Source organism: Aedes albopictus, chromosome 2 (assembly GCF_035046485.1).
Source record: "Aedes albopictus strain Foshan chromosome 2, AalbF5, whole genome shotgun sequence".
Classification (NCBI taxonomy): domain Eukaryota; kingdom Metazoa; phylum Arthropoda; class Insecta; order Diptera; family Culicidae; genus Aedes; species Aedes albopictus.
In genome coordinates this window covers 261,086,038-261,188,349 of record NC_085137.1, presented here as the reverse complement: position 1 = coordinate 261,188,349, position 102,312 = coordinate 261,086,038, and the positions used below count along the sequence as shown (strand labels likewise).

Below are 102,312 nucleotides of genomic sequence, written 5' to 3'. Positions count from 1 at the left end.
AGGCAACTTTTTTTCCCCACAAAAAAATTCAACATGCTGTAACTTTTCATAGAGTGCATCAAAAAATCTCAAATTTTGATTGCTTATCAACCTGTTATATGAGCATCATTGGTACAAATTTGGGCTCGATTGAATAATTTTTCGCGAACCGAACCGAACCGAACGGTTCTATTCGGGTAAAACACTATTTTTTAGACAACTCATTTTTGAGCTGTCATATCTCGGAAACCAGTGAAGCGAATTGAATGAATTTTTAAACGTTCATCAACAATATATTGATACTCAATACAACGTTATAAAATTTAATATTTTCTCACGGCGAATTAAGTTATACCGGGTTGAAATTTTTACCCATATAGAAAAAAATAAGTCAAATTTACAATACCACACAAAAATTACTAAATGTGTTCTTCCTTTAATCTAAATAGGCTCTTAGATATCTGATTAAAGATAACTTGAGAACAGAAGTGGAAAATCTTTGGACATCAACACTAAAATTTATTGACATTGATTTAAAAAAAATTACATTTTTTCGAGAAAAATCCAAAAAGTGTCAATCCATGATAACTTTTTTCAACGTTCAAAAAGTATCTATGTTTCAATAGTTCAAATTATTCAATCAAGCCCAAATTTGTACCAATGGTACACATATAATAGGTTGACAAACAATCAAAATTTGAGATTTTTTGATGCACTCTATGAAAAGTTATAGCACGTTGAACTTTTTTGTGAGAGAAAAAAAGTTGCCTATCCCAAACATTTTGGCCATCCCCAGTATACTTTACAGAATAGGCTCACACAAAGGAAACAATACGCATACATTAAACATGCGACTAATGGGAATATGTCCGCATGTACTCCTCACTCCGTTAACCCAATCAATAATATTTTCAATATTACGCCAGCTTTGCATTTTGAACCGAATTGAAATTTCTGAAATTTTATAGTGCCTGTCACGAAATTTTTAACGATATTTCCGATCAATTTTGTAGTTTATCTTTATAATCTGTGAAAAACATACACGAAGGAATTGCTGAACAAAATTTGACAGGAATTACTGGAAAATCCCGTTATTTTTTTTTTTTTGGCAAAACTCCAAAGTAGTTCTGGCAACATTTCTGCAGGTGATAGAAAAATAAATTTTGGGAATTTCATCACGTATTACTTAACAAAATTCATGTGAAAATTCCAATAAAATAACGACTCATGACTACACAGTAAAAACAAAACATATACCAATATGCCGATAAAACATTTAGTAATCATGGAGAAATTTGTAAAATTCTTGGGGCCCTGGGTGAACTATTGATGAATTCTTCGAGGGACCAGCAATGATTTTTAGGAAATAAAAGCACGACTAGAGATGTTACTAAAAAGACTTCAGTAATATTTGTAGAGATAATGTCAAGGTTCTTGTAACTGTAAAATCCATAAATCAGTCCTATGTTCGTCAGTTCCTGACATTAACTATGGAGCAATGCTTTGAAAACTTCGTCAAAGAAAGAAATTCTGAAGTTTCGACTAACTTCTAATGAACTGCGTTTTTGAAGTTTTTCATCAATGCATTATGTTATGATGAGCAGTTACTTAAGGGTGATTTCTTGAATTACATAAAAAAAATTCTATTGAAATTTTTGATGACTTGCTGAAGTAGGTTCTTATGTAATTCCACACTTTGGACTTCCAAGCATCTACTCGATTTGAACGCCCATCGTGAGGCCACCATGTACGAATTATATACCACAGGTATCTATTGATGAAGCCATGCAGCAAACGTTGAGTGTTCTCCGCTGATACACACCAAGTTTCACTGGTGTACAGCAGCGCAGATTTCCGGCTCGAGTTCACGCCGAGGACCTGGGATCGAATCCCACTCCCGACAAACTCACAAAATGGTGAGTTCTTCCTTCGGAAGGAAAGTATAGCGTGGGTGCCAAGATGAACTAGCCTAGGGCTAAAAATCTCGGTAATACAGATAAAACATAATAATCTGGTTGTTTTTTTTCAAACATTTATTAAACTCGCAAAATCAGTCCTCGGCCTCGCTTTCTTGATCCGTGCAGCTATGTCGATCTTGTTGGCGCCATCCACCGCCATTTGGCTACCAAGATATTGGAAGCTTTCAACATTCTCTACTGATTTCCCAGCTACCGTAAAGCTGGAAGGGTTGACCGTGTTTACATCCAACGACTTGGTCTTGTTGGCGTCGATGGTGAGACCTTCCGCCGAGGAGCGATTGGCAAGATCATTCAGCTACTCTGCATATCATAGCTAGGAGAGCAGCGTTATCAGCCACTTCGAAGTCATTTAGGTGCTCCATTGTAATGGGCTGCCACAGCAATCCACGAATTGGTTCAAGATCAATCTCATCTAACAGGATCTCGTCAATTACGATGATAAACAGTAGCGGTGATAGTATACATCCTTGCCTCACTCCAGCAACGACCCGGATGGAACCGAACAAACACCGTTGTGCAGTACTCTGCACGAAAATGAGGCCGATTAATTTCTCAGGGACACCCTTGCGCTTGAGGGCTTTCCATATGTTTTCGTAATTGAGACGGTCGAAAGCTTTTTCGTAATCAATGAACACCAGAGAGACTCTTGGAATTCATTGATTTGCTCCAGAATGATGAGGAGCGTGACAATATGGTCCACACAGGCAATAACTGTCCAGACGTGTCTTTTACGAGCATCGTAGCATTCTTCATTTTAGCCCCCTTAAGGTGAATATATAACGAAGCCATCCCTCGAATTTTTAAGAGCACAAATCTGAAGATCCAAATATCTCAACACGCTGAAAAGTTGTAGTAGTAGTTGTAGTAGTTACCCGCTGGTGGTGACCAATCGATCAACTTATCAGCACAATGCATCATTTGATTCTTTAGATTTTTGCTCTTGAAAATTCGAGGGATGGCTTCGTTATATGTATATTCACCTTAAGGCGACATGAAACATCATAGAGGAGAAGGATGTCGCCGGTGTTTGCGGCTTTCTCGCTGTCGTCGGCTAAGGAGTCCGCTCATGTCATTTTGTCCCACGTACATGAGCGTTTCACTTCCTTCTCGGGAGCCGAATAGCGCTGACGGGCTACGGCTTTGGCTCCGGGTGTTTTCGCTCGCTCTATCGCGGCGTTGGCGTTCCTTTGCTCATCTATCTTTCTCCAGGTATCATCCGTGATCCACTGCTTTCTACGGTTGCGTAGTTCTTCCAAATTATTCTCGCCGGTGGCGATGGAGGCATTCTTGTTGGTGCTCCATTGATCTTCTACGCTTCCACCTTTTGTAATATCCGCAGCACGGTTCTCTAGCTCCTCGATGAAGAATCTTTTTACCGTAGCGTATTCCAGTCGGCGTGTGTTGAACTGGCGCCCGATTTTCTCCTGTCAATGAATCCTCGCAATGCGCAGCTGGATCTCACCGATTAGGAAAAGATGGTCGGCCACAATGTCGGCGCTACGTTTGTTCCGCACATAAAGAAGGCTCCGTCTCCATTTCCGGCTGATGCAGATACGGATTTGATTTTCCGTGACGCCATCACGGGAAACCCATGTCACTTTGTGCACATAAAGTCGCCCATGAGGATCTTAATATCACTTTTTTGGAATCTTATTCACGACAGCTTTTTTTTTTTTTTTTTCCTCCCCTGTTGGGGAAATTAAGCCACTGCGTCCAATAGGCTGAGCTTCAAGTTGACTGTAAAACTCTTGCAATTCGGCAGAATTTGACCCGACGTCAATCCGTATTCTCCAAAGTTCGGTCAACGGCATGCCTCATTGACTAGTTGTGCCCAAGGTAAGTAAAAGGAAGGTAATCCAATATGCTAAATCATACAATCCGCCATATTGGAATTTGAAACGACAGCTGGCAAGTTTGTTTTGATTTGGAAGTTTATCAATAATAGCAAGCCATGACCTTGGCCATGACCCAAAAGTTGTCACTTCTGATTGTATGTGCTAGTGAGCTAATATGGTGATTTCAACCAACGAGCTTGTGTACTAATTACTACCATCCAAATAATACAATAATCCCAAAGATATGATCTAGACTAGAACAGTATTACCCGTACCGTAAGAAACTCCTTTAAAATCCTGCCAACTGTCTTTAACGCATGAGACCTCCGGGTAAAATTCCCATTTCAAAATGTTAAAAGCTGCCGAAGGTACACCACTACTCCTTTTCTCGAAATACTGATCTAATAATTCAGTTTTCCTTCAATCTTTAGGTAGTAAAGATTCTGCATGCGTATGAATAAAATTGTGTGCATGCATCTAAATAAGTTGATTTTTTCACAATAAATTAACTTGAAATTCTATAACAAGCAGCCGCTCTGCCACTGCGGATTTTTTTTCACTTATGTGGAAGTAAACAACAAGCCCTAGCAACCCTAGCAACCTCACTGAAACCGATAGAGTACAGCGTAAACAAACTCGCCAGCAGTCAACTCCACCACCCCCGCCATAAACCTCTCCCCGCATCTACTTACTGCTTATATGCCAGTACCTTCCATTAAAATTACCTTGGTTGTGCCAGTTTATCCTGCTGGGCTAGGGTTAATGCATTCCAGGTTCCAATTCTTGTCCGTTGTTTCGCGCACAAAGTCGTTGCTGTTGAATCAGTTCGTAATCATTTTCGGTTTCTGTAACGGTTTTTGGGTTTCGAAAACAGTTAGGTTGTAGGCATACAGTCCTCTATCCGCCGTGGTGGAGCTGCCCCCTTAGGTATAGCTTCCGGTGGAAGAGCATTTCATACTCAGCCAATGGATGCCAGAAGCCAGAACAGACGCTGTTTGAGCCGCAGATAGGGTCGGGACGTATCTCCTCAATCTAGCTGAAGTCAGAAGGACAAAAGTGTCCAGGCTTCACTACCGGCCAAGCACACAACTCTTAGCTGGCGGTCTTTGTCATCGCTTGACCCGTGAAAGCATGAGGTAGAACCTTAAGAGGACCGACCAGAGCTATGCTGGGTGCTCTTCTTATCGACTCATCGTTTTGCCACCTAATTGTACATATACCGCTGGGAAAAATATGAAAGCGATACAATTGATATTGATTGATTGATTTGACTTTATTAAAGAGACTTTCAGCTCTTGGCTGGTTCGTCTCTTATCAATTGCTATTATTATATATGAAAAATATTGAAATTGTACATGAATGGTCCATTTTTTAACAATGATTTCAAAATTGGCATAACTTTTCCGCAAACTTGTTCACTTTTCATAAATAAATGCATCCAGCTTTTTACGCTAACACGAGGGGTGATTCGACTATGACGTTTCTTGCCGACAACCGAATTTCAGTTCAATTTTATCCTAGTAGACTGTTTGAGATTTTGTTGTTGGTAACGAAAACGTAAAAAAATTTCACTTGAACTGTTTTGTACCAACAGCGATCATAAGCGTATTTTGTTATGGTATCAAACATACATTTATTGGTTCTTCTGGTGAAATTAATCTAGTTTTTAATTCTTTTTAGGTCAACTTCAAAGAAACTGAGGCACATTGATTATGAATATATCATGTATGTGAAAATATGCCAATATACCTTGACGCTCTGACAAATCAACCGAGCTTACAACGTGCATTTTTTTATTTGACGTTGTGTAGTGTATAAGAGCCCAAAACTAATATTTTTCTTTCAAAGAGCTCAAAAAGAGCAGAATGTCATGTAAGTTGCGTAGAGACTCGAATTCGGTAACCTTTGGTCCATATTCGCATGATTCGCAACAAATTACCTCGCAAATTACTCTAGGTCAAGCTAATAAAACAAATAATTTATCAAATTCGTCTGATAAAAAAAACATGTTTTCCGTTTTATAAGAGCATTTTGTTCAGTTCTTGATAATGCAACCGGGTACAAAATGTTGCCGGAAGGAGGACAATCCGAAATGCGAAATAGCGTTCAAGCTGAGAAATCACAATCGCAAATGACGAGCCATAAACCAAAGTATAAAGTGCGTGAAGATTTACAAAACTTTCGAGATTAAACTCATCTGATTTCAGCCCTCAGACGTCCTTCCACAATTTGTAATTAACCTGCTGGAATTTAACCTAAAAAGAAACAAAAACTGGATTAAAAGCTTCAGCAGAATAAATGTACAACACCATTTCTAATTACGCTTGGACTCGATGTCGATGAAGTGAAAAAAGTTGACACTTCAATCAACAAGTTCATAAACCAGTCTACTAGGACGGCAATGAACTGAAATTCGGTTGTCGGCAAGAAACGTCATAGTCGAATCACCCCTCGTGTTAGTGTAAAAAGCTGGATAGTTCACTTAAAAATGCTTTGTTTATATTTTTACACTTAAAACAAAGACTTTTTCATTCAATATGGATTTTTATCGCGGATTTTGTTTTAGCATTATTAAATCCTAATGTGCTAACCACGTGATAGTGTGCCATAACGGCCTCCTACTTTCCTCTTTGCATTTTGGAACAGAAAAGTTTCGCATAATGTAGATCATTATGATTCATTGCCGGAGAACGTGGCGCAGTTTGTCACAAGTTCACTTCATAAGCGGATGTTCATGGGCTTAACTTCCAGCTCCGGTACTTGCTATTTTTCGTTGTCATTCAGTGACTAGCATTGACAACCCGTTTAAAAATCACTTGTTTGGGAGTGAACGTAAAAATAATGAGATGTATGAAGTAGGCTTCCTCTAGAAACAGAACATAAATAGGTTTCAATTCGATAGTATTTTATAGGAGTCGGAAAACATTCCTCCCTCATCATTTGTACGTCATATCATATCCCTTTTGTATTTCTTGTCACCCATTCAAGTATCCAAATGGCGAAAAGACACTTTTAAAATCGGCATAGGATCAAAATTTAGAAAACATCACATCTTTTAGCTAACTTCATTTGCTATTTTTAGTTTCCATCGAATATTGCATTATTCGGCCTCTAGATTACCTACATTTGAATCACTGCTGAAATGCTCCCATAGATTTCAATCGATTTCAATTACCAAATCTTGCGTGAATGCGTGGGCTTGCAGCTGCTGGCAAGGAAACAAAAATAAAGGGAGCGTATGTAAACCAATTTCAGGGCAAATATGTACTAGATTGCATGCTTAACGATAATGAGCTAACCATGTCTTTATTTGTATGAAAATAAGGGAAATTGATTTATTCTATCAATAGGGCTAGCCCTTTCGTTAAAAGTTTCAACCGGCTTGAATATGTTCTCAGTAGCCTCCACTGTAGCATCGGTTTAGTATTATTCAATCGTTGTTCGGAAAAGATAAACCAAGTTGATGTATTTAATTGTCGTAATTTGTAAGAATGTCAAATTTAACTTCATCCATGATCCAGAAGGTCTCGTCAGGACGTGTGATTCCGCGAGTGAATGATTTGGCAGTGGAAGATTCGAATTGGGTTCTAACATCGTCGTTCATTATATTTACCATGCAAACTGGTTTTGGAATGTTGGAATCTGGATATGTGTCGGCGAAAAATGAAGTCAACATAATGATCAAAAATATAATTGATATAGTGTTAGGTAATACCGATTGATACAACAGGTTGTTACGCTGTTACTGTTACATACTGTTTCGCAAATTAGGTGGTGTAACTTATTGGCTCTTTGGGTATGCTGTGTCGTCTGGAAGAGGTGATACAAATAATGCTTTTTTGGCTGCGGGTGATTTTATGATCGATCCAGATGTGTCAGATCCTCTCTTTGGACCAATATTTGCTGCATTTTTATTTCAACTGTCCTATTCGACAACTGCAACAACTATCGTCAGTGGAGCAATGGCGGAAAGGTAAGAATTTTTAAAATGTTTGATTGCTGAAGGGGGAAACAGTACAATTGGATTCTTTTTGTTCGGGCCGAACTGTCATTTTATCGATTGAACTGCCATTCTCCTCTCTCCTCTTCTTGGCGTAACGTCCTCACTGGGACAAAGCCTGCTTCTCAGCTTAGTGTTCAATGAGCACTTCCACAGTTATTAACTGAGAGCTTCCTCTGCCAATGACCATTTTGCATGTGTATATCGTGTGGCAGGCACGAAGATACTCTATGCCCAAGGAAGTCAAGGAAATTCCATTCTATCCATGAAAATTAAAACTGTTTTGTTAATTTAACCATCAAAACAAAGCTATTGGAAACCAATAAAATCACGTTATACTCAGAAAAAATAGCTCTATAGATTAGGCTATAGAAAATAGTAATATTTTGTTCACTAAACAACCCAATTCGGTCAAATGATACTGACTGACACTGTTAATATTTACTTTGAACCGTTTGACGCAAAAGAACATATTTCGAACCAGTGCTTGCATATTATTTTCTATTCCGCATACTTGATGATGCTGAATCTAAATTGAGTTTCAAAATTCTTACAATACTAATGTTTTTGCGATAAAGTGCTATTTAATGAATGATAGTATGTAAAGTTCACATCACCAAGGAACAGCTTAGTAAGTTAGCTAATAGGGGAGACTGAGGAGACTTGATCCCTGGGGAGACTTGTTCCCCCCATATTTTCTCGGCAACAAAAACATTTTTTTATAGCATATTTTTTTCCAAAACTACTCTTGGACAAATGACTATGATTTGGCTACAAGTGATTTCGATAGTACATTGCATTATTTTTTAACGGCTGATGGTTTGTTTTCAATCTGTCAGAAATCTTTTGGGCGATTCCGAAAAATCTCAATAACTTTGTGAAAATTGTACCAAATCGTGTCAAGATTTCACAGCACATAGTTTAACCCTAAAAGGGATACCTTCATGGCCTCAGTTTCGTCACCTCGCTGAGTGTGTTCCATCAAAGACGAGCTCTGAAAGGTCGCCTGGGGCCTGGGGTTATTTAACCCTTTTAGGGTTAAATAAAATATCGTGGAGGGCCCATATTCTGCGCACCTAAGACTTTTTCAATTTCAATCAGCTGTAATGAATTCCAAATTGAACCGATTTGGCTGCATTTGTTACCGCACATAGTTATTACCTTTGTAAATAAGGAAAAAATATAATTCTTATACAAAACACTAATTTTTTATGTAAAATCATGGAAATTTTAAAGTGTGTCTTTGTTCCTAATTCTGCGCACCCTTTATTGGAATGTTCCTTATTCTGCGCACTAATGTTCCTAATTCTGCGCGTATGAGAAAAACTCTAAAAAGATAACATATTGTAATGAAAACATGATTCATACCGTCAAGGCGCCATTCACCGTGTCGGCTCCATTCACCGTGTGCCTTCATTATTTCCATATTATGATTGACTGATATGACAAATTCAGATCAATTTCACCAATACAACACTAATGTATTGTTACCATGTCAAAACGCTCATTAGAAACATTTAAAAGTATCTTTTTGACTCTAAAGTGTGTTTACATGAAGCGGGTTTCTGCTCGTTCACTGCATTCATAGTGAAAAAACGAAAACAGCGCTAAAGTGATTTAAGCGATAAATTAAATGTAGTAACGTTTTTATTCCACCAAGAAGCAATTAAATTCACATGTCAGGTATGTATTTTGCATTACCGAAGTAAGTTTAACAAGAAAGTACGATTACTCGTACTTTTTAATTGAAACAGAAAGGCACGGTAAATGGGTACCCTAAAAATCAGTGGTCTCCATTCACCGTGCCCCATATTGTCCCATATATCTAGAAAAAATCGAAAATTTGAACATCCGTTTTTCTAATAAAATCTTGCAAGTTATTACTTGAAATGAATTTAAATGAAGAAAATTCCCTTGGCTGGGTTGTTTTGATCATTTATAAAGAAAGTAGAATGAAATTTCTCACACACGGTGAATGGGTCCCTACTACCACGGTGAATGGTGACCTACCACGGAGTTAGGCGACCCTACTACCCTTTACTAATTGTACTATATCATCAAATTTTGTGAAAATTTTTCTACTTCTGTGGATATTGCTTTAATTTTAACCTATAATAAAGGCAATTAAAAGCAGCACCAACAATGTTTATAAGACTGGAGTCAAATGACAGCCCTTATTTGCCCCGAAACCTCTTAGATCCACGGTGAATGGTGCCTTGACGGTAGATGAAATTCAATTGAATTCTTCATTTTCAACTTTTATACGACATTACGACTATATTGGAACTTTGCATGCCCCCAACATTGATACTTACTACTTGGATTACTAAGCAGAGGGAATTTTAATCATGATACACAAATGGATTTTGTAGCATTATCGAATACTACTATGTAAAGCTTTTTAGTTATCCGCACATGTACATATTAGTAAAATTTACTTTCATTTCTAAAAATAATATAAACTTTTTCGCCATGACAAGGTGGCACAATCTTTGTTTACAAACTGAGACTTCATTCTTGCCCAACTCCAGGGTTTCCTCTGTTTAAGAAAATTAGAAAATTCCATGTGAACTCACATCATATGTCGCATTTTACGAATGCTTGCATGAATACATAAAATTTCCCCCGAGGTTGATAGCAAATATTTAAAACAAGTGGTTAGTCCGGTCGAACTATCAGATCAAAAATGCAAGAATCGTAAATTAGCTTTTAAAGTTTCTAAACTAACTTGTTGAAACGTAATTACATTCACCGGATTGCTAGAAACATAGGATATCCTAGTTATGACTATGGTGGCATTTTTAAGATGTTTGTTTATTAATTATGCTCGAAACGTAGTGTTGTAATGTCTGCGCAGAATTAGGACCACCATTTAATACCGGTTCCTAATTCTGCGCACCTAAGAAGAACAAAAAGATTAAGCAAATAAGAAGAAAACTCAATTGTTCTTTACCGATTCTGATTCCTCGAAGACAGCAGTACAGGATGCGCATGGAAAAGCAGACATCCTTTTCATTACACAGCGTAACAAAAATTTGCTTTTTGTCTGTCTCAAGAGCAAACTTATGTGTCTCCGAAGGATTTTGGGCCGCTGAATCCGAATCCGGGCTCAGATTTGCTCTCACACGTCACAATTTTGAGCCATACCTCAATTTATAGGGCAAAATATGCGATTTTGGGCTTTTTTGACAGCAAGCCATTAAGCAAGGAAATATTTTTTTATGCAATCAAAAGGTTAATTGGTCAATTAACATCTAAATTAACGGCTCATGCAAAATATTCCATTTTTCCTAATCAAATTTGATAAAAAAAAAAAAAAAAATATTTCCTTGTTTAATGGCTTGCTGACAAAAAAAAACCCAAAATCGCATATTTTGCCCTATAAATTGAGGTATAGCTCAAAATTGTGACGTGTTAGAGCAAATCTGAGCCCGGATTCGGATTCAGCGGCCCAAAATCCTTCGGAGACACATAAGTTTGCTCTTGAGACAGACAAAAAGCAAATTTTTGTTACGCTGTGTAATGAAAAGGATGTCTGCTTTTCCATGCGCATCCTGTACTGCTGTCTTCGAGGAATCAGAATCGGTAAAGAACAATTGAGTTTTCTTCTTATTTGCTTATTTGCACAGACAAGTTTGCTCTTGAGACAAAAAAATGTTGCGCTGTGTTATTTATGTCGCTAAATGCTTCAGCCCATGAGGCAACTTTTGAGCAGCTTCGCTAACTAATTTTTACAAAATAATGGTCCATAGTTTGAAATTTTTTTCTTCACAAACTTTTTTATTACTATTGAAACAATATTCGAAAAATATATTTGAAGCTAATTTTGAACTGGCGTCCATGATTTTGTGGTATGCGTCTGATTTTGTGGTGTGCATGAGAAAGTGCGCCGAATTAGGGACTGCGCAGAATAAGGGCCGATCACTGTACTATCAAACGTATTTATCCAAAAAAAAGGTTGTGTTACCAAAACCATGGCAACATTACTGAGGGACAAATGCAGTAGGTTTAAGACCTTTATTTCTTCCTAGCTTTGGAGTAGTGTGAGGGAAAATAGAGGACATTTGTAAATGTTAGTCTAGAAATCAGAACAAGATAGGGTATATACCCCTCGTAGTTGTCCCACTTCTCATCATCCCATCACCTGTAAAATTACATATCGTCAAAGTTGCCAGAACTGTGTACTTCCGGATGGAGAGAGATTGGGAAAAGAGGAGAGGGAGAGAGGTGGAAGAAACAGAGGAGAAGGTGATTGAGAAATAGAAGAGGGGAGAGAAGTGTCCGGCTCCGGATGTTACCGTTACACTTGTGAGTGTTTCGACCGTTCTCGTCACTGAACATTGTTTCGATACGGTGGGTATCCAGCAGCTGATGGTCGAATTGAAGGAAGCACTGATTACGGAGTACATTTTCACTGGTGACATTCCGACCGGACCGACTAATTGATTCGCGAGACCATAAATTAATGCACTCTTGTTCGCAATGACCGAGGATTCATGTGCCTTGTATGTGGTTTCAAAGGATTTGAGGAAATCAATGACAATAGGCCTTATGCCACCGGTATGCCAGCAAAAAGACTTCTGGATTCCGGCAGTCAATTAACTTTAATAAGTGAAAAGGTCTACCAGAAACTCAAATGTAAAAAACTACAGCCTTTTGAGTAGACCCACGAAAATTACTTCCGCCAATGGTACAGAGTTGACAGCGCTGGGAAGACTATCTATCCCCTTCAACTTCCAAGGGTTTGATGAAGATTGTCCCAACTATCGGGGTGCGTCAGCTTACGGTTAGTTACATTCTAGGCATGGACTTTTGGCGCCGATTCCATATTTGGCCCACCGTGCAGAGTTGTTCGTTGGTAACCCTGACCGAAGGACCACCACTGGGTAGATCGTCTAGTCCTGTAACGGAACTAGAGCAGGCCCAAATAGAAGACATTAAAAAGCTACTCCTGGTAGCAGACCCTGAAAAGCTTTCTCTAACACCTCTAACAGAGCATAGAATTGAGATCGCTGAGGAGTGGAAAGGGAAGCCTCCTGTTCGGCAATACCCGTACACTCTTTCACCGAAAGTTCAACAAAAAGTCGCAGAAGAGCTCGAACGGATGCTAAATATTGATATCATAGAGCGTGTCACTCTGACTGGTCATCAAACGTGGTACCAGTTATCAAACCTAGTGGGCTTCGTGGCCGTGCGGTTAGCGGCGTCAGTCGTCTAGGCGTTTCGTAAGCCTCAAAGTGCGGGTTCGATTCCTGCTCCAGTCGGGGAAAACTTTTCGTCAAACGGAAAATTCTTCAATGGGTCACTGGGTCTTATGTGTGTTGTCCGTTGTCTCGTGTTAGTAATGTTCAGTCTGTGCAGCCTCTGGCGGAAGACGGTGTAGTGTCCGGCTCCGGATGTTACCGTTACACCTGTGAGTGTTCCGACCGTTCTTGTCACTGAACATTGCTTCGATACGGTGGGTTTCCGGGAGATGATGGTCGAATTGAAAGAAGCACTGATAACGGAGTACATTTTCACTGGTGACAGCTGTTATAAACATATTAAAAAAAATGCAGATAAGTATATACAACGGTGGCATGGGGAGACTTGATCCCTCGAGGATTACACGCACATTACATATATACATATGTGAAAAATAAAATTCTATTCGGAAGCCTCTATTTACTTGGAATTCTAGGATAGCCAAAATGTTTGGGATAGGCAACTTTTTTTCTCCCACAAGGAAATTCAATATGCCGTAACTTTTCATAGAGTGCATCATAGAATCTCAAATTTTGACTGTTTGTCAACCTATTATATGTGCATCATTGGTAAAAATTTGGGCTCGATTGATTAATTTTGCACGAATTAAGAACCGTGTGGGTAAAACACCATTATTTAGGCAACTAATTTTTGAACTGTCATATCTCGGAAACACGTGAACCGAAATGAATGATTTTTTTAATGTTTAAATTTTAAAGTTTATGTAATATTACATTTTATAACGTTGTATAAAGTATCAATATATTTTAGATAAACTTTAAAAAAATCATTCAATTCGGTTCACTGGTTTCCGAGATATGACAGTTCAAAAATTAGTTGCCTAAATAATGGTGTTTTACCCACACGGTTCTTAATTCGTGCAAAATTATTCAATCGAGCCCACATTTTTACCAATGATGCACATACATACAAACAATTATCAAATATTGAAATTATTTACTAACTATTTAATTCAAAGAGATAGAATGTCGCAATGTTCAGCAAAATTGTGTATTCTTGTATGCTCAACAACTTTCTAGAACATAAAAAAAATGTAAAAAATCTTAGTAAAAAGCTATGATTATTTTAACGAATTATAAAAAAAACATATTTAAAAATCACTCAGAAATTGATTTTTATTATAACTTTTAATCCATAATTTTTACCTTATTTGCATGTTCTGCAAAGTTGTTGAGCATATAAAAAAACACAATTTTGCTGAACATTGCGACATTCTATCTCGTTAAATGAAGAAGTTATTAAATAATTTCAATATTTGATAATTGTTTGTTTATTTACCATAACACATAAAGAATACACTTGTATACAAAAGTATAAGCCATTTTGATATAGTAGAAATATAGTTGTTTCATTATTCTAAACGGTTCTCTGCGCCATTTTGCGCCGAAAGCAGTTAGACGAGTTCGAAGTTACTCTATAAATATCAGTAATTTGTAAATAACTTTGTAATTTTAAAAGCTAGCGTTTTTCAATATTCAGTAAAAACATGTATTTTTACATTCCAAACAACTTAGTAGAAGATGCAAAAAATCAAATAAATCCCGTTAAAAAGTTATGATGAAACCCCTAGAAATCATAAGGGGTCATGCACATACAACACAATATATCTCGTAAAGTATGAGATTCAGCATTATGGCATCTTCGACAAAGTTGTTCAAAATTGCATTTTGCACATCTTTGCCGAAGACATCAAACGTCTATCTGCATTTTTCGAAAAAATATTTTTTTCATCTCACTTATAGGTGGATTGATCGAGTTGAATGATATGTCAAAAGAAGCGCCTTTTCTAATGTAGAAACTTTTCCGAAGAATCTATGTCGCAAAAATCATCGGTTGAAACGTTATTAAAAAAACGCACGAAATCGGCAAAATAAAACACTGTGCAGCGCCACTAAGTGGCAAAAATCGAAAACTTATGATTTCTGCATACATTTGGCCACGTTTTTCCATGCAAATTTCAAGTCTGTTAAGCGTCCTTTTAGGCTTGACCGATTTTGCTTAAATTTTCAACGTAGCTTCTGGGAGTCCAAAACAACTAAATCCAGAGGTAAGATTTGGTATTCTTTCCAATTTTTTCGATGTTGTACCGGGTAGATACTATACCTATCTCACCACATTCCAAAAGTTGTGTCAATTGGTTCAAATTTGACTGAGTTATAGTGGAAAAAAGACGAATATAGAAGCCACCGCCCAAGTAGCACGATTCCCTAGAATTTCGTCTGTGCAAATTTCGCAACATTTAGGAGTGGCGCAAAGGGTTTAAGTGGTATTTATACTTAAAACAAACAAAAAAAAAAAAACAAATTTGTCCTTAAATTTGCAAATACTCTACTGGTTTTTGAGATACCCCGCTGATTCAACCCCGTTTTACGGTGCTTGAAATTGAGGGTGTGGCTAAAGAAAGCGGATAGAGCAAATCTTTCGCGGTCAAGGAACGTGTCATTTAAAATTATTTTTAATTTTTTTTTTTTTAATGAATTTTGCAAACTAATTTAGTTTACACCGGAAATTTGTTTTCTTTCTTATGGACAGACATTATCTTAGTGACAATACCGCGACCGCGGTACACGTTGGATTGAAAAGACACACGGTGGACTTCAATTATCGAGCCTCTCGTGCGTTGGCTGTTGCCTGCCTGGAAATGAAAATAGAGCGGCCGGGCACATGCATGAGCAAAACAATTTGAGGGCAAATCTCGGTTTGCATGTTAAACTGTAATGAGCTAACGATGTATTTATTTAGACAAATTAGGAAAATTGATTTAACCTATCAATGGCATCAGGCATTGAGTTAAAAGTTTCATTCTTATTCAGTGAGTACCCAGTGACTTAAGATCGTGTAGTTAGTCTTAGCTCAATCGTTATTTGATCAACGTTTGGATGGTAGATAAAGTTATTTGTGGTGTTCCGCATAAACCCAGTATGCAATGAAAATGGCAGAGATTAACTCTACATCAACCCATAAAGTTGGCCCTTCGCAATCGTGGGCCCGAAATAATAGTTATGTGATTCCCGGCGTGTATGATTTAACCCTTGAGGACACTAATTGGGTTCTCACGTCATCGTTCATTATATTTACAATGCAAACTGGGTTTGGAATGCTAGAATCTGGTTGTGTGTCAGTAAAAAATGAAGTTAACATCATGATGAAGAACATAATTGATATTGTGTTAGGTAGTTATATAAAATGCGCAGTTTGAGCGATCAGTCCTTATTGAATCTCGTTTCAAATAATAGGCGGATTTACTTATTGGCTCTTCGGATATGCCATGTCATTTGGAAGGGGTGAATTGAACAACCCTTTTGTGGCGTTGGGTGATTTTCTTATCGATCCAGGTGTAACGGATCCTCTCTTCGGGCCAATATTTGCTGCCTTTTTGTTTCAATTGTCATTTTCAACAACTGCGACAACCATCGTTAGCGGAGCAATGGCGGAAAGGTAAGATTGTTTTAGATATAATGGTTTAATTGTGACCAAATACAGACACTTAATCGTTGGTAGGGAAAACAAGTTCAAAATGCCAAGGTAGAGTAAAATGGCCCAAGGCCCATAAACTATTCCTGAATTTCATTTGATAATTACTATCGGTGAATGGTGTCAAGATATGTTTGCATAAAACATCCTTGTAGAAGCCAGGCAGGCAAGCCCAAATCTATTGATTTCCCAATGAAAATGGTCAACTTTCGGGTTTTCTTGCTTGCAATTAAGGTTTCCTAGGGATGTTATCATCAGTCAAGTGTTTCCAAGGTTGTTAAAAGTCATTCAAATTTTACGATCACCGTTTAAGGTGGAGGGGTCGGTAAAAGTGTGATACTCCATGTTTTGAGTATACAAAAAAGGGGGACAGAGAATGGAAAGGGAGTTGAAAATTCCCGAATAATGATGGAAGTATTTTTTTAATGTTTTCATTGCACAAGTTTCGTGTATATTACTACTGAAGTATCAAGCAAATATTTCTCACTGAAAACGATAAAAGTTTGCAAATGCAAAATTATCATATGGAAATTGGGCATAGAGTGTCTTCACGATATACGATACACCCTAGTCACATGATAGGGTATTGGTTCTCTTATTAGGCATGTGGCTCCCATTTTCATCCTACGAAAAACAAAAGGTTGAAGCACTGTTTGTTTTGTTTCTTATTTTATGTATTTTTGTTGGAAGTGAGCACTCATCGGTTCCGTAGTTGTTGCTTGTTTTCGAATAGGATAAATATGGGGGCGTGAGTTTACTGATTACACTCATACCCTACCCAAATGCAAAACGGCCATTGACAGAGGAAGCTATCAATTTACACTCCCGTTCAAAAGTTTGGGGTCACCCCCTCAAAAACATGTCATTTTTTAGGCCCATATCTCCGCCAATTTGCGTCCGATTTCAAAACCCTAGGTTTCATTCAAAAGATAATAAGTCAAAGAAACTTTGAACATGATTTAAAAGCAGGGTTCCTGATTTCGACTTTTCATCTTCTTCCACATGCGAAGACAGTCAGCAGCGAACGGTTGCCGCTTTAGTTTGCGTGCTTGCTTGTCAGCGACGACAGCAAACCCCGGCGAACGGTGGGAAGCCACACTTGGAAATTACTCATTCGTCCACATTTGCATCGCAAGCGATCGAGCGGTGATGCGATTCGTGAGTGATATTGTGCATACGAATTTTTGATGTTTCCAAAAAATGTTTATTATTTTCTTTGCTAATCTAGCATTTCAACAACAATACACTAAAAATGTATGCATTACATGCAAAAATTCTCTTCTAGTTATGATTATAGCCGCTTCGATCGCTCACCAGCATTCTTCACCATTCACCATTCATTCATTCGCGTGCGATCCAAACTGCGACGAATGGCAACGAATATCCATGCCGACCAATTTTCGCATCGCTTCCCACTGGTGATGGGGTTGCATGTTTGATCATGACTATTAGCCTGGTACACGGTTTATATGGGAAAATACAAAAAATGGAAAAACTCAAGCTCCTGTGTACTTTTTGAGTTCCACTTTGGTCCCATATCAACTGTGCAAAATTTCAGATCGATCGGAAAAACTATATTTTAGCGCCCGCCATTCTTAGTTTTTCATACGAATTACTATGGGGAAATTTTACTCCTGCAAATAAAAATCGCTAGGAGTCTTCCCTAGATCCCTAAAAAAAGTCGACGAATGATTTCTGTAGAAAACTTCACTGGGAATCAGACCTCCGAAGACTGAAAACCGATGCGACGTTCGTGGAAAAAGTTATAAGGCCTCACCCGATCGATGAAATAAAGAGTTTTTATTGTTTATGGTTATTCCTTACATGTTAAACAGCGTTTGCATGCCATTCGGTTTTCTGTCAATAACTTTTTCCACATACCTTAGATCGCTTTGCGGTCTTCGGAGGGTTGGTTCCTCGTAAAATTTCCAACAGAAATCATTCATCGATTTATTTTTAGGGGTTAAGGGGCAACCTGTGGCGATTTTTCTTTGAAAAAGTGATTTTCCCCATACTAAATCGTATGAAAACTTAAAATGCCTGGCGCTAAAATATAGTTTCTCCGATCGATCTGAAATTTTGCACAGGTGATATGGGACCAAAATGGAACTCAAAAAGTGTACAGGAGTAAAATGTCTTTTTGTGTCCCACGCTAATGACTATTCGTTTGCTGCATCTTTCTCGATTCGCTTCAGCAAAGAGGAGTGAATATGAATGGAGTGAGGCGAATATACCGATCCTTGTTTAAAAGAAACTTTTTCAAAAAAAATTGTATGTAAACTTAACCCAAAGTTGCCAACTTTACTGAAAAATTAATATAAACTTACGGCAGTGTCGCTGGAAGTTGGGTCGACCAAATTTTAGGATAAATTAAAGATAATTAACTAAATTTACGTTTGATGTCTTCAACTTAACGTATTGAACGATTTTTGTATATAAAAATGTTATGTAAAGTTAGCACATTTTACCACGCTTCAAAAAATGAGGCAACTTTACGTTAAGTTTTAGTATGTAAATTTCAACAAATATGTGTGGTTCAATGTCTATGCAGTAAGTATCATTCATTTTGTTTCAAATAAGCCAAGAAGAATTAAAATTGAATGAAAGATGACAAAGATATCAACAAATCACTTTTCCATGTTTTACGATAGTGACCCCAAACTTTTGGCCGATACAGCATTTTGAGGGGTGACCCCAAACTTTTGGTCGATGACATCAAGGATTAATTTACTTAATAACTTTTATTCTAGATTTTTTAGCTAAGTTCTGTAAAAAGCAGTTGAAAGCTAATAGAAAATGGGTCATATTACCGCTCTCATCTTAAAATTTGGTCGACCCAACTTCCAGCGACACTGCCGTATGTTTATATTAATTTTTTAGAAAAGTTGGCAACTTTGGGTTAAGTTTACATACAAATTTTTTTGAAAAAGTTTCTTTTAAATCATGTTCAAAGTTTCTTTGACTTATTATCTTTTGAATGAAACCTAGGGTTTTGAAATCGGACGCAAATTGGCAGAGATATGGGGCTAAAAAAATGACATGTTTTTGAGGGGGTGACCCCAAACTTTTGAACGGGAGTGTATAACTATGAAAGTGGTCGTATAAAGTATAAAGACTTTCGGTGTATTGCAAAACTTGTGCTATTTATGGTATCTAAATGTTGCATATTTTTATGAATTCTTTTTGGAGCGGCTCAAAATTTTCTATGGAACATTTTCAATTTAGTCAATTTATGCTACTATTTTAAATCACAGATTTCAATCAAGTGTAGCTTTATTTTATCAACACCAATATTTCGGTTCTGTTTGAACAAGTTGTCTTATATTTTTGTATCCAGAATCAGAACCAGTACGGCAAAAGTCGTCAAACAAGAGTAAGTTGTTATTTGAAATCTGGCGGTAAACTTCACTCACCTCACGCGACAAGAATTCGCACGTGATTAGATCCGGATTGATATTTCACTCGTGCTTGAATATTGTTTGTTGTTCCAGCTTGCGAAGACTCGCGTGTCTGGATATTAAATTTAAATTGTTTGTGTGGCGATTTTCCGGCAATTATGATTATTGAAGCTCACAACCGATGCGTGTGTATGACTGTCACTAATGAACAGGTAGAAGTACGCTGGGGAGGTTAAGAGTACTACTGCTGTATTGGCTCGAGTTGGGAATGACAACAGGTGTGCAATCAGTTAATATTTTGCAGCGAATGACGATGGACAAGCAAAGAGCGAAGCACGAGAGTTCAGATAAATTTTGAACACTTTTAAAGTTTTGTGATAAGAGAACGAAATGGCGAGCATAGTGACTATTGTGGATAATTTGTTTCAAAATACCACTGGAAACAGCACAATTTCTGTTCCAAAGTTATATGATTTTGGTGAAAATGACGGTTCATTTATTATGATATGTGCTTTTCTATTAGTGACTTTGCAAACTGGATTCGCTCTCCTGGAATCAGGATGTGTCAGTGAAAAGAATGAAGTTGACATGATGTTGAGGAACGTTGTTGATATTGTCCTCGGAGGAGTATCATTCTGGTTGTTCGGTTTCGCATTTATGTTGGGAAGAAGCCTATATCGAAATCCATTTATCGGATTGGGTGATTTCTTGACCGATGCATCAGTAAATGACCCTTTGATGGGTCAGTTAATGGCCGTTTACCTGTTTCAAATGACATTCTCAGCGTCTGCTACAACAATCGTCGGGGGTGCTATTGCTGAAAGGTAAGAACGTCTTTGAAGTGCTTTCATTCTTTGGTCGATATCACGCGTAGTGGGTGCACCCTAAATTAGTGCTGCTCAACCGAACTGTCTTTGCGGGGTAAAATTGATTTCTCAAGAGAGACTGCAGGCCACAAGTCATTTTATAACTTATCTTCAACTGTTTGTAGGAATCAACCAAAGATACATATGTATAAATTTTTAAGAATAATAACAAAGATGAATTAGCGGAATTATGGCTTTAACTACGTGGGAATTACAAAGTTTTTTTTTACTTTGAAAATCTCAAGATATTCCGGATTCACAAAAAATGATTTGGAATTTTCATATTTGCAGATATAAAAAGTTGGGTCAGCCATATTGAATTCGGCCAGGAAAATCCAGGAAAACTGCAGATAACTTTTGATAGGAGAAAAAAACATCTGCATTTTTTTTGTTTTTTTTTTTTTATTACGGCGCTCATAATAAATCCACATTGGGCGGCAGCGAGGCAACTATTTCTTGCTTTTGAAAAACAACAATCTATTTTGTTATTTCATACTAGACTGATTTTGGTCTGTGTTGCCATGCCTCTTCTTCTTGTTCTTTTTCTTCTTCTTCTTTTTCTTACTGGTTATACATACGTTCCCAATGCAACCTGCCCTGCTTCTCTTTAGCACTTGAGCTTCTTGAGCACTTGAGCACACAGCTTCTTCAGCACTTCCACAGTTATTAATTGAAGGGCTTTCTTTGCCTGCCATTGCATGAATTTGTATGTTGTGAGGCAACCACAATGATACACTATGCCCAGGGAAGTCGAGACAAGTTCCCCACTGGAACGGGAATCGAACCCATCGTCTTCGGATTGGCAATATAAAGCCTAACAGACAGGCTAACTGGAGACCCCGTGTTGCCATGCTATCGCCGGCGGAGAGTCGTTTCAACTTCCGTGTTAATTTATATCGATGGCCGCCACTAAATCACTCGACTCTCGACTATTTACCTGACGTTGAAGGACATTGATACAAGTTTACATACTTGTGATCTACGAATATGTGTAAACAATATGTACTAATTATATTATCAATTATCACAATGTAAAAGTTACTCTGGCATCATGTCTTCAACTACTTTCAACCACTTTCAGCAAATTATGATATATCGAGATGTTTTGATAATTTCACTATATACTATAATCCTCAAATCAAGAGGAGTCTTAGTCTTAGAAGATCATTGGGGTAAACAGGTATAATATGCCCCCCCTAAGCAGAAATGGCAATATATCTGAAACTGGCGCCTTATTCCATCTATTGTTCACTGCAAATCGTTGTTACTAAAGTTAGTGAAGTGTTGCATGTGAACTTTGCCTTGGAAGAGGTGGCTTTGGAAGCTTTGAAACGTTTTTCGAAAACGTTCCAAAATTTGCCTTTTCAAAACAAACGGGGCAATACGCCCCATCAAAAGAAAAACGTCCAGCCCCGTGATAAAACTGTCCCAGGGGATAATTCCACCACATGCTTATCCTAGGAGAGTCTTTCAACAAGTGTTTAACTGCATAAAAGTTGCAAAGTAACACAAACGAACAAAACTAGCTTCGTTTACAATGAAGTCAGCTTACAAGAGGTAAAATATTACGCCAAAAGCCTCGATTTCAGACTTTTTGATATTTTTATTGCTTTTTTGTATAAATCCACTAACGGACCAGCTTGATGGCAATTATTCTTCAATATTCGAGACTTCTAATCGATCACGCATGCGAAAAGCGCTTGAATCGCTAGAAAATGAAGGGGGGCGTTTTGCCCCGGTGGGGCGCATTATACCCTTTTACCCTGCTAGTTTCCAATAGGGTATCAGAAGGCCGGCTCCAGTGCCACGTTATCCTTCTTGTGTATTCTTAAATTTTTACTGTTGCTTGCGCATGTGCATTCATAAGCTTTGCAAAACAACATTTCAATACTGTATTTGGAGTGGCTCAACAAATAGGGTAGTGGACGTATTTTGGCCCACCTTTGGAATTTTACTATATGTATCATATAACCTCTTTAAAATCTTGACAAATTATTATTAGAACTTCCAATATTCCTTTGCCACGATTTTTGAAGAGATTACATGATTTATGTAATAAAATTCCCAAAGTGGGTCAAAATACCTGCCCTGGGCCAAAATACGTCCTCTACTCTATTAGTTAAGCCACTCCAAAAACAACGGTTTGTGCTGACTGCTGACTGAAATAAACAAAGTTTTATGTCATGCTTACGCGCAAAGTTCCACGTTCAGTTGTTTGTTGTCTTTTCAAAAACAAAACTGTCAATCCGGGAGCGGTCGCGTCGTGTACTGAGTACACGCACCATAAAAACAGCTCGAGAGCGCGCTTGTGGTACATACATAGCATGTGCGTGGTGTCGCTGAGGGTCGCCGAAGACGCGACTGCTCGAAGGTTAAGCGAGAGTTAGAGGAAAGAGAGAGTGAGAGAGGTTAAGAATGTTAACTAGTATTCAAGGCGAAACTGGAAGCATTTTCTCATTTTTTTGGTTTTTGATTTTTTATTAAGTAACGAAGCAATATTTTTAAATCGGTTTTCGTACACATACACTCCCGTTCAAAAGTTTGGGGTCACCCCCTCAAAAACATGTCATTTTTTAGGCCCATATCTCCGCCAATTTGCGTCCGATTTCAAAACCCTAGGTTTCATTCAAAAGATAATAAGTCAAAGAAACTTTGAACATGATTTAAAAGAAACTTTTTCAAAAAAATTTGTATGTAAACTTAACCCAAAGTTGCCAAATTTTCTAAAAAATGAATATAAACTTACGGCAGTGTCGCTGGAAGTTGGGTCGACCAAATGTTAAGATGAGAGCGGTAATATGACCCATTTTCTATTAGCTTTCAACTGCTTTTTACAGAACTTAGCTAAAACATCTAGAAAAAAAGTTATTAAGTAAATTATTCCTTGATGTCTTCGACCAAAAGTTTGGGGTCACCCCTCAATATGATGTATCGGCCAAAAGTTTGGGGTCACTTTCGTAAAACATGGAAAAGTGATTTGGTGATATCTTCGTCATCTGTAGTTCAATTTTAATTCTTTTTGGCTCATTTCAAAGATAATTAACTAAATTTGCGTTTGATGTCTTTAACTTAACGTATTTAACGATTTTTGTATATAAAAATGTTATGTAAAGTTAGCACATTTTACCACGCTTCAAAAAATGAGGCAACTTTACGTTAAGTTTTAGTATATAAATTTCAACAAATATGTGTGGTTCAATGTCTATGCAGTAAGTATCATTCATTTTGTTTCAAATAAGCCAAGAAGAATTAAAACTGAATGAAAGATGACAAAGATATCAACAAATCACTTTTCCATGTTTTACGATAGTGACCCCAAACTTTTGGCCGATACATCATATTGAGGGGTGACCCCAAACTTTTGGTCGATGACATCAAGGATTAATTTACTTAATAACTTTTTTTCTAGATTTTTTAGCTAAGTTCTGTAAAAAGCAGTTAAAAGCTAATAGAAAATGGGTCATATTACCGCTCTCATCTTAAAATTTGGTCGACCCAACTTCCAGCGACACTGCCGTAAGTTTATATTCATTTTTTAGAAAATTTGGCAACTTTAAGTTAAGTTTACATACAAATTTTTTTGAAAAAGTTTCTTTTAAATCATGTTCAAAGTTTCTTTGACTTATTATCTTTTGAATGAAACCTAGGGTTTTGAAATCGGACGCAAATTGGCGGAGATATGGGCCTAAAAAAATGACATGTTTTTGAGGGGGTGACCCCAAACTTTTGAACGGGAGTGTATAGAGTATGGATAAAGGTATCTTCTGATTTTTTTTTTGAGGTGGAAAATGTTTTCAATTTTTGCAGAAACCATTTTTTTGTGAATTTTTGTTCAAAAATGGTTTCTGCAAAAACGAAAAATATTTTCCATCACGAAAAAAAAATCAGGAGATACCCTGATCCATACTCTACATGTGCACGAAAACCGATTTTGAAAATATTGCTTGGATCAAGTTTCGCCTTAAGTGATGACTTCAATAAAGACGGGATCAGTACTGCGTATCATGAATTTTTTTTTATTGTTTTATTCTAGAACCCGTCCCTTGAACACTTCGGTTACACTACAACAAAAAAAACTTTTTTTAATGTAGAAGCTCATTACATATATTAATGAAAATACTTTGAAATTATAAAAATACAGTGTATCAAACTATTATCTGTACAGCGTTTTGTTTCTGTCGAAATCATTTTTCATTAAAATGTTCATAATGTTTATAAACGCGAAGCAAAGGCGTAAAAATTAGACTAATCGTAAGCTTTACACTAACGCACCATTAGTGAAATTTGCAGAAAGATGTTTTAAGTATAAAACAAGGTACTGACCCCCTGCGTATATATTAAAGTACTTGAAAAAATATTGTGAAACTTTAAAACATGTTAAAATAGACTTTTAAATCTAATTTTTAATTTCGGTGATTTGGAGTGACATTGATCAACTGAGAAAACAATGTTCGTTTGTGTTGAAAATACCCTTATTTACTAAACTTTGAGGCCCTGTTTACGAATATGTTGTCTAAATTTTTTTGTTAGTTTTGTACTTTTTGAGATATTTTAAGATTAATTGGGGTCTCCAATTAGCCTAGTGGTTAAGGCTATGGATCGCCCATCCGGAGATGGCGGGTTCGATTCCCGTTCCGGTCGGGAAAATTTTCTCGATTCCCTGGGCATAGTATATCATTGTACTTGCCTCACAATATACAAATTCATGCAATGGCAGGCAAAGAAAGCCCTTCAATTAATAACTGTGGAAGTGCTCAAAGAACACTTAGTTGAAGCGAGGCAGGCCAAGTCCCAGTGAGGACGTCGAGCCATTAAGAAGAAGAAGATTAGAATTCTCGAAACCGCGAATAGTTTTAGAGGGCGAAGTGTGAGTTCGATTTCCGGTCCAGTTGGGGAAAACTTTTCGTGAAGCGGAAAATTATCGACTGGGCCACTTGGTGTTATATGTGTCGTCCGTTGTCGAGTGTTAGTAATGTTCAGTCTGTAGAGGGCGCACGGTCGAAGATGGTGTAATTATTATTGTCTTTTTTTATAACGCCTAAAGGTAGGCAATGTGTTAAGGAATGGGAAGCTTTCTTTCAATAAATCGTATATTTTATTGAAAAGAAACACTTTGATAAACGTTTTGTTTATTTGATTTATTATGATTGTAGACATTTGTCCATTATCTTAAACTATTACAACACATACATTCATTTCAGGTCAAATAATCTAAAAACTACATCTAATTACATGCTTATTTTTTTCTTTGGACATTTCAACATTAAATGAATTGGATTATGAAATCTAACTCTGGGCTGTCATATTGAGCTTATACAGGGATTTTGAACATAACATTGTATCTAATAATCATGCTAAGCATGAATGTTTGAGAATGTATTTAACTGCGTTACGAAACACAGATAACGCAAAATCGATTTATTTATATCACGGGTTCCCAACCGGTGGTTCGCGGCCCCCTGAGGGGCCGAGCAGCCAGTCAAAGGGGCCGCGATGCAACCAAAAAACTGTTTAACTTTTATTCTATTATGTGCAAATTATAAAAAAAAAATAATTTTGAATACTGCTACCCCCAAAAACCACAATTTGAGGAGCAAATTTTCAGTATTAAACGCCTTCAGAAGAAAAAAAAAAATTCGGCTCAAAAAGGTTGGGAACCCCTGATTTATGTGATTACGAAATTAAATTAAATTAAATTAAAATTTAGTAGTCAAACAGTAACAGCTTACGAAAAACTATTCGTTAGCAGAAACTGACGCAATGAAAATTGTTTGTTTGAACATTTCATGAGGTAGGTTAAGCCGATCAATGTTACCTCGCTGATCAATGCACATTGCCCGGATAAAAACTAACCATAAGGTGTTTGGTGAAAACCATTCCTGCGCCATACAGTGTACCAGCTACAATAAAGTGTATTGCAATGAAATGGTTCGCTATACTATACATTTACATTGGATTTTTATGTAACAATATATTATGCTGTTTTTCTTACGTTTGAACCATTCACTTTTCCGAAACATTATTTTTCCGTGAATTTTTAATTATTTATTCAGTTTAAGATTTTTTCCGTGCTTTGTTTTGTTGATGTTTGAGACTTTTTTGATGCAAAGGAAAGGAAAGAGAAAAAAAGTGAATAAGTTGAAACATCAATTTAAAGTCAATGACATGTTTAAATCAGTGGTAAACCAGATGTCCTAAGAGCACCTTTAACGGTGCGCTTCTATACCCCGTTTGGCAGCCCTCCATCATTGCAGCAAACTTTACCGGTCGCTGCTGGATGCGCTCGCAAAATAGTAGCGCTATGGGTGGGTGACCAAATATAGTAGCGGGACAGTTGCGATGCTAAAAATTCTATGGGAATATGACAGCCCTCCCGATACGAATCAGGATGACTAATTTGATTGCTACCGGTATGGAAAAGGGTGGTTAAGTCAAAATGGTAGCGCTGCGCGGGTTGCTCGAATAGTAGCCGCCGTTAATGTTGCTCTAAGAACTGCAGGTCCAAGCAGGGGTCCAAGAGATATGGCGGGCTTGATGTGTAGAGTATGATGAGAGAAATACGAACGTAGGCCAACCCGGAAAGATGCAGGTCAGATTATCGTAAATCAGTGGATGAGTTCAACACTATTTTTTAGTATTTGCATTTAGGGGAGTTTTCTCCTCTTCTCTCATGTGAACTTGCGTTCGACCACAGTTGAATCAAATGCGATTGACAAACTTTATCTTTGACGTAGAACCATCTTTAACATATGAACTGGACTGAACACTGAAATGACTTCTAATATAGGTTCGTCTGCGGATTCGCTTTTTAACCTGACTTATATTTGAATCGAACTTGACAGTTTTCTCATGAGTTGTTACGTATTTCAAACTTTAGTCAAACTGGTGCCTCAATATTGAAATAATGGTTAAGCACGCTGTAATGATACTTATGTACCTCGTCACTCACTTCATGCAACTACATTAGTGGTCTAATAACACTTAGCGCGCTCGGCATAGTTCCATCATGCCGGTCAAAGTGTTGCCACAAATAATGCTTAGTTTGCAAAACCCGGTTATCTGGCTGGTGGGGCATGGGAGCCTAAGCTTCAACTGTTAATGCAATCAGAGACTACTCAGACTTAGACGTGGGCGATCCTATATATGAAGGGTTATCCAAAACGCTCTGGAGAATTCCCAAAGCGCATTCTAATAAATCTAGTAAGCCTAAGATGCCATTATTTATTTATTTATTTATTTATTTATCTCTTCAATTCATGTAACTTAAGACATAATCTTGTTTTAACGTTACAACATGATGTTTAACTCAGAAAACAGTTCTTAATTTCTAATAACTATTTGTTCTCTATAACTGTATGAACCTGACTACTGCAAGTGCTGCAGGAGATCCCTCTTGAAGCACGGAAACGAATTTATTTCCTTTATTGATGTCGGTAAGTTGTTCCGCTAACAATGCCCCTTACAAATAAAGTTTGGCTATAGTATGAAGAACTATGTTGCGGTACACGATAACTTTTTGTTCTTGTTCCTCTTAATGGTACCAGCTTTTCAAAAAGATAAGCAGGGGAAGATGTTTTAATTAATCTGAATAGTCTTACGCATGATCTATATCTATAAAAATTAACAAAAGGGCATCCTAAAAGGTTTTTCTGCAAGAGAGACACGTGTGAAAAACGAGAGAAGTTGTAAACATAACGAACACAGGCATTCAACGCAACTCTTAGCCTATCCATTGATCCAACCAACGCATTTGTGAAAATGAAATCTCCGTGCAGAAAATGAGGCAGAATTAAAGATTTAAAAAGTTTCAGTTTAATGGCAGAATTACAGTGTCTAGTCCTTAAATTTAATGTTTTTAATGATCTGTAGATTTTGGAGCATTGCATATTAATATGAGCATCCCAATCTAAGTTGTTTTTAAAGATAACACCCAAATTATTTATACGATCGATGAATTGAACTTCAACACCATCTATTAAAAGTTGAGGTGGTAGTGGGGTATTTCTTAGCTTGGATATTAACATCGCTTTAGTTTTATCGGGATTAATCGGAAGAAGATTTTCTTTGGACCATTTCATAAGTTTTGGGAGGTCATGATTCATGCGAATACCCACGAACCTCATATCAATGTTTCCATCAGTACAAATATAAATTTGCACATCATCTGCAAAAATATGAACAGAACAAAAATCCAAATCAGTTGGGAGATCGTTTATAAAGAGTGTAAAAAGGATTGGTCCAAGAACGGACCCTTGGGGAACACCGGAAATAGTTGGTCTAAATTCAGACAGCTCCCCATTGCAGTAAACCGCTTGACTCCGCTGGCTCAGATAATTACCGATAAGTTTTGCAGAACAGTTGGAGAAATTGTACAGAGATATAAGCTTGTTTATTAATTTACTATGAACCACACGATCAAATGCCTTTGAAAAGTCAATCAACAATAAAATAGTTACACCATTTTTATCAATTGACTTTGCAATGTCGTCATGAACCTTTAATAATGCAGTATCAGTACTATGATGCCTTCTAAAACCAGATTGGAAACTATGAATGTAGTTCATTCTTGAAACGTAGTCTGTGATCTGAACTTTGATCAATTTTTCAAAAATTCTAGATATTGTGGGCAGCAAGCTAATTAGTCTAAGGTTTGAAATAGCTTCTACGTTTGGTTTTTTATTTATTGCTATAACCTTAGTACATTTCCATTGAGTAGGGAATTTACTAGAAACGATGATTGAGTTGAAAAGATGCTCAAATACAGGTAATGCAAAAGAGGAATAATCCTCAGAAACTTGATGGGAATGCCATCATAGCCAACAGCATTGGACTTGATATCAAAAATAGCATTTATGATTTCATAGTCCATTACAGGACGAAAATGAAAACCATCATCATTTGTTGAATATCGTATTGTTTCTCTATCACCTGCAGAAAAATTTGAGGAAAAATATTCATTTATATCATTTGGGGAATGTTGTAAGGTGGAGGAGGTTCTTTTGCCGATACGCCAAGCCTTTTTACGTTATTCCACAATTGTTTGCTAGGAAGATCAAGATTTAACTTTTGTCTGTCATGTGCTATTTTTGCATTGGAAATCATTGAACTTACTGAATTTCTCAATCTTTTGTATCGGGACTCGTTTTCGGAAGTTTTGGAAAGTTTCCAATTTCGATAAGCTAGATCTCTGTTTATCATAGCTATTTCAATGTCATTATTGAACCAAGGGTTCTTACGAAACTTTCGAAAACGCAATGGAAAGAATTGATCGTGAAGCATAGCAAGATGATTATTAAAGATATTTGTCAACATATCTGGGTCATCAACGCAAAAATAATCATTCCACTTGATTCTAAAGAAGGACTCGAAAAGAGAGGCGTGGTCATAGTTAACGTAATCACGGTACCAGTAACCGGACTCATTATGTTTATTGGAAAAGTTCAGTGAAGTAAATAACAAATCATGTTTGGAAATGCCTGGCAAAGATATCTGACTGAATTTTAACACTGCATCAGGAGTATCCGTTAAAAAAAGGTCCAACAGTGAACTACCTGTACTGTAAAAATATGTAGGTTCTGAGTTAATTCTAGTATAAGACATGCTTGCCACTAAGTCATTCAAGCGTGAAGATCTTCTAGTTTGCTTAAACGGATCAGTGTTGAAATCACCTATGAAAAAAGTGGATGAATATTTCATAGAATACTCTTCAAAATGGCTACGCAGAAGATCACAGCAGTCAACCTCCGGAGGATTGTAATATACAGCTAGGAGTAAACGATCTTTGCCAATTAGAATTTCTAAAATTAAATACTCAGTTTTGGTGGAAACATCATTTTCACAAATAACTGATTTCTTGATCAACCGATAAGCTAGACCTTTTCTTATGTAAATACAAATTCCTCCTCCATGTCTATTACGATCATTTCTAAGTAAATTGAAGCCTTCAATATTGATCAATCTGTCATTAATTTCGCTACTCAACCACGTCTCTGTAAAACAAGCTACATCAAGCTTGCTATGAGAAACTAACGTTTTTAATTCTTCGAATTTACTTAACTTACGTGCACATAAACTTTGCACATTAATGTGGGCAATATTAAGCTTTTCTTCTATCAAAACCGCATTAACAACAGCTCTAGAAATCACACTTGGTTCAGTAGCATTGTTGCTGGAAGACTCGGTCCTATCCATAGTCAAGACACATGGTACAGCACTTCAAGAAAAACCACCCCACAAAACCAACAGCAGACAAATAACAAACAGATATAGAGAACCACAACTTAAAACTAACTGTAGGCTGCATATTTCAACGACTATCTGATAATAATATTACTCGTCGCAGCCGAATCCATTCAAAAATAACAAACATAATTCCAGAGAAGAGACAATTCAAGTTCATATCAAAAAAATTCATTCATCTCATTGTGTTCAATCGGAGTTCAATCAACAACAGTACCAGTCATGCTCATTGTGTTCAATCGGATTTCAATAACAACAGCACCAGCCGTACAGCAGCAGCACCAGTCACCTCACTGTAGTAACCACCATCCAACAGCAGCACCAGCCATGCAGCAACAACAACAGCAACCCGCATACAGCATCATCGCAGCATTGGTCAGCATTGGCAGCAACGAACTTTTAGGAGGGGATGAAATCAAGGAATCCATGGAGAGGAGACATGGATGTACGAAGAACTAGGAATGTGAGAATAACAAGGATAAGGTTAACGTGAAAAATCTGTGTTGATAACTTTCAGGAATGGATGGATTCAAAGGAAAAAAACAGGAGAGGTAGCAAGGAAGAGCGGGAAGGAAATGAATATCTTTATTGGATAGGGTTTTTATTGTGTAGAGCAATCTGATCAAGTGAATAGATTGCTGATGCATTGTCCGATCCTTTACGCCTAACGTGAACGATCCCATTCCGAGTGCTAACTTGGTCCAGGTGTCCCAGCTTTTTCAGCTTAACAGCTTCGGCTCGAATTTTTCTTGCGTTGTTGGTAAGGTTTTCATTAACGTAAACACGATTACCGCTGTCAAAGCCAATATCTCGGAGGCATAGCGAACGTTTTGAGAGATACAGCCGGTAGAACTCGTTTCTCTTAGAGTGGAGGGCGAACTCACAGAGAATGAGAGGCGAAGTTCCAGATGAAATCGGAGCACGAGCCAAACGATGCAGACCGACTAGGGGAAGTTGATTCGCACTGTAGCCGATCGTTAGTGCAATTTCACGGAAGAGCTCATCCAGATTCTCCCGACTTTGGAACGGAATACCAGATAAGATGAGTTCCCTACTCTTGTCCATTCTGTACATAGCTTCAACAGCGAAATCCAGATCAGCTCGAACGCCAGCCACAGTATCTTCCAGTTTGACAACTTTTTCAGAGCATTCCTTACGTACAGCGTTCAGCTCTTCCTCAATGCCAGATATACGTTTCTCCAACGTTGCATTACAGCTTTCAATCTTCTTCTCGATTCGGTCACAGGTACTGGTGAGCATTGTTTGCATTTTGTTCCACAAATCATCCAAGCTCACAATCTCATTATCACCATCGTGTTTTGTTAAATCCTCGCGAGAACGTTTGGCGAGTGACCCAATCAATGTTGACGTTGATCCAGAGCGAGTAATGACTCCACTGCTTTGTGACATTTTAGGAGAAACACACGAGCATTCAACGATGCCACAATTCTGAAGGGGCAATCCCACGACTGTTGTTGACTGACAAACAAATTTCAGGTGTAATCGTCAATCAGTGCACATTAATGTTGAACTTCACGTGCAACAATCGCAGAACTTATGTACCGTCGTACATCCCTTCAGGAGGAAAATGACAAGATAATATAATAATATATCAGTAACAAATTTTGAAAACGACGTATAATCAATGGTGTAGCATTGATTATACGTCGTTTTCAAAATTCGTTACTGATATGGTTTATGTAATGTAAAACAATACAAAATAACTTGGAGAGACGAACCAGCCAAGGGCTGAAAGTCTCTTTAATAAAGACAAATCATTCAACAACATAACAAAAGAGAACCATTTCATTAAATGTATAACCAGTAGTGAAAAAACAATTAAAACAATGGTAGTCGAAATACGCGTATCTGTCAAAGGATAAGCAACATAGGGCGGAATTAAAAGGTACGAAACTGATTACACTCATTCGAAGAGGGTATTCTGCTTAGAGGGTTCGAAAAGTCGGTACAAGATGGAATTAAAAACAATTTATTTATGGTACATTTTATTGTTTTAAACCATTTATGTACCATACAATGTACGGTATATTTAAACCCACGTATCAGTATTTTGAACAATGTCCTTTCATATTTTCTAAAAATTCGCATATTTTGTTAAACATCTTCAATTTCTCCAAAAAATCATCAAATTTTGTAATCTATATGCGTAGCAGGCAGCAAGACAATGATCGGACTGCTTTTCTGAAAGTTTTAAGAAGTAAAACCCATGAGTTACAAAAAGGGACAAAAAAATTTTCCGTCCCGTAACACCTTATTTTACGGTAGTTCAATATTTTTCAATCTAAGAATGTTATGTTATGATCAACTTCACCCCGGATTGAAAGTTTTCAAATTTGATCATTTGAACATTTTTTACAAAATGTAGCAGTTTCGTGTAACCATTTTGTTTACGGAACTTGGTATAGGTCCACTCAGTACATGTTTTAAAAATATTTGTTTGGAATCATATGCATTGTAGTACCTGATTTTATTGAAAAGAATAGAGGAGGACTGATCAACTTCCCCCCAGATTACGGTATTAGCTTATGATATGCTGCAACTACACACAAAAAATTAACTCAATCGGATATAAGGCAGCCGAAAAATCGCGGTGGACGAAGAGTATCGCCCTGCGAATCCTGACTGTATTACAGTAAGGGAGCTTAAGAAAATGAAAACACTTTTATTGTTCAAAGTATAATAAATCATCAAATGTACTTTAAATATATACCTATTTGTCATATTTTTTAGCGAATATGAAACCTCAAACAAGGCTGCGTATGAAAGCCTTAAGTATAAGCTTAATCACAAAAAATGAAAATATTGCATGTTGTACATGTTACGATATAAGAGACGCACCAGCCCCAGGCTGAAAGTCTCTATAATAAAGACAAAAAAAAATGTTACGATATAATGTTTTTATTTTTTTTTTCAAAAATCGTTCTACTTTTACTAAGCGTTCTGTAACTTTTGTTTACATGTACTTAAATTTTCAGCCAGTGGATTTGATTCACGTATAAAAAGTATTACGCATTTGAATGGAACACAAATATGACGAAAAAATATACTCAGGATCTAATCAGGATATTATTTGTTTATTAAAGATTCCGTTTCATCTAACCTGCTACCCCGTTACCTTAATATTTTAGATCCTCTTAGTGAGACTTAAGAAGCGGAACCCCACCGCAATGAGCGGATATAAACAATATTTACATTTTGCCAATCAGATCGTATCGTGCAAAGGTGCGAAGGAAAACTTGTTCATAACATGTGATTCACAAAATTTCAGTTTCAGTTACTGTGCGATCGCCAATCGCTAACGTTCTTCACTATTTCAGTCCTTACTGCGGTCAGTTGAGGCGTGGAAGGATTTGAGTGCTTGTTTGGATAATTGAAGTTGGTTTGATAATTCAATTCAATTGTAATTTAAATTCGTTGTCAATTATTTTGTAAGATCAAAGTGCTCATAATCTCAAGTCAATACTGCTGTTGATCAAATTGTGGAAACTTTTGATACTGTCACACACCTGTCACTTATAAAAATTGAATCATTCAATGGCAAATGTCGACGTATTCTTGATTTCCTTGTAGCAACGACTATCTAACGTAAGGCTATAACTGATTGCATGTACATTTAGAATAGTGTCATTGAAGATGACAAATCAGTGTAAAGCTCTATAGCGGGCTCTGTACAATCAGTTTCAATTTACATATAGCGAAAAAGCAATATACCGCATGCGTGTGCATTCCGGTTTCGTTTGTGGATGATTGATATAAATTCTAAAGATTATTTATTTTTATTGATTTAGCCACTATGAAACCCGGATATCCGGATTATCCAGCACCCACGGTGATCGGGTCTCCAATTAGCCTAGTGGTTAAGGCTACGCTGGGGCAAAATTTTCCTAAGAAATTCATTAGAGCAGTCTAATGAAAAATCTCATAAGAAGACTCCTTTGAAAATCATAAGATACCTTATGAAACGTTAATTCCGAGAAAAAAAAACTTCTTATTGTACTCCAATCAACCCAAATTCCGAAGCGTCGATGGGCGCGTGAGTAAAGCACGCGTTCTCCGATCTCGACGTCCCTGGTTCGAATTCAGGTTGCGTCATTTTTTTTTATATTGTGCAAAAATATTTCATAAGATGTCTTATGACATGATGTCATAAGAATTCCTTAAGGAAGTCAAAACATTTTCATTTGTCGAAATTTCATAAGAAAAACTTATGGCCTTCTTAAGATCAGTTTTCTCAGTGTATGGATCGCCAATCCGGAGACGGCGGGTTCGATGCCCGTTCCAGTCGGCAACTTTTCTCGACTTCCCTGGGCATAGTGTATCATTGTGCTTGCTTCACAATATACAAATTCATGCAATAGCAGACAAAGAAAGCCCTTCAATTAATAACTGTGGAAGTGCTCTGTTACCGACCTAATTCGGTTACAATGGAAAGTCAAGCAAAATTGTTCTATTTTTCTAAATACTTCATTTTTCTCAAAATTATAATAAATAATTGTTATGTACAGTATCTCTATGGTTAGTTAAATCAAACACAATGTTAGTAGAAGATAAAAAAAAATGACATATAGGGCTAGTTTGGATATGAAAAAAAAACCTATGTACAATTTAAATCAATTTGAATACTTTATATACACCCCATGTACCCCTTGTTAAACGCAAAGTGTTATACCAGTGGGATCAAAACCGGGATACAACAACACTAAATCCGGCTGTAGGTATGGAATGGAGAGAAGGATAGGAGAGGATATGTGGAATGAAGGAGGAGGAGAATTGGTGAGGAGAGGAAAAGAGGGAATGAGAGTGGGAGATGAGATGATCGAGGCAGTTAAGGCCGGGTTTGGAAGCAGTCAACACGTATTTAAAAAAAAGTGCCTCGTAAAACGAAACCGGTTGAAGTGTGACTTTTTTGTAATTAGTTGAGTGCGTGGACAAAACGGTTTTTTTCCAAGATTCCGAGCACGGAAAACGCTCGAGGTACGAGGTCCAGGTTACCCCTTGTCAATGGTGTAAACCTGTGAAATCCACGTGTAACTCAACGGGACATACCGGACACGCCCCGCCGCTTCCAAGCGTGCCCCCGGTTCACCTTAACCCGGCCACACAGATTCCCGAACCTACCATCAACGGTTCGCCAGAACCATTCAACCGGGCCACCAGTGCGTGGTGTATATCAACCTAATCACGGGACGTTCCCCAACAGACGGTCCCCTCGTCAGGTCATCCCAGTGCCACAGAACGGGCGGGAACTCATTATCCCCGCCAGGAAAAGTCCAATTAGAAACTCCTAGCCCCGACGACGGATCGTCGGCACTCGAACCGAGCGGGATTCGACGGCGAGAAGTAGCGCCCCGACGGAGTGGATCCCAAAGAGCGGCGCATCCCTTCCAAGCACGTGCGCCAGCAAGGTATGTTGTACTCCTTCCTCCTTCTCCTCCTCAACGTACCAGCAGAGCAGCGACGCCATCGAATCAACATCCCGAGTACTAGAAAATACCCACACCCGAATAAAAATTGTTTAACTAAACTTTTGACTTTTACCGTCTGTAAAAGAAAGATAGCATTCTTTGATTAGTAGTGGCCTTCCATTGTCTACCTAGTCTTCCGAGGTAAGTAAGAGGTTGTTCAGTCCCCCGAGAGGTCTAATGCCGACCCTGAGAGAACTCCATAGGTGAGCTAGCCTAGGCGTGTGGACGTCGACACCCCAGGACGAGTGGACGTCCATGGTGATTACAGCTCTAAGAACACTAAGTTGAAGTAAGGCAGGGCAAGTTCCATTGTGAATCTCGAGCCATACAGAAGAAGAAGAAGGTGATAGGACCAATCTAATAAATATTATAACGATAGATAATGAGTTTGTGAGTTGAATGAGCAAAAAAAAATAAATTAAAATAAAAGCAATAAGGGTACCCGGGTACCCTGCCGGCATTCTACGGGTGTTTTTTTTGCGGGCCACACTACGGTTAAGCATAACCTAGCATAACCATGCTTGAATTTAATATGTGACTACATGAGCCATCAAACCATTAACAATAAATATTGTTGATGTAAGCATAATATGGTTGAATCAACCATATTTCTTGACAGATCTTAAATTTTGAATAATGCATTTTATTTATTTATTTTATCTATTGTAATATGTGTGATATTGAGGTTGTATCACGCACAATACAATAGATCAAATAATAACAGAAGCTTGTATTAATCAAAATTTATGATTTATTTAAGGGATAATAAGGGTGACACAAATCTCGATTTTCTCTTATGTCAACCAACCCCGCCCCCACGGGAAAAATAGGTCAGAATTCAATATTTTGAAGGGGGCACAAATAAAATATTCAATGAATTTTAAAAATTTTCAGGTGGAGTTAAAATTGAAGTTGCTCAGAAAATTTCTTAACAAATTTGATAAGTTTAGTGAAATTAAAAAGTTATGCATATTTCTCAAATGCAGAATACGACAAACATTCACAAAGATCAGTCTCAACGACACTGAACAGTTTTAAAAGAGCTTTGCAAAAAAAGTGAAAGTGAAAGTGAGTGAAATCGCTATTATTGATTTCTTATAAACTTGGAATCAACAGAATGCTTCTAATTATTTGAGTAGTTAAGCCTATGTTCACGGTGAATGAGCCACATTGTTGAAATTAGGTTTAAGTTTTCTGTATGGGACTTATTTTATAGTAGAGGGATCGTGAATAATCGTTTGATATTTTTTAAATATTGTTCTTCATTTCCAGATGCAACTTCAAGGCGTACTGTCTGTTCTCATTCCTGAACACGATCGTCTACTGTATTCCAGCTGGGTGGGTCTGGGGTGAACATGGATTCCTCAGTAATTTGGGAGTGGTGGACATCGCAGGCAGTGGACCCGTACATCTCATTGGAGGATCTTCAGCATTCGCGTCTGCTATGATGCTGGGGCCACGGCTTGGTCGTTATGCAAAAGGGACGGATCCACTACCGTTGGGCAATCCCGTAAATGCCTGCATGGGGTTGTTTGTCCTATGGTGGGGCTGGCTAGCATTCAATTCAGGCAGTACGTACGGTGTGAGTGGAGCTAAATGGATTTATGCAGCTCGAGCTGCCGTAATGACCATGATGGGATCCTTTGGCGGAGGAACCTTCAGTATAATGTAAGCTCAGATGAATATTGAATGTAGGTAATTTAACTGACTAATTTATTTCATTAGATATTCCATGGTTCGAAATGAAGGTCGGTTGGATATCGTGGATCTCATTAATGGTATTTTGGCTTCGCTGGTCTCAGTAACTGCCGGTTGTTTCCTATATCACGCGTGGGAAGCAATCATCATTGGAGTAATAGGATCCGCCTTGTGCTGCTTCAGCATGCCCTTGTTTGATAGGATGGGTGTTGATGATCCCGTTGGAGCAAGCGCTGTTCATGGTGTTGCTGGAATTTGGGGTTCGTTCTACGAGTCATGTTCAGTGTTAGTGTTATAAAAAACATTTTTTTTAATTTGCAGGAGTTTTAGCTGTAGGTTTATTCGCTGACAATCCTATTCCTCTGGATACAACAAGCGGTCGATCAGGATTGTTCAAGGGAGGCGGCTGGTATTTGCTGGGAGTTCAATCTTTGTCTGCACTTTGTTTGATTTGCTGGGGAATTTGCGTTACGCTTGCACTTTTGTGGATAATCAACAAAATTGTACCAATAAGAATGGATCCCAACGAAGAGCTTCTCGGAGCAGATTTGATGGAACACCGGATTCGACATTCTCAGGTAATACTGGGTTTTTCGAATTTGCTCACTTGCTATTGTTCAAACATTGTTTATCCATTACAGATTGGAATTTCAAGAGCATTGTCTGCTCTGGCGCCGCTGAAAATAGATTTAGATGACGCAATAAATGCCCCGCCTATAGGACGAAACCCTGGACACGAACAGTGCATCGATGAAGTACGAGCCGCAAGTCAGAAGTTGTATGAATGGCGATCATTTATGGATAAGATGTCACCTCAAAAGAAGGCAAATGACCAGCCCAAAGTCACAGATAACCCAGGGCTTAGTAAGGGCTCATTTAAGTTGCGTAACATAAATCGCAAAAATAAAAATGGCACCGATAACCATGGCTATGAGGGAAAATACTCCCATGGAACTAGTGGAGCGGAAAATGGATTGCGAGCAGGTGGAAATCATCTATTTACGGTTACGAAATCCGGTGAAAACAGTCATGGGGAACGTCATGATCAAAACTTTGCATGGATTGACTAAAAGTGAATGACAACAGCTATAATCTCTTCCATATTGATTATAGCGATAAAAAGTGTTTTATTTTACAGTTCTTATTTGATTATAAAAGTGACTTTGAGTCTCGTGTACGAGAACCGATTTTGAAAATAGTGCTTCGTTATTTAATGAAAAATCAAAAACCAAAAAAATGAGGAAATGCTTCCACTTTCGCCTTAAGGCCGCTTCGTTAATATGGGAATTACAATGAAAAACGTTTGTTATTTGAGGTTTCGCATTCAGCCGTCTTTAATATTTGGCCATCTGTCGTAAAATATTAGAGTTAGGGCATCATATTTCATTTAACATTTCGCAGGGAACTGATTTTAAAACGGATACATCAGAGAAAATTTGTAAAATTAAATGAAAACCTACGTTCTCCTCAGAAATCCCTCAAATATTTTGTGCAGTGTGTGAAAAACTAGAATTATCAACGAAATAAAAAGGTAAATCAAAAGTTTGTGCAGTCTCATATGAACTAAAATTTTGAGAGGAAGCTCAAAATTCAGTTGCAAATCAAATAAGCATTGTAAAGGAAAGGCTGGATTTCCTCAATATTGATATTATGATAATGAAGACTCAATAGCAGTAGACAATATGCAAAAAACAGTATTCATAAACACAGTAATATATATAAAAAATAAAACGATGGAAATTATTCTGAAAATCCAAGGGAAGTAAACCTTTAGTGTGTGTACCAATGAACGTACCAATAAACAATAAACTAAAATCACTCATTCATGTATCTTTACTGGGCGCACCTAGTGGTACATAGGGCCAACGTAAAAGATCTCCATCGTGGGGGCTGCTCGCTTCAGCCTTGACCTAGTCCCAGATACATACATACAAACATTTATTTGTTCAACATCATTAAGACAAGACATAATCAACAATAGTACGCCACAATACTCGGTTTGTGGCTGCCGTTCTCCATCCTCGGTCGCGCCCAATGCTCGCCAAGTCACGCTCCACCTGATCCGCCCATCGTGCTCTCTGCGCTCCACGCCTTCTTGTGCCAACCGGATCAGTTGCAAACACCAGTTTTGCAGGGTTGTTGTCCGGCATTCTTGCAGCATGCCCTGCCCACCGTATCCTTCCGGCTTTGGCCACCTTCTGGATGCTGGGTTCGCCGTAAAGTGCAGCGAGCTCGAAAACTCCGAGTGCTTGTAGGTCCTCCTCGAGCAAGGTCCATGTCTCGTGCCCGTAGAGGATCACCGGTCTTATTAGCGTTTTGTACATGGTGCATTTGGTGCGTGGATGAATCTTTTTCGACCGCAGTTTCTTCTGGAGCCCGTAGTAGGTCCGACTTCCGCTGATGATGCGCCTCCGAATTTCACGGCTCACGTTGTTGTCAGCCGTCAGTAAGGATAAGAGGTAGACGAATTCCTCCACCACCTTGAAAGTATCCCCGTCTATCGTAACATTACTACCCAGACGGATCCGGTCGTGTTCGGTTTCGCCTACCAGCATGTACTTTGTTTTTGAGGCATTCACCATCAGTCCGAGTACGGTGGACTCTTCATCACCTTCACTCCATGTTTTTCGAAGAAAACTATAAACTCTTTCGAACTAAACGGTGGTCCGCCATCTGTAACAACTACGTCAGGTAACCCAAACCTAGCGAAAACGCTCATAAACTTTGAAATGACTTTCCTGGCATCTGTTCCAAACTTCATGTATTCAACTTCCAACCATTTAGAAAAACTGTCCACAATGACCAGGAAAACCTTTTTGTCGAAGTAGAAGAAGTCTGCATGAATACGTGTAAACGGTTTTGTTGTAGGAATCCAACTGGAACTTGAAACTGGCTTTGCAACTGCATTCATCTGGCAACACACACTACATGTTTTGACGAAACTTTCGATGTCACTGTTCATGCCATACCAGTAAACTGTCCTTCTTGCCATCTGCTTGATCTTGGTGATTCCTGAGTGATTCTTGTGCAACAGCTTCAACCTCTGCTTTTGTAAACTAGCAGGAATAAACACACGATCCTGGTACAATAAACAACCTTCAACCAGTTCAAGATCTTGATGCTGTGCATAAACGTCCAAAAAACTACGCTCCAACTTCTTCGGCCAACCATGTTTCATGTAGAAAACTATTGTCTGTATAAACTCATCTTGCTTTGACTCGCTGGCAATTAAAACATGGTCCAAAGGAAACTCATCGTAAACGTTCAAACTTTTGATAAACTCTCGTTGCAACGAAACTGGAACTTCATCTGGCAAAGGAAACCTTGAGCAAAAGTCTGCATTGCCCATTTTCGCTGACGGTCTGTAAACAATGTCGAAATCGTAGATATTCAGTTCCATTACATATCTCTGCAGACGCGTTACGAACAACGAATTTTTGCCTTCTTTGCCAAATATGCCTATCAACGGTTTGTGATCTGTATACACAGTAAACTTTTTTCCAAACAAAAACTTAGGAAACTTCTTTATGGTACTCACAACGGCCAACGCTTCCAAGTGTAAAATTGGGTAGGACTTCTGCGAGTTAGTTAAACTGAAGGAGGTAAAACTAATGGGCCTCTCTTCTCCATTGATTTCGTGAGCAATCACGCCACCTAACCCATAACTGCTAGCATCTGTTACAACAACAGGCTTTTGTGGATCAAAAAACTCAAGTAGCTTTGAAGACAACAAACATTGCTTACTTTCGTTAAACACTCGATGACACTCATTGGTCCAGACAAACTTAACGTCTTTCTTTAGTAAACGATACAAACAGCTTAAACGTGAGGATAGATTTGGGATAAACTTACCGTAGTAATTTATCAAACCAAGAAACGCTTTCAACTCGGTGACGTTATTCGGAACATTAGCTTTCCGAATCGTTTCGACCTTTTCTGGACACGGCAACAAACCTCTATCGGTTAAAATGTGACCCAAAAATGGCAAACGTGTCACAAACCATTTGCATTTCTGCAAATTTACTTTTATGTTAGCTTTAGAAAGTCGTTCCAAAACCAAATAAAGCTTTCTTAAACAGTCCTCGTAATCCTCATAATAATAATAATAATAATCGTCTAAGTAGCAATAAACTCCGTCTATGCCTTGCAAAACTTGATCCATGACTCGCTGAAAAATAGCAGCACTTGAAGAAGCACCTTGTGGTAAACGATTATACGAAAACAAACCTTTGATCGTATTAATCACCATAATTTTCCTAGACTTTTTCGACAACATTAACTGTGTATACGCTCCGGCAAGATCTAATGAACAAAAAACTTTAGCACCGGCTAGTGAAGCAAACATATCCTGTGTCAACGGCAGCGGATAGGTGTTCGGAATGATCACCTTGTTGATCGAAACCTTGCAGTCGATCACCATCCTGATACCACCGTCTTTCTTCACTACAACGATCACCGGCGATGCCCACTCGCTTGCATCGATCGGTGTTATGACGCCATCTTTCTCCAAACTGTCCAAATGTTCAACAACCTTGTCCTTTAAACGCAATGGAACGTCATACGCACGTTTGAAAATCGGTGATGCTCCTTTCTTCAACACTAGATCCGCCTCAAAACCTTTGATGGGAGTAAACAAAGACTTATCAAAAACATTGGCAAACTTACCCTTGATATCGTCCACGACACGTTCTTCCGACATCGGCAACGACAGCTGATTCAGGTTTGAACTACTGCCGAACGCACTCCTCCATTCCGGAAAAAAGATGTCCAGCCAATCTCGTCCAAGTAACGGTGTGAACGAGCTCCCACAGCGCAAAACAACTAGTTTGACGAACTTCCGACGTCCGTTCAACTCCACCTGCACTGGAATCTGTCCTTCGACCACCAAACGACTTCCGTTGATCACTGCTAACTTCTTGGTACACTTCTGCATCGGAATATCGGCGAATTCTCCCTCGTAGGTGTCCTTGCTGACTACGGAAACTGCAGCTCCACAGTCTATCTCCATGTCCAGACGAATCCCCTTGACCAACACTGATCGGAAACACGGCTCGTTGATTTTGCCGATGGAAGAGATCATCAAGCACTCCATGTCCTCATCGTCCGAGACAGATCTGTTCAACCGCCGACGTAAACTCTTCTGGTACTCCGTCATCTTCGGTTTTTCTGCAAGAGAATCCACAAACTTCACAGATTTCTTCTCTTTGTTCTTCAGGTCGTAGCAGAAGCGACGCATGTGACCATCTCTGCCACAGAAACTACAGTGAAACTTCCGTGATCGGGATGAAGAACGATTTCCACGGTTAGATGAAACTGGACTACGGCTCCTGTACCGCTTGCTTGCTCCACGGCTCCGACTCCTACTACGGTATCCACCACGTGAAACTGCTGGCTCTTGTCGCTTTCCAAGCCTGTTTAAAACACTCACTCGACCGGATTCACGAGAAACTAGCTTTCGGTTCGCTCCAGCTAACTCTCTGTTGATGATGATCTTCTCCGCCTTGGCTAGCGTCAAACCTTCCTCATCAAACAAACGCTGTTGTACATCCGGGTCGCGAATTCCACACACAAGCTTGTCGCGGATTGCGATGTCCTTGAACTCGCCAAACTCACACATCTCCGCTTGCAGCTTCACAGCTAGGATGAAATCCTCCGCACTTTCGGTAGAACCTTGGACTCGTTGATAAAACTTGTAACGCTGGATCATGTCGCTCTCTGTCTTGTCGTATCGCTTCTTCAACGCATCCGTAATCTCCTTGAATGACACTGTCTTCAAATCCTTTCCGGGAAACAGAAGCTTCAATTCGCTGTAAACTTCTTTGCCGCATGCCGCCAAAAACGATGCTTTTTGTTCATCCGGATCCGCCATCTTGTTGTCGATGAAGATCCATTCCATCTGCTCCAGGTACTGGCTAAACGGAATCGTACCGGGCACGTACGGCTCAACGTGATTCACTAACGGCATACTGACAGCAAAAAACAAACGACGAAAACTAGAAAACGATTTGATGAATTATTACACAAAACCAAGCTAGATTTTTTTTTCAGTGTAATAATCGAAAAAACTGATCAAAACAAACAGCTGACAAAATAATTGCAAAAACTTAAAAACTTTTTTGCGAAAACTTTTTGTCCAATTTTTCAACAGTTTTGACCCACAGTGCAAACTATGTTGTTACTGTGTCAACATGAAAACTTTCAAACTGTTTTCAAATGATCGTGCTCAACGACAAACTTTATCAACGAAACGTGAAACAAACAAACCAAACTGTTGTCGTCGCTCAAAACTAGCATAAACTATTTCTGCTTTTTCCTCTGAGCATAAACTATGCAACGATGTCGCACAACAAACTGCGAAACAATTTTTGTTGCGGGGAAACTTTGACGCAACACTGTGTGACAAACTACAATGTTGGATGAAACAAACTACTCGTACGTGACAAAAATGTTCGGCTGCGACTAAAAGTCGATCGTGTTTACAACACACAAAGCCAGATCACTGTACGGAAACAAAATGGAACACAATTTCTTTGCTTGCTAGGCAGAAGAAAATGGTTCAGAAACTCACTTTGTGCATGCAATTGAAACTCGGTTTCTCTCTTTATTTCCACTTTCAAGAGGTAAAAACTTACGGTTCTTGCAGCAAACCTGTGCAAAGTGGTGAAACAAACCAACTCCGGCGGTGTAGGTACCGCGCAAACTGTTGCTATTGTTCCCTCCGCCGTCGACGTCGTCGCAAAGGGATGAATGGCTCCTTCGCAGTTCAACTTTCCCCCCAGTGAGAAACACCAAAAATCACCGGAAAACTGGCACTTTTTACACCACCCGGGACGCGAAACAACTCCACTTCTCGTCGCCACTGAAATATACACGATTGGAGTGTTGGGTTCGGTAAACTAATCGATTACTTAATTAAAGAATGACCGAGACTTGTGATTCGGTTAAACGGTAGAAATAATAACGCGCGTCCGTCCGGGTGTGCAGTCAGTAAGTAAACTGATTTTATTATTCTATCTCCACACTGCTGTACCAGACAGTCAGTGGTGTAGCTAGGGGTGGATGCTACACAGATTTGTGCTCATGAAAACTCGAGCTGTGGCTTCGTCATATCTTCACCTTAACGATTCGCTAATAAATGCAAATACATTACAACACTCCAATTTATTGGGTTTTACATTACAACATATTTTCTGTATTGCACGCGAACTTTCAATGGCGAACTTTCAATAGATTCTTCTCTATACTACTGCCGTCCAACTTACCCGATCATTGTAATAAATACATAAACTATCACAATATTTTGCAGCTCACATTTATATTTTTCGACATAAAATGGCTTGAGTCTTCCTGTAAGAGTTTCTTTAAAGACCACTTAAGACCACTTACGTCAACCCGTAGCACTATCAGGAGGATTTGCTATTTATAATAATGGTATAAGTTTGCTTTAATAAGATGAATGGGATCAATAGTGACGTAGATCGCAAAGGAAACTTTCTTGAATTTCTTCATGCCTACCACACGATAAACAAATGAAAGCCCCAGACTCAATATGTTTGATAAGTCGTATTAGAGTAATATTTTCAGACTTACTTCCAATACTTGTTTTGGTTAAGTTCTGTCGAAACATAATATGTTTCATTTGTTCTTATGAAGTCATATTGAGTGTTTCTGCAGTATGTATGCAAACATGTGCAACATGATGACATGTTCATTATGTTTCATAAGTCATATATGAGTAACATTTTCAGTCTGTCTTTCAATACTTGTTTTCGATTAAGTTTTTGTTAAGCATAATATGTTTTGTTTGTTTATATTAAGTCATATTGATGTTTTTTCAATAAGTAAATAAACATATGTAACATAAACAAAAGTCATTATTTTTAACTAGGCTATGTTACACTACCGATCATAAAAATGTCGATATGATGTTCAATATTTAATAAATTAAGAATAAAAACTATACTTTTACCGTGCCAATACTCTACAATTTTGATTGTATTTTTTAATAAAATTTCAATTGGCTCGACTGCATACATCAATTTTATCATCCTGGAAAAACTAGTAGTGTACCATTTTCTAGATGGAAATTCTTAGGGGCTGTCCATTAATTACGTAAAGGTTTATGAAGGGAGGGGGGAGGGGGGGGGTTCGAGAAATCTTACACGCCATACAAAAATATTTGGGTTCCCATACAAAAAATCTTACAAGGGGGGAGGGGCGTCGAAAAATCGCAAAAATCCCCATACGTAATTAATGGACAGCCCCTTATCGACTTGTACCGCATTTTCTATGAAAAATTACCCATTTTACGAACCGACAACAATGTTGATAATGATATTGATTTTCACGAGGTAGTGAGACTACCTCCTGTCAAATTTTCGTTTATTAGATCAGCCCAACAATGTGAAATGCATTTTCTTCTTTTTCTGACGTTGACACTGGACCAAAGCCTGCTTTTCAGCTTAGGAGCACTTCCACAGTTATTTATTCAGAGCTTCCTCTGCCAATGTCAATTTTGCATGTGTATGTCACTTTCGTATCCATATATGTATATTGTGATGACTATATGTATGACATTGTAAAAAGAATATTCTCAATTTACATTTACAAATTTTCCAGATTGGTAAGCATTAAGCTAAATTCTAATCATATCTCGAATCATTTAGCATGCCGTGTCCAAGTATGCCGTTTATTTTTTCATTAATACTTATAATATTAATATTTATAAAATATCCAGTCAAATATCCCATTTTTATCCATGATGTATGATTTTTTTGCAGGAATTAGAAATATTATTTGGGAAAACAAAGCACTTTAGGTTACACATGCTCAAGCAAAACGATGGTTTTAATTTATTTTATTTTATTATCCTTCAAAGATACGTGTTCATAAGGCGCATTAAATTTATCGAAGTACAAATGCCTATTTCACCAGAAAAAATGACTCGCACCACAATTTCTGGTCATAGAAAGCCAATTTTAGGTTGAAATATTTTAGCTGAAATAATATCGCAAGCCATATTTTGCACTTGAATAGTTTTTTTTTTGACATTTTGAAACATAGTTGAATATGGTTATGCAACAAACATTGATTACGCTTTGGAAAAGAAACTGAATTTTCATCCTTAATTAGAAAAAGAAGACGTGTAGTTTGTTTATTGAAAGTTGTCAGAATTATGTACTGTAAAACATACTAAGAAAGATTATCAAGTATGCTTTGATTCATATAGAACATGATTATAACATCTCAAATATGTTATTGCCGAAGCTCCACCTTCTGCGTTTTTTCGGTCATATATCTGTCTGAAAAACGGTTTTATTGTTATGAACCAAAACACAGCAACTGGTCATATTGGAGTCGAAATAATTCCTATAGAACATGTTGTGTTACTTGGGTAATGGGTTGGGGATCGGATCGGACAAGACATTGTTGTGTAGTACTCTGCACGAAAATGCCCTGTACTGTGATTCAATGAGGCCGATGATTTTCTCAGGGACACCATGCGCTCAAAGGCTTCCCACATCAAGAAGGCTCCGTCTCTATTTCCGGCTGATGCAGATGTGGTCGATTTGATTTTCCGTGACGCCATTACAGGACATCCATGTATAGCAGAAGTTGTCCCGACATTAATTTGTGTTCTCCAAAGTTCGGCCAACGGACTTCGTTCAGTCCTAGGATCTCAAGCTTCATACTACATACCTCATTGGCTAGTTGTGCCAGTTTACCCTGCTGGGCTAGGATTGAAACATTCCAAGTTCCAATACTTGTCCATTGTTTCGCGCAAAAGTCGTTGCCGTTGAATCAGTTCGAAATCTTTCATTTTCGGTTTCTGAAACGGTTTTTGGGTTTCGAAAACAATAGGTTGTTGGCCTGAGGTCCCCCATCCACCGTGGGCCTGCCACCTTAAGTATAACTTTCGGTGAACGAGCATTTCATACTCAGCCGCCGCTGGATGCCAGAACAGACGCTGTTTGAGCCGCATCTCCTAAATCTAGCTGAAGTCAGAAGGACAACAGTGCCCAGGCTGCACTACCAGCTAAGCACACAACTCTTAGCTGGCGGTCTTTTTCATCGCTTGACCCGTGGAAGCATGAGGTAGGAACTTGTGAGGACCAGAGTATGTAATGTTGGAAGCTCTCATCGACATACGACTAACCGTTTTGCAGCCCTATCTCAAGAATGAATTAAAAAAATGAAGAAATTTATAGATGTCAGCCTTGATGTCAGCAGAATCGAAAAAAGTGCATTGAGTTCATTTTGATGGAAATATGAAATTATTTAAAATTTTGATTTATTTATAAGACACTAGCTGTCCCGGCAAACGTTGTCTTGCCAAGCTGTGGTGGTTTGACAACTGTTCAGCTCATAACGTCACGGCACTCTAGATTGATTTCATTTCGATCGTATTGATTTCCTTCCCAGCTCATGAAACATCAGTACCTCATCAATTTTCTTACTTTTCTAGTGGATTTTCGTAACTTTTTGTACATATAAACACAGCCATCATGTATACGAACCAAACCGTGCAAGATTCATGCTGATCGATTCATCCGTTCTTGAGTTTTGTTGCCTCAAAGAAACTTCAAACTCATTTATATATATATAGATATAAATTGAGCCGGGGCCCGTAGCGTAGTGGCTACACGTTCACTTCATAAGTGGATGGTCACGGGTTCGATCCCAGTCCCGGCACTTGCAAGTTTTCGTCAGTTGTTCTTCCCCCCGAGAGCGGCTGACACCTGACCCTCTTCTGAGCATATGCTCTTACGGACCCGGAAACTCCTATAGGATATCGGCTAACGGCAACTCATAATGTACCCCCAATCGGACTGGAAATGGAACAAGAGCCACACAGCAATATCGTGCTCATCATTCTACCATGGACGGGTAGAAAAGTGACAGCAGCGTAAAGGCTACCAGTTCGAATTAGAATAAAAATAGAATACATTTAGGCGCTGTACAAGCTGTACAGCCGCCAATTGGAATCGCTCACGTAGTGCCCTAGGGGGCAAAAGAGCTATAAATTAGGTTAAGTGGTTGAAGAATAAAAAGATATAAATTGAAAAACATATTAAAAATTATTTCCACAAAAATACATTTTTTCAACTAAATATATGTTTGATTTATTTTCATATTTTTTATTCGTGCATATCCAATATTCGAGAGGTTATTCCAGAGCAGAAGGGAGTATAAACAGCACAAGAACACATGTTATTTTGGCAAAATAACTGAATAATGGAATCAGTTATGTTTATGTTATAAACATAACATATTATGATTTGAACTTGTTTGTCGTAAGCGACAAAATAACAAATACACTAAATTCTGTTTTTACGCGATTTTTTGTTCCGCGTAAAAAAAATCGTGTAAAAAAAGTTTTCAAAACTTTTTTTATCGGATCATCCTAAAATTTTGACAGGGTATCAAGGATGATAAGAGAGATCTCTGGTAGAAATTTGAGCCCCGTCGGAAGTAAATAGCGACCAGGAGAGAAGAATCTTTCCAAAAGCACATCGCGTAATTTCGAGAAAATCGTGTAAAAAAAATCGTGTAAAATAAAACCGCGTAAAAAAAGATCGTGTAAAAAAAGAATTTAGTGTATAGGGGATGGCCAAAATGTTTGGGATAGGCAACTTTTTTTTCTCTCACAAAAAAGTTCAACATGCTATAACTTTTCATAGAGCGCATCAAAAAATCTCAAATTTTGACTGTTTGTCAACCTATTATATGTTCTTCTTCTTCTTCTTGGCGTAACGTCCTCACTGGGACAAAGCCTGCTTCTCAGCTGTGTTCTATGAGCACTCCCACAGTTTTTAACTGAGAGCTTCCTCTGCCAATGACCATTTTGCATGTGTATATCGTGTGGCAGGCACGAAGATACTGTATGCCCAAGGAAGTCAAGGAAATTTCCTTTACGAAAAGATCCTGGACCGACAGGGAATCGAACCCGTCACCCTCAGCATGGTCATGCTGAATACTCGTGCGTTTACCGCCTCGGCTATATGGGCCCTATTATATGTGCATCATTGGTAGAAATTTGGGCTCGATTGAATAATATTTCGCAAAGTTAGAACCATTCGGGTAAAACACCTTTTTTTTAGACAACTCATTTTTGAGCTGTCATATCTCGGAAACCAGTGAACCGAATTGAATGAAGCTTTGAACGTACACAAACAATATGTAAGTCATGATGTAAGTGCTTCACAAACTATTAAAACATTGATACTTTTTAAACGTTGAACAAAGTTATCATGGATTGACACTTTTTGGATTTTTCTCGAAAAAAATGTATTATTTTTACATCAATGTCAATAAATTTTAGTGTTGATATCCATAGATTTTCCACTTCTGTTCTCAAACTATCTCTAATCAGATATATTAGAGCCTATTTAGATTGAAGGAAGAACACATTCAATAATTTGTCTGTGGTATTGTAAATTTTACTTATTTTCCTCTATATGGGTAAAAAATTCAACCCGGTATAACTTAATTCGCCGTGAGAAAATATTACATTTTATAACGTTGTATTAAGAATATATTGTCGATAAACGTTAAAAAATTCGTTCAATTTGGTTCACTGGTTCCCGAGATATGACAGTTCAAAAAATAGTTGTCTAAAAAATAGTGTTTTACTCAAACGGTTCTAACTTCGCGAAAAATTAATAAATCGAGCCCAAATTTATACCAATGATGCACACATAATAGGTTGACAAACAGTCAAAATTTGAGATTTTTTGATGCACTCTATGAAAAGTTACAGCATGTTGAATTTTTTTGTTAGAGAAAAAAAGTTGCCTATCCCAAACATTTTGGCCATCCCCTGTATCATAACAAAAGAAATGTTCCTGGAAGACCAATTTGATAACATATTTTATTAGATTGGATTCCAACTGTGAATTTTTAAACTTTTTATTGTTGTGTTATTGTTCATCAAATATTTGTACATTTTCAATAGTAGAATAATAACTAAACTTGTTCTAAAACAAATTTTATTATTGAAATGTTATTTAGTGGATGTTTCCCAATAACTTGAACATAACAAAATAAGATTGCCGAATAAAACATAGAAAAGTAATACTTAGTAACAAATTATGATATAAAAACAGGCTATGTGATCCTGTTGGTATATATTTGCTATTCTCCCATGCTCGGGTTTTCACCATGTTTCTCCTCTTTCTATTAAATAATGCCCTTAAGTGAAGATTAACAGCACATTTTTTTTAGAAATGCCATCTAACAAATATCTACTAATACTGATTGACAACTTTAGATGATATTCTAGTGATATCAGACTTTTACGGATATTTTATTTCAAGGTACCTTATGCGGTTTAAATTAGCGTTTCCTTATGTTATTTGTTTATTTATTTATTCAGTTAGGAAGCTATTTCGTAGACAGACATATAATCGTCTGGCACTCTATCAATTTTTTAGTTATTAGTAGACATTAGCTCATAGTTTTGATTGGGCACCAGCTTTCAATCGGAACACAACACTGAAGGTTATCATTCTAGTTTGCCATGTTGATGGAAATGCGGAGATCTCATAAGCGTCACCATTGGTAAACAGAAATGGTTGACTGTTTAAATCTACCATACTAATTCACATATGACGCAAACTATGAACACGTGCTGGTCATATTGCCATACAGTGGTTGGATTCGCAGCAAGACAGAATAAACATGAAAAATCAAAATCGACGAATTTTTCATGGTTTAATAATTTGATTTCTGGTTTGTTACAGATGAAAACAAATGCAGTAAATGTTATCTAGGCAAATTTAATACGCTTTAAAATGCCCTTTTTGACACATATTATAGGTTTTTAATGCTTCGGAAATAAAGATAACATAATAGTGTATAGTAAACCCTTAAATAAGCGTTGAATAAACAAAATAATTTCAAAAATATAAAATTTAATGTCCATATATCGCAGATAACCAAAAACTGGTACGCTGGTCTGGAATGAGAAAAGACGTTATAATTAACGGCCCAGCTTATTGAATTTGCACCGTTTGCCTTTCAGCTTTGAATCACTGTGCGAATCAGCACGATCTAATTATTAGAAATTATCAACTAGCTAATACTCGACGAAATTAAACGTGTGACTACGATCGTCAACGTCTCGTCGTCACTATGACGAATCAATGCCATCGAACATGCGCTAACATGATTATTGTCTTTATTTACGCGAGATAAACTGGATTTTTCGTGTAAAATTGATTACCAAATAATAGAAACTAATTTGCTGTCTACCAAAAGGGGAAATTTTCGGTTGGTTATTGTTTTAGAGTTTTGTTTGGAATGGACGATATATTGCAGTAACTCGGCTTTAGAAGGCTGGTTCCAGTGGCACGTTCTTCCATTTGGGACAATTGTGCCATCGTCATGATAAAAGCCTAAGCACATCCTTTGGAGATTGCCAATTTTTTATTGGATCGTTATCACTTCGTCCTTTCGCCATCACACAAGATACTCATAAACCGATATTGATCTAACAACAGTTTTGTAAATCTATCTGACATGGGTTTCAGACCCCAAGTTTCAAAAGGTTCGTCGGCATTGTCCGAAGGCCATACAAGCTTTTTAATTTTGAATTTAACATGGGGTGTCCAGGAAAGATTGCAATCAATAATGGTATCAAAGTACTTTACCTGTTCAGTCACATTGATTTCAGAATAAAAAAGACGCAAGGACCGACCACCATTACGGTTTCGCCTTTCCGTCAAAAGGTACGGGTTTTCCGAAAGGCCATATTATACTGGCGACACCAGCCCTAAGCTATTTGTGCCTTTCAGTATCCTTACCGGGGAGGACATATAGTGCTTCGAAATGTGCGACACATAAGGCATACGAAGGACTGCCAGGTTATGGCCTCCATTGTCAAATGGCAGCGCGCGTGGGACAGTTCCACCAAAAGAATGTGGACCCACAGGTTGATCCCGAGGGTAAATAGTTGGGTTAATAGGCGCCATGGAGAAGTAACATTGCACTGATTCAGCGGAACACATTTTGTTCGTGTGCCCGCGGTTTCGCTCAATGCGTGACTGCATGCTTGTCACATGCGGAGTGGCCACAACTACGGACACTCTTGTCCAGAGGATATGTAGGCATGAGTTTGGCTGGAATGAAGTTTCAACGGCTATAACCCGCATCATCTTGGAGCTACAGAGGAGGTGGCGCATGTACTCGAAGAATGGCTAGTTCAGACATGATACAAAATGTGGTCCTGGGCTTCGGAGTCGGCTGTTCATCAAGCATATTGGTCTATATGCCGACGGGTCTTCGGGTGGTTTCCCCGCCTTTTGCAATAGAACCAGGCTCTGCCTCTTCCATACTTCTATGAAAACTCCCTCGTCCAGGCATTTCTGCATAGCAGATCTGAATATCTTGAGAGCCTCTACACAATAGATTCTTTTAAGGCCAGGTTCGGAACCTTGGGCTTTACTTACGCTAAGGGACTTTGCTATCCCAGCAAGTTCCACATTGGTGACCCTCTTTTCTTCGCCTGCCCAGTTCCCGGCTGCCCTACGAAAGGAGGCCAAGGACCAGGATCATGGTGCGGAAAAAGCCCATCGATGAACCTCTCCAACATCTCTGGAGATTGCTCTGTAGAAGTCATTACTCCTCTTGTCTTGGCCATCACGATCCTGTAGATAGGCATCACCCTCGAAGCATGCCTATTTGCTTGCCCTTATCTCGGTCTTCAGCGTGGCTTTTGCAGCGGCGAACACTACCCGCCGTTCGTTTCGCTCTTCCTCAGACCGCGCTCGCTACATCCGCCGCCTAGCCCGTAGGCAGACGTGGCGCAGGTCCGCAATCGCTTGAGTATTGGTGGACTGCCGGTGTGTTCCCATTTCTAGGGTGGACTCGCCTTGGCATGGTTGCATCGCAGCACGCGAGAGCACCACTACCAGCTGTAACTGCCGACTAGTTCAAGCGGGGAGCCTTCCTGACACTCCCTGAAAGGAAGCCAAATGAACTGGTTTCAGGGCAAATGCTCGTGGGGTGGCCAGACTTATTCACGAGATAACAACCATCATGTTGAATTCCGAAAGTCTTCAGTGAATTTGGCTTACTCTGCTTTAACAAACCATCAAGTAGATTATTCCATTCCGGTATAACTCTGCAAACTAAGGCCCGAGTGACCTCTGCTGTACAAAGCAGTCATCTCCATTCTTCTCGGTCTATGGCTGTGTGTCTCCAGTTCCGCACTCTGCGAAGGGTCCGCAGATCATCCTCCACTTGATCGACTCACCTAGGTCGTTGCGCACCAAGTCTTCTTGTACCGGTCGGATGACTCTCGAGAACCACTTTAGTCTTTAGAGCGGTCAGAACTCAAATTTCCCGATTTTCGCGGTGTGAACGATGGTTGGTTCTCTCAGCAGCTGATGCAGTTCGTGGTTCATTCGCCTTCTCCAATTCCCGTCTTCCATCTGCACTCCGTCGTAGATGGTACGCAGCACCTTCCGTTCGAAAACTCTGGTCCCCTGCACGTAGAGTCCATGCTTCGTTGCAAGGAAGCCAAATGAACTGGTTAGGGTTCGTTCAAATATTACGTAACGCTAAGGGGGGAGGGAAGGGGTCCAGTGGTGCGTTACGCTTCATACAAAATTTTAAAATTTCCCATACAAAAGTTGTTACATGGGGGAGGGAGGGGGTCAAAAATTGGCAAATTTAGTGTTACGTAATATTTGAATAAACCCTTACAGGGCAAATGCTCGTAGGGTGGCCAGACTTTGTCACGAGATAACAACCATCATGTTGAATTCCGAAAGTCTTCAGTGAATTTGGCTTACCCTGCTTTAACAAACCATCAGGTAGATCATTCCATTCCGGTATAATTCTGCAGGCATAGGTAACCCCTGCGGTGATGGTGGGTTCACAATCATCATCATCATCATTAAGAGATTCTACCTGCTGTAATTGAATTGAAACATGTAGTGTTAGGGTGGCCCACCTTTATATGAAAAACAAAAATGATGAAAAATGCCAAGTCTTACATTCTAAATCAGTTGTTATTGACTCCCAGAATTCGTTCTCAAAATCGTGTAAGCCTAAGGGGGTGCTCAACAAGCTTGAAGTTTGTATGGGAAAACTTGGCCAAATGTAAGCAGAAATTTAAGGTTTTCGATTTCGGCGGTAGGTGGCGCTGTAAGCGTTCAATAATTAAATCCATTGGTATTCTTGTAGATGACTATATGCCAGACAACTTAAGCCTTTATTTTCAAAATTGTTGTTTTTCAAATAAGTGTGGGCCACCCCAATGTAGTGTATAAGCTAAAGTTGCAAGAACACTAAAAATATGTTAAAGTTTTTCTCTGCTTAACATGCCCAACGTACACATTTGCTTAGGGTGCCCATTATGCCCCTAACCCTACTACATTTGCTTTTCTGTAATCTAAGTTTTTTTTTTCAATTTGATTTACCACAGATTATAATTCTTAGTTGCTCTAAACTTTTTTGGTTTTCTCCTTAGGCACATTTTAGGGTTATTCAATAGACGCTATATTTGAACGAGTGGCCAATCTTCGTTATGTGTTATTTGTATTTATGAACAAATTCAACTTTACCTATTTATTGCCAAATACAGTATTCACAAACAGAACTTTTGCTTTTTGAATTAAAATCGGTTTTAATTTAAATTTTCTAGGATTTACAACTTGTTGTACGCGCATCGTTTTTCATCGCATAAAAGTAGCTCCTTCTGCTGAACAACTTGAGAGTTTAAAGAAAAATAACATTTGTATGTTTGTCTGTGATGTATCTTTATCCACAATAAGTTGATGTGCAGATCTATAAATAATAAAAATATAAATGTTATAATGGTCTTTGTCTGATACATCGTAATTAATTTGAACGCACTGTCATTTCTTTGTTCATTGCAAGTTATTTTTGTTGTGACTAATTTATACGTGGCCATCAGAATTCTTTAGACGGATATATTCTCAGAAGTGTAGAAGAGTATCATACGTAATGATACTTACTACAATACTATTACTGTTTTATAATTATTTTTAACTTTATTTTCAAACACATGCATAAAAAGCAAAAGTCCTGATATTTTTTCGTTTTTTTTTTCTAGTATTATTTACTTAATAATTTTTAAACCGAACGGTTAAATATCTCGAATCTGTATTCAATTGTCATTGAGCTCAACATTTTATCACCCCACTTCAGGCTACGATGCATTTTCACGCTTTTAATTTACATTTTGGAGCAATTGTTGGAATCGAGAAAATCTTGTTGATTTGAACTTTGTTCAGTTTCAAAGAATCAAACCAGTGAGGCTCAAGTACACAGGGTCAAATATTTGTCAAGGAATGAACTAAAGATCAAACAACTGTTTGACACTAATGAAAATTCGATCGAGTCAAACAAGATGTTTGAGCATTGGTTTCTTTTTGGACAAATATTCGACCCTGTGGATGCAATCTGAACTCAAGGAAAATGTCATTAGGGTTCATTTGCCAATATCATAACGCCAAAATAAGCCTTTTCGAACACCCCCCCCCCCCCCCCTCCGTAACACTATTTGTATTGGAAGATTTTTTTTTTTCGTTTGAGATTTAACACCACGAAGGACACCCACCCACCACCTCCAGCATTATAGCATTTGTGAACAAGCCCTTATGGGAGCATAGGTAATACTTTTGCAAGAGAAAAATTAAAATGGAAAACTGTTGAAGAAAAACTAGAAAGGACTAGCAAATTCCCCTCAATTCCACTACTGTGATTATCTTTGGAATAGGCCTATTTCATCTTTAGAATAGGCCTATTTCGTCTGCAACTTACAGCCTTTTTCGAGCCTTTTTCGAGAAACAGAAACGGTATTCTGTTTCTATTTGTAGAATCCAGATTTAAGAAGATTCAAATGAAAAAAGAAAAAGACAAAGTAGGAAAAAAAATGTAGTAGAAGGAGTTGTTTTTTTTTCTGATTGTTATATTTAGTAGAAAGCGCGTAAGGTAAATGATAAATAGGGTCTGAGTACCATAAGTAATCTCACACTCCCAAATTCATCCTATTCGAAAACAAGCGATTACAGCACCGATTGATTCCGTTCTTTTTGTTTTAATGCGTGCTCACTTCTAACAAAAAATACAAAAATAAGAATCAAAACAAAGAGCATTTCATTCGTTTGTTTTTGTAGGATGAAAATGGGAGCCACTATTGAGTGGGAAAAATCTGTTAAATTTGAATTAATCAAACTTGAACTACCACATTGTTGTGGTATAGGGTCACGTGCTTTTAATAGCTGCCGAAAAATTTAAATGTTTGATGTGCATATAAATACCTATAAAAATGAAAAATAATCTTTTTGACGATCTGCAAAATCTGCAAATGCTGCATTCATCAAACTGTGCGCTAAATACCAATACAGTTTATCGAATTTCTCTCAAATGCCGTTGCCAACCAGTTTCTGATTTCAGCACGTCATTATCATCTTCATCATCGCCAATAATGAAATACGTCGCAAATTAGAGCTGTACTTGAGCCATCTAGTGTATTCCAGTGATTGAGGAGAAGATATGTGCCCTACGCGCCCCCGCGGTGAACGATGTGCCAATTTGCTAGCCAAAACTGCCCGCTACGAACTTCCATGACATGTGGGTGTTACTGTGTGACGATTTCCTCTCAATAAAACAAGAAAACGATAATCGTGATCTATCAACTTTATCTGATAGTAGAAGAGGCCTAACAACGTAGCAGAGTCTAGTTAATACAATTATCATATATTTCAAAGTGCCAAAATCACGCCTCCCATACATGCGTGGCAAATATTTAAATGATTCGACAACTGAGCGCTTTTAGTCAGAATACTTCTCGTAGTTGGCTCGTGAAGAGGATATTCCAGCTGCGGATCGTCCTGAGTGTGTGAAAAAGTGATAAGAAGAACGAAGCAAAAATGGCTAACGCCACAGAAGCACCAGTAATCCTGATCGATTACATGACTGTGAACTCTTCAGTGCATATTCCTGCGCAATACGATGTGACCATCGCAGACGCAGCGTATATTGTTACGCATTCGTTAATCCTTATCACGATGCAAACTGGATTTGCCCTCGTCAACGCCGGAACGGTAGGAGTTCGAAACAGTGTGAACATGATGATGAAGAATACAGTGGATACAGCTATCGGTGGTTTTGCGTTTTGGCTGGTTGGTTTCGGTTTGGCCTACGGAAGAAGTGCTTACTCCAACTTTTTGTTCGGCTGGGGAGATTTCTTCGTGGATGTTGCAAAAACTGACCCCCTGATGGGAGGTGTGATGACTGCGTTTATGTACGAGATTTCGTTTTCATCATCATCTACAACTATTGCCAGCGGTGGAATGGCTGAACGGTAAGTTTGAAGTGCCTATTGCGAACAGGTTTTTAACAGTAGTGAAGTGATGATATTTCTGACTTGGGGTGAAGATTGATCAGAGCAACAATTTGAAAAGTGCAAATTCAGCGAACGAAATGCTGCAGAGTTATATAGAGTTGATAGAAACATCAGCGACGAGCTCTGATTAGTTCAGAACTTAAAAACTCTTTAAAAATGTGCGTCGGTGGAGAATAAACATTACAAGCAGTTGAAACACAAATAATCAAAATGCATTGTCTCGATACAAAAATCTTCAATTATAATGGAAGGTGAATGTCAAATGAACGCCATTTAAAGCTTTATTAATCCCTTCCTTCCCACGCCTACAAACGATAATTTGCAAAGAAAAGTTTCCAAAAAAGTGCTTGAACAAAAGTTATTGAAAATTGGCCAAATTTTTCGAAATCAACGAAAAAAAAGTTGTGAATTAATAGTATTTTGATTGTTTATCAATAGTTCTTCTCCAGTCTCCAGTTAATCTTGTGAATAAGGATTTGAATGGTCGATCCGCTTTTAAAAGTATAATTTTTCGTTAAAATTGCATAGTCAGTTTAACTTTTTTATGAGTATTGCTGCTATGTTTTGAACTAGAGACCAACATTAACTCTAAAAGGGTGTTGTCCTCAGTTTCGTCACCTCGCTGAGTGTGTTCCATCAAAGACGAGCTCTGAAAGGCGCCTGGGGTCCAATGGACCCCAGGTATCCCTTTTAGGGTTAATTAGGTATGGTGTTTATTCATCCCCCGATGAGTAGTTCACGTAATTTCATGTCGCTTCAAGTGCCTTGGCCCATACTTGTACGAAAAACACAAAAATCGAAAAATGATAATTTTTATCTCCTGTATCAATGGTTTTGGACTTCCAGGAGCTACGTGCAAAATTTGAACAATTGCTTCCAAGATTGGCACTTTTACCCAAGTTGGAATAAAAATGGAACAGTATTTTCACTTACAAACAGACATAACACTCTAATAATTCCCATTGTACATCAATTTAACGGTCAATTTCAAAATTTGATAGTTTGATTTGATAGGCCAACTGATCATTATTTTTGTTCGCGTTTGACGTCTGCCCACTACCGTCACCTAATTGATGGTTGGCCAAACTCAATCTTTTTAGCATTTGGTGAACATGATTCCGTGACTATGATTCGAATCGAAAAATGTTTGAAGTTTTACGTCTGTTTGTCTGTGGTTTTTTTTTGTTTTGTTTTTATTAATGTGTATTTTAACTTATAGCTAATTCTACACTTTTTGTCTGTGGTATTTTACTCGATTTTCTTTTAAAAATACACGAACGCTATCAGACTGGTCAAGCTGATTTTTACTGCTCGCGCGATTGTTATTCCGGCTAGGGAAGTGGAACCATCTCGGCAGGGGTCCCATTTTGGGCACTTTTCTGCTATAACTCAGCCAATTCTGAATCAATTGACACAATTTTTGAAACGCAATGAGATACGTATAGTAGCTAGCCGTGTACAAAATTTCAGGTCAAATGGTTTGGAATTGACTGAGTTATAGCGAAGAGTGCCCAAAATACCGGCCGCTGCCCAAGTAGTTCGCTACCCTACATGCATTTGCTAACCACAAAACTTGATGCAATGATTATGTGCACTCGCAAATGCCATACAAACCCCCGAATCACGAAAAACGGGAATTCAAAAAATTGTGTGACGAGCAAAACAAAACGCAACCGTCGACGCCAACGCCTACTGCGATCTTTCGTAAAACCTGATATTTGTTACTCCGAAAACTAGTATTCTTCGTTGGTTTATGAACGGAACTACACTGTATCCGATTATTGCTGGAATTTGCACACTTGCATTGGGGGATATGACCATAGATGTTTTGGAATCTTCGACAAACAGATGTAACACTATCGCAATTTCCAGGGACCACGCTTTCAACCAAAAAGCAGTCGCGATATTGACGATTTTGTTTGGAGGTGGCTTCTACCGGGTTGCTTTAATCTTACAATCATTGGGGTAGAAATTACTCCATTCTATATGAGCTTTCGAAGGTGTTTTTTTTCTAATGCTTTGGAAAGATTATATAACCCTTAGCTGGTGAATCTCACTTCATAATCATTTATTGAGCACTGCACGTAGTTGCTTAGGGGGCAAGATGGACGTCACATTTGTACTGCTTCTCAATATATAGTTTCTATATCTAAAATGCTTCCATGATCACGTCAAACACTCAATCTTTAAATTTGTCCAGCGAATCAATTAGGTAATCCCAAACACCCGGAGCTTAACGCGCAAACTTTCAAACTTTCGTTTCAGGTTCAACTTCCGAGCATACTGCTTCTTCGCTTTCTTCAACTCGATCATGTACGCCTTGTGCGCTGGTTGGGTGTGGCGTGAGAACGGATTCCTGTCCATGTTGGGCGCCGTTGATATTGCCGGAGGTGGTCCAGTGCACATGCTAGGAGGTGTATGCTCGTTTGCAGCCGCGGTATTCCTCGGACCGCGAATTGGCCGATTCGATAGAGGAAACCGCCATCTTCCAATGGGAAATGTTTTGATTGCCTTCTTGGGCCTGTTCATTCTTTGGTGGGCGTGGCTTTCCTTCAACACGGCCAGCAGCTTCGGTCTTAGCCGTGGTCGATGGGGTTACACGATTCGTGCAGCCGTTATGACCATGCTGGGTTCGATGGGAGGTGGAGTGGTAGCTTGCAGGTACGAGTGGAATATAGTTGTTAAGGTGAAATCTGAGGACTGAATGATTTTCATTTTACAGCTATTCTTTGATTGAAAACAAAGGCAAGGCGCAACCCTTCCAAATTATGAATGGTGTTCTCGCTTCACTCGTATCCGTAACTGGTGGATGCTATCTGTTTGAATCGTGGTCAGCTGTTCTTATTGGAGCAATTGGCTCATTGCTGTGTTTGCTGAGCATGAGGCTGATGGACAAATTCAAGATTGATGATCCTCTGTACGCTTGTACCGTCCATGGAGTAGGAGGTGCCTGGTGTAAGTTATCAATACACATAACATATCATGAATAATCTTATTTTTATTTGAAATTTGTTATTTTATGATATGTAGTCAGTAGTATGATTATTCTGAAATGAAAATAACTTACTAAGTCACCTTTTTTGTATTTCAACAGCTTTGATTTCCATTGGTCTTTTTGCCATGAATCCAGAACCAATGTCAACTACTGGTGGAAGATCAGGACTACTTCTTGGAGGAGGATTCAATCTACTCATTTCGCAGTTGGCTGAAATGGCTACTATTCTTGTATGGGGACTACTCGGAACGTGGACCTTGCTGTGGGTATTGAACAAATTTGTCCGAGTACGTTTAACACCAGAGGAAGAACTTATGGGAGCAGATTTGTCAGAACATGATGTAGATCATGCAAGGGTAAGCTTGTTGCTAATGTACACCGATATACTTTTGAATACTTATATACATTATTGTAATCCACAGAACGCACTTGAAGAAATGAAACCACTGTGGGAACGGGAGGTTGAACTTAGCGACGGATTGAATTACAAACTGTCGAAGGCAATGTTCATCGCCAAGGACATGACCGCGGGAATGTACAAAGGAAACATCAACAACGCATTCAATGACGGAACTGTAGTTCAACTGGACATGAGTTTCAAGGAGCAGTCACAAATTAATTGTGGCGTCAACTGACATTAATCTGTTGTCGTTTTTTGCGCGGCTCTGCATTGGTGTCACACCCATTACGCCGTTTAAGTATCAGATCTGTTCGCTAATATTTATTCGGAATAAGTTACTCACCTATACCGCATTATGTTTCAGTAAATAGTTGTATTATCTTTTTTGGGAGAACACAGTCAATTTAAAATTGTTTTGAAACTTCAGTTCTCTCCAGTCCAGTCCAGTTTTTTTTTTGTAGTTTAAGCGAACGATACTGACGATCATGCGGCCGTACTTGAGTTCATTTTCACTGATGTAGCATTTTATAAAAAACGACATGAAATTACCCTAGCTTTAAGGACCCCATGTGATAGTTAAAAGAATTAATTTATTTTTTTAACCATCGGCAGTGTTTGCCAAATATGCGAAACTGTGCCCACCAGCTTCAGTGAGTAGGAAAAATATGAAAGAGGCAAAATTAAGAATATGACAAACTTAATAACGAAAAGCAAGTTAAAGAAGCTTAATAAAATCAAAAGAATACATTGTTTGACTTTTATCGTTTTTTATCACCTTCCATATTAATTATTTGACTTCATCAACTGAATCACTAAAATCTAAAAATTAATGCCAGAAGTTTGTTATTGATACGACAACAACACAAGAATGCAATGAGCAATATTTTATGCCAATAAGTTTGACGAGGTCCTCAGGGCTGTCATACTACCAAATGAATAAGCCCTTCTAATAACCCATTTCAAGGTTAGCTCCTCCGATTTTCTGTGATCCAACCCGAACCAATTACATCTGTCAAAATGGATGTAAACTATCATCTAAAACGAAACCTACAAATAAAAAAATCAGTAGAAGGTCGAAAAACATACCGAGTATTCAGCAATTTCGTAGTTTTTCATGGATCTATCCGCTAAAAAGGTACCGAATAACGAGTGTGGGATTAAGTGTGACTACAACAAAGTACTTACAATCTGGTTTTCGACACGCTTGCACCCTCCTGATTTAGGGCTCAGTTCTGCTACATTAACATATAATTATCGATTGGATAGCCTTCGGAAAATGAATAATACAATTCAATAGCCTCGCAGGACGAATTCACACCGACAGAGAATCAAAATTCACAATTTACAATGTAATTTACATTAGGGTAAAAGCTCCCTTAGTGGAGGTAGTACCAATAGTGGTGGTAGTGGCAATTTAGCACTATTTTGACCAAAAAGCTTGCAAATAACATTTTTAATAGATGCATCATACCTAATTAATAACATTAATTCAGTTTTGTGTTCAGGATTTGGCGGAAAACCTATTTAAAAAAATAATTTTCCTTAACTTTTTTGCTCCTTGGCACCTATAGTGGTGGTAGTGTTCCTATAGTGGTGGGTCCCATAAGAAATCGATGGGATGCGCCACTATAGGAACCAATGTTAAATTTTACCTCCATAATAGGAACCATGTACCTATAGTTGGTGCAAGTGATTTATTAGCAAAAACTGAAATAATCAATGATTTTTACATTTTTCTTAGCAAACTTAAGTGAAAAACTATCGATTAACTTTTTCAGATTGTATTTTGTGATATTATCAATTTTATTCAATTATTTTAGTACAAGGAGCTACTAATAGCACCACTATTGGTACATTTACCCTACAAAGCATCTACATTTATCACTTCCTACATCCAATAAACTTTTACACTATCGTGATGGACAAACACTCATCTCTATTTTCTTTCTCCTCTACTTTTGGGATACACAATAACAAACAAAAGTAAGGCCTCAAGTACACACAGCTAGGAGCTTAGCTTAGTTTAGCTTAGACTTACTGCACATATCTACACTGCAAAAATTTTTTTGCTGGTATTCAGCATACTTTGCTGATTTTTTTGTGTGCTGATTGGATTCAGAAATACAAATTACTGAGTATCAGCATTTATTTTTCAACTTGCTGAACCATCCAGCAACTTGTTGCTGCAAAAATGTTGCTGAAATGCAGCAATTTCATTTGGTGATTTTTTTGCGTGCTGGAAGCATTTCAAAAATTTTAGTGTGTACAAACCAAATCCGGATGCTGATTACAACATAAAAATTATACGATGACGAATACGGTCGCTGTAGAATTGGCTGGTGGTATACAGTTCAATTTACACAGCAGATATACCAGAGATATTCCAAACGAATACGGAGCAACAGCCTTAACAATATGTTCATCACCGAGGACTCGATTCGGATGATCATATCTTCGTCAATTTTCCACCGATTTTTTTTGCTCGTTCAACTCACAAACTCATTATCTATTGACATAATATTTGGTTAGACCGGTCTGATTACCCTGGGTGTCTCGAAATCCAGATTTCCGGGCTTATGTTTTTATACAAAACAATGCTCGGAATTTTCGGTAGGCTAGTGGCAATTGGGTTTTTAAATTAAGAAAAATGTATTGATTTTTTGATTTTATACGAAAGAGCACCTTTTTCTGAACCACCATGATTTTTTTCAGATTTTTAGAACTTCATTTTGGTACCTAAAAACGCTTTCGAAGAGATTTTTCGAAATCACCTTTTGACAGCTGGCCAACTGCTTGACAGCTCCGCCCGGTACAAAATGCGACGAGGGGTAACTCGACAAATCGCTCCCATACAAACTTCAAACTGATTTTAAAATAGGTTCCTGGGCACCAAAATTCATGAAAATTTGGATTTCGGCTCAGTTTTGCATGCAGATTCTGAATATGGAATCATCTCAACACCGCTAAAGAAGCCAATATCGGTATCAATCATCCTAAAATTGCTTCAGCATATAGTATCTGACCAGCCTGGGATCTTAAAACGTGTTGAATTTGTATCTGCGATTTCGGATCAGGCCTCCCGTGGGGGCATGGCTGGCAATGGCCACTATACGGTATCCTAGGTTCAACAATGTGGGATTCAATATGGTATAAGGACATGCTCCCAAAAATCCGGATTTCCCCAAAACTACAGACATCAGATAGATAATGAGGGTACCCAGGTACCCTGCCGGCATTCCACGTAATAAAAAAAAATCAGAAACCTCCCCCCTGCCCCTCCTCACTTGGGAATTCGGTCAACCCCATTAATAGATATATATTCACGAGTTCTAAGATCTACCAGAGTTTCAACTTCCTACTCTCAATAATCATAAAAAACATCGAGATTTGAAATTGAAAAGGGTTAATTGAGGGAACCTACTATAGAAAGAAATATCGACAATCACTGCATTTCGATGGTGTAACCTGAAATGTTACAGATATTCTTTGCTGTTAACTATACAAACTGGAAATATCAGGCATTCTTTTTAACTCGTCATCGTTATAATGTATCCATAGACAAACAGACGTAAAATTGATTGATTGTTTTATCTTTATTTGAGAGACTTTCAGCCCTTGGCTGGTTCGGACGTAAAATTCTTCAAAACTGCTTGGCACATGCATTTAACGATCAATTCAAATTTCATTCCATTTCCGCGATCCTTCCACCAGAGGCGCGAGTGTTCGATTGCTTTGACGTTTGCCAGTGTACACGTTGCTGAATGATGCAAACGAAAATTACAGGTGATTTGTGTAGTAGTGTGCGTGTTAGACAAACGTCAAATCAAAATTCATCATGGCCTACAGAGTCCCGCGCGGTTCTATCAACAGGAGGCAGTGTGCTAATGAATAAACACCGGGCAAATCTATTAATTAATGAATTTCCTGTAAGAGTTACGTCTGTTTGTCTGTGCTGAATCTAAAAAGATCATACAATTCGTGAATGATGAAGTATTGTTTATTGTAAATGCAATCATTCATAACACTAGTTTACAGCATTTTTGAACTCGGTAAGCTGATGATCATTTTTGGTGTAGAATCATGCCCTGAGTTCGAAAACGCGAAAGAAAAAAATTGCAGTAGAGTGGATTTTTTTTCGACTTTCCATACAAGGGTGATGATTTGAAATCGATTTTCGTTCTATTTTTAAGCAAAGTCGCTCACTTCAAATATATCATCCTCCGTAATCAATGCTCCGATTGAGCTAAAATTTTTACTGTAAATCGCCTACATATGATGTGTCAAACAAACGTTGAGAAAGAATTTTTAAGTTGGTTTTTTCTTATTGAAAAAAAATATTTCTTCAAAAAATTTTGGGAATTTTGCTAAAATTTAAGAAGATCGTCCCTAAAACTCGCCAATATCTTGAATTTCATCAATCTGACGCAAAACCTGTATTGAGATGATCGAATGGTATTGTATTCAGCTTTTAATTGAAGGAAAAAGATTTAAAATTGGTTAAACAAAACGCAATGTATTTGGATTTTAGTAAATTACATATTTTGAAAAGTTGTAAAACTCGATATTGAGCTAAAACTCAAAAACTTTTTGAAGGTCGGTTTCGAAATCAGCACTTAATTCTGCTTCAAAAATTTTGGTAGATGACAGAAGTTCACGACTTTCGTTTTATTTTGTAAACTTGTGTAATTAAAAATGCACGGAAAAATAATGTTTCAGAAAAGTGAATGGTTCAAACGTAAGAGAAACAGTATAATACATTGTTACATAAAAATTGAATGTAAATGTATAGTAGCTATAATGTGCAAAGCTTTGAGCGAACCATTTCATTACAATACACTTTATTGCAGCTGGTACACTGTATGGTGCAGGAATGGTTTTCACCAAACACCCTATGGTTAGTATTTATACGGACATAACCTCAAGTTTATGTTTCGCTTTGTGAGGCGGATCATCATGGGTGAAATTCCCAACCCCTTCAACACTTTGTCCAGCTACCAACCCTTTGATTTGCATGCGTGCCGCTGTCCGATCACTTCTACATAGGGGTATTAGGGGCATAATGGACACCCGGGGCGAAATGGACACCCCTGTTTTTGCCGAAACCGTTGACTTTTATGTAAAACTTTCAATGCATAAGTGTAAAGGAACAAAAGTACCATTTATATTCCTTCAAAATAACCAAAATATCATTGGAATTGAAGTATGATTTTCATATGGTGGATTTCTTATAATTTCGAAGCAGCAGCAATTAAGGTATTACGAGTGATTGAGTGTGTCCACCATACAAACAAGTCACAAGAATTGTTAGCTTATCTACATGTATAAATAGATTTTTATTTTATTTTTGATCAGAACACACTAAAAATAGCAATTTCAATATTGTAGTCTGTTCGGGGCGACATGAACACTGGCGATTATAAATAGATGTACGAGCGTTGCATACTGCTGCTAGGCGTTTTAAAGAGTTTGAACAAATTCAATCCTAAAATTTATTTAATTAACTTTGATGTTATGTAAACTCGTCTAAGATGGAGTATTATATCTGTGGTATTGATCTCCGTTGGCAAATAACTTAACTGGTCGATATTCTCAAAGATACGGCATAAAATATGCAGGGGTGTTCATTATGCCCCGTACCTTTCCTGCCAGTCCCAAAAAATACACAGTTTTCAATTCATTATTTCTTCACAATAGTGACATTCTTCCAGCTGTAAATGATTGAAATACGTAGGAAACAAGTTAAAGTTGTAAGCCAACTGATAATGTTAAGTTTTTGTCTGTTATACAGGCCTAGCATACTCAATTGCTTAGGGTGTCCGTTATGCCCCTAATCCCCCTATTTTGAATGCCTTGTCACACGCCCAGATCTGTGGACAAAAAAATTGTACTTCGTATATGTTAAATTCAAAAATAAAAATTGAACTCAATCCATCAATACAAACCATAGTTACAGCATCTCCAACTTTGCAATTTAGTATGAAAAACGGCGTTTGTCCGATCAATTATGCACCACGCAGTATGTTCGAATTGAACTGACGTTTTTTCGCAACTCGTTACAAAAACAACTATCTTTTTGCAATTCGTGGAATTTTCTATATGACGATACTGTAGCCATGTTTTGGTGGCACTGGCCCAGATTTAACAAGTTGCTGTGACTGACGATGGTCATATGGTCGTTGGTTTGCGTATTTAGCGAATGCGTCAGACAGAGCTGTTACAAACATCATTAAGTTCAACGTAAGATCGGCATTATTTGCCGATTGTTTTAGCGACGATAAGTTTTTTGGCGAGATTTGACCGCTTGGCTGGAACGCGAATACCGGCTAATGATTAGTATGATTAGCCAAGCGTCCGGCTCTACCGTAAACTTCGTCTTTCGAAAACGCTCTAAGCATGGAATTAGTTTTAATTAGTCGTCTGCTGCTAAAGCAGTTTGATGTGAGATCTACCTAGCAACGATCTACCGTTATGAATCATATTCCGACAAGGACTTCCGGTTGGATATCAACCACTGTATGAGTATTTTATAGTAATTGAAGCTCACGCTGTTCATATTATATTTACTTTTCTATTGGTTATTACGTATTCCACAGATTATAATTGCGGAGTTGTGAATAAAAGTGCGCCAATGCATCGGATTTATATGTGTGTGTTCAACACCATTACTCATCCTTTTTCCCTTAATAGTATGTGGTCTTCATAGTATATAGAAACTATTACCGTAAAATGGACGCAATAACTACATTTAACGGAATAATCATATGAGGAAATGATATCTTACAGACACAAGCTAATGAATGTTGAAACTTTTTATTTTTACAGTTCAAAAATAAAATGATAATCAGTCTAAACCACATGGTAACGCTCGTTTCAAAACTTTACCGGTGTGACATTCATTCAGTGTCAGCCATTCGGGTTGCATTTATCTGGCCAACAGAAAAACTCGTTATGAGCATGCGCTGGATCGGGCTAGCAGTTTCAATCGATATTTTCGTTTCAAAATATGGAGTAGGCAGGTTTCGTATGGTTTTATTTCTACGGATAAAATAATTAAAACGTGTACCTAACACATTTCGATCGAGCAATATTCTACCGGTTGGCGATATAGTGCCTGAGGGAAGTGAAGTGATAAGTTGAAATTGATCTAGAACTGTACGATGGAATAAGAATAACTTAGTCGGATAGTATACCGCACAGGAACAAAACATCGAAGAGAACACATAACACACTAGTTTGCATTTTGGGTTTTCGTACGTCCAAGTAAGTATTAAACAAGCTACGAGTAAAACAACTGCGGATTGCAAATAAGAAAAAAAAAATAATGATAGCACAGAAGTATAAATTTAGCTTTTATTTTCCGGCCGGTTGGTGCCATCGTTTATACTGGGTAAATGTCATAAGTACTTTTCATTTATCCTTTGCTTTGTCACCTGTTTACTGAAGATTACTTGAGCCGTTACATCTATATGTGTTTGTTGTAATCAGGATATAATACATATGAGCTCAACGGTCTGGCAACTGTGTCAAAGTTCACATAGCAGCGTGTTAGCCAAGATTCCTGTGACCTTATTTCGCGAAAAAATAACAATCGGTGGATTCAAACATTTGCAAAGGAATTTTAAAGTTCATATTTATATGTTTCAATATTACTATTTTATTTATCGTGTGAAATTACTGGTTATGCTATAAGCTATCCTAATATTTGTATAAGGGCGATTCGTATTCTACATACAAGTCCGAATGTTGCTCCGTGATTTACCGAAAACAGTGAAAATGCACATTGAATGAACGGAAAAAATGACTGGAAGTGATTGTAATCTTTCTCATTCAACATGGTTCAGTGATTCCAGTGTCGGCCACGTCCTTTCAGTCAGTTGGTATAAGAGAGTGGATACTAATAAGATTTTTTGATTGTGCGATATTTGCCAGAAAACCATTCGCCAGAATGCCATTAGCCAGAATAACGTTTGCCAGAATATACCATTTCCCAGAAAACCGTTTGCCAGAAAGAACCATTTCCCAGAAAACCATTTGTCAGAATGTACCATTCCCCAGAAAGTACCATTTCCCAGAAATTTTATAAAGTTCGCAATCCAGAAGTGTTCCCAAACTAAAGGGTGCCTTCGATGAAATTGTCACACAGAAAATATTGCATAACTTTTGATTGCGTTCGCCAAAATAGCTAATTTTTTGACCATGAATAGTATATTATGTGTAGCTAATACCATAAAATTTTCATTATCGTTATTGTTCCAATCGTTATCGTGGATTGTAAAAAATGTAAAATAGGGGGATTAGGGGCATAATGGACACCCTAAGCAAATGAGCACGTTAGACCTGTATAACGATGAAAAACTTAACATATTATCAGTTGGCTTACAACTTTAGCTTGATTCCTACGTATTTCAATCGTTTACAGTAGGTAAAATGTCTTTATTGTGAAGAAATATCGAATTTTAAATCGTGTGTTTTTCAGGGCTGGCAGGAAAGGTACGGGGCGAAATGGACGCCCATCGGGGCATAATGAACACCCCTACATATTTTATGCCAATTCTTTGATCACATCGATCAGTTAAGTAATATGGCTACGGAGATCAATGCCACAGATATAAAGGTCTCATTAGACGTGACAAATATTTGGCCAAACAAGCCCCACAAATGACCGACACAGCCTGAATCATAGCAACCTTGGATAAATGTCGGACTTCAACGGCAAATATTTGTCATAATGACAAACAGTGTAATGGCCCCTTAATACTCCTTCTTAGACGAGTTTACATAACATTAAAGTTAATTAAATAAACTTTAGGCAAAAATAATCGGATTGATTTTTTCCTAACTCTCTAAAACGCCTAACAGTATGCAATGCGCGTACATCCATCCGTAATATCCGGTGTTCATTTCGCCCCGAATCGACTACAACATTAAAATGGCTATTTTTAGTAAATTCTGATGAAAAATAAAATGCTTCATCCATTGCTAAATCTCCGTATATATGTAGATAAGGTAACAAATCACTTGTTTCTATGGTGAACACATTCCAACACTCTAATACCTTATTTGCTGCTGCTTCGAAATTATAAGAATTTCACCATATGAAAAACATATTTCAATTTCAATGATATTTCAGTTATTTTGGAGCAATATAAATAGTACTTTTGAAAAATAGGACCATGACTTGTTCATTTACACTTATGCATTAAAAGTTTTACATAAAAGCCAACGGTTTCGGCAAAAACAGGGGTGTCCATTTCGCCCCGGGTGTCCATTATGCCCCTAATCCCCCTATGTATTATTTTTGTTCAGATGCGAAAGTTAAATAAATTATTGGAACTTAGAGCACACGAGAAATGTTTTAACAGTATTCTTGAAAGAAAAGCCTATAGTTTGAAGAAGGGCAAATCACTCTGAAACAAAAAATTGATGTGAACTGAAACTTTTCGAACTTCACAATACATTAAATCTTTTATGTTAAATAAAAGAAAATCGGGTTAAGTACGGTTCCTTTGAATTCCACTAAGAATTTGCATCCTTTGACAGATACGTATTTCGACCTCAACTGTAAGGTCGTCTTCAGTGTCTTGTACTTGACTCGACTTTTATGTTATTTAATTATTTTATTGCGCACAACGGTTTATTTTTTTTCAATTAGAACATTTCCACAAAATTTATCTTGTGGACAAGTGTCCTGTGGATTCAATTGATCAAATATGGTTTTGACGGAATTTGCTCAACACTCATCAAAGATTTTCCTTTCTTCAACACATAGGATGTTCTTTCTAGCTTTTACTGATATGGAATTTCTGTCTTTACCTAGGTCTTTGCTTATGTTTTTCAAAGATTTCTTTCGTTCAATTGAAAGTATTTTTTTAAGCTTATTTATGACAACAATAATAACATGATCACTTATGATTATGATTTAATAATGTTTGTGCCAAACAGCAAAACTACCCGGAATTGTTGATCACACACTTGAGTCAATCGAACACCATAAACAAAAACCTTTTGGAAGCAACGAGTAAATATACTGAAATATTAACTTAAGTGACGGTTTTACCTATACCATTAGCCTGACTGCCACTGCCCGAAAGCCACAGTACCACCAATATAACAAACTTGAATGTACCATTAGGCCGAACATCCCTTCATCAAATGCTATAATAAGCTTGTTCTTGAGGAAATAAATTCTAATAATTCCAGCAGAGTTTTTTTCCTTCTTTTAATCATCTGCTGTTCTTTCTAGATGAACTTCTTAGTTTATTTGCGCCATTTCTAACCAATATATTACCTTATCACTAGGGACAACGGAAATTCGCGGCAAAATTTCTTAAATTTCGCGGGCCACTTTTGTGAATTTCGCGGCGATTTCGCGGCCTCATATTTTTGACCGTTTTGTTAAAAAAAACTGCAATTTTGCATGCCAAATGGATAATTTATTTGATTTAGTGAGGCGTAATCATCACTTCTTCGAAAAAATAACAAATTTGTTGAAAACTCTGGAAAGAAATGCATATTTAAAAAGCCGTAAACTTTTATTGTGCGGATACGGAATCGTGATGTAAAAAGTTATCAGCCATTTATGATTTAAAATTTGAAATAGATGGAAATTTGAAGGGTATTTTAGTAATTTCATAAAATTTCGCGGCATTTCGCGGGGTTTCCTAAATTTCGCGGTGGTAGCCCAATTTTGCGGATTTCGCAGCTTCCGCGAAATCGCGAATTTCCATTGTCCCTACTTATCACGGTGATTGTAACATGAGAGCTTAACATATTTGGACTTGGTATTACGGCTAATGGCGCTCCGGCTACTGTTATAGAATCTTAATATCAATGGTGTTAGGGCATTCGGCTTATGTTATTTGGTCGAATGGCCATATTTTTTTCGTTTTCTCCTTTTTTGCTGTTAAAATAATTGTTAAAGTTGGAGCAACTATAGTTTACCCATGAATCTTTCCTTCTTTCAATTATAGGAACAGGTTAAAGATCTGTTTTTTTTTTTCAATAATTAACTATTAGTTCCGCAATACCAATATTGCTTTATGGTTCTAATGTAACCAACAATTTATGTTAAAAACTAGTCTTACAATGAAACTAGAAAGAACAGCCTGTGCTTAAAAGAAGGAAAAATTCACTATTTGAACTAGAGAGAATAGTTTCGTTGTAGAAAAATAGATTTTTTGCACCGAAACCGTTGATGTTCAACTAGTGAATTTTGCCTTCTTTTAAACATAGGCTGTGCTTCTTAGTTAGTAAGATTATATTTTGACATTAATTGTTGATTGTGGCGAAACAAAAAGGCAACGTAAATATTGTAGAAATATCAGCTAATTATTGGAAAACCATACACATTTAAGAAACCGTTCCGATTCCTGTTCCATAATCACTGAATTGCGATTCTTGATCATCATTCTACCCATTGACCATGCAGCCTGATGAACTTCGGTCAGCAGTATTTTCACCATACCAGATGTTTGTGTTCCTATGCACTTATGGCCAGCTTACATCGAAGTCTCGCGCTTAGTATCTGCAATGATCGATTTCTCTTCATCGATTTTCTCTTTGCTCAATAACTATCGGTTAATCATTTCCAGTGGTTTTCGTTGTTCTAGCCCTAGTCGTCCTTTATCGAAACAAACCAAGAGATCATCCTAGCACTGAACATATTGAATTTTTGTAAAAGATTGAAACTGGCGACTTTTGTATGTTAAAGGACTGAAATATATATTCACAAAATTCTCACAATCACATTTTTAGTTTCAATTAATTCTTAGAAAATGGAGAAAATTTATATTTGCCCGAAAATACCACTTGCCAGAATGTACCAATCCCCAGAATTTAATATTTAATAATAAATTCTGGGGATTGGTACATTCTGGCAAATGATACTTTCGGGCAAATAGTATTCTGGCAAATGGTACATTCTTGCAAATGGTTTTCTGGCGTTTGTCATTCTGGCGAATGGTTTTCTGGCGAACGGTTTTCTGGCAAATATCGCACAATCAGATTTTTTATTTGCAGATCGTGATTTTTTCAGAAGTCATTTTTCTGCTACAATGTTGAACCTTTTGATTTGATTTTTTGTACAAAAATTGTCAATTAGTTAAATATGAATTGAAAGCTTAAAGAAAACGACCCGTGCAAACCAAGAATCGGGTATAAAACTGTTTCTACACATTTATAGGAACATATTTTGAGGATTTAAATTAGTGATCAAGTAGTGGTGAGAGTTTTAAAACTTATTCAAAAAAATCAAATGCACGATGAACATGACGCATGGACACATTATAAACGTGGCATTTCAACAACACCTAGCGAATGACGAACATCTGTCCATTGTAACGCAATCACCCACGTTCTTTTGCAATCAATAATATACGGTGGCAGGTGCTCGTCGAAGTACTGCTTCCACCTTTCAATCGTCTCGCGTACATCCGTGAAGAGGCCCCCGTCCTTATCCCTGTACAGCTTAGCTCGCGGCATGAAGCCATAGCGGGGCGCGTTGATCTCCGGGTGGAACTTCCATGTTTATTGAAAACGGCATTCGCCACCACTCCGACTTTTGCTTCACGTTTCAAGCGGGTGTACAGTTTAGCCACCGTTCTAAATGTTCTAGCAATTATATCCATGTCATCCACAAAACAGACAAATTGGTCGGATTTCGTGAAGATCATACCCCGACTTCTAGGCCCAGCTCATCCCATTGCGTAGCATTTTTGTCTGATTTTTGACACCTACATTCTACATTCTCTTCGTCGTTCAGGTGCTCGTCGGAGTGCTGCTTCCACATATCAGTCACCTCATTTTTTACATCAGGGGGCTCCTGTTCTTATTCTGACAGATTTCGGCTAGTGGCACCAAGCTTTTACGGAATGCGTTGAGCTTCTGGTAGATCTTACGTGTATCTCGAGAACGGCACAGCACATTCTCTTTCCTCACATTCCATGAGTTCTTCACTTCAAAAATTGCTCTACATTCCTAGCCGAATCGCTAGTTCTGTTGACTTCGTACCACATACTTGACAGTGCTCTCGGCGTCGTCGTTTTGGACTGCTTTTAAAATGCACTTCACTGATAATAAAGTTTTTCTTAAAATCTTTGCGAGAAACTTAACTTTCGGAATGATGCTTTCGATTCACGTCCAGATGTGCTATAGCGTGCCTGACTTCTGAAATTGTGTATCTCGTATAGATTTTGAGAAAAAATCCCTCTTCGGTGAAAACTATTCTGTAACGTTTTTCCTCACTGACAGTACTGTACTTTGGCAGTCCTCTGAAGGGGCCACATTGAGCTCCCCTTTATCCGACACCACTGCTTCAAGATTCTGCGTGTATGCTTAGGTGACATCCGGTTGCTTCAGCCGCTCTAGGTTGTACCGTGGTGCTCGCCGGTACCACACCTAGTTAAGGACGGAGAGTTTTATGCACAGCTGAATCACCAGTATCGTGACCAGAGCTCTTGTTGGTGCCACGATATGTTCTGACGGAGAAATGCAGTCCATCAAACAGAACGTTGATTTGCGATTCCGACACTATTAAAATACTGTCAAAATTAATTATTATTTTGTCTAATTTGCAGATGAGACTTCGTGAATACGATGTCCGACGATTCAGAAGAAGCGTGCTTGGTTAGACCCAGATCACCATCGCTGTCAGGTGCTCCTGCCGGAACCATGCAGTATACACACGGACTTACGGGTTCACAGCTGCAAACCCATAACAATAACAACAACAGCAATCACCATTCCACCCATAGTCAAGGGTCCCACTCAACGGCACGTGGCTCCCAGTCGGAGTCAGGTGAACTGATTGACTACAGTGACGATGTTATTCTAAGCCAATTCCACGCGGATGCTATTAAACAAGCGGGTTTCGGGAAATTTCAATTGATTGCTTCCATCATAACCGGACTGGGTCTAGCAGGTCATGCCATCCAAGTGTACGCCGTTTTTTATATTATTCCCTCAGCAGAGGTAGAATACTGTATTCTTGACACCGAGAAAAACTGGCTAGGCTCCATAACACTATTAGGAATGGCTCTAGGAGCATTGCTATGGGGAGGGCTTGCAGGCCGGGCAGGTCGGAGAAAGTCTCTCCTGAGCTGCCTTGCGGTCTGTGGCGTATTCTCAGTAATAGCGGCTTTTATGCCAACCTACGGCCCATTCATGATGGCCAGGTTTTGCGCTGCAGCAGGAATTGGTGGAGCGTTACCGACAGCATCAGTATACCTATGCGAGTTGGCTCCAGTCAATTTCAGAGCACGAATCCTTGGTCTCTTGGGAGCGTTCGGTGTCGCGGGAGGATTGGTTGCTGGGGCGATTGCTACTAGCACTGTTCCAGCAACTGGACAAAAGGTTGTGCTGGAAAATAAGGAACACTTTAGTGCTTGGCATCGTTATTTACTGCTCAGTACACTGCCAACATTTGCGTCAATTCTTGGGCTCTTTTGGTTACCTGAATCACCACGATACTTGTTGGAAAATTCACGAGAAGTAGAGGCATTGACAATTTATCAGGTAATAGTTCAAGAGCTTTTTTGTCATATATCTATTTGAGCATCAGTTTATGTTTCAGAAAATATATCAAAACAATCGAACCCGTGGAGGCTACTCCCTAACCGAACTTGAGCTACCCGGCACAAGAACTCATCGCAATCTACCCACATCAGTATTACAGGAAATGGCCACGAGCGTTGCTTTGTTCTTTGGCAGCTTCTTTCAGTTGTTCAATGTAGTCAACTTAAAAAGAACGTTGCTCCTTTTTGCTGCTTGGATGGCGACAATCTTCATATATCACGGCTTGACAATTTACATAGCAGAATATTCAAAAAGCACGGAATCGGAAAACTACTATCGAAATACGGTAAATTTGTTTTCATTGACTATTTCAACTAGATCTTACATTTTATTCTCCCATTACAGATCAATAAAGATAATATGTCCTTCGAGAATGCAGATTTTAACAAATCTATTGAAAATATAATTTACACGAATTGCCGCTTCGTAAACTGCACTTTCAGAAGAATGTTCATTAGCCACGTGACTTTTAATAATTGTACCTTCTTAGACACTGAATTCACCAACGTGAAAACTAGTAGAACGCAGTTTAAGTTTAGCACGCTGGAAAACGTTGGGTACCTAGGTTCATCAAAATTGATGTATTTACTGCGATAATCATGCTTTCCTTTTGAAACAGGCTTATCGATACGGACCTGACCGAACGCCATTTCGTGGAATGTGTGATGAACAATATTACCACGTTACGGTTATATTCAACATGTGATAGAGATTTTGAATACAACATCTACTTAGACGCTTTGTGGAAATCTCACTTTGGCGCACTGCTACCTGGAATGGTGTTCATGATACTGGTTGGGGAAGGATCTCATCGGTTTGGTCGTAGCAGAACAGCAAGTGAGAATTCTACATGTTCGGATTTACCCTACTTAGAGACAAAACTTAATTTCTACATATTTTCAGCGCTCTGCTTTGGGTTTGCAATTAGTTTGACGATAACGTTTGCGTTCCTGTATCATGATCTCCAGGTAGTTTGGACAGCTGGTTCTGCCCAAGGACTTATGCTGGCGGGGATAGCAGCTCTGACGTTGTTGGCAATTGAAAGCTATACTACCAATCTAAGGTAAAAATACTAATTTGAATTTCAGTTTAGTATTGTTCATTTAATCAACCATAGTAATTTATTTTCAAACTGTGAGCTCAAACAAAGCTGTGATTCACACTATCTAGTTCCATTTCAACTATATACCTGATCCATAAAACTTGATTTTTATTGTAAGTGTTTTCGCGACCACGTACACAAAACAAAATCATGTAATCCATAGACAAACTGAAATTTAGATTGCCAAAAAACAAATCTCTGGTTCGTGGAATGTTAGTATGAAAACTTGCATGCAACTTTTGGAGGGTGACTTGTATGGGGAATATCCTACCTAACATAAATCGCTTAAAACTATCGAATTCGATTTGGTAAAACGAAATATTTTGCATGAGTCGTCGATTTAGATGTTAATTGACCAATTAACCTTTTGATTGCTTAAAAAAATTCCTTGCTTAATAGCTTGCAGTCAAAAAGCCCAAAATCGCATATTTTGCCCTATAAATTGAGGTATAGCTCAAAATTGTGACGTGTTAGAGCAAATTTGACCCCGGATTCGGATTCAGCGGCCCCAAAATCCTTCGGAGACACATAAGTTTGCTCTTGAAACAGACAAAAAGTTAATTTTTGTTACGCTGTGTAATCAATAACATTAATTGAGATTTGTGTTCAGGATTTGGCGGAAAACCTATTTTAAATAATTATTTTCCTTAACTTTTTTGCTCCTTTGCACCTATAGTGGTGGTACCGTAATCCGGGGTCAAATTGATCACTTTAAAACAACATTTGCGGATAACATCAGTGCCTGTTCAAATATTGCCTAAAGAATTTCTGTTAAACCAGTACCCTGTGGATCTCCATGGAACCATGTGACAGAATTGTGTTCAACAAATTTAAACTTTAAGTTAAATAACTTCAAATATCAAAATATTGGAAATGCCACTTTGGGCCGAAATTGATCAGTATACAATTATACGGTTGGAAAGGAAAACTTCCTTCACCGCTTAATTTTGCTATTCTAAAACCGAATAACGCGTCTAAAATCTTACAACTAGTGAATTTAATACTTCAAATGCTAAAAAAAAAATCGAAATTTTCCCTTAAACGCCTGAAGGTAGGCAATTTCATTTGAAATAAGTGATTTCTATTACAATAAATGACTATTTCTTCAAAAAATGAACTTTTTATAAGCATTTCATGTTCTGATTAGCTGCATAACATCCCAACCAAGGCTCCACAAAAATGTTAAAACAGAGAATTCACGAGAAGTCTTATTAGCAATTGATTGTTTAGCAGCAATGATTTCAGCTAGATGAGAAATACATTGCAAATTCCTTGAAAAAATAAGGCAAAACTTTTTTTCGAAATTTTAAAAGACCACACTCATCTCTAGACATCTACGAATCAGATGACGTAAAAAGTTTAAGATCATTACGAGAGTTCCTAGTATGGAATTACAATGTAGTACGCGAGTGATCAATTTCACCCCGCTGATCAATTTGACCCCGGTTTACGGTAGTGTTCCTATAGTGGTGGGTCTCATAAGAATTCAATGGGATGCGCCACTATAGGAACCAATGTTAAACTTTACCTAAATAATAGGAACCATGTACCTATAGTTGGTGCAAGTGATTTATTAGCAAAAACTGAAATAAACACAAGAATAAACAATGGTTTTTACATTTTTCGTAGCAAATTTAAGTGGAAAACTATCGATTAACGTTTTCAGACTTCTTATTTCGTAGTACCTATGATCAATTTCATTCAATTATTTTACTGGGAGGAGCTACTAATAGCAGCACTATTGGTACATTTACCCTATTCGTGCATTATCTGCCATAGCTGTTCTCGATCGATTGCATCATACGCCGATTTGAAATCGATGAACAAGTGATGTATGCGCACGTTGTATTCGCGGCATTTCTGCAACACCTGGCAGATGGCGAACATCTGGTCCGTTGTAGCGCATTCACCCATGAATCCAGCCTGTTATTGCTCCACGAACTTTCTTGCAATCGGTGATAGACGGCGGCATAAAATTTGAGAGAGTATCTTGTAAGCATCGCTTAGTAGTGTGATCGCGCGATAGTTTCCGCAATCCAACTTGGCGCCCTTTTTGTAGATGGGACACACGATAGCTTCCATCCATTTCTCCCAAATCTCGGTAATTACCCAGTGCTTACGTGTGCCCACACTATAAATCCTGTTCCCAGTTCATTGGTGGGGCCATAGCTTTGATAGCCCCTTCGATGCCCGCGTTTCCACACTTTTTGATTATGATGAGCCTGTTTCTTTTATTTCCACTAAGAATTTGCATGCTTTGACTGATACGTATTTCGACCTCAACTGTAAGATCTCTCGTACTTGACTCGAGTGGCAAATATTGTTTCATTCGTAGCCTGGTGGTCGATTTTGTGGCCAGTTTTAACCAATCGTTTTACTGGCATGCACGATCGTGTGGTGGTAGCCTAATACAGACCCCATTGTGTTCATTAGCCTAGTAACAGTAACTGCTATCTCAACCTTCTCATGGCAACGATCGGGCTGCGAATAATCCTCGAAAAGATCGGATAATTAACATCGGGGAACACTGACCGATGACTGACATGGAAGAAGGGCTTGCTTCTGTAAGCCCGAGCGTCTGTTTTCTAGAAGTTTCAGGGGCACCTGCACTTTGGCTTCCCGGAAAGTTAAGTGGTTGATATCCACTTGCCAGCCCTGTGGGCAGCTGTAAATTTTTTTGAGTATTTTATTTGCGTCTAAACGTCCTGAAATCCCCGTATGTTATGTTTAATGTATGCAGAAATGTATCAATACGGAGAGGAAGTGAAATTCGAAAGTAATTGAGGTAGAAAGCAGATTTGGGATGCTTGGTCCCAAGAGTGGCGACAAGAAAGAACGCTGCACAGTGGGGAAAAACCGACCCAAAAAGGCACCTAATTATTGCGGCTGATTGCGATCTTTGAAGCCCGACTTTTCCGAATGGAAAAATGTCAAGGAATCGATTGGTGATAGTTTCATTCACCGGAAATGAGTGTAAATGTCCCTTTTGCCCCATTTTCCCCTAAAAAACACTGTTTTTCTGAATTAAATAATGGTTTCAACTGATTGCGGCCAACCATCCAATTTTTACCTGATGTAGAATTAACCGGTGCATAATTTGGGGTGCACCTCGATATATGTCATTGACTGGAAGTGCCCATTTTGCCTCATCTTCCCCTAAAATACTGTTTTTCTTGATTAAAAAATAGTTTCAACTGATTGCGACTTACCAACCATTTTTTTCTTGATGTAGAATTGACAGGAGCATTCTATGGGACACATCTTGATTTGTGTCATTGACTGAAAGTGCCCATTTTGCCTCATTTTCCCCTAAAATACTGTTTTTTTTTCTGAATTAAAAATTAGTTTCAACTGATTGTTGCTTACCTACAATTTTTTCTTGATATAGAATTGACAGGTACATTTCATGAGGCACACCTCGACCCGTGTCATTGACTGGAAGTGCTCATATTTCCCCATTTCCCCCTAAAAATACTGTTTTTCTGGATTAAAAAATAGTTTTAACTGATTGCGGCTAACCAATCATTTTCAATCTGATTTAGTATTAACCGGCGCATACTTTGGGATGTACCTCGATCTGTGTCTTTGACTGGAAGTACCCATTTTGCCCCATTTTTCCCTAAAAATACTATTTTTCTGAATTAAACAATTGTATCAACTGATTGCGGCTAATCAATCGATTTTTACTTGATGTAGAATTAACCGGCGCATATTTTGGGGCACAGCTCGTTCTATGTCTTTGGGTGGTGGTGCCTATTTTGCTCCATTTTCACCTAAACTACGGGTTTTCTGGATTTAAAAATAGTTTCAATTGATTGCAACTAACCAATATTTTTTTCTGAAATAGAATCGACCTATGCATATTATGGGATACACCTCGTGCTATGAGATAGTCTAAAATTGCCCGTTTCCCCCCATTTTCCCCTAAAATACTGTTTTTCTGGGTTAAAAAGTTCGTTCCAACTAAGTATAACAGTGTTTTAGGGGAAAATAGGACAATACGACCACCTCCAATCAATGACACAAAGTTTGTCTGACAATATGCACTGATAAATTCTACATGAGGATAAACTTGTATTGTTAGCTTAAATTAGTTGGATCTCAAATGAGAAAAACAGTATTTTAGGGGGAAAAGGGGTAAAATGGGCACTTTTAGTCAATGACTCAAAACAAGTTGTGCCTCATATAATGCATCGATTAATTTCACATGAGGAAAAAAATTGCTTGGTTAACCGCAATTGGTTGGAACTAATTAGGCGAAAATGGGGCGAAACGGGCAATTTCAGACTAACGCATAGCGCGAGGTGTATCCCATAGTATGCATAGGTCGATTCTACATCAGGAAAAAAAATATTGATTAGCTGCAATCAATTGAAACTATTTTTAAATCCAGAAAATCCGTAGTTTGGGGGAAAATGGAGCAAAATGGGCACCACCACCCAAAGACACAGAACGAGATGCACCTTAAAATATGCGCATCATCAAGTAAAAATTGATTGATTAGCCGCAATCAGTTGATACAATTGTTTAATTCAGAAAAATAGTATGTTTAGGGGAAAATAAGGCAAAATGGGTACTTCCAGTCAATGACACAGATCAAGGTGTGCCCCAAAGTATACGCAGGTTGATTCTACATAAGGTAAAAAGTGGTAGGTTAGCCGCAATCAGTTAAAACTATTTTTAAATCCAGAAAAACAGTATTTTTAGGGTAAAATGGGTAAAAATAGGCACTTCCAGTCAATGACACGGGTCGAGATGAGCCTCATGAAATGTACCTGTCAATTCTACATCAAGAAAAAAATGGTAAGTATGCAGCAATCAGTTGATACTAATTTTTAATTCAGAAAAAAACAGTATTTTTAGGGGAAGATGAGGCAAAATGGGCACTTCCAGTCAATGACATATATCGAGGTGCACCCCAAAGTATGCACCGGTTAATTCTACATCAGGTAAAAATTGGTTGGTTGGCCGCAATCAGTTGAAACCATTTTTTTCATTCAGAAAAACAGTATTTTAGGGGAAAATGAGGCAAAATGGGCACTTTCAGTCAATGACACAAATCGCGGTGTGTCCCATAGAATGCTCCTGTCAATTCTACATCAAGAAAAAAATGGTTGGTTAGCCGCAATCAGTTGAAACTATTTTTTAATCCAGAAAAACAGTATTTTTAGGGGAAAATGAGGCAAAATGGGCACTTCCAGGCAAAGACACAGATCGAGGTATGCCCCATAGAATGCACCTGTCAATTCTACATCAATAAAAAATTGGTTGGTTAGCCGCAATCAGTTGAAACCATTATTTAATTCAGAAAAACAGTGTTTTTTAGGGGAAAATGGGGCAAAATGGACATTTACACTCAATTCCGGTGAATGAAACTATCACCAATCGATTCCTTGACATTTTTCCATTCGGAAAAGTCGGGCTTCAAAGATCGCAATCAGCCGCAATAATTAGGTGCCTTTTTGGGTCGGTTTTTCCCCACTGTGCGCTGTTTTGCCGCAAAATCAAAAATACGACGAACGCGTGGGAAGACCCCCCCGGACGGCGAGAGCAGGTCGTGCTATCGAGACTAAGAACGGGGCACAGCAGAGTATCACATAACATGACTGATAGTACTACCAGCTTCCGCCGACGATGCGAATCATGCGGAGAACGTTGCACAACCGAGCATATAATAAACAACTGTCCGGCTTTCGAAGATCTCAGGAGGATCCACGGCATCACCAACGTGGTCAGGGCGCTTCAAAATGATCCATCATTCGAAAGACAATTGATCAATTTTCTAAAAGACGCAAGAATGTATGACAGTATTTAATACTGTCTTGGACAGTTTCGGGTCGACTGTTCCAGTGCCGTAAGCCCTATCTTCAAATCCCCCAGCAGAGACACTATTCCTTTTTACCTCGTCGGGGTATCCTGGCCTGCAAAGGGTGGCTTTGAGTCACCTAGAGGTGGTCAGGCAATGCTTTGTTCGAAAACACATCCCCACGCGAAACACTCAAAACTCCTGGGCAGCCCAAGAATTTTATTCTGGTGTCGTAAGCCCCATCCCAAACTACCCTAACCTTCTTTTTGCCTCGTCGGAGCATCCTGGCCTTCAATGGGTGGTTTGATGCCACCCGTTGTTGGTCCGGCTCTGCCTCGTTCGAAAAAAACACCCCCACTTGCAATTTACCGATCAATAATGCTATAAAATTGGAATACGAGATGGAAAACGTTCTGAAAACCCCGCTAGTAATTAACTGACAGTTTATCTTTTGTAAAGACGGCTCGTACCAGAAACTAGATGTAAGTAGAATTAAGTAAACTTATATTCATCGATTCCGTTATAAACCTTGTAGTCTGCTGACGCCCTTAAGGCATCTCCAGATTTTTCCTATTCATTTGGAGATGAACCAGCCTCGGGCTGAAAATCTCCCTAATAAAGCTAATAATAAAGTAATTGAGGTAGCGGGGGATTTGTTTTCAAAGTATCTCCACGATGATCATGGCTGCTCAACCAGTTTTGACTTTGGGAAAACCTGAATACATAAAAACCAAGATACTATCTCGAAGCAACGTGTGCGAAGCGCCAAGAGTTTCTAGTCGCACCTAATCCCTGGGTAAAACGGGAAATAAGCCCTTCATTAAATGATCAAATAGGTTTAAGAAAGGAGTCGAATAAAATTATAGCTAAGGAACAATCAGGAGTCAGCGATATATTATTAGTAGGTTAATTATTTATTCTTCATAGAACATTTGTTCTCATAAATGTCATACAATCTCTACACTTTAACAGCTGCTCAGCTGCTTAATACATAGTTAGTCAGTGCTGGAATCAACCAAGGGGTGATTGATCCGTACAAACTTCAACTCATCACCTTCTATTTTCAGATGCACCGCGGTAGGATTTTTCGTCTGCGGAGGACACATCGGGGCCCTGATGGGGGCCCCACTATACGCAGCGTTTCCAGTGACATCCTCGAAGGTCGCAGCAATAATTTCGACTATCTTTCTGAGTGTTCCCATTTCTTCGGCCATTATACTTAAGGACCCATGCCTGCTTCTATGAGTGAAACATCAAACCTTTTCCATGCAACACCACGATCTTCAGAGGGCTATTAATGTTAGGCTAAATGCATATAGCGAAAGCTTGTGCTTCATATGAAGCGCATTGAGCATGATAGGATGTTGAGAATGGTTTTTGTTGTTGTGATCTGAATTGTGATATTTCCACAGTTAATCAATATTTTTATATATTGAAGTTGTTATTTTATTTATTTTTGTTATAAGTTTTTTTTGCAGTTGATAATCAGAGCGATTGAACATTTTATATCTTTTAATGGATTTGACTTCTTTTTGCATATATTGTAGATGCTTTATGTAAAACTCTCTTGGTGACTAGTTCTATAAGAGTATAAATCAAATGATAGATAAAGATTATGATAGAGATGGAAATATAGAATCCCAAGTGAATGAAAGTGATGCTTGATAGTTAATCAGTCGGTAATTAAACCTCATACATGCTTTGCAGCAAATCACAATAATAGTTTTGTGTTTGATTTTGTTCATTTTGTTTCAACGTCAACTATTCAGCTTTTATATATGGTTTGGAAACAGCTTCATCAACTACTTTCGAAAATTGTGTTCTAGCTCTATCTAGCACTAGGGTGGATGTCTTTTATTACCGATGCCCAGAAAAAGCGGTGAAATTCTTGTAAGTTGATCGTAGTGCCATCATTGAAAAAAAAAAGATTCCTGTCAAATTTTCATCTATTTGTTTATTTGTTAATTAAACGTTGCCAAAACGTCTGAAAATTTTCAGAATAATAAAAATTAGGTTGTGTCAATCGTGTGTGTCAAGTCAAATTTTGAGCCCTATCGCTTGAAAACTTTCACAGCTGTAACCACAAACTCATTGAGGTTTGTGCTATAACCTTGGCTATAACAACTCAATTTTCACAATACAAAAACTATTTTTGCTTATTATGACTTGCTGCTACAAATGGGTCTTTCAGTTGGCTATGCATCGCCAATCCGGAGACGTCGGGTTCGATTTCCGTTGCAGTCGGGAAAATTTTCTCGACTCCCTGGGCATAGTGTATCATTCTGCTTGCCTCACAATATACAAATTCATGCAATGGCAGGCAAAGAAAGTAATGAATGTAGAAGAGCTTAAAGAAAAAGTTGAAGCGGGCTAGGCCAAGTCCCAGTGGAGACGTAGAGCCATAAAGAAGAAAAAGATACAAATTTTCAAATCTATACATATAAAATGAAATGGTGTTGTATGTCACGAATAGGGTCAGGAACGGGCCAACGGATCGACACTGTACACTGTTTTTATCGTGCAGGGCTCCGACGTGTTCTTACTAAATAATAATTGGAAAAATCGATCGGGAACGCATAAAAAAACAAGGAAGTTTGAAATTCCATTTTGCGGGGCATTTTTCTACAGAGCTGCATGTTAATACACACAATAGGCGGGAATAACGATGTTTTCCGGGACAGCTAGTTTTCAATAATATTTATTAGAATTTTCCACTTTATGCCACGTGACATGTACGTGAAGTAACAAAACAATGTTTATTGAAATCGGTTTGGTATAATTTTGCACAAAAGATTTCAAAATGATTAGGTTTCTAAAATGAACTGCCCTACATATATGTTAGATTTATTTTTCAGGGGAATCAATTTTTAATTTATACGCCTACGTAGTCATGCGCTTGGTATATAAAAAAAAACGATTATTTGCCGTTTTAACACGGAGTTAGTATCTTATTTAGGGTACTAGACTGCGTAGTCGTTTGAATCTATTGTTGGTTTTTTTTCAAATGATTTCTGTTGATTACAGTTAGGGGCCACCAATTTTCAACCATCTCACATCCCCTTGCTTCAAAATATCTTACCAAAGTTGCATCAATTTATGAAGTGCATCATTAGGGCAGTTCAGATTTTAAATCATCTCCGAAATGGCTGAAAATTTGACATGACTCTAGTTTTGCACCAAGGATTGTTATAAAGATATGGGAGCTTTGAGTTTTTAATATGTTTGAAATCTGAAGTGCATCATAAATTCCAAAATTTAAACTGCTAGCTCGATAACTCAATATAATTATTTTACTCTATGCATGTAGTTTAAATGGTTCTAGTGCTTTTTATCTGTTTGCTTCTGTAAATCCAAAGAACTTTGAGCTTAGTAACAAATAATTTCTTTACAATTTGTATATTTAAATTTAAAAAAAAAAGTTTTGAATTTCAAACACTTCCTATAATTCTCAAGCATCGCTTAAATTTCACCAGTTTGAAATAGTTATTTCATGATGCACTCCATGAAAAGTTACAGCTGGTTGAGTATTGATTTTGAAATGATTCGTCTTACTCCGATTATTTCACCCATCGCCTCGATAAAATTAAGAAGCAGGACTTGCTCAATAAAAAAAAAACAGAATTTTCATTAAGGACGATTTCAGTCAAAAGTTACGCAGTTTTGGATTTTTGTAATTTGGTGCTTCATCATTCCTAATGCCGTTGAAAATTAATAACTCTACACTTCAATGCATATCGTTATATTTTCGAAGCCTGTCACTGTAAATAGCACTCTCTTTAAAATAAAATGACTAATTTACATGTTCATGTGAGTGCACGAGCTGTGCATTTAGTTCACCACTGGACTGCGCACTCAGACTTCATAAGTGCAAAAACGTTAATTAAAGTGCGCGATTGCATCAAATCCAGTTGATGTCTTCGGCGCACAATTTTATTCATTTATGCTGAATAAGTGCTCTGAACACACCGAGTTGATTTGTTGCAATCGCGCACTTTTGTTTACGTTTTCGTACTCCTGAAAGCTCGTGCGATAGTCTAGTGGTGAACTAAATGCGCTATAAATTTGCTGTATTATTTTTTTTACAAATTGTTAGGAAGCATTAATTTCCTGTTAAACTGGCAATCTATCCATTACAATTCTCTCGAGAGCAGATGTTACATTGATCATAGATATATCCTGTTATATTTCAATTGTTATATACACATTCTAGCATTGAATTTATCTAGCACTTTATATTTTTCCCTACCATACATAGGCTGCTCAATCAGACAGGGATAAAGTTCATTACTAAGAATAGCCATTAATTCCAAAACATATGCATGTCATTTTCATACATATCTTCTGCGAATAAGTTAGGCATGAACTAGTTCATAAAGTAATATTACAGATTAGATCAATCAAATATTTCTCCCAAATTGTACACCAACTATAAGATTTGATTACTGAGATCATGTGTAATCATTATTATGTTTGGTTGTTTGGAGAATAGGTTTTGAATTGAACTAATCGTACAGACGCTGTAAAATAAAATAAAATAAAACACACTAAAGTTCCCTCCCGCTGTGGTTAGTAAGAAGCACTAAAATCAACAATAAGAAATGAAATGATATATACTGCACTATAATGATTTACTTTTTTAATCACCTTGAAGCGAAACCCATCCCATAAAAGTAATTTATAATGCAGTGTAGTTAAAAATGGAACGCAGTATTGATGCAAGAAACACAATGTGCAATGTTTTAAACTTCCTAAACAGAACATTCGCTGAATTATTTTAGCGAATCATGAAAAAAAAATCATTCAAATCAAAGGAATAGCCTGAAGAAATACCATTTCACTTCAATTGATGAAAATATGTAGCTTCAAGTTAATAGAACTACACAACAATTGTGAATATTTTGCTTAAGCAGAAACCCTTAATGACTGAAATCAATATTCAAACCCGCAATGCGCTATAGAAAAATTAACACGAAGGAAAACAGTAGTGATGATTGACACATTAAAGAAAATGCTAGAGTTATCATGACATGTAAATGCATTGTTTAGAATAAGCTAGTGTTAGTCAGTATTAACTAAGAAGCTTTATAACGTAAAACAGGAATGTTGTTTAATAAAGTTGATCTAATACTACAAATTTCATGAATTGAACCCAGTAAATTGTACAACTTTAGAAGCGGACAACCCAATGGGAATGAAAGGTAAGATGATTTATTTATTTATTTATTTTCAGAATATCGCTGCCATTTTGAACATGTGTGCATCATTATTCTCTTTTCATCGTCTCATTTATATTTTCATTTTCTTTACTCTATATAGACTGCTACACTGCCGTTCTACGTATAGTTGTCCCATGTTATATGGGATTCCTATATAACATGAGACAACCAGGACGGCAGTACAGCTATTATTAGAATATCTACCCTACTGATGGCTGCATGCTGACATATACAAAACTTGCAAGCAAGCAAGTAGACAATGCGCCATCTACAGGAGAATAGATTTAACAGCAATGCAAGTTTATCTTTGGTATGTTACACACGTTAAGACGCCAGTACACAGGGCCATATAGACCAAAATGAAACCAATGCTCGAACATCTTGTTTGACACTCGATCGAATTTTGTTAACAGTGCCCGAATAGAGAAATAATATACATGGAATCGATCATATTATAGAGTGGTTATTCGTGGAATAATAATGATACAAGTAATAATAGTTTTGCAATTAAATTATTAGAATTAAAAAAATGTGACTATTTAATACTTTGCAAGTATTATAACATGTATCATAATGATACATGCAATGATACTGGAATATTTTTTAATAGTTCGATTTCCTCCAAATGTATTCTCCAAAATCACTTTTTGTATTTTTACTCTGAATTATGGGTGTTGATGCATGAGGAAAACATGCTAAAGATGGTGTGTGTAGCTTATAGCTTGTAATTTTGACGAAAATCACTATTTTCGAAAAGCACTATTCCTACGGCGGCTGCTCTCTCTCAGTAGGTGCGTCCGTCGATTGTATGTTGAATGATTTCAAGCAAACTGTTTTGCTTACTTTCAATAGTCAATTTCATTGTAACAATTCCGCCTCGGACTCCGCATGCTAGGCCACTGGTGGAATCCATAGAAGATTCTTTACTTGGTTCTAGTCGGTGTTCTCTCGGGAGTTCTTTCTTATACTACTTCTATACACCATTTTTTTACAGCTCACATCAATTCACTTCAACAACATCATTGTCTTCAAGCCACCCGCGAGCACTAATCGAATATAGTCTATGTAGTACACACAGCGCGAAGATTGGTGCAGCAACACCGGCTATCACACAGTTCGAGTCCCGATTTTCCGAAGCATGACAAAAAATCAAGCGAAAAAATAAACAACGATTCACTCAATAATACACATAGTTGACAGGTTCAGAGAAATGCCCGCAGGGGTGTGTAATTTTTTTCGGGTCGATAAAGCAGATCTGTGAAATGTTTATTATTCACTGTATCATAAAGTTTATGAAACAGTGATTATACCACTAATATTTCCACAAAATTTTTGTTCGAGAAAATGAGCATTTTTGAATGGTAACGATACTTAACAACCCATTCAGTCTATCATTGAAACTCTGTAATCGATAACTGCTATCATTATTATGATTCGTTGAATCGTCGGTAAATAATCCAGTTTGGGATAACACGAATTGTTAGAAAATGATATACTGTACAATTTCTGTATCATACTGTTTTATTCGGGTTGGCCGGGGTTCTGCTAAACCGAACATAGCGCCAAAAAGATAATTCCGAGATAATTAAGCTTAAAGTTCAACCACTCACAAATAAACAACAGCGGAGATTATTTGAAACTTTTCCGCACACAGGTGACTTACAAGCCTTCTTTAACCATCAGAAATGAAGAATACTTGTAAATCATTTGAAATCATTGATATAATTACATTTTTTTTCGTGGTACTTTGCGCTCAGTTCATTCTGGCTGATCAAAAACATTAGAAAGTGGTTTATAGTTCAGTTTGGCTGAATGTGTTTTTTTGTTTCAGATAAAACCAGTTGGATTGTGAAAATAATCTTGATTTTTCATCGTCTATCAAGTTGAAATCGATATCACTCACAATCCTTTACATGAATCAAAGAGGACGCGTATAGTATGGTAGCACGAAAGTCTCAAAATAGTTTGAAATATGAACGGCGGAGGCCCTCCCAGCTCAGCCCTTCCCATCCATGCTTTTTCTCCATAAGCGGTGCATGTGGAGGCACAGAGCAAGAGTGATTATGTCAAATGATGTCCTTGCATGCCCTGAGGTCTTGAGATGTGAATGTGGAGCAATTTGTGTACTTCAAATTTATGCTGGTCGAAGAAAACCATGAAAATGTTCTGCCAAAGTGTACTAAGTACAAAAAAAGTTTACAAAAATATGAAAGAGATTCGAACTTGGGTCATCTGAGTGATAACCAAGCGCGTTACCTCTAAGTCATATTACCTTGCTGAAGGTCTGTCGTTAAGTCTGAATCAAGTTCTAAACATTCTTCTCAAGGATGGTTTTCGTGAAAACGCCATTTTTCGATCAGCCAAAGTGAACCAAGTGTTTGATTTTTTTTACAGCTTTATTATTCTAATTAGCCTTGTTGTTCAATGACGGCTTCTGTGTTAAATTACCAGTATGAGGTACATCGACATAACGCTTGTATTAAAAACCAGTTAGTTTTTGTATTCTTGAGAATAAATTGCTTCTAAAATGCTGTGGACTTGGTTCGGTCTGGCAGAATATGATTTGAAAAAATGGCGATCAGCACCATCGAAACATAATTGTTTCCTCCAACACCCATATTTCTAATAACGTGATCATTTCTCTCACATATTGTTACTATGAGTCGGTTATAAGTTAGAAATCTGACGGCGAAGAGGAGAACTTGAAATGTTCATCACCTGAACCAAAACTAAAATATTTCGCTGATTCTATCGAATGCACAGTGGCGGGCCTCCATACAAAGGTCGGACAAAACCTCAAATGTTAACCGAAATGGCTGAAATTCACAGGTTAAGCTGATTTTAGTGCCCTAAACCTATTTCTGGCATGGAACTTTTCATATATTTTGATTTTACTGTATTAGGGTAGTTCAAAATTTTGAAATCTGCTGATTATGGGAGGCATGTGAAAAGTTATCGATAATAAGCTAACACGATGCGTTTTTGAAAGTAGGGTGCCTGTACCAGTTATCGCACTACCTAAGGAAAACTACTTCTACAAAAATAAGAAGAAGACCGGCGAATGTCGTCGATATGTCAAATGATAGATTTGTTTTCATACTTTACAGGAAAAATATAAAATCTGAGCCAAACCCACTTTTACTATTTATTACGGCATGTGCCAATGATAGGAACCCTGTACCAGTTATGGACATACTTTTTAATTTCGGTTCCACTATTTATCCACTATTTACATGCATTCCTTATGGGATTTGCCATAACTGGTACACTATGGCGAAATAGGGTGCAAGGAAGCCGAAATTTTAAGAAAAATGATTTATTTCTATCATAATTTGAGCTAAATGTGAAATTTGAATGAGTGCATTCATCATTTATGAACGTAATCTATTGTGCACATATTTTTTCTTGATGATTTGCATCGTTAAAGATTGAAAATCAACTATGGCGAATTAGAGATACTATAGCCATAACTGGTACACTGAGCCTATTATTATTTTATTATCTTTATTAAAGAGACTTTCAGCCCGTGGCTGGTTCATCTATTTTTTTTTTTTTTTTGAAAGTATCTATTGATCAACCTTTTGATGTGGGGGTTCTTATATCATATATTAGCATTCAAATTACCTGTAATTGTGTAAAATTTTTTAAACTACATAAATCATTAGAAAAATTCGATTACCTACATTTTCTTTCAATGGATCAATTCAGATACACACAATGTTGGCTGACAAGGCGTGATCTATTCTCAGGGACCCTGTATAGACCATGTGACACTTTACGGTGGATACACGGAGGTGAATTAACAATTTAAAATGGTTTCAGATAGTGAACTGCGTAAAATTTGAACCGAGTTTTGAAAATTTCGTTTCAACGACTTCATAAATGCTCGTCCGAGTTTAGGTTGTACATGTTGTAATGTACATTGATCTTTGTTATCACTTGTTGAAGCAATCATAATTACCCTATATATAAAGAATTGGCAAAACATATTTGCAATTTTGAAAGGAGTTGTTGATAAACGATCATTAGAGATCGGTAATCATATTGATAAAAAGCAAAGCTCCAGCAAATATTTTCAATATCTATATCACTATGTATCGTTCAGTAGAAATGTGTTCTAATAGGACGCATGAATAACATACAATTAAACTTCAAGTTTTTGAAAAAAAAACAAGTAAAAAAATCGAGAAAAATAATCAAAGATTGCCTTGGTGATCGCGACGTTTACGCAGAAAAATATTTAATGTAGCGTTTTGCGCCTTTTAGTGAATTCCTGTTATATTCTATAGATGACTACTGCTTTAAACTGTAGCGATGTTCGTGTAGAAAAGATGCGCGCAGGTGTCGACGAATTTGTGTCACTATATATTTAAAAAAATAAACGAACTAAATAAAAAAAAAACGTTAGAGCTGTGGCCATCTAGTCATCAAATCCACCCTCACCCCCCTCCCCTTATGACAACGTTCCTTAGTTAAGATCTTTTACTAGAATGAGGATTACACTAAATTGTTAGTATTCCGAAATCAATTTGAATTGTGTTAAGATTAAATATAAACTTAAAAAAATATCACTTCCTCTACAACCATGCGGCTCCATTGTGACATGATAGCAAAAAAAAAATTTTTTTTTTCGTGCTTAGCGCAAAAATGCGCAAACAGTGGCCTATATAGCCAAAAACTAGACAAAATTGCACGCCAGATCCGGGATACCGCGTTGTTTTCTGATGTTTCCTAAATAAGTACTGGATCTCTTTAATACGAAGTTTTTCTCCAAAATTTTATAAAAGACAATATTTTTGCATATTGTAAAAACATAATAATTTTGTGATTGAATTCCAAACATACCATGAAATAGCATGGTCATCAGACGCGCCAACTTGGTCAAATTATTGGGGGGGCAAAGCCTGGTTTTTCTGATTTTTTGTATGGGAAAATCAAAAAATCGTCAAATATTGGGGGGGCAAAACCATGCTTGCCCCCCCTAAGTTGGCGCCTATGATGGTCATTCATACTCAAAAACACCAATAATATTGTCACATTATCCTAACCTTCCTAAGTTTTACAACGAGCTCATGAAGAAAGCTCATAAAATAAAAACAATAAACACTAGAAAAATACCACACAAAACCTCAACTTTGAAAAAATCTACAAGACTCAATTTTTGACCAAATGACTTGAAAATTTGGGGTTTTCTTAGTTGAAGTATCTATATTGGAAGAAAAATATTAGAAAAATAAAAAGTTGAAGTTGCTTTTTGAGGGTTTGTCCAGCTTCCGGCCACTGTGGAATGGTTTACAGTTCACTCTGGTTGGATGCAAAATAATATTTTGTAGGTTCTGCCAAACAGAAATTTTGAATTTACTCCGCGAAGAGCTGTCAGAATTACTGGATTTTTACGTGGAAGGAAGATCATCATTTTCTTCACCAATGGTTAAGAAAACTCAATTTTTCAAAAAATGGTCTTTGGTTCGGTTTAGCAGAACCCCGACCAGTTATAAACGTGTTTTTTAACAGTTAAAACAGATTGTTTTTCTTGAGATCATTCCTTGTGAAATATTTGACCCTGTACACCTAAACAAAGTATGGAGTTATCCACCGAAGCACCGAATTCATCGCGGTCCGAGAATTTTGACACTAGAGTGGGGCAGCTTTCATCAGAATGGAACGATTTCCAATCAGAATAATTGATCAATTCTGATTGGGAATGGCCCCGCTCTAGTGTCAAAGTTTTCGGACCGCGATGGATTCAGTTCATCGGTGTTCTCGTCTACACGGAACTACAAATCAACCCAAATTTAAGTTCTTTTGACGCAATCCCGCACTTCCGTGAAATTACTCAAATTTTCGGCAAACAGCGATAGTGGTCACTAGGTAGTTCTCGTTTGATCGCTGCAAAAATTGGTGGTGAGTTATTTTCACCCAGCGGAGGCCTTATTTGACGCAAATTTGGGTTTAATCAAGGTATCCTAAATTTGGTTTCTTCCACGGAGCCGCTCGGATGTGTCGGTGCTTCTCTCCTAGTCTTCGTTTTTAAATAACAACATTCGTGTAGAGAGAGGGAGAAAACAACCCAGGTCTTTGACACGCCTATATCAATAACATTGAGTGACATTAGGGGCGCATTTTCGTTTGATCAACACATTTTGGGGCCATTAAATATATATAAGGGGCCTTACACAAATTACGTCACGCTTCTAGGGGAGGGGGGATTTGGATAAACGTGACGACTCTTACAAATATTGAGGTCCCATACGAAAAGTGTGACATAGGGGGGAGGGGGGGTTGAAAAAGGTCAATTTATGCGTGACATAATTTGTGTATCACCCCTAGCAAAGAAGATGTTGATAACAATGCAGAAACAACCCAATGCTGACAAACCCCCCCCCCTCCAGAGCCAAAAATTTTGGAACAAATTTTCAGTATTGTCGTCGCGGTTGAAACCCAAAGTTTCCCCACACCCGACAATCAAATTTTCTCAAAATCCATACGTGAAACCTAACGTCGGACGTAGTGCGCTGGACAGCGGACCTGGCCCTCTATCCAGCGCACTGTGCCCGACGTACGTCCGACACACGGTTTAGGAGAAAAATCGATTTTCACGTGTCCAAAATTCCGATTTGCAACTGCACGAACAATATAAAGCGCTTTGCGACGAAAAAATTTTTCGGCTACGCCGCTATTTTCAAACTACGAATTGGAAGAATTTCTGAAAAAGATCTGGAGGGAACCTAGGATTCATGCAGAATTCATTGCTGGAATTCCTCATGCAATTACAACTGAGATTACTGCAAAAAATCTGCTGTGAATCCTCCAGATATTTCCTCAAATGCTCCGGCTATGATTTCTTCAGAAATTTCTACAAGGATTCCTCCAGAAATTTTTATTAGTCTCCCAGTAATTCCAGCTGGAAAATGCTCCCTGGATTCATTCAGGTATGCCTGCTGAAATCCACAAGGAAAACTTGCTAGGATTCCTCCGGTAATTCCTGCTGGGAATCCTTCAGGAATACTCAGGAAAACTTGGAGGACTGCTAAGAGAAATTACTAAAGAACCCAGCTAGAATTGTTGTTTCTACAGAATGCCTGGCCGCTATTACCTGAAAGAATCCTAGCAGAAATTCATGTCGGTATTCCAAGAGAAATTCCTAAAGGAATCAGCAAGAGGAATTTCTATTGGAATTCTTGGAGGAATCACAGATAAGGATATTTATAGGAATCCTTGGAGAAACAACTGGAGAAATCTCAGCAAAAAATTCTAAAATCTGAAAAATCCCGTCAGGCATTTGTGCAGGAATCCCAAGAGGATTTCTCCAAAAAAGGATTCCACCAAGAGTTCCTTTTGGCATTTCTCCGTGGATTTTTCCTTCAGTTTCTTTAGGAATACCACTAGGAAATCCTCTAAAAATCAGTATTATCTCTAGAAATTCTTGCTGGGATCCCTTTAATCACACAGCGCAACATTTTTTTTTTGTCTCAAGAGCAAACTTTTGTGTCTCTGACAGATTTTGGGCCGCTGAATCCGAATCTGGGCTCAGATTTGCTCCAGCGCGTCACAATAGGCTCCTAAAGTCCTATCGGGATTCTTGTTTTAAACCACAATATATGGTTCAAGAGTACATATTTACTCAATTTTTGACGTTTTTATTAACCGTAGTTGAAAATATATAATTTTTATTTTTTTAGCCTTTTGTCTCGTCCCTAGCTTAAAACACATACTTTGAGTGATTTTTTTTCACCGTGTATGTCAGATAGGAACATTTTTGAAATCCCAGTGCGAAAAATGTCGAGCTCAGTCACACAAGGTTGACCTCAAATGTCAAAGTAGAACTATTTACCATTTTACTTATTTCGAATTTTCTCATTATTCCTTTGTTTTTCAAGTTCGAGTAAAGTACAATTCCGATTAGAATACCATGCTTGATCGTATTATTCAATATAAGCGAGATTTCGTCTTTAATTTTAGGACCCTATTTTGAGCTATACCCCAATTTATAGGGAAAAATATGTTATTTTGGGCTTTTTTGACTGCAAGCCATTAAGCATGGAAATATTTTTTAAGCAATCAAAGGGTAAGTTGGTCAATTAACATCTTAATTAACGACTCATGCAAAATACTTCGTTTTAGAAAATCAAATTTAATAGATTTAAGCATTTTATGTTAGTAAGTAAACTTGCATGCAACTTTTGGAGGGAAATATAGTGCCGTAAACCGGGGTCAAATTGATCTTCGGGTCGAAATTGATCAGACGTTTTTCCACTAGAAAAAGCATATTTTTAATAATTTCCTTTTGAGTATCGTGCTGTTGGAATCTGACACGTAATGCTTTTTGTAAGGAAATTATTCAAAAAATGATTTATCTATTCGAAAACGACTGATCAATTTCAACCTGGAGATCAATTTGACCCCGGTTTACGGTACCTAACATAAAATGCTGAATTTTTTAAAATTTGATTTGCTAAAACGAAATATTTTGCATAAGTCGTTAATTTAAATGTTAATTTACCAATTTACGCTTTGATTGCTTAAAAAAATATTTCCATGCTTAAGGCGAAACTGGAATCATTTCCTCACTTTTTGGTTTTTGATTTTTTTTTATTAAATAACGAAGCAATATTTTCAAAATCGGGTTTCGCGCACATGTAGAGGATGGATCAAGGTATCTTCTGATTTTTTTCGTGGGGGATTTTTTTTTTTTCGTTGCAGGAACCATTTCTGAACAAAATTTCACAAAAAAATGGTTTCTGCAAAAATGGAAAACATTTACCACCTCAAAAAAATTCAGACAATACCTTGATCCATACTCTACATGTGCACGAAAACCGATTTTGAAAATATTACTTCGTTATTTAATAAAAAATCAAAAACCGAAAAAATGAGTAAATGCTTCCAGTTTCGCCTTAATGGTTTGCAGTCAAAAAAGCCCAAAATCGCATATTTTGCCCTATAAATTGAGGTATAGCTTAAAATTGTGACGTGCTGCAGCAAATCTGAGCCCGGATTCGGAATCAGCGGCCCACAATCCGTCAGAGACACATAAGTTTGCTCTTGAGACAGACCAATATGTAGTTAGTTTTTGTTTTGCTGTATTATTTATGATAGGAATCAACTAACAATCCATGCTGTAACTTCTGTATAGATATACCCACAGATTTTTTCCATGGATTCCTTAAGAATTCCTCTAGGGATTCTTCCGGGAATTCTTCGTCGTATACTTACAGGAAATTCACCTCAAATTTCTTTGAGAATTTCTGTTGCCGTTGACTCTGGAATGGTGCTGGAATTTCTTCAGGAATTTATGCTGGGATTCTTCAAGCAATTCCTGCTGGAAAATTGAATCAAGAATCTAAGAAGGGCAAGAGTCTAAGAAATCCTAGAAGCAGACCCGGAGAAATTCCAGCAGTAGTTCTTAAAATAATCTCAAGAGCATTTCCAGTAGAAATACTAATTTTCTGAAGAAATCCCTGAATAAATTACAGCAGGAATTGCAGGAGGAATTCCAGCAAGAATTTCTAGTGATGATAAAAGGAGATATCTTGGATGAATGCTTGCAGAAATTTCTGGAGGAATATCGAGAGGAATCCGTCATAAATGTTAGTGGTATGCCTAAAGAAATCCTTTATTAAATTTTTAAAGGACATTCTAATGGAATCTCTCAAAAATCGAAAGCAAATTCTTGTCTGTATTTTAAACAAATTATTCGATGTTGGTTGACGTAAGTTTATTTCAAGAACTAGCAGTTAGAGAAAGACACGGACACGTTTAATGCATTCCAGTGAGCTAATTGCTCTTTGAAGGAAGCACGACACTAGACAACGGACTAGCATGCAACGCCCAGTGGCACAGCCGAAAACTTTTCCTGACAGCTGCGGCGGGAATCGAACCCGCGCTCCTCAGCACGATGCGACTAAAGGCTTGGTGACCTTAGCCGCACGACCACGAAGCCAGTTGAAATGCTTTACTCTATTTAAACCATTAAAGTTGAATAGAAGTGGGAAGCACTATTGTTGAAACGATTGTACTAGTGTAATCGTAAGTCAGCAATAGTGGATCCATTCCCCATTTTAATTAAACTTCAATTAGGACAATGCATTTCAATATATGCACGTTATATGCAATACGCACAGCTTCAACAGCATATGGTTACTTGGGATTAGCTTATTTAAGGCTCATTTTACCTAAATTCTACTGTACTGAATGCTACACAGCCGATAAATGGCCATGAGGTGTGCAGTATTATAGGAGTCCCGACTGTACTTATTTTTAGTAGAAATAATTAGATAAAATGATAAGAAATGCATTTTTATGCCTTTGTTTAACATTTCAAACATATTATCTATGATGGAAAATAGTCAGAAACATACAGAAACTTCACGCAAAATATTCCTTCATCTAACTGAACCAATGAAGCCGAAGTAGCTCTCAGCATGTCAGTGGCAGAAGCAAATCAAAATTCTTGAAATCCACCAGAGGTTCAGTAGCGGTGGATGCGGTTTGTGGCAGGGCCCAGAGACTCCCGCTGGTCTAAGTCCATGTTTATGACAACACGTTATAGCGTGAAGCCATTTAGAGGGATTTGCATTTTTCCAAACTATTTTTTTCATCGGAAGGCAAACTTTGATCCTTTCCGAGTATTCCTCCTCTTCTGGCCTATTCCCTCAGTGCACATATTTTTCGTCATTTTCTTTGGTCTGGTTCGGTCGGTTGGTTCATCAACAAGGAAGAAATTGCTAATATGTAGCTACCTCATGCAAAGACTCGCTCTACTATTCCTAGTGCTTACTTTCGAACCGTGGAGCCCTATGAATAAAATACTTCCAATCCGGCAATTTGTCACGCCGAACGTTCTCTTCATGCCTTCGTTGATATATGAAGATGTGTTAATTTATGGTTTAGAGGAAGAATGGCAGCGTAAAGTAGACCCCGAGAAGTGCTTTGCGAAAGTTTTCCTTTGGATAAAGCCATCACCGCAACTGGGCGTGAAAAATTTAAGCAGGCAAAATTTTATAAATATTGATGGGTGATGGCAAATATTTGTAGGCTCACTTGTTTTGCTGCTGAAGAAAAAACTTGTGACAATGTTCTTTTACATGGTTCTGTTCATTTTCGACTTTCAGCATAACGAATTGTCATGCTCCCTCCATGGTTGGAGTACGTATCTTCAGGTCTGGTTGATTTATTTATTAGATATTGAAAATCTACAAAAATGGTGATGTATGCGGTTCCAAGACTAACTAGACCGTGGTAAATTTGTCCAGCTTCTATTCCTGGTGTGAAGGTGACATTCATCAAGCCAAAATGGGCACTGAAATATTTTTTTAAAGTACCTATTCAAATCAGTTCAAAAATAAAAAATAAAAAAATAAAACAAAAATTCCTTGTGGGAAATTCATGCGAATCGTTCTCCATCGAATTTGTAGAGGTTTACTGAAGTCTATATTTTCTTGCGTTTCAGTCAACCAATTTTCATTGGTGTGATTTTGTTTTTTTTTCAATAAAAAAAAATATTTTTTTCTCAACGTACGTTTGAAATATAAAATGTTAAAGAGTTACAGTAAATTAAAGCATTAATGGATCATTAAAGTTATAACCGAACTTTTTTAATAGTTCTTTCACTTTTTGTTTTCGACCTGAGGGATCCTGATTAGAAAAATACATCAAGTTCATTCTTCTATTCTAGATTCTAGCGCTTGTACAGCCAGTATTGAAAAGCATCCTGTGAATATCAAAAAATCTTCCGGAATTTTCTCGTCAACATAAATATTTGCAGCATATCAGCGATATGATACACTGTGCACTGTGCAGACCAATTGGGTTTGAAGGTAAATTTAGGAATATACGGCAATCAGATTATTGTGCGTGGATTTGCTTAACCCTCTAATAACCAAATTTTGATTTTGATCTAAATATCATTTTTCGTCATCTGAAATCAATTTAAACATGTTTCAGAAGATGATTCTTTTTAATTCTCGATTTTGTGAATTTCGGTTTTTGATTTTTCTAATTTTTATTTTCGAACATCCCCAACATTTTATATTTTTCCTGGAAGCCTATTTGGGTGGCGGATTTTTTTAGATGAAAACATTTTGAGATTTTACGATTATTTTTGAAATATTTGGATTTTTATTTTTTTTTACTGAAAATTTTATTTTCCGTGCAATTTAAAGGAAAGTAATTTTAAAGTGTATTCGACTCCCTTAAACTATTTTACTATGATAGAATGATTTGGGAAAAATTTAAAATATGTTAATTGTAGCTATTCAATACAAAATTATCAATGGCATCTGAAAGGTGACAAAAACATCAATTCTTCAATGATTTAAAAAAAAAATAAATACGGTTTAAAAGACACCAAAAACCATTTTGCGATCTACAGAACAGTCCTAAATATGAGCCAAAAATATAAAAATTTTGTTTGCCCACTAAACAAAAAATACAAAAATACTCAAACTATGTCCCGTCTAAAGGCGGGGTTGGGTATTAGAGGGTTAATGGACCCGACCGTTCGGGACCGCCGTTTATCAGAACGGTCGTTCGAACAGTCGGTGGGTCAAACGTCAGAATAATCTGTCAAACTTGATGTCAAATAGCTGGTAAATAATCACAACTTCGTTGAAGTTAGAAAGTAAAAAGTTCTTCACAAAATACGAAAATCAATTACAGTTTCAATATTGTCGGGCCGCCACCAAACCGGACTTCGCACAATCAAGTCGCGACGCGACCCAACTCGCGACGTTTTTTAATCATGTCAAATGTAGTGCGCATCCTTCCCGTTGTTGTCAGCAACACAGCGCACTAGATGCGAAACAGTTGCGACACTTGTGGACCAAGAAAATGGCAATTTTTGATTGAATGTTGGTCTTGATTCCAACCGGATAGACAATATGAATAACGTTATCTTGGAAAATGTACTCCGAAAACAAGCAAGAAGCAACACAAAGTATCATTGCCTCTAGGGGCATTACTTCCTGGGGCTATCACGCAGTCAACTTGTCGTAATTTATCGTGAATCGAAGACGACAATTACATCATGGATTTCATCATACGAACGAGAAGGTACAATATCTGCGGTTCAACGGTCCAGAGTGTTTCGGAAGTTCGACGAGTATAAACGTAATTGGATAGAGGACCTTTACCGGAAGTGCCCTATACTGTACTTGGATGAAGCTCGTCATAGGTTTATTAACCATTTTGGTGTACCGATCAGTTCGTCATCCATTTGTAAAATCCTGCACGCACACGGAATGTCATGGAAAGCGCTGGAACGTCGAGCTGTTCAAATTCGTGAAGAAGATATCCTTCGTTATTCAAGCGAAATGTCTTGTTTTTCATGGGGATATGAGCAGTTGTTGTTTTTGGATGAAGTTTCATTTGCGAAACGTGAAATGTTCCGTGATCGTGGCTATGGGATGGTGGGAAAAAGCTTAATTTTTCGTGACGAGTTCAGAAGACGACCACGAGTATGTACCCTATGCTTTTTGGGCCAAACGGGAATAGTCGAATAGTTTGAAACAAAGTAAACCTTTACGAGACACAAGTTTTTCGAATGTTGTCGAAAAATGGCCCTCTGCAATGGCTCTGTGGAAAACTACTCGGTGTGGATCATAGATGGGGCACGGATTCACT

General features: G+C 37.8%; 4 protein-coding genes across 6 annotated transcripts; 3 read left to right on the top strand and 1 right to left on the bottom strand.

Moving 5' to 3' along the window:
* The first annotated feature begins 7,006 nt into the window (after positions 1–7,006).
* LOC109622265 (putative ammonium transporter 2) lies at positions 7,007–39,738 on the top strand. Of its 3 annotated transcripts, none has more exons than XM_062851642.1 (6): positions 7,007–7,501; positions 7,565–7,766; positions 37,794–38,189; positions 38,247–38,479; positions 38,541–38,797; positions 38,861–39,738. In XM_062851642.1, exons 1-6 carry the CDS (start codon positions 7,285–7,287, stop codon positions 39,287–39,289), a joined length of 1,734 nt encoding a protein of 577 aa, XP_062707626.1. In that variant the 5' UTR covers positions 7,007–7,284; the 3' UTR covers positions 39,290–39,738. The 3 variants fall into 3 exon arrangements, with proteins under 3 accessions (XP_062707626.1, XP_029728161.2, XP_062707625.1); XM_029872301.2 differs by lacking the exons at positions 7,007–7,501; positions 7,565–7,766 and adding exons at positions 15,800–16,231; positions 16,295–16,496; XM_062851641.1 differs by lacking the exons at positions 7,007–7,501; positions 7,565–7,766 and adding an exon at positions 20,214–20,754.
* A 1,062-nt stretch (positions 39,739–40,800) lies between these two features.
* Positions 40,801–44,184, bottom strand: LOC134286494 (uncharacterized protein K02A2.6-like). Its single transcript, XM_062848110.1, has 3 exons — positions 42,885–44,184; positions 42,447–42,836; positions 40,801–41,054 (listed from the first exon to the last, which is right to left on the bottom strand). The coding sequence occupies exons 1-3, from the start codon at positions 44,182–44,184 to the stop codon at positions 40,801–40,803; spliced, it is 1,944 nt and encodes a 647-aa protein (XP_062704094.1).
* A 13,830-nt stretch (positions 44,185–58,014) lies between these two features.
* LOC115266309 (putative ammonium transporter 2) lies at positions 58,015–62,739 on the top strand. The gene is made up of 5 exons (XM_029872300.2): positions 58,015–58,557; positions 60,865–61,260; positions 61,322–61,554; positions 61,694–61,950; positions 62,017–62,739. Exons 1-5 carry the CDS (start codon positions 58,124–58,126, stop codon positions 62,227–62,229), a joined length of 1,533 nt encoding a protein of 510 aa, XP_029728160.2. The 5' UTR covers positions 58,015–58,123; the 3' UTR covers positions 62,230–62,739.
* A 6,145-nt stretch (positions 62,740–68,884) lies between these two features.
* Positions 68,885–88,621, top strand: LOC109414454 (synaptic vesicle glycoprotein 2B-like). The gene is made up of 7 exons (XM_062851639.1): positions 68,885–69,254; positions 75,569–76,505; positions 76,564–76,851; positions 76,911–77,122; positions 77,185–77,402; positions 77,469–77,628; positions 84,541–88,621. The coding sequence occupies exons 2-7, from the start codon at positions 75,588–75,590 to the stop codon at positions 84,716–84,718; spliced, it is 1,974 nt and encodes a 657-aa protein (XP_062707623.1). The 5' UTR covers positions 68,885–69,254; positions 75,569–75,587; the 3' UTR covers positions 84,719–88,621.
* Positions 88,622–102,312: the final 13,691 nt, after the last annotated feature.

Bases quoted from the DNA above. Each gene is read 5' to 3' on its own strand.
- LOC109622265 (XM_029872301.2), top strand. From the start codon at position 15,985: ATGAAAATGGCAGAGATTAACTCTACATCAACCCATAAAGTTGGCCCT. The intron at 16,232-16,294 runs GTAGTTATATAA...TTCAAATAATAG, and splicing joins CATAATTGATATTGTGTTAG to GCGGATTTACTTATTGGCTC. The intron at 38,190-38,246 runs GTAAGCTCAGAT...TTATTTCATTAG, and splicing joins GGAGGAACCTTCAGTATAAT to ATATTCCATGGTTCGAAATG.
- LOC134286494 (XM_062848110.1), bottom strand. From the start codon at position 44,184: ATGCCGTTAGTGAATCACGTTGAGCCGTACGTGCCCGGTACGATTCCG. The intron at 42,837-42,884 runs GTAAGTTTGCCA...CTCCCATCAAAG, and splicing joins TGTCGTGGACGATATCAAGG to GTTTTGAGGCGGATCTAGTG. The intron at 41,055-42,446 runs GTTTGTTTTCGT...GTATTCATGCAG, and splicing joins GGTGATTAATACGATCAAAG to ACTTCTTCTACTTCGACAAA.
- LOC115266309 (XM_029872300.2), top strand. From the start codon at position 58,124: ATGGCTAACGCCACAGAAGCACCAGTAATCCTGATCGATTACATGACT. The intron at 61,261-61,321 runs GTACGAGTGGAA...TTCATTTTACAG, and splicing joins GGTGGAGTGGTAGCTTGCAG to CTATTCTTTGATTGAAAACA. The intron at 61,555-61,693 runs GTAAGTTATCAA...GTATTTCAACAG, and splicing joins TGGAGTAGGAGGTGCCTGGT to CTTTGATTTCCATTGGTCTT.
- LOC109414454 (XM_062851639.1), top strand. From the start codon at position 75,588: ATGTCCGACGATTCAGAAGAAGCGTGCTTGGTTAGACCCAGATCACCA. The intron at 77,123-77,184 runs GTACCTAGGTTC...CTTTTGAAACAG, and splicing joins AGCACGCTGGAAAACGTTGG to GCTTATCGATACGGACCTGA. The intron at 77,629-84,540 runs GTAAAAATACTA...TTCTATTTTCAG, and splicing joins AGCTATACTACCAATCTAAG to ATGCACCGCGGTAGGATTTT.